Here is a 128,038-nt window from a genome sequence, read left to right as displayed (position 1 = left end):
TCAATAAAATACGTACTTGTAAATGTAGCAAAATCGTGTTTAAATAGAAAATAACCCTAATAAGTCAGCCAGGTCCGGACCCTGCAGATCTGAGATCTGGACAGGCCTCATAAAATGCACTTTCGGAAAATGGGGTCCGGACCCTGCTTGAAAAATCAAGTTTCTGGAAATGGGGTCCGGACCCGGGGAATTGAGGTCCGGACCCGGCCTGTCCAGTCTTCATCAACAACTCCGATCGATGGGCGTTTGTGGTCCGATTGAGCTGAAATTTTGCAGGGACGTTCATAACACATGAATCTACATTATGAACGGTGGAGATTGGATTCTGAGCATTCTATATCGGTGTTTGAGCCGTGAACAGTAGCATCTGCATTTTGGAACTGAATTAAGCCAACACAAGAACTAACAAACTCCCCCTTTGGCAATTCAGTGACAAAACCAAAATGTCGAGCCAATCCCATCATCTCCCCATATTGACTCCCCCTTTTTGTCACAGAATGACAAAAGGTCTTCATGTTTCCTGAAACACTTCACAAAATACATCAAGGCATATGTGGAACAAGAAGACATAAATAAAACTCATGATAAAAAAAATGACGTAGAATGCGTGATTATAAAGAAACAGCAGCAAAACTCCCCCTCAATGTATGACTCAATTAACAACAGGAAACTGGAAATGCAAAGCATGTTTCTCCCCCTTTAAAAATTAAATGAACACACATGATAACACATCAATGACTCATGTATTGCACAATGAATATCCAAAAGCTTTCCTTGATGGACTTCACATCTTTCATCCCAAGGAGGATGCAGCTGGAGAATCTTGAGCAAGTGGAGGCGCCTACTTAGCTAGAGCGTGAAGTCAAAGTTGGGCATTTGACTTCATCATAGTTGCTTTTCCAAAGTAACCTTCAAGAGCTTCCATATGTTCATTTGCAGCAATTTTTGGCAAAGTGGCGTGCAAAATCTTCGTAATGAGAGCGCCAATGGAACACAATTGCAAAACTGAGTCTTTGAGGCAATTTATCAAACACGTGAAAGGCAAAGAAAATTCATCCGTGAACAGTCCATGGCAAACTAAGGAACCCATCCCCAAATACATGATAGATGATGTATTATGCAACAGCCATGTGAGATAGAAAGAATGACTAATAAGAATCAAACAGATAAGCAATTCGGAATCGCACAATTAAACCCAAACATTCACATATTGCAATTTGAAATCAAATCGAAAAGGAATAATGGAAGAAGCATACCTTGGATGATACCAAAGTGTTGAGCCTTTAAGAAATGAAAGCACCGAGAAAGAAAGAAAAAAATGAAAAAAAAATTTTATTTTTTTTATTTTTTTTTTTTAAAACAAAACACCAAAAAAAAACACAACTTGTATAGATAAGCAATAAATCATGCATGCCCGTATGAATATCTGAACAATTCGGAGTGATCAACAAGCTACACTTACACCGTAAATGTACCATATGCATGACACAACCTTGGTCTGTGAATGCAGTCAAGTAGGCAATAATCAGAAATCTCATGTGATGGTGTAGTGTTTGAAAACTCCCATTAAATAAGATTGCATCAGTGGAAAGGAAATCTAGGCAGACACTTTGTAAATGAAAGACAAACAGTCTGATTCAAGCCACAGTAAAACCTTATAATGTTACGACCTAGATTCCCTCATCCGATACACTCCTCCTGAGACTAATCATTCGTTTACCATGTCCTTTAGTAATCATCTATTTCCGTAATGATTTGATCACCGATTCTTTCTTTAGGGACAGACAGAAGCAAAACTAAGTCATTTGAGCTTATTTTAAGCCCCCCCTTTTTTTTTTTTCTTTTTTTTTTTTTCTTTTTTTTTGAAAAATGTTGGAATTTTTTAGGAGCTAGGTTCAACTAACGAGTTGGTCAAGTGGATAGAACTGACACTACCTATCTTCCAAGCAAAATGTTTGCTCCAAATTCCCAAACATATAACAAAAATCTAAACCTAATGGGGGCAAAAAGTGCACAATTTCGAACATGAGAAAAACTGACTCTTACTCCTTTAACAGTCTTCAGAAAAACAAGGTATATCAGAAACATATGGAGCAATAGATGTAAATTGCAGAAATATTGACCCCACTCATATGTAAAATATTCATTTGAGCACAAGACATGAGAAACTGAGTATCTAACAATTAAAACAATCTAAAAGAATAAAAAATAATCAAAGAAAATAAAAACAAAGCAAACAAAAATTAAGAAAAAAATGCCCTAGAACAGCTATAGACAAATATCAATATGCTCAATAGAATAAGAAAATGAATAATCCCTATGCAATATTAGCCCGTTTCTTCTACATAATTATTGAAAATGAATAAGAAAAAGAAGATTAAAAATCAGCTCAATCTCTCTAATCTCAAATAGAAATGGTGAAGGCTTGGTAATGAAATCTTGCTTAGAGAGAAAAAAACAAAAAACAAAAAACCCAGAAATGGTTAAGTTGTGACAGAGTAATTCCTTCTAATTTGAGAAGCAAAGTAACCTGCATATCTAAAGTTTAACTTAGTGTTCATATATATCTTACCATTCTTCTTCTCCTCGAATTCTGTCATGAAATTACTGTTGCTGTTTTTATTATACTAAGATTAGGCATGGATTATTGCACATTATCATGTGGGAGAAACATATTGATTAGAAACAGGTCGATCAACTGACCTTCCTTTTGTACTCTAGGAATATTTATCCAGACTCTGCTCCGTTAAGATCTGTTGCCGCCCTCTTCGCCATTTCTTTTTCCAATGAAGTTAAATTGAAGCTGTGCAGCACTGTTGCACTGGATAATCTCTTCTTCAATCTTCCCCTTTGGCTTTTTTTAACAAGCTTTTTTTTCTGGGCAGCCGTTTATGTTTTTTCTCCGCTGGGGCTGAGAATTAATACTTTTGTGGGATCGTGGAAGGTACGCACAGACGGATTTTTGTATGAAAAACGTGTGGACCGTGTTGTTTGGTTGGATTGCTGTGAATTAACTCTCATTGGTCTTTGTATTTTTGATGCTTCTGAAAGAGAAGTCTCTGTGATATCTCATTTTCTAAACATATTGGTTTTCGTGACGCATATAATAATAAATCTAGAAATAGCCTAAAAAGTCCATGTGTGAGGGTTTAGGTAAACATATTTTGAAATTAGGTTCGAAATAGGGTGGTACACGTAGATGCGGATGTAATTATACATTATGCAGTTATTAGTTTTAAATAATCATATCTATATCATGTTATTATTAACTGCTATTCGCGTGATTATTGAATGCGTTTATTAACCACTATCCGTATAAGGTAATGGGTCTTTTGGGCATGTTCTTTTTTTTTTTTTTTTTTGGTTCTTCTTTGGGTTTCTATTAGGGTCTATTTTAATTGATTTTGAAAATGTTTTGAGTGGTTTTTAGTGTGCTATGCTTTTTTTTTTTTTTTAAGCCACAGTGTTTTATTTGAAATTCATATCTTGATTCCACATTTCAACTTAAAAATAATTATATATATATATATATAAGCACTCCATATTTGGTCTATATGCTATCCATCTTTGTACAACTCTTTTGAAAATTAATCATTGAATTTATAAAATCCACATGTGAGTCCAACAAATGGAATGATTGATTTACAAAAGAGATGGGCTGCAAATGAACCGAAAAAATATAATGTACCATATCCCATTCTATGATTAAAGATTCTAGGCTTCTAGCATTAGTTATCTTTAGTTTCTTTCCATTTGATATGTAGTTAAAATGAGTAATTGCAAACATCTCACAAAATTTATGTAATAAAATCTAGTAATTATTGATTTTTATTTTTTTAATAATAACTAATTCAAGGATTTTTGAATCCTATCACATCAATTTGTAAAATATTTGTGTAATTCACTCCCACGCTGGAGTTATTGCTAGGCCCAAATAGTCGGCCCACAGGCAGTCGTTTCAGCATATTTGGTAATTGGTAACCTTAAGCTTGGGCCATGGCAGGGTTGATTCCACTTTAATCTTCAGCTGGTTTAATTAGGCTCAAACCTAGCCCAGCCCAATTTCCAACCCACGGCCTTTCAGCAGAGTATGAGGAAATGGCCTTAAAAAACGACTTTTTATTTTTTATTTTATTTTTTATTTTTTTATATTATTAAAAACAACATCTTTTTGAACCTCATATTGTTTAAGTGTTGATTAAGTGATTAAATTTACCTCTTCCTATAAGCTTAAACTTTTGGGATAATTGATAATTTAACATATTATTAGAGCCAAAGGTCCTGAGATTGAACCTTAGCTCAGTCAAATCACCTCTCTATTAACAATATATCTTCTACCACATCACTAGACTCCAACACTATCTCAACAACCAAGTCAAAGATCTGTTCTGCTACTTAATATACTGCAGTTGCTGATATAGTGCAGTTCCTGATATAGTGCAAAAGATAATTGTTCAAATATTATTGTTATAGTTTAAATTCAAATGTATACATAGCTAGATATTATTTGATTCACTGTACGTGTATAAATATACACATTTGATAGTAATACAATTTATTCAATCTCAAAAGCTTTCATGGTATCAGAGCTTCTAGCTCACGCAACTCAATAATTTTTTTTCCGCTCCTTTCTTATTTTTATCTCTATGGCTTCTGCATTTGTTCCTCCTAATCTTGGTCAGCTTGTTACTACCAAGTTGGATGGTCCCAACTACTTAGTGTGGCTGAATAAGTTTTCACCTATTTTGAAAACTAATGATTTGATGGGCTTCGTGGATGGTTCTGAGCCGTGCCCATCAAAGTTCCTTCTAGATGCTGAAGGAAAGGTCACTACTACTATCACTCCCGAGTTTCAGTTATGGACTAAGAAAGATCAGTTCGTATTGAGTTGGCTCACTGCCACTCTGTCCGACAAGGTCTTTCCCTCTGTTTTTGGTATCCATACTGCTCGTGAAGCCTGGTTGTCTCTCGCCAACCGTTTTGCTTCTAATTCGACATCTCGTATCCAGCATCTCCGCCGTCAACTTCAGAGTCTTCACCAAGGTTCTCAAAGTTGTACAGAATATGTTGAACATGCCAAGCATCTTGCTACCGAACTTGCTGCAGTTGGTAAAGTCATTGACGATGATGACCTTATTGCATTTATGGTTAGTGGACTTACTCCAATCTTCAACCCCTTTGTTACTTCCTTGTCTTTTGCAAGCCGCCATAAATCTTTATCCCTTGAAGATTTTCAAGCTGAGCTCTTATCCTATGAGCTGCTCATGGAAAACCAGAATCAGTCCCTCTCAGCTCATAGCAACCAATTTGCTATGTTTTCCTCTAAATCACATTCACGAAACTTCAATCGTAAACCAAAGTTCTCTAGAAAGTCCCAACCTCACTCCTACTCCTCACCACGTCCTGCTGTCCCTCACTCTCCACCAAAATCCACCTTAGCTCCACTTGTCTCCCATCCACCAAAGTCCCTTTGCCAAATTTGTGGTAAACTAAGCCACAAGGCCCTAGATTGCTTTCATCGCATGGATCATGCTTATCAAGGCCGTCATCCTCCTGCTCAATTAGCTGCCATGGTTGCCCAAACAAATCCCAATTCTGAAGCAGATCCTTGGTATGCTGATAGTGGTGCTAACCAACACATAACATCAAGTTTGGAAAATCTCTCATTGCAGCAGCCATATATGGGTATTGATAATGTTGCAGTGGGAAATGGCTCAGGTTTGGGGATTCAAAATACTGGTTCTCTTACTTTTCACACTCCACAATCTACTTTACACCTTTCTAAAGTATTACATTGTCCTCAAGCTCTTGTTAATCTGTTATCTATTAACAAGTTTTGTCGTGATAATGCCTGTTTTTTTATTCTCACGGATTCTCACTATTTTGTTAAGGATTCTCATACGGGGATGACTCTCTTGGAAGGAAAAAGTGAAGGGGGTCTCTATCCTCTTAATCTCCGTTCTTTTTCAGCTAATAAACGGCATGCCTTGACTGCCCTCTTAGGTGTCAAAGCTTCTGCGGCTGTGTGGCATTCCCGATTGGGCCATGCCTCTTCTCCAGTTGTCTCACACCTCCTGCATCAATTTTCTCTTCCTGTCTGCGGTATGAAGCAACTGGAAGTGGTCTGTGAACCTTGTCAACTTGGCAAAAGCAAACAGCTCCCTTTCCAACCTTCTACCCGTGTTTCCTCTCATCCCTTGGAACTCATTCATTCCGATGTTTGGTCTTGTTCTACCAAGTCGGTGGGAGGGTGTTTATATTATGTTTTATTTGTTAATGACTTCTCCAGATTTACCTGGTTGTATCCCATCTTTAATAAATCATATGTCTTTTCTGTTTTTGTGAAATTCAAGTCTCTTGTGGAAAACCAGTTTTCTTGTTTTATTAAGCAATTTCAATCTGATGGTGGTGGTGAGTTTGTTTCCAATGCTTTCAAACAATTTCTTGATACACATGGCATTCGTCATAGGATTTCCTGCCCTCATACGCCACAACAAAATGGCTTGGCTGAAAGAAAACATAGACACATCGTCGAGATGGGTCTATCTCTTCTTGCTCAATCCAACTTGGCTCCTCTGTTTTGGGTAGACGCATTTCTTACGTCGGTGTTCATTATAAATCGACTTCCCACCCGTGTTTTGGACAATGTTTCACCGTACTATAAAATTGTTTAACAAAAATTCTGACTACACAACATTTTGGTCCTTTGGTTGTGCATGTTTCCCCCTTTTACGACCATATACAAGTCACAAGTTGATGTTTAGAAGTAAGCGTTGTATTTTTTTGGGGTCGTGGTCTGAGATGACCAGTACGTGAACGGGTGACCATAGAGTGTGTAGGAGGAATATCACTGATAGAGGTAGAAGTTGGAATGACAGGAGTTGTTTCGGGTATTAAGATATGTGAAGGGGCAATGGAAGCAGAGGATGGGGAAGAGACTATGGATGACGTTTTTGGAGGCATGTGAGGAATTTGAGTAGAGGAAAAATCTGATGTAGACATAGGAGAATCAGAAGAAAGCACAGGAGATGCAATAGGCACGGGTGGAGTAGACTCAATGGGAGAAGAGGAGAAGATTGGAGATTGAAGCATAACAAATTTTAAAGATGATTCAATAGAAGATGGAACAGAGGATATAAGAGCACTTTCTTTAGCAGGGAAAACATTTTCAGAGAAAACTACATTTCTAGACATATACACACGACGAGAAACAGGATCTAAACAACGGTACCCTTGCTGAGCTGAACTATACCCCAAAAAAATACAACGCTTACGTCTAAACATCAACTTGTGACTTGTATATGGTCGTAAAAGGGGGAAACATGCACAACCAAAGGACCGAAATGTTGTGTAGTCAAGATTTTTGTTAAACAATTTATAGTACGATGAAACATTGTCCAAAACACGGGTGGGAAGTCGATTTATAATGAACACCGACGTAAGAAATGCATCTACCCAAAACAGAGGAGCCAAGTTGGATTGAGCAAGAAGAGATAGACCCATCTCGACGATGTGTCTATGTTTTCTTTCAGCCAAGCCATTTTGTTGTGGCATATGAGGGCAGGAAATCCTATGACGAATGCCATGTGTATCAAGAAATTGTTTGAAAGCATTGGAAACAAACTCACCACCACCATCAGATTGAAATTGCTTAATAAAACAAGAAAACTGGTTTTCCACAAGAGACTTGAATTTCACAAAAACAGAAAAGACATCTGATTTATTAAAGATGGGATACAACCAGGTAAATCTGGAGAAGTCATCAACAAATAAAACATAATATAAACACCCTCCCACCGACTTGGTAGAACAAGACCAAACATCGGAATGAATGAGTTCCAAGGGATGAGAGGAAACACGGGTAGAAGGTTGGAAAGGGAGCTGTTTGCTTTTGCCAAGTTGACAAGGTTCACAGACCACTTCCAGTTGCTTCATACCGCAGACAGGAAGAGAAAATTGATGCAGGAGGTGTGAGACAACTGGAGAAGAGGCATGGTCCAATCGGGAATGCCACACAGCCGCAGAAGCTTTGACACCTAAGAGGGCAGTCAAGGCATGCCGTTTATTAGCTGAAAAAGAATGGAGATGAAGAGGATAGAGACCCCCTTCACTTTTTCCTTCCAAGAGAGTCATCCCCGTTTGAGAATCCTTAACAAAATAGTGAGAATCCGTGAGAATAAAAAAACAGGCATTATCACGACAAAACTTGTTAATAGATAACAGATTAACAAGAGCTTGAGGACAATGTAATACTTTAGAAAAGTGTAAAGTAGATTGTGGAGTGTGAAAAGTAAGAGAACCAGTATTTTGAATCCCCAAACCTGAGCCATTTCCCACTGCAACATTATCAATACCCATATATGGCTGCTGCAATGAGAGATTTTCCAAACTTGATGTTATGTGTTGGTTAGCACCACTATCAGCATACCAAGGATCTGCTTCAGAATTGGGATTTGTTTGGGCAACCATGGCAGCTAATTGAGTAGGAGGATGACGGCCTTGATAAGCATGATCCATGCGATGAAAGCAATCTAGGGCCTTGTGGCTTAGTTTACCACAAATTTGGCAAGGGGACTTTGGTGGATGGGAGACAAGTGGAGCTAAGGTGGATTTTGGTGGAGAGTGAGGGACAGCAGGACGTGGTGAGGAGTAGGAGTGGGGTTGGGACTTTCCAGAGAACTTTGGTTTACGATTGAAGTTTCGTGAATGTGATTTAGAGGAAAACATAGCAAATTGGTTGCTATGAGCTGAGAGGGACTGATTCTGGTTTTCCATGAGCAGCTCATAGGATAAGAGCTCAGCTTGGAAATCTTCAAGGGATAAAGATTTATGGCGGCTTGCAAAAGACAAGGAAGTAACAAAGGGGTTGAAGACTGGAGTAAGTCCACTAACCATAAATGCAATAAGGTCATCATCGTCATGACTTTACCAACTGCAGCAAGTTCGGCAGCAAGATGCTTGGCATGTTCAACATATTCTGTACAACTTTGAGAACCTTGGTGAAGACTCTGAAGTTGACGGCGGAGATGCTGGATACGAGATGATCATCTCAGACCACGATCTTACCCAGGCTTTCAATTGTTTTACTCTTCTCAACATCCTGTTCATGCCTTCACCAGTATTACGATTCCTCCTGAACCCACATGCTATTCTCAAGCTGCATTATCTCCTGATTGGCGTGCGGCAATGGGTGAGGAATTTGATGCACTTATTGCAAACGGTACATGGTCTCTCTACTCTCCTCCTTCTAATCACAATATTATACGTAATAAGTGGGTGTACAAGGTAAAACAGAAGCAAGATGGTACTATTGATAGATTTAAAGCCCGGTTGGTGGCTAAGGGGTTTGATCAAGAGTCAGGTGTGGATTTTACTGATACGTTTAGCCCAGTTGTTAAATGTTCAACAATTCGGGTTCTTTTGGCCTTGGCAGTGCAGTTTGACTGGGGTATCCGTCAATTGGATGTATCCAATGCATTTCTTCATGGCAATTTATTGGAGGAAGTATATATGGAGCAACCTCGGGGATTTGTAGATTCTCACTTTCCCAACCACGTGTGCCAGTTACACAAGTCTTTGTATGGCCTCAAACAAGCACCTCGTGCTTGGTTCACACGATTATCTGAGGCTCTTACGGATATTGGGTTTGTCCAATCTTCAGTGGACTCATCCTTATTTATGTTCCATCAGAATGACATTCACATTTTTATCTTGATTTATGTTGATGATATACTTGTTACGGGTACTCATCCATCTCATATTTTTGGTGTTATTACTAAATTACAACAAGTATTCAAGTTGAAGGATCTTGGCCCCTTGGGTTATTTTCTAGGTGTTCAGGCTCATCGCTCCTCTTCAGGATTGCATCTTCGCCAAGCTAAATACATCACCGATCTCTTGTCTAGGACGAAGATGTTGGGTGCCAAACCATACTCTTCCCCATGCCTTGCTGGTTCCAGATTGTCCAAAACTGCTGGTGACCCACTTTCTTCCACAGACATCACTGAATTCAGACGAACTGTGGGTGCCTTGCAATATTGTACAATGACAAGACCGGATATTGCATTTGCTGTTAATCAATTATGCCAACATATGCACAATCCCTCATCCCTTCATTGGACTGCTGCAAAACGTGTGCTTCGCTACCTTAAAGGGACTATTGATCACGGTTTATGGTATACAAAGGGTCATCTGTCTCTCCAAGCATTTTGTGACTTAGATTGGGCTGGGGATCCTGATGATCGACGATCGACTACAGGTATTGGTGTTTTCTTGGGCTCTTGTCTTGTTTCGTGGATGGCAAAGAAGCAACCTGTCGTTGCTAGATCGAGTACGGAAGCCGAATATCGTGCTATGTCGATTGCTACTGTTGACTTGTTTTGGTTACGCATGTTATTCAAAGAAATTTGCATTCCATTATTTTCTGCACCTATCCTATGGTGTGATAATATTGGTGCTCTTGCTTAGGCTTCTAATCCAGTGTATCATGCGAGAACAAAACATATCGAGATCGATTATCACTTCATTCGAGATAAGGTGATTAATCGTGATATTTCGATTAAATTTATTAGCACTCACGATCAAATTGCTGATATATTTACTAAGGGTCTTAGTTCTGTCCGCTTTGGCACTCTACGCGACAAGCTTATGATATGCTCTACCCCCATTGGCTTGCGGGGGGATGTTAACAATATATCTTCTACCACATCACTAGACTCCAACACTATCTCAACAACCAAGTCAAAGATCTGTTCTGCTACTTAATATACTGCAGTTGCTGATATAGTGCAGTTCCTGATATAGTGCAGAAGATAATTGTTCAAATATTATTGTTATAGTTTAAATTCAAATGTATACATAGCTAGATATTATTTGATTCACTGTATGTGTATAAATATACACATTTGATAGTAATACAATTTATTCAATCTCAAAAGCTTTCACTCTCATTTAAATTAAATATTCCACGTGTTGGGCCTCACTGATTAAAAAAGAGTTTGAGCCCACACTCCTCACGTGTTAAAGTATTGATTAAGTGAATAAATTTACTTTTTCCTATAAACTTAAGCTTTTGGGATAATTAATAATTTAACACATATAGACCACATGTTCAGTATAACCAAAACTGTATTTCTGCAATATCTTGGAGAGTTGGAGGGGGATGGATTTACTGCTAGTCTACTGAAAATTGCTTGGAATGCTTCTCATCAACCCAAATATATGTATTCTGTATAGGGGCTGTTTTTAATATCACTGTGGAAGCTGTATAATTAGTATATAAATAGACCCTTTGTAACAAAATTGTACACAAATCATTCAATAGATATATAATCTTATATTTGTTATCTTTCTAGTAGTGGTGGACGTAGGCTTTTTAAGGCCAAATTATTCCAAATTTTTATGTTTTCAAAAAACAAGTGTGGAAGGAGGATGACGAAGAAGGGTAGAGAAGCTTTTGGTCCTTGCGGGTTTGTGCAGTAACAAATTTGCGGAAAATATCTTGGTGGAAAATTATTAAAATTTAAGTTTTGTTTAAATTTTAAAATGCTTTCTCAAATGCATTTACTTTTCTAGTTAGAGTTGGAAATGACACGATTGATATAAGATTTAGTCTGCTTCAGGCAGGGGTAGACCTATCCTTACACTTGGGATCCTTGGCAATCTTAAAATTCTTAAATTTCGTATGAAAGCGTGATTTTTTATTTTATTTTTATTTTATAATAAGCCCCAACAATTTTGAATAGTTACTTTAATTTTTAGATTTTTTTTTTTTTTTTACTAATTTGATGGGTTTGATTTGATTTATATATATATATATATATATATATATATATATAGACACACACACACGTGACTACATGTTTGTTTGTTTATTTATATAGAATCAAACTCTATACAAAAAATCTTAATTTCGCCTTCCCCTCAAGTAAGAAGAAGAAATGTAATTATTTGTAGGGATTAATTACTATTTTAGTACTTAGGTTTTCATGTTTTTTTTTTTTTTTTTTTTTCACTTAAATTTGAATTTGAATCACAGATGAAATCGGACTTATGGGTAAATACCAGTTTAATACCTCCGTCACTATTTCGTCAACCAAACTAACGAACTTCAATAGGAGTGATGCAGATTGCAGCCGGTTTAGGGTGGTTCGGCCAGCCCTAAGGCCTTTAGGGGTGGTTTCGTCACCCTTTTTGGCTAATAGGATTAGCCAAAAAAACCATTCCGTCCCTGTTTGTTATGGTGTGTGAAACAAACAAGCGCAACTAAGTGGTTTGATCAAACAATTATTCTTGACTAGACTATTAAGTATCTTAGGGTCTTCATTCTAGAATGCTTACTTAGTTACTTATACCCCTCCCCTCACGGAAGAACCAAGCAAGGGATGAGGTTGCGCCATGCGAATTGCGAAGGCTCGCTCAGACCGCATACCAAGCTTTTATTAGAAAGGAATGCTCCACCTCGAAAAGAGAAGGAACGGAACGAGCAGGCAGCATCTCCATGAAACACAATAAAGCCCCTAGACCCGATGCCTTTAATGCAGGCTTCTTCTGCAAAGCCTGGAGTATAGTGGGAAGACAACAGTTCAATAGAATTATGAAACTAGAAGGTGAAGATTTAATCCAATTTATGGAAAGCAGCTGTCTTAGAGATTACCTTCCTCTTCCTTCTCTTATGAGCGAAGGGAGAGGAATTGAACTGGATGTATATAGCGCCTTGGTAAAAGTGTAAAACCGCACTCATTAACTTCATCATTGACTACAAGTCCTTTGTTATGCCAAGAAAATATTCTGACAGCCTGAAAATCAAATCTAACCGATCTGTGACCTAATATATGACAAAGATATCTTAGAATCCTACGGAAGTCCTAGAATCCTCTCACAATTGCATATTGACGACCTATTGAGTTTGTATGGGTAACATATGATAAGATCTATTTCAAGTAATGCAACTTTGATAGAGTAACTTATAAATCACCATAAAGCATCTAAAACCGAGAGAGAGAGAGAGAGAGTGAATAATCTTATTAACAGCCATTGATGATAATCATGATAAAAATTCCTTTTGATGAAAAACCATTATGTTCTCCCACCAAGCCAAACCACATTTTTCTACCTTTTCATTGCTCTCAACATATAATGTTCAACTTAATGTATCTGAAGCACTATTCTAAATCCCTCAAGCAATCATTTTGTATTTTACTTTCTCATTCAATAAAAGAAGCATTCAAGGAAAAAAACATATTTTGAACATATAACATTTCAGCTTGCAGTATGATAAGGAAGCAACAAAGAACATTTCTGGGTGGATTTGTACAAGATTATATGAAAAAAAAAAATGGAAAGAAGAAAGCTGGAAAAGTGCAGTTTGAACCATGATCAAAAGCCATTTGAATTATGGAACTCATTCAGGGAGTGAGAGAGAGCTTTGTTAAAAACAAACAAACAAACATTTTTGCATCCTATCTTTCATTTTGAGTGATCACAGAGTCGTATGCTTTGGCCTAAAGATGGCACCTTTAATTATGAGTCCCTTTTTCCAATGTCCTCCATGCTGATAAATATCGAAGCCCACTTCTCCAGATTCTCCATTCTTGGTCTGGAAGTTGCCGACATTGAGCTCAATCCATTGTCTTCTAGGCTTCTCCAAAAGGCTAACTTGGCGTTCTTGAACTCTCCCATCTGGGAGTGAGAGTCTAAGCAGGATAGGGAATTCCCACCCAGAAGCCCCCTTTGTCAGCTTAACAACATACACAATTTCATACACAACTACTGGCGACAGCTCTGACACACTCAATTTTCCTCTCACGTCCAGCCAACAAACATGCGAAAGTTTTGCTACTTCAATGTTTTCTTCACTGAAAAAGTTAATACAAGAATTAGAATTGAAGAAGAGGTGACACTAGCACATACAAAGTTCATGACCTCACCTTGTTTCCTTGAAACAATTCCAAATCCAGTATTCAAGATGACTCGAACAGATATTGAGTGACCTTGCGTGCAACATGAAGCAAGAATGACCAGTCTTCTCATCAGCCCATTTCTTCTGCATAATTATTGAAAACAAAAACGAAAAAGAAAATAAAAATCAGCTTAATCTCTCTAATCTCAAATAGAATTTGTGAAGGCCCAAGGTGTATTAAGTTGTGACAAAGTAATTGCTTCTAATTTGAGAAGCAAAGAAACCAGCATATCAAAAGTTTGCCTTAGTGTTCATATCTTAGCATTCTTCTTCTCCTCCTTTTATTATACAAAACATGGTCTCAGTTTACTCCTTACAAAGATATGAATGGATTATTGCACACCACCATTTGGAAAACACATATTGATTAGAAGCAGATTGAGTAACTGACCTTCTTTTTGTGCTCTAGGAATATTTCTCCGGACTGTGCTTTGTTATGATCTGTTGCCGCATTCTTCACCGTCTCTTCTTCCAGTGAAGTTAAAGAAGCTATGCATAAATGAGCAGGGCATGTTAATCGTTCTATATCGTGATGATAGAGTTCCATCAAAAGAAATTCGATAGAGTAAGCTTCAAAGACAAATTCTTATATTTCAGAGGCTTTTATAGTTGGCATATTAAGATTAGAATGTATTGTGTACTAATGCCAGTAATTAGCAAAAGTAGAAAGTACTAACCTCCACAGCATAGCAAAAGTAGAAAACACCAAACTGGTGGCTTTGCTATTGATGTTAATGGGAAGACTATATGGGAATTGTCAATCTCCAGGTCAGGAATGTGCTCAATTTTGGGCCAATCTGGACCTCCTCCACCCTCCTTTTGGCATCGCTGAGTTAACAGGGGACATGTTTTGATTAGCAAATGTTGAAGAGAGCTGGGAAGCCCATCCTCGGGCAAGGACTGGAGCAAAGGGCAGTCCTCAATGTAAACGTCAGTGAGTGAAGGGAGGTTCTTCAGTGAAAATGAGTTGAGAAGGGGGCATGATGCGATAATCAAACACTCCAGCGAAATGGGTAGCTCCTCATTTAGTGTCTCCAGCTTTTCACAATTTCTGATGGAAAGCAGTTTGAGAGAGGTCAAGGTTTGCAGCGACCCTTCTTCTCCGTTGGACAAGGACACCAGATCTTTGCAATCACGAATGTACAACGCCTTGAGCCATGGAAATTGGGGCCATTTCGGAAGTGGGGATATGTTTGAGATGCTGGAAATAACCAACGAGTCTAGATAGTTGGTATCTGGTATTGCCCTCACTAATGCTCCATCATCACATCCATCCAGTGCTAAATGCTGAAGACGTCGGGCATTTTGTGGTGGTGGGAAAGTGGTCAGTAACTCACACTGACTGATCTCCAGCTTTTGTGGAGCGAAGATCTCTGGCAGTGCCTGCAGCTTTGGGCAGCTTATTACTTTCAGTTCTAACAATTCAATCAGAGAGGGTTGGGGACTGGTTTTACGTTGGCCTTGATCATTATCAACTTCCATCACCAGATTTACTTCATGCCAATCCTCCAGAATAAGATTGTCGATAAGTATTAGAATCTGCAAATATGGAACCACTGGAAGAGCCCTTAAGGAATTACATCTCTTGATCTTCAAGTAATCTAAAATTGGAAAGATGTTAGGCAACTCCCTTAGCTCCGGACAATTACTCAACTTTAGCAGGCGAAGGGAGTAGCATTCAACCTCCACCCATTTCTCTAACTCATGCATACCTTTGATGTAGAGCTCTCGAAGATTGGGTAACTCATCACCTAGAGCGAGGATTTTGCATTTTAGGCAACCGTTCAAGGTAAGGCTAACTAAATTTTGGAGCTGCCCTTCTTTCATCCAAGCAGGAAATTCATTGCCCCTATAACGTAAAATTTGGAGCTCTTTGAGGTTTGAGTGAGGCTGTAGATCTTCGAGAACACTATTTTCAATCGTTGCTTCATCTTGTGTATTGACAACTCTGTCACTCCATTCAAACACCAACTTGTCAAGGCTCTTCTTCTCATTCAACTTGGCCGCTCCTACATTAGGAGCCTTCTCTAGTTTTGAGATATGCAATGCTCCTGAAAGATGTGTCATTTTCTCCAATTCTTCAATTCCATATCCATTCTCATGGCCAACTTGAAATACGGGCAAATTGTGCAGACTGGCCAAGTTCCCCATGCTTGGTGGCAACGTGGGGAGCTTGAACCAGAACATATCATCGAGTTCAAGATGTCGAAGATTAACCAAATTCCCCATGTCTTTGGGCAAACTAGAAAGCCAAAGGCACCCCAGGAGTTTCAATGTTTGCAAATAGAATAGATTGCAAATTGAGTTGGGGAGAATTCTGATTTCTGTTCTAGAGAGGTCGAGGTAGCGCAACAACTTCAACTCTTCAATTGAGTCAGCCAATTTCGAGATCTGGGTTGAACTAAGATCCAACACACGCAAGTATTTCAAAGTATGAAACACTTTCTGAAGGGCTTGATCAAAGTTTTCCAAGTGGCCACTAGGAAGTAGAAGTGTGCGCAGCTTCAAAGCATTATTGACAATCTCCAACATGGGCCGCTTGACATCTTTACCGAGCAAGGACACGTGATGAGATTGTTTAGAGAAACTGCATAGCTCATTGTCCTTCACCTGAATGCAATTGGGGCTCGACACTAATTGTGCCAAGTCATGGATAAGATCAGGCATGATGTATATCTCCTTGTTGTCAATGGTTGAGGGATGAAAGAAGAATCTTAGTAAAAGCTCACTAAAATATGCAATCCCAGCCTCCTCCATCATATCACCTCCTCCGGATTGTATGTATCCTTCCGCCATCCAGAGTTTGACCAACTCTTCCTTATAAAAAACATGGGATTTAGGAAATAAGGAACAGTACTCAAAACAAGGCTTTAGATAAGCAGGTAGATGGTAATAATAGCTCAATTTTAGAACAGCCATAACATTGAGAGAGTCAGCTCCAAGTCCTTCTATTTCCCATATCTCACTTCTTTGAATCTGCCACCATTTATTTACATCATCAATGTGACTGTGCAAGATACTTCCCATTGCCTTGACTGCCAATGGGAGACCTTGGCACTTTCTAACGATTAGTCTACCAATTTCTTCCAATTCTTCTCGCTTCTTGCGGGATAAAGTTGTGCCAATATTCCCAAATGCAATCTTTGCAAACAATGACCAGCATTCATTTTCAGGCAAATATTGCAAACGATAGGAAGGTTGAGTGCCTACAATTTCCCCAACCCTGATACTCCGACTGGTTACCAAAACTCTGCTACCCTTTTCCCCCTGTTTCAAGAGAACTCGCAGGGAGTCCCATTTTGAGATATCCTCTGTCCAGACATCATCTAGAACAAGTAAGAAACGTTTTCCTCTCAAGATGTCCCGAAGCCGGAACTGTAGGTGGCTTGTGGAGCCGGAACTGTAGGTAGAATGAAATTGAATCATTTCTTTAAGAATCCTCGTGAGGTCAAACTCAACATTGACGCAGACCCACATCTTTGCTTCGAAATGAGCACTTACCCTCTCGTCGTTGAAGACAAGTTGAGCAAGAGTTGTTTTGCCCAGTCCTCCCATCCCTATGATTGAAATCACAGAAACGCTGCCTTCTATATCGAATTCATTTGAAAGCATCATATGTGTTATGATTTCTTTATCAGCCTCCCTACCAACTACATCTGACCTATCCACGAAAAAGCTAGTGTAGTTTGGGATCTCAGACCTACCGACATTAACTTTGTCGAGATGGAATTTGTTTTTTTCTTCAGCAATTATATCAAAATTTTTGGAAATATTCTTGATCTTATGTGCTGTATCATATTTAGAGGAGTTGCGTAACGCACTCTGCCTCTTTTTCCTATGATAAGCTTCTGCTGCCAAAGTTTCCAGTACGTCTTCAACATCAAAAGCTGCCTCCTTGAGCTTTCCGAGCCAATCTTTCAATTGTGGATTGTTCACTTGCGTGTTCTCCGCATCTGCAAGCACAGCTTTGGTAACCGAGAGCTTACTTGAGAGGTTCTTTACATCTACCCTCACGCCACGGACAGAAGAATACGTATCTGAGATCAAGGATATAGCAGTGCTAATGATCGTCTCCATATATGGCTTTTTTGATGGCACCAAGAAACAAGGAGATTGAACAGATCTGTCACCTCCTGTCCCACCCAACTTTCGTCAAGTCTTCTTACCCTTAAAAATTAAAATTAATAAAATTAAAATAAAAAATAAAAAAAATTTATACTTATCTAAAATTATTTAGATAAGTATATAAAATATTTTTATGTATTTAGGAATGTTTTGTATTTGCAATATTTGTTAATGTTTATGTTTTAATAAATAAAAAAATGTTAACAACGGAGCTCTTACTATCGTAAAATTCTCAAATTACAAAATTTAAGTTGTTTCTTTACATCAAAATGCTACCTATTAAAAAATTGGCATATTATAGTTGAGAATTGAATATTTTTTCATTAGATTCTTGCTCTCTATATTATAAAAAAACTTTGAGTTAAAAACTGTCTTTTAATTTTTTAAAGAAGAAATGTCTCTGCAAAATTGAAGAATAAGCTTTGGGATGAAAAATTTTGTTTGGCTGCTTCGATATCATGCTACATTTTTAATGTGTTATTTTTCAAATGCTTCGATGTTAAGTACTGCTAAAATTTCGTAAGTTGGGAATTTACAATTTTTTAAAATTGTTGGGGATCCATATAAAAAAAAATCCCACACCTTTTTTTTTTTTTTTCGTTTTTCACTTTAATAAGTAGTTAACAATAACCCGTCAAAAAGAAAAAGTAAAAGTAGATAATGATAGAAATTAAAAGATAGTAAACTTAAATTAGGTGATGCAGCAGGATCTACAACATAAAATAACAGGTAAGCGTAAACAAGTATACGAGACAAGGCTGATGAAGTCAACAAAGCGTACCAAAGACAAGGTAAACCAGCGTGGGTCAAAAAAAAATTATTTTATAATTATTTTTTATTTAAAATTAAGAGTAAATTTTAATTTTCTTTTAAAAAAAAGTCAAAGGTAATAAAGATCGTTTGATCACTTTCACGTTTAAAACCTAATGGAGTGGTCAATTGAATAAAATTGAAAAATTCATTGAGTTAAATTGAGAGTTTTTAAAATTTAATAGATCTTCTCAAAACACAAGATAGTTCAATAGTCTAAAGTAAAATTTCCCCTAAAAAAAAAATATAGATATTTTGAGAATTTTGACATCCCTTACAAGGATTTAAGTGAAGTTTTTTCTTTCTTTCTATTTTCAATTAGATATTTATCTCATTGTCAGTCTATGGACAAGTTGGGCAAGTTGCGTTTCATATCATATATTTATAAAACTATGAACATGGCCTAGCTTTTATATATATATACACCAAACTATATTTACATATATAGGTGTTAATATTTTCTTCATATTCAGCCGATCTCATCTTACAAATTAATCATTAAATTTGTAGACTTATGTGAACGATAAACCTCACAAATCTAATAATTTATTTATTGAATTTGTAAGAAAATATTGGTCAAATATGATAAAATTATTGACCTCTAGCCTTTTTCATATATATTTTGTAATAGTTTGATGTATTTTTATTATATATATTTATCATGTTGTCAATATATAAACAAATATGTAGGATTTAGTTAACTTTTTAGCACACATCACCTATCATATTTTTGTATAAATTAGACCCTTGGTAACAAAATTGCACACAAGTCATCCAATAATGACGTAATTTTATTGTTATCTTTCTAGTGGTGGAGTAGACCTTTTAAGGCCAAACTAATTCCACATCTATATGTTCACTCTTTATTTTTGCTTCCTTATTCTCTTCGTAATTTACATTTTATTATAAAAATTTATACAGAACAGGCAAAAATTTAAGAGTAGAAATTTTCAACAAATTGGATTGTAGGAGTTCCTACAAAGTAGGACCCAACCTCTATTTCACATGTGAGAAATGCATAGCATGTGTTTCTCACATATTTTTTTTAATAATATTAATAAGAACGCATGTGCGTCTCACATGCTTAAAGTACACATGTCACTTTTTAGATGCAAGGTATTTATAGAAATTTTATGTCCACTTGACCAACACGGCCGAAAATAGCATTCCATAATACATTGACAATCTCCCAAGGTGATCTATAGACTCCCCACTATTCTTACACATAGAAAACTAGTCAACCACAATGATATGTCATTAAAAAAAAAAAAAAAAAAAACACAATGATGTCTTTTTCTAAGGTTATCCACGTTAGGATCTTTCCTAGGGCTGTCCAAGCAAAGAATGTCACTTTTAAGGGGACCTTACTTTGCCAAATACGCTTCCAAGGGAAATGGGTGTTATCATGAGGTACAAGGACATTATAAAAAGATCTCATAGTAAACATGCCTCTCTTGGAAGGGGCCCAACAAAGCTTGTCTTCCCCTCAACGAAACAAAGGCATCCACCACCCAATCTTGAGTCACTCTAATAAAGCTTACAATCCACTAATGAGATTAACCATATAACTCTTAAGTACTCTGCGATGAAAGCATCGTTAGCACAAGCAATACTATACAAATCCGGGACAGCTTCCTTAAGGGCTTGATCCTTGCACATGTCATACCATAATTTAATCTTAGAACCATCTCCCACCTCAAATTTAGTATGACTAAAGAACCCTCCCAACCCCTTCTGATCTTCTTCCATAACCCCATCCCATACGACCCATGGACCTTATTTGAACACTACCCACCCAACGACTTCTGATACCAAATGGTATATACCAAAACAAATAGCATACACTCAAAATCCTCTTTGGTTGGGAGTCAAACCTTAGTACACACATGATAAGTTTCTTCACACTCCTCGATGGGCATTCCATTCCACTTACTATACGCAAGACACTTGACCGTTACTAATACCACTACATTGACTGCTCGATGAGCATTCCATTCCACTTACTATATGCAAGACACTTGACAGTTACTAATACCACCACATTGACACGTACTACTACCACTAATAGTGACATGTGACAGGCATGACACACACACAACCCCATTTAACCACTAGTTAATGCTATGTCCTCCATTGCTTTGAACTCCCCTTCTCATAATTGCTTGTTTCCTCCCCAAATTCAACCTCCACGAACAGAACATAATAGAGCCCACGTTTTGGGGCCTATCTCAAAGATTACACTGAAAACCCTTCAGTTTGCTCTTTGTAGAAACCTCCTTTTCAACTTTTGGTGGTAAAACAAAATGTCATAGTTTTTAACAATGACATGAATTTCCTCCAACCCAATTTATAAATTTTTCATGTAGCACATGCTCAAAAACACATGTCAGTTTTATAGATTGAGTTCGAGGAAATTCTTCCAACCCAATTTAGAGAAAAATTTTGTCCTTCTTTAACAATTAAGCAATTCTTATCCCAAAATTTTAGATTAAGAAAAACATTAACACATACTTAACAAAAAACAAGCAATTAGAGCATTAAGAATAGACACATTCCCACCACATCTTGTCTAAAGAAATTGACCACATAAATGCAGGTGTTTTGTACTTAGAAGACAATCAATGACTGGAAAGTTGTATATGCTTTTACAAACACTGAGGATAGTCAAATTATTCTTGCAAACAATAAAAGGGATTATTAACATATCTCATCCTGGAATATTGTGTTCTATTCATACGCAATCATTCTATTACAAACAACGCCTCCAGGTTGATACTCAACTGCATGCTTTTTACCACTTTCTCAGTTTTGGATCCATCTAGTAAAGCACCTCTTATGGCTTTATGCAGGATATTCACTTTATTTCCTCTCCCACCCTTTCACCCCCCTAGGATTTAGGTAAAAATAAATGGATTTCCCTAGTATTTTCTATAATTAAAATTTAGTTCATATCAGACGATCTTGCTCCAACAATTTTCGATACAGAAATAGGATTTTGTGTGTGTGTGTGTAATCTAATGTGTTTCTTGTGGGTAGAGAGTATGATTTGAGATTTTTGGAGTAGAAAAAAAAAGGTTTATACCCTAAATTGGGGCAATTAAATCCTTACCACATTTAAATGCCCCAAACATAATAGATTTAAATACAGTATAACATGGTTATCATCAAACGAATTGAAACTTTGAGACAAAACAACCGGCACTAGGCCCAACAGAAACCCTAATTTCCAGTTGCTCCCAACCACAACCAACCTTAAATATACAAACACGTGTATTAGGACTTCAATCTCCTAACCCAGAAGTCAATGTGAAGAATTCAATACCGGACCAATAAAACCCGAATTCATGTATACCCGGAAGCCCCAAACTCAAACCTTCTTCCTCAATGCGTTCCAATGCAATTGAAATTAGCATCATCACAAGTAAAACCCTGAAAACCGATCGGGTCGGGTCGTACCGGCCAAATCAACGGCAGTTTTCTTCAGAGATAGCCCAAATCGAGCCACAGGATCACTTTAATCAACAAAGGAGAAAATTCGAGGAACTTATGGATCAGAATCAACAAGGTTTGACAATGAAATGCTATCCATAAACCCTAGCTCAATGATGATTTCGCTTTGTATATATTCCCTGAATAATGCAATATTACGAAGAAACGAAAAGGCAAAGGAGAATGAGAAGTAGAGAAAAGCGTACCGGTTAACGTAGAGCTTAACAGCTTCCCCTTCGTGTACCAAAAAAAACAAAAAAACAGCTTCCCCTTTGTGTATTTCCTTCCTCTGTCTCAAGGCGAGAGTGTAGAGGTTATCTTTTTTTTTAGAGGGGGGAGGGGGGAATTCCTTTTGGAGTAGGAGTCAAAATAAAAATTAAAAAAAGAAAAGGATGCCAAAAAAAAAATATATATATATATATATATAATTAAAAACGGTGGCTAATGCTGGACAACTGGAGGCGGGTGCGGTTTTTCTGGGATCCGGATCCCCTCCCATGAGTGGGATTATTGAATCTGGGCCGTTCAATACTATCTAATGCTTTACATAATGTTGCACTATAAATTAAATAATAAAATTTTTTTAAAAATGAAAAAATAATAAATAATTTTTAAAAAAAAATGGAGTGGGCTACCAATTCAGCCTAGGGGTGGGTGGGCCACCCCCCAAGGAACAAGCCCATTTCCTATGATGACTCCCCTAGGTTAAATCTTGCTGAATTGATAAAAGACAGCAGCTTTAGAGGAAAGCAGGCTAAATCAACACCTGGGTTTTCTAAATGGGTGTTCTTATCAATCCCTCAACGATTCATCAAAAAAATAGCGTTCAAAATCATCAAGTTCGCACATGTTTGTTCAGCAAACCTGACGCTTTTTTTTTCTCTGGTTTTTCTCACCCTTAATTGTTGGATTTATTCACTTTTATGTATTCGTGGAGCAAAAGGCACTCTTAAAAATTTCTTCGTCCACCAAATCCCCAAGGAGTGCGTGTCTCCCAGGCGCTCTGCAACGGTCGGTTTTCACTCCTGTTCCGACCAGGACTCCCTCTCTCTCCCTCTCTATCTCTCAAAGTTCTTTGCTTTACCGCTAGTTTTACAATAATAGAAAGACCAACAATGTTTGAGAAAAATAAGAAGCACAAGAAGGTCTTCATCGGCGAGGAAGACACCTCCACACTCCTACAAAGGTCCCATCTTTCTCCTCCTTTTTTTTTTTTTTTTTTTTTTTGAAATATGGGATTTTTCGGTGGGCGTGGGATTTTGGGTTTGATGTGAGGTTGTGTGTTTCTGGGCAGGTATACGGCGACGACGGTGCTGGCCCTGCTTCAGGAGGTGGCGAAGATCGACTGAGAGGCGTTGGTGAGGAATAGTTCGACTGGGATTTCTGATGCTAGGGAGTATCAGATGCTATGGCGCCATTTAGCTTATCTCCACGCTTTGCTCGATGAGGTCGAAGACGGGGCTCAGCCTCTGGTCAGTCAACTTGTACTTTCTTGAGTTTCAGATTCTTTATTTAACTTGCACTTTCTTTAACTTGCACTTTCTTGTATGCCACAATTTATTGACGCGTCATAACATGTGACACATCACTACAAGGTGATGTGTCTTGGATGTGTCACTTTTGCCACTTCGGTAAAGTTTATGATGTGGTTGAGTTAACAAGTCACAAAATCTTTGTGACGTGTGAGTAATGCTACGTCAAAATTTTTGATGATGTGGTAAGTATTGCCACGTCGCCTTCTTTACTGACGTGGCAATAGTAGCCATGTCAAAAATTTTAGAAATTGTTTTGACATGTTATTGTTTGCCATGTCACCAATTAGTGACGTGGCAAATCCTACACATGTCAGTATTTGCCACATCACTAATTGGTTACGTGGCAAAAATTGGCACGTCAAAAAAATATTTTGACGTGTGGGATTTGCCATGTCACCAATTGGTGATATGGTAAACAATGACACATCAAAAAAATTTTAGTAGTAACACCCTTATTTTAAGAGAAATGTTAGAATCTAACAAAAACTTTATATTTTGCTCATAAAAGTTCATGTGACAAGATGTCACATCATTTTTTTTGTATAGGGAAAAAGACAAAACAAAAAGAAGATGATGTGGTATCTTATCACATAAACTTTTATAGGCAAAATATGAAGTTTTTATTAGATTCTAGCGTATTCTATTTGTAATCTGCCACTGTGCCACACACGTCAAGAATGACATGTCACTAAAGTTTAGTGACGTGTAAGGTGGCTTGACACGTCAAAAACGGAAGGTCAAAAACAAATTTTTTTTTTTGTAATGTTTGTATAAAGCATCAAGTTTATCTTTCATCAATAATAAAAGCGCATTTTTTTATATTAAAGTGAACATTCTGATTTCTTAATTTGTAGCAATTCTTTCATTTTATACTTACTTGTGTGGAGTATTGTCTAATTATTAAAGTCGAGCTAAAAATACTGTACTAATGCAAAAATAATAATGTTTTTTATAGGAGTAGGTGGAATTTTGTAACAGTAAAAATTGTTGGAAAAAAAAAAAAAAACGAAGCTGTCAGCAAGTTGTCTCTTGTACCCTGCTGCCAACGATTTAAACTTGACTCAGGTAAAAACAAGAAAAATGCTCCTACATTGGAGGGAGAGAAATCAGAACTACTGCAGGTACTGCAGCCCCTTGATAGACAAATTTGTAAGGGATTTTCTAGTGTTTGAAGTGTTTTAATGGTGAATGTTTGGAGAGAAGAAGATGAAATAGCTGAATAACACCAAGCAGAAAGATAGGGAATGTTTTCGAGATACTCAATATCCTGGACTAAAAGCATCAAAACATAATTCCTCATAAGTCCTTTATTTAATACGTTGGGCTCCTTCTTATGGCAGTCATCTGTTAAACTAACAGAACGACAGTAATATCAAGAAGCCACGTGAATTACAAGGAGTAAAACTAACAGAATTACAACTTATCTAGAAACATTATGTTGAACAACTAGCCTCTAGACAGAGGAGGAGGAGGTCCGGAGCTAAAAACAAGACATTTTATTTGAGAGATCATAGAGTGGTCTGTTTTGGCCTAATGACGGCACCTTTAATTATGATCCCATTTATAAAATGACGTCCTTCACGCTCACGAATACCGAAGACCACTTCTCCCGATTCTCCATTCTTGGTCTGAAAGTTGCCGAAATTAAGCTCAATCCATTGTCTTCTAGGCTTCTCCAAAAGGCTTACTTGGCGTACTTGAACTCTTCCATCTGGGAGTGTAAGTTTAAGTATGAGAGGGAGTTCCCACCCAGAAGCCCCATTTGTCAACTTGACCACATACACAATTTCATACACAACTTCTGGCGACAGCTCTGACGTACTCAATTTTCCTCTCACTTCCAGACGACAAACATGCGAAAGTTTGGCTACTTCAATGTTTTCGTCACTGCAAGTTAGTTAATACAAGAATTAGAATTGCAGCAGAGGTGACACTTGCACATACAAGGTTCATGACCGATCACCTTGTTTCCTTGAAACATTTCCAAGTCCAGTATTCACGATGACTCCAACAGATATAGAGTGACCTTGCGTACAACATGAAGCAAAGATGGCCAGTCTTCTCATCAGCCCATTTCTTCTGCATAATTATTGAAAATGAAAAAGAAAACCAAAATAAAAATCAGCTTAATCAAATAGAAATGAGGAAGGCCAAACATTTCTTACCATCGAGAATAATTTTTATAAGATCTTGGCATAAACCAAAGACCTTTGTACCCTCTAATGAAGGTTGGACAAATCAGTGTAGAACACCTTGAGCAAAATAAGCTAAAACACTAGATTTTATTTTAATATTTCTCATATGGGTTAAAAGTAAAAAACCTAAAAAACCTATTTCCCATTTTTCCTATTCATCTACCCAAACCTGCCGCTAGCCGCCACGACCTCTCGAAGATTTATTGTTTTTGAAAGTAAAAGAAGCGAAAATTTATTTATTTGTTGTGCAGAAAAGGAATAAAAGCTATTTCAAAATACCAAAGAGATAATTAGGCATTGAATTCCTGCTTATCCAGATTTCCTTCTTACCTTTTTGTTTTTTTTTTTTTTTTTTTTTTAAGGTCTTTTCATTATAAACTACTCCTATGGTGTCTTCCAACTACCAAAAGGTCTTTGTAAGGAGAACAATTCGATGATGCAACGTTTTTTGTAGGGGTGAAATTTAAAACCGCCTAACCGCAACCGCTAACCGCTAACCGTTATAACCGTTAACCGCTAACCGCCTAACCGCCTAACCGCTTTGAAAGCGGTTAGTAAAAACCGCTAACCGCCTAGGCGGTTGCGGTTAGCGGTTAGTGGGTTTTGGAAATCCGCTAACCGCTACCCGCTAACCGCTTTTTTTAAAATATAACATATATTTATATATTATATATATATATAATAACAATAAGTTGTGAGTTTATGAATTTTTTTTGGTTGATTGAAATGAGCCTCAAGCTTCAAGTTTAACCATATATGTTGGTTTTTTTGGTTGCTTGTGAGTTTATGAATTTGTTTATGTTTTACTTTATTTCTATGTGTGAGTTTATGAACTTGCTTGTGAGTTTATGTATAAGACTACAAGTGAAGTGATGATTTTGTTGTAATTTTATTTGTATATTATATGATGTGTAGATTTGTAGAAGGTGGCCAACAAGATTTTGGTATATAGCAATTTTTAATGCTAAAATGGCCATGGAAAGGGAAAAAAAAAATGTTTAAAATGAGAAAAAAAAATGTTTAAAGTGAGCCCAAAACCGGCCCAAACCCGGTCCAAAATCGGTCCAAAGAAAAAAGCCCAAAAAAAGCGGTTAGAAAAAAAGCGGTTATTCCAAAGCGGTTAACCGCTACCCGGTTAGCGGAGGCGGTTAGTAAATTTTACTAACCGCCTAGGCGGTTGCGGTTAGCGGTTTTAGCCACTAACCGCTAACCGCAACCGCTATTTCACCCCTAGTTTTTTGGTGGGGGCAAAAAGAGAAAGGGGCGAAAATTCCTTTCTGTTGAGAAGCAAAAGAAACATGCATATTTAAAGTTCGACTTTACCATTCTTGTTCTCCTCCTTTTCTGTTGTAATTACTGTTACTGTTTTTGTTATACCAAACATGGTCTCAATTTTCTCCTTAATTACAAAGATATGTAGGGATTATTGCACATCATCATGTGGGAGACACCTATTGATTAGAAACAGATTTACTGACTGACCTTCGTTTTGTGCTCTAGGAATATTTCTTCCGTTGCCGCCTTCTTCACCATGTCTCTTTCCAATGAAGTTAATGAAGCTATATATGCAGAAATGAGCAGATGATTGAGTTCCATCAAAAGAAATTCGATAGAGAAAGCATCAAATACAAATTGTTAGATATATTTCTATGGCTTTATATATATATATATATAAAATTAGCACGTATTGTAAAAGTGCCTGTAATTAGCAAAAGTAGAAAGTACTAACCTCTACAGCATATAAAATGACGATACCAAAGTACTGGGCGGTTTGCTACTGATGTTGAGGGGACGACTATATGGGAATTATGAATCTCCAGGTCAGCAACGTGCTCGATTTTGGGCCAATCTGGACCTCCTCCACCCTCCTTTTGGCATCGCTCAGATAACAGGGGACATGTTTGGATTTGCAAATGTTTAAGAGAGCTGGGGAGCCCATCCCCGGGCAAGGACTGAAGCATAGGGCAGTCCTCAATGTACAGGTCACTGAGTGAAGGGATGTTCTTCAATGAAAATGAGTTGAGAAGGGGGCATGATGCGATAATCAAACACTCCAGCGTAGTGGGTAGCTCCTCATTTAGTGTCTCCAATTTTTGACAATTTCGGATGGAAAGTAAGTAGAGAGAGGTCAAGGTTCGCAGCGACCCTTCTTGACCGTTGGACAAGGACACCAGATCTTTACAATCACGAATGTACAACGCTTTGAGCCCTGGAAGTTGGGGCCATTTGGGAAGTGAGGATATGTTTGAGATGCTGGAAATAACCAACGACTCTAGAGGGCTTGTTTCTCGTATTGCCCCCACCAATGCTCCATCATCACATCCTTCCAGTGTTATCTGAAAAAGACGTCGGTCGTGGGGTGGTGGAGGGAGAGTGGTCAGCAACTCACACCGATTGATCTCCAGCTTTTGTGGAGAGAAGAGCCGTGGCAAGGCCTGCAGCTTGGGGCAGCTTTTTACTCTCAGTGTTGCCAATCGACTGAAAGAGGGACGGTCCCTCATGGTTTCACGTTGATATTGATCATTAATAGCTTCCACCTGCTCCAGCACTTTTTCATTCCAATCCTCCAGAATAAGATTGTTAATAAGTTTTAGAATCTGCAAAGATGGGACCACTGGAAGAGCCCTTAAGGAATTACAGCTCTTGATCTTCAAGTAAACTAAATTTGGAAAGATGCTAGGCAAATCCCTTAGCTCGGGACAATTACAAAACTTTAGACGGCAAAGGGAACGGCATTCAACCTCCGTCCATTTCTCTAACTCCTGCATACCTTTGATGTAGAGCTCTCGAAGATTGGGTAACTGATCACCTAGATCGAGGGTTTTGCATTTTAGGCAACCTTTCAAGGTAAGACTGACTAAATGTTGGAGCTGCCCTTCTTTCATCCAAACAGGAAATTCATTGCCCCTGTAACGTATAATTTGAAGCTCTTTGAGGTTCGAGTGGGGTTGTAGATCTTTTAGTACACTGTTTTCAGTTGCTTCATCTTGTGTGTTGACAACTCTATCAGTACTCCATTCAAACACCAACTTGTGAAGGCTCTTCTTCTCATTCAACTTGGCGGCTCCTGCACTAGCTGCATTCTCTAGCTTTGAGATATGCAATGTTCCAGAAAGATGAGCCATTTTCTCCAATTGTTCGATTTCATATCCCTTCTCGCGGCCAACCTGAAATACGGGCAGATTGTGGAGACCGGTTAAGTTCCCCATACTTGGTGGCAACATGGAGAGCTTGAACCAGAACATATCATCAAGCTCAAGATGTCGAAGATTAACCAAATTTCCTAGGTCGTTGGGCAAACTAAAAAGCCAAATGCACCGCAAGAGTTTTAATGTTTGCAAATTGAAGAGATTGCAAATTGAGTTAGGGAGAACTTTGATTTCTGTTCTAGAGAGGTCGAGGTAGCGCAACAACTTCAACTCTTCAATTGATTCAGGCAATTCCAAGATCAGGCTTGAACTAAGATCCAACGCACGCATGTATTTCAATGAATGAAAGACTTTATGAAAGGCTTGACCAAAGTTTTTCAAGTGGCCACTCGAGTTAGCTTCAATTGACTCAGGCAGTAGAAGTGACCGCAACTTGGTAGCTCTATTGACAATCTCCGACACGGGCTCCTGGACATCTTTCCCGAGTAAGGACACATGACGAGATTGTTCAGAGAAACTACATAACTCATTTTCCTTCACCTGATAGCAATTGGGGCTTGACACTAATTGTGCCAAGTCATGGATAAGATCATGCATGATGTATATCTCTGTGTAGTCAAAGGATTGATATTGTGGAAAGTCATCGACAGTGATGCCCAGGGATCTCAATTTTATAGAATCATGTTCAAGCAATTTTTGGGTTGTTCCTTTTTGGATAAACTCGTTACATAAAAACTTTCTCATATTTGCCGTCGGAGTATTTAGTAACTGAAACAACAAATTACGGGGCACCAAGATCTGTTGAAAGAAAGTCCTTATTACGAGCTCACAAAATTTTGCATTTCCAGCCTCCTCCATTGTATCATGTCCACTTGATTGTATAAATCCTTGAGCTATCCAGAGTTTGACCAACTCTTCCTTGTAGAACAAGTGGGACTTAGGAAATAAGGAGCAATACTCAAGACAACGCTTTAGATCAGCAGGTAGGTGGTCATAGCTCAATTTTAGAATATCCATAACTTTGAGATTGTCAGCTTCAGGGTCCCGATATTCTATTTCCCATATTGCACTACTTTGAATTTGCCGCCATTTGCTTACATCATCAATGTGACCGCGCAAGAGACCTCCCATTGCCTTGACTGCCAACGGGAGACCTTCGCACTTTCTAACGATTTCTCTACCAATATCTTCCAATTCTTTCCGTGTTTCAATGGATAAAGTAGTGCGAATATTCCCAAATGCAATCTTTGAAAACAAGGACCAGCATTCATCTTCAGGCAAATATGCCAAAGGATAGGAAGGTTGAGTGCCTATAATTTCTCCAACCCTGCTAATCCGACTGGTTACCAAAACTCTGCTTCCCTTTGCACCTTGTTTCAAGAGAACTCGCAGGGAATCCCATTTTGAGATATCCTCGGTCCACACATCATCTAGAACAAGTAAGAAATGTTTTCCTCTCAAGAATTCTAGAAGCCGAGACTGTAGGTAGCTTGTGGAGCTGTCATCCAATTTCATCGGAGAAAGAAATTGTATCATTTCTTTAAGAATCCTCGTGACTCCAAACTCAACAGTGACACAAATCCACATTCTTGATTCAAAATGGGAACTTACCCTCTCGTCGTTGTAGACAAGTTGAGCAAGAGTTGTTTTGCCCAGGCCTCCCATCCCTATGATTGGAAGCACAGAAACGTCGCCCTCTTTATCGAATTCATTTGATAGCATCATATGTATTATCTTTTCTTTATCAGCCTCCCTACCAACTACTTCTGACTTATCCACAAAAAAGCCCGTGTAGTTTGGTATCTCAGTGTACGTCCTACCGCCATTAACTTGGATGTTGAGATGGAATTTGTTTTTTTCTTCAGCAATTATATCAAATCTTTTTGAAATATCCTTGATCTTATGTGCAGTATCATATTGAGAGGATGCTTTACCAAAATAAGGTAGGCAGTTACGTACCGTCGTCTGCCTCTTTTTCCAATGATAAGCTTCTGCTGCAAAAGTTTCCAGTAAGTCTTCAGCATCAAAGTCAGCCTCCTTGAGCTTTCCGAGCCAATCTTTTAGTTGTTGATTGTTCAGTTGCTTCTTCTCCGCATCTACAAGCACAGCTTTGATAGCAGTGAGCTTCCTTGAGAGGTTCTTTACATCTTCCTTCACGCCACGGATCGAAGAATACGTCTCCTTGATCAAGTCAAAACTAATCTTAATGACCCCATCCAGAATTGTTTCTGCCACGAGGTCTGCCATATATGGCTTTTTGATGGCACCAAGTAAGAAGAAATGCAAATATTTCTGTTTGTTGAGTGAGTATTGCAGGATGAGTTACAAATATTATTCTCCTAAAGTAGCATTTCTAGTTTCTAGAGAGGTTGTCAAATTCGAACCTGATGCTGATAAAAAAGAACCAGGTTCAAGTGACTTTATTCTGCTTTTCAGCCTTTTCCAACCCATTTTCCATTGTCATGCAACATGTTTTTGTGATTTTACCGTACACTTAGGTAGGATTGCATTAAAAGGTTTAAAATATATGTTTAGTTATGTTAAACAAAATATGCATGTTTGGTAAAAAATTTCAAATTTTTTTTTTAAAAAAAAAAAATAATAATCAAAATGCATTTTTACAAAAGTTTAAAAATAAAACTTTTGAAGAAAAATATATTTTGACTTAAAAATTCTATTTATTCAATTTTATTCAATTTTATTTATAAAAATTATTTTTTTAAAAAAAATTATTTGAAAAAAAAATTATATACTCAATCCAATTAGAAGCATGGCCCCACACGTAAAAAAAAAAAAATTATAATTAAAATAGAAGCATGGCCCCACGCGTTGAATCAGCAATGAGGCAAATAGAAGGGAGAAGTCTCTTCTCCCCTACTGTTTGTAAAGTCATCTGCTAATTACAGCTCAACCCAGCACCTCCATGCCAAAAAGAAAATGATAAATTCTAGGTTTACAAATAATATTTTTTTTACAAAAAAAATTATAATATATGTAATTGAAAATAAGATAAATTTACATTGTGAAAAACTCAATCATATTGATAGCAAATCATTCCTGTAACCTTTTTTCTCATTTAATTAAAAAAAAAAAAAAAATCAAGCAAATCATAAAGTGTTTGATTATTACACTCTTATTGTTGTTCGATTTAAGAAAACCTTTAAGTTATCCTAAGGCAACGTTTAAACCTATGGAAAAAAGTGTTGATTTACGTATTAAAAATCTTCTTATTGATTATTAATTTTTTTTTTCAAATGAAATTTGATATTGAGTTCCTTTTACTTTGATGGCTAGCACTTGGGCATGTTTTTCTATGATGATTAATTCTTTGACGTAGATTTTGGCTCAAAATTGCTATTTTGAGGATCAAGCATCATTTGCTACTTGAGATACCTTTAGTATTGGCAACCACCATAGTGCCTATAAAATTTACGACGTGTGCTAATTTCTTGAGACGTAGCAAATTGCAAATTACCCTTGAAAAATAAGACAAGTGTCTCTAACGATTTAGGATGGCCGAAGCCACCCCAGGCCCAACTGGGGTGACCGACCACCCAACTTTTTTATTATTTTGTTTTTTAATTATTTTTAAAATACAAATAATATTTTATTATTTTTTATATTAATGGGACAGATGTCCTATTTATCGCCTCAAGATCTCTCTAAAGAGATCCTAACCATTAATTGGATATTCTCGAGTCTAAAATGAACCGAAGAGGATCCTATTCCCCCAAATTCTCTCTTTCTCTCTCTGTTTATTTTTCTTTTTTCTTCTCTTACTTTTTATTTATATCTCAATATTCCTTTATAAATTTCACACTCAATTCAAGAAAAAGACGAGAGAGAGAGAGAGAGAGAGAGAGAGGGAGTTTTCAGTTCTCAATGAAAAATTATAGTACAATTATTTTCTTTATTTTTTTGCTAGAATAGTTCTTTTCAATTTTCTAATCATTATTTCTCAATGAAAAATTATACTGCAGTTCTTTTCTTTCTTTCTTTTTTTTTTTTTTTTGGAACAGTCCTTTTCAATTTTCCACTCGTTTTTTCTCAATGAAAAATTATACTACATTTTTTTTTTCTTTTTTGATAGAACAGTTATTTTCACTTATATTAGTGTTTTCATTTTTTTTCCTTTTTTTATCTTTATTTATGGTGCTTATGTTCTTCCATTTTTGTTTTTGTCCCTTTTTTTTCTAATTTATATATTATTTTTTATTCAAATGATTACTTTCTTTTTTAAATTTTACATTGAATTTAAGAAATAATAGTGAGAGAGTTTCTTATTGTTATTTTTTGTTGATAATTTTTTAGTTTGTGTTGTTGTTCATGGAGTAATTTGTTTATTTGTTTACATGCTTAATTAGTGGACGACATTGGTTTTTTCCTAGAAGAATTCTTTTCACTTTTCCAATCGTTTTTTTCTCAATGAAAAATTATACTATACTTTTTCTTTTTTTTTTGCTAGAACAGTTATTTTCAATTATATTAGTATTTTCATTTTTTTTTCTTATCTTTATTTCTAGTGCCTATGTTCTTCCATTTTTGTTTTTGTCCCTTTTTTCTAATTTATATATTATTTTTTATTCAAATGATTACTTTTCTTTTATGAATTTTATATTAAATTCAGGAAATAATAGTGAGAGAGGGTTTCTTATCGTTCTTTTTAGTTGATAATTTTTTAGTTTGTGTTATTGTTCATTGAGTAATTTGTTTATTTGTTTAAGGGAAATTAGATATAAAATCCTTAGGTAAACGCGCCTTTATTAAAAACTCCCTGGGTTTTTTTTTTCGGAAATTTAGTCCTTGGGTCACGCGAAACTACTAGAAACTCCATACCGTTAATTTTTGGTAACTGCCGTTATTTGAATGAAACGAACCGTTTCACTTAAGTCCACCTAAGTAGAATTTTTGTATCTTACGTGTGAATTCTTGAAACCCTCAAGTTCCATACGGACCATACGGACAGTGCTACAAACCACCCGATACACCAAGCGGCAAGCCACCGACGCAGCAGACGCTTGAAGGAAGGGATGCCGTTGCAATGAGCTCTGGTCCCGCGGAAATCTCTCGCTGTGTTTCTCTTCATGTTTGCACTTTTGTTTCCTTCTCCCAAAGCCTCTTCTTTATCTTCTTCTTCAATTCTACATCTTCCTGTTCGTCTTGTTGTTGGTTCTCAGAACAAAAGAACGTCAGACGTTAGCCCCACAAATTGGGTTGAAAAACAGGGAGAGAGAAGCGGGACCGGACCGTAAGGCGTAAGGAGTTTAATGCGCCTTTATAGTTTGTCAGTGCTGGAGTTGCCTTCATTTATTGATAAATCCCACCAAGCAGAGTCTTTTGTCTTTGCTGGTTGAGTGTTTAGAGAGTTTCCAGAGCTCCTTCTTCCTTGAGGCTTCACTCTCATGCATGGTTAAGAAAGCAGCTGCGCCTTGTTGCCATGTTTTTTTAGGTGTTGTCCTAGGTTGTGGTTCTGAGAGGACCTGCAGGTCAGCAGCTCAACATTGTTATAGTATTTCTTCTACCAAATACATTGATAAAATACACCTAAGATTATCATGCTTGATAAGCCAGCGGAACTCAAACACTGCCACTCAAATGCAGACAGAATAACTCTTTTTTTTTTTTTTTTCTTTTGAGATTGAGGGGGGGGGGGGGGGGGCGCGGGGGCGGTGATGAAGAAAGAAGATGTAGCCAATAGGAAAGAGATATAAAATCCAAAGCTAGAGCTGGCAGTAGAAGTTGAGGTCCAAGTTTGGAGAGTTAAGCTTAAATGTTGATCAACAAGGATGAGCAAACTAACAGTTTTGAAAACACACAAGTAAGATGCTTACATTTACATTTTTCTTTGATGGAATTTTTTACTTACCAAAAGGAGAAACTTACACATACATAATTAATATGATATACTACACAGAAGGATAACTACAAAGAGTATGACAAATACTTACATCCTCTATGAATTTCCAATCTAAGTCAGGCACTAAGAGATCATGTTAGGACTGTGACAGGTTAAAGTAAAATACACAGAAAGGACAACTTACAGGGCGATTGATGTTCTTGTCATCTCCATTTACAATTGGTTTGGCAGCTACGTGCTCATGTGGAAATAAATCTCTTTTATGAGCAAAAGTATGGACATGATCTACAGAACTGTTAGGCTTGTATTCCTTTGTAATTGTGGCAGGAGTATTAGCACCCTTCCCAAAGAGACCACCACCACCAAATGCGCTAGAAGAGGAAAAAATCGTACCCCTCATACGATCCAGATACCTAGTTCCAGAATTTCCCCGGCTAAAACTGTTTGCAGATATACTTCTCATCACATGTCCAGTCTCGGTGCTCTGGCCTTTGACACTTTCTGTCCCAGATTTCTGATGTTCCCGACGATCAATCTCGCTCTTCCTGTCCGATTCTCGCTTTCGCTCATTCTCCTTACCTACTCTTTTTTCTAGCTCTTCTACATCAGAATTGCTCTTACTTGACCCTTTGTCTTTCTCTTTTCTTCTTTCATGACGCCTCTTTTCTGCTTCCTTCTTACCATCTTTCTCCCGGACAGGTGATGATATTTTGCCACGATCTTTTTCAGCCTCCATTTTCTCATCCCTCAATCTCCTACGTTCCTCCACCAGTCTTGCAACCTCCTCCCTCTGCTTTCGCTCTTCCTCCTCCAAAAGCTCCTTCTCTAACCTAGCCTGTCTCTTCTCCTCTGCTTTCCTGCGTGCTTTCTCTCCTCTACTTTCAGGATAGTTCACCCCATTCTCACCCTTCTTAACCATGCATGAGAGTGAAGCCTCAAGGAAGAAGGAGCTCTGGAAACTCTCTAAACACTCAACCAGCAAAGACAAAAGACTCTGCTTGGTGGGATTTATCAATAAATGAAGGCAACTCCAGCACTGACAAACTCTAAAGGCGCATTAAACTCCTTACGCCTTACGGTCTGGTCCCGCTTCTCTCTCCCTGTTTTTCAACCCAATTTGTGGGGCTAACGTCTGACGTTCTTTTGTTCTGAGAACCAACAACAAGACGAACAGGAAGATGTAGAATTGAAGAAGAAGATAAAGAAGAGGCTTTGGGAGAAGGAAACAAAAGTGCAAACATGAAGAGAAACACAGCGAGAGATTTCCGCGGGACCAGAGCTCATTGCAACGGCATCCCTTCCTTCAAGCGTCTGCTGCGTCGGTGGCTTGCCGCTTGGTGTATCGGGTGGTTTGTAGCACTGTCCGTATGGTCCGTATGGAACTTGAGGGTTTCAAGAATTCACACGTAAGATACAAAAATTCTACTTAGGTGGACTTAAGTGAAACGGTTCGTTTCATTCAAATAACGGCAGTTACCAAAAATTAACGGTATGGAGTTTCTAGTAGTTTCGCGTGACCCAAGGACTAAATTTCCGAAAAAAAAAAACCCAGGGAGTTTTTAATAAAGGCGCGTTTACCTAAAGATTTTATATATAATTTCCCTTTGTTTAATCACATGCTTAATTAATGGAGGACATTGGTTTTCAAGATTTCATTGGAATCAAGAAACGTATACAATAAAAAAAGACAATTCTTTCAATTATATTAAAATTTTATTTTTAGTTTTTTGTCTTTATTTAATGTTGTTATGTTCTTCCATTTTTATCCCTTAAATTTTCTACTAATTTATATATTATTTATTCAAATTGATCTTGTTTTCTTTTTTGTAAATTTCACATTGAATTAAGAAAAATGATAGTGAAAGAGTTTCCTATCATTATTTTTGGTACAATGTATAATTTTTTTTAAAATTATGTCAATATTCATTGAGTAGATTTTTTTCGTCTTTGTTTTTCTGTATGTCTTAAAATTAGTTTCTTTTACTTTAAATATGTGAAGGATGGTTAAATAAAAAATGTGGTTATGTTCTTCCATTTTTTTTCCGATAAATTTTCTACTAATTTATATATTATTTATTCAAATTGATTATTTTTCTTTTGTAAATTTCACATTGAATTAAGGAAAATGATGGTGAAAAAGTTTCCTATCATTATTTTTGGAACAATGTATGAAGCTTTTTTGGATTATGTCCATGTTCTTTGAGTAGATTTTTTTCGTCTTTGTTTTCTTGTATGTCTTAAAATTAGTTTCTTTTATTTTATATATGTGAAGGATGGTTGGAAAAAAAAAAAAAAATTCTATTACACAAGACCTTTTCTTATATTTGCGGATTTCACTGGAACTGGGAAAAATATACTAAAAAGATAGTTCTTTTTTATTATATTAGTATTTTTTAAAAAAAAAATAATAATTACATTTTTTTTTTCTTCATTCCATGTGTTTCTGCTTTCCTTTTTTTTTTTTTGGTCTTAATTTCTATTCTAATTTATACAGTATTTTTCATTGAAATTTTCTTAATTTTATTTAATACAATTTACAAATTTTCTTCTGTAATTTAATTTACTTTTTTTGTTCTTTTTTTTTTCTTTTTTTTTTTTTTGCTCCAATATTCCTGCCACTATTTTTTTATCTTTTCTTATTTAAAAGAAAAATTAAACTACCAACATTCTTTTGTTTACAAAATTAGTAAACATAATTGTAACCAGATATCAAGATGTTCATATATTTTAGAACACTTCTTTATTTTTGTTTGTGTGTAATAGAAAAAATTCTCAAAAAAAATTGTTTATGAGGAAAAAGTTCAACTAATGAAAGAAAAAAGTTTACCATAATGGAAGTCTTATGAACACAAAATATTCAATATAATCCTACTATTCATATTTCTTGTATACATTTTTTCAAGACAAATGTTATATATATATATATATATATATATATATATATATATATATATTCATATTTTTTTCTATTTGACCCTAATATTTCTCTTTAAAAATAAATAAAAAAAAAATAAAATAGAAAATCAAAAAATTAAAAAAAAAAAAAAAAAAAAAAAAAAAAAAAAAACCAGACCCCATGTGAATTGTATTTTTAACACCAAACCCCATTCACGTGAATTTTTACTTTTTTACTTTAAAAAAAAAAAAAAAAATTAAAAATTGAAACTTTTTAGGTTAAAAAACGCACATGTGTTTAAATAGAGGAGGTCTCATGACGATTGTGATCAATTGCTACAAACTTTATTTATGGGCAAATGTTCCAAGCTATTGGATTGTATCATACGTTATGCAAGACATCAATATCTTCCTTTGGCAAAATTCTGCAAAATTCTCATATATATATATATATATTGAAACTTAAAGGAATGACAACAAAATTAATGAAAAAGAGTCGCTCAATCAAGATCTAAGTGAGATCTCAAAATCTCAAGATCTTGACAGAAAACTTAAAGATTCGCGGTAGTTCTAAAACCAAAATTACATGGACTACGAGGTGGACAAGTCAGAAGTATTTAGTAGGGAGACTGACAAAGAAAGCATAACAAACATGATGCTTTCGAATGAATTCGATTAAGAAGGCAACGTTTTTGTGATTCCAATCATAGGGATGGGAAGCCTCGGCAAAACAACTCTTGCTCAACTTGTCTTCAACGATGAGAGGGTAAGTGCCCATTTCAACTCAAGAATGTGGGTCTGCGTCACAGCTGATTTTGACCTCAAGAGGATTCTTAAGCCACCTACAGTCTCGGCTTCAGGATTTCTTGAACGGACAACGTTTCTTGCTTGTTCTGGATGATGTCTAGACGGAGGATATCTCGAAATGGGATTCCCTGTGAGTTCTCTTGAAATAGGGTGCAAATGGAAGCAGAGTTTCGATGACCAGCCGGATTGCCAGAGTTGGGGAATTTATAGGCACTCAACCTTCCTATCGCTTGGAATATTTGCCAGAAGATGAATGTCAGTCCTTATTTGCAAAGATTGCATTTGGGAATATTGGCACAACTTTATGCAGCAAAATGCGAGAAGAATTGGAAGAAATGGGTAGAGAAATTGTCAAAAATAGCCAAGGTCTCCCACTGGCAATCAAAGCAATGGGAGGTCTCTTGCGCGGTAACATTGATGTAAGCAAATGGCGGCAAATTCAAAGAAATGAAATATGGGAAATAGAAGGCCAAAATCTTGGAGTTAAATCAGCTCAAAGTTGTGGCTATTCTAAAATTGAGCTATGACTACCTACCTTCTTATCTAAAGCCTTGTTTCGAGTACGGCTCCTTATTTCCTAAATCTCATGTGTTCTTTAAGGAAGACTTGGTCAAACTCTAGATAGCACAAGGATTTATATAATCCAATGGACGTGATACAATCGAGGAGGCTGGAATTTTATATTTCAGTGAGCTTTATATAAGGTCCTTTCCATCTTCAATCATTGACGACAAGGAGATATTCAGCATGCATGATCTTATCCATGACTTGGCACTATCAATTTCAAGCCCCAGTTGTTGTTAGGTGAAGGACAACGAGTACAATTTCTTTGAACAATCTCGTCACATGTCGTTGCTCGGTAAAGATCTCGAGCCCATGTTTGAGATTGTCAATAAAGTTACGAAGCTGCATTCACTTCTACTGCATAAGGACCAATTGAAAATCATTGGTCAAGCCCTTGACAAAGTGTTTCATACATTGAAATACATATGCAGGTTGGATTTTAGTTCAAACCAGATCTTTGAATTGCCTGACTCACTTGAAGAGTTGAAGCAGTTGCGCTACCTCAACCTCTTTAAAACAGAAATCAGACTACTCCCCAACTCAATTTGCAAACTTTGAAACTCTTGGGATGCGTTTGGCTTTCTAGTTTGCCCAAGGACATGGGGAATTTGGTTAATCTTCGACATCTTGAGCTCGATGATATCTTCTGGTTTAAGCTCTCCATGTTGCCACCAAGTAGGGGCAACTTGACGACCAGTCTACACAATCTACCAGTATTTCACGTTGGCAGCGAGAATGGATATGAAATTGAACAATTGGCGAAAATGGCACATCTTTTAGGAACATTGCATATCTCAAAGCTAGAGAAGGCAGCTAATGCAAGAGCCGTCAATTTGAATGAGAAGAAGAGCCTTGACAAGTTGGTGTTTGAATGGAGTGACGGAGTTGTCAATACACAAGATGAAGCAACTGAAAACAGTGTACTCGAAGATCTACAACCTCACTACTCAAACCTCAAAGAGCTTCGAATTATAGGTTTTAGGGGCAATGAATTGGTTGCTTGGATGAAAGGAGGGGGGCTCCAAAATGTAGTCAATCTTACCTTGAATGGTTGCATAAAATGCAAAACCCTCGATCTAAGTGATCAATTACCAAATCTTCGAGATCTCAACATCAAAGGTATGCAAGAGTTAGAGAAATGGATGGAGGTTGAATGCTATTCCCTTGGCCGGCTAAAGCATAGTAACTATCTCGAGCTAAGAGAGTTGCCTAGCATATTTCCAAATTTACTAGTCTTGAAGATTAAGAGCTGTAATTCCTTAAGGACTCTTCCGATGGTCCCATCTTTGCAGTTTCTAATGCTCATTGACAATCTCATTATGGAGGATTAGCATGAAGTACAATTATTGAGCACATTAATTCCTGACCTGGAGATTGATAATTCTCATATACTCGTCCCCTCAACATCAATAACAAACCCGCCGGTCCCCTCAACGTCAATAGCAAACCGGTCAGTTTGGTATCGTCATTTTCTTTTGTTGTAGGTTAGTACTTTCTACTTTTGCTGATTACTGGCACCATTACCTACATGATACATTCTAATCTAATATTTATGCCAATCATATATATATATATATATATAAGTCAAATCACTCTCAAAAGTGTCTTAATATTGCGACATGTGGCATGAACCTCTTTTTTTTTAAAGAATAAACCAGTTTTTTAAGGCATAATTTTTTAACTGGTTTTTTAAGAGTGAACCGGTTTTTCAATAGTGAACCGGTCATTAAATTAGCTTAATTAAAGGCATTTAATTATATTTCAATAATTTTTCTTATATGTGATTTCATTAAATTCAAACATTTAATGCACAATATTAAGTATTATTAATGTCCAAATCAAATATGGAAACAAATAATGTAAATCAAATTATTATGTATTAATACTTTTAGTCACTTTAATATTTTTAATTCAAATTTAGAAAAGGTTAGAGAAGACGATTTTTTTTTTCTACATATACTTTGTGCATGTAGATATGTAATAATAGATAATTTATAAAATAAGAATTGTTTTTTTTTTTTTCCAAATGATAAGCCATTGAAATATAATTTGATTAATAATAGATTATCTACAAAATAATAAGGCCTACAAAATAAAGATCTCCAGATTTTTTTGGATTTTTTTTTTCTCTCTCTCTCACCGATTTAACTTCTTCTTTTTGTCTTTTTCTTTTTTTCTCTTCCCACGTCTCTCTCTCAACTCTTCAAATATAACAACCTAAAATAATTCTTCTTCTTAATCTTCCATGTGTATGTTTTTTACTTGAGAAAAACTACAACTTCAAGAATTAACTTCTTCTTTTTTTCCCCCCTCTTTCTCTCCACTCTTTAACAATAATAACCTAAAAATTCAATCCTGAAGTAATTCTTATTCTTAACCATTAAAAAACGCAATTTTTTTAAAATTAATTTTTAAAATCGTACTTATTAAAAACTGCAATCTCAAATGAACCCTTAATAAGAATAACATAACCCTCTCTAAACAATTATAATTGAGTATTAACTATATTTGTAGTTTTTTTTTTTTTTTTCAATTTGTTCTTTGATGAAAATTGCAACTTCTAAATTAAGATAATAAATTATTTGGATTTTTGGTGGGCTAATGGAAGATTATAGTGTGTTTATTTGATATTTGTGCAAAAAAAAAAAAAAGAATAGAAACTCTTTCGAAAGACTAAGAGATAATTAAACATTGAACCTAAAAGGATTTATCTGATCGCATTAAATGTTGAGTGCAATATTTTGTTTTATTAGGTACTTATAAAATAAAATAAAAATTCGTTTATTTTTGCACTATATTTGATTCCGTCTAAGGTTTTTATTTAATTGAAAATTTTGTTGCTTGGATTTATCTTTGCATATCTATGTATAAATTTTCCATGACAGTAAATTGATTATTTTTATGTTTGTTTCTCTAGAAAATTTCTTTGTATTGAAATATAATAGGTATCACACCAATAAGATTTTATGTTTTAATTCATTTGAATATTTTATTAGATTTTTTTTTTTTTTTTTCGTTTTTGTGATTTACTCGGATTTTCTAGCATTTTTTTAAAGTGTTGAAGAGATTTATTTGATCACATTAAATATTGAGTGAAATATGTGTTTTATTTTGTATTAAAAAAAAGAGAAGATTTTGTTCATTAGTGAAGATTTTATTTTGATTGTATCTCATACATTGTAACCATGGAGCATATCGTTCAATCGGTTGATTTGTTTTAATAAGAAAGCAATTACTACTATTTCAAAAAAGAATGAATGATATATATTCTTTGTAAGATTTTGTTTATTTTACTCTGTATTTTTCTGAAATGATTAGAACTTTATGGGTTTTATTTTTATTAAAATATAATAAGTATCACATCAACAATATCAAAGTTTCCTACTAATTTTCTATTAATATTTTGATAATCAAAATTCAATATTTCTTCTTGCTATTTTTTTTTTCTTTTATACTTTCATTAATTAAGTACATATTTGATACACTTCAAAAAAGAAAAAGTACATATTCAGTAATGTACTGGTATATAATATTTAGTATGTATTTTCATTAAAATAAGCGTGATAGATTTTTGCACACGCCTATTTTAACTTATAATGAAAAGTAAGATAAGATGCGTTTAAATTTTTGAAATTAAATTATAATGAAGAATCTCGCGCATAGCGCGGGTTATGTGCTAGTTATATATAAAATCCATAGAAATATATCTAACAATTTGTATTTGAAGCTTACTCTATCAAATTTATTTTGATGGAACTCAATCATCACGATTAATAGAACTCAATCATCACGATTAACATGCACTGCTCATTTCTGCATATATAGCTTCTTTAACTTCATTGGAAAATGAAATGACGAATAGGGCGGCAACAGATCTTAACAAAGCAATGTCTGAAGCAATATTCGTAGAGCAAAAAACGAAGGTCAGTTACTCAATCTGTTTCTAATCAATATGTGTCTCTCACATTCTGATGTGCAGCAATCCATAATTGGTTATGCAGGTTACTTTGCTTCTCAAATTAGAAGTAATTACTTTGTCAAATCTTAACCATTTCTGTTTCTTTTTCTTTTTTTTCCCTAAGCAAGATTTCATTACCAGCGGGCCATTCATGGGGTACACGGAAAGGCCAACAATAATACATTGGGCTTTCACCATTTCTATTTGAGAGTAGAGAGAATAAGCTGATTTTAATTTTCTTTTTCATTTTCATTTTCAAAAATTATACAGAAGAAATGGGTTGATTAGAAGACTGGCCATTTTTCCTTCATGATGTACGCAAGGTCACTCTTTAAGACTTAAGAGTGGTGGTGAATACTGGATTTGGAATTGTTTCAAGGAAACAAGGTGAGGCCATGAACTTTGTATGCGCACATCCCTCTTCTCTGTGTCACCTCTGCTGTAATTCTAATTCTTGTATTAAATTGCAGTGAAAAAATTGTTTCAAGGAAAAATTGCTGTAATTCTAATTCTTATCCGGTGTCTGATTAGAGTCCAGTAAGGAGTATATCTCCATAGATCTTTAATTCAATTTTCTTAGTAGAGTCAGAATTCTAGTTATTTCTTTACCAGAGTCAGTTTCAGTCCTAGTCCTAGAAGTCAAGACCTAATCAATCATATCTCTCATATAAATCGGTCGTCTCTTGTTCTTCTATTTAAAGGACGAACTATATCAATACTGAATTGTGGTTGATTATTGTTTTTTCTATATAATACCGTTTATTGTGTTTTGGAGGCATTGAGTCATAATAGAGTTTACTATGTCTTGGAGATTAAGGCTCCTTCAAAGTAACTCATTTATCTCTTTTCATGTGTTTCGTTACTAATTGGTTCGTATCATGTTGGAATATGTATTGAACTATTTGTTTGTTCACTATTAAGTGCTTGGTGGAAGTCCCGAACAATAAGACTCGCATTTTTTTCATGAGAAATGCTACACTTCCCCAAAACTTTATTCAAAATTTGATTTTCAAATGATGTATCACAATCCTATATAATCTATTATTTTAAAAAATGTATCACAATTTCATGAGATTGTGACACATTATTTGGAGATCAAATTTTGGAGAACTTTTAGAAAGTGTAACATTCCTCTTTTTTCATAAGACTATATACAAACAAATAGCTATAACACCCATAAGTAGGTCCAAGGCACACTTTAGGAAGGCCGAAGCCAGAATCACTATAGTTCAGGGCCTTCAGGCTAATTAAATATTAAGAAGAACAATGCCCCTCTTATCACTCATTTATTATATTTATTTTACACCGACAAACCTAAGGTGTTTTAAGTACTTATCCTTTTTTTTTTTAAATAGCTAACATGAAAACCACTTAAAACACGGTACACATTAACAGGTGTAAAATAAATGTAATAAGTAAATATGAAGAAGAGCAGCATAGCTATACTTTTATCGGTCATAATTGATGCTCTGTGAGTCTACCAAGTTGTGAGGACAATCAATACGATGTGGGTGCTAGGTATGCTTGTCATTGATGCGGGTACCAAAAGAAGCATTGGATAGGTAAAAAGCCACCAGCAACACGTATTCATAAATAAATAAATAAATAAAGTAGTCATAAATGCAAGACATGCCAAACATTCCAGAAAAATTGCGTGAATGTTACAGCTTGGGATCATAAAGGCCAAAACATCATGGTCTTTGATCAATCTTCACAATCTTAATAACAGCATAAAAGAGGAATAATATTTGATAAAAACTGATAAAAGAAAGAAAGCAAGAAGGAAGAAAACCATACAGAGCAAACAAAAAAGAGAATAAAAAAGTACCTGAAACCTACTTATCAAAAAAAAAAAAAGTACCTGAAACCTAGTTCATCAGGTATACAACTCAGAATCTAAAGGATGACCCTTGGTCCAGTTGAATCTTAAACATTCATCCTTACCATCACCACTCATTTTCAAGTCCAAGCACGGCAAAACACTCCTGCGTAGTATAGATTTAACCAGGGACATCACAGCCCCACCAAATTCAGGCCAAGAAACACACAAAGTTCCCTTGATATTCTTCATCTGGCATCGACTTAGCAAAGCAGCTGCCAACCCATCTATAACACTTCCTGATGGAAAGTAGTCTATACCCTTTAACAATGATGAACCTCCATTACCCTCACCCAACCCATTTCTTTCTGATGACGTCTCCAGCTTGAAAGCAAATGCCTCATCCGGTGACAGCTTACCACGAAAATTTCGACTCTGAACTGAATCCAATATCAGAACCCTCTGAGGAATAATTTTATCAGCAATCAGCAACTTTGCAACAATGTGAGATCTCTCCGCTGCAATGGAGCACGGAACAGAGATGAGGATAATTGAATCATCACCAACATTGAGGGTGTAGATGTTGCAGGATTTATCTCCAAGAGAGGGTTCACTCGAGTTTCCAGCGAAAGAGATCTCAGGTAGGACGAGACTTCCAATTAGAGATTTAGTGGATAGATGGTGGAAAACATAAAGAGATGGGGAAGATATGGCGACGATGAGGAAAGAGGGACGAAGAGGTTCATCAGGTTTAGGATTAGAAAAAACGAGGAAGGGAGATGGAAGAGGTGGTGATGGAGGAGTAAAGTTATTGAGATCTTCCTGAAAGAACCTTGAAGGTGGGGGAATCTCAGTTATGACATCTTCCATGTCTCAACTTGATCCAAGTTCACAACCCTGAAAATTATAAAAATAGATAAATATCAGTAGGAGATACTCTGATCATTTGGTTACTGATATCAGTGACTCCACCAAGTTAATTTACAAATCAATCACATTATGCTATTCAAAATGGACGTTTTAATCTATATTGTAACCATTCATTCTTCTTTGCTGCATCAAAAACTAAATCACAAGCTTCTAATAAAAATCGAGCCGTTCTAATCAGATTTATAATATGAAGTTAGAAAATTATCCTTAAAAGATACGGCATTATGCCAACAAAATGTCATTTGCATATAAACTCCCTGTAGTATCAAGGGAGTTCCTCTAAAACCTGCAAGTTTGGTAAGAATAAGTTGAGTAAGCCTCATACCTCTGGTAAATAGCAGAACAGATAGCAGACACAATTTAAAAAGGCTCAAACTCTTCTTTGGATGGGAGTCTAACCTCAGTACATAGGATAAGTTTCTTCACACTGCTCACTGAGCATTCCACTGATCCACTTATTATATACAAGACACTGGACAGTTACTAATACCACTGTGTTGACACATACCACTACCGCTAATAGTGACTACAACGCTCACAGCCCCTTTAACTACTAGTTAATGCCATGTTCTCTATTGCTTTGAACTCCCATTCTCGTAACAGCTCATTTCCTCCCCTGTTCCAACCTCCACAAACAGAGCGTAACAGGGCCCACGTTCGGGTCCTATCATTCACCACCCCTTCGGCTGGAACCTTGTTCCCAAGGTTCTTGGGGTTGCTGCTCCAACTCCCCTTCTCCGGTCACCTCAACCTCCCATGGTTGCTTTGTTCTCAATAACAAAGACACGAGGCATATGACATCTATGCCCCGGTGTATAACATTTGTTGCAGTTGAAAAAGAGCCCTTTTTCACACCTGCTCTGTCATCTCTGCCCATGAAAGTTTCTTTACCGGAGGAAAAGGTGATGAACGAGAGGTAAGTGATGTTACTGCTTTATTGTCTTGTATGAGAATTGTTCTTTGCGAGTTTGGTTCATTCATTTGATGCTGGCACATCAATCTTTCATCTTGCATTCAGGACACCTCAATAGGTTCTCGAAGGGACTTGGGCCGTAACATCTTCACCTCTGTGGCTATCTCTTTCTTTAAGCCTCCAAAGAAAGTTCCAATTAGGACCCTCTATGGCCATCCAATAACCCTATTAGCCGCCTTTCAAACTCTCTTTCATATCCACGGAGAGTACCATGCTGCTCAATGCAAAATAGAGCTTCGTCGGAATATCCGTACTCAATAGGCCCAAAGCGGGCTATGAGTTCTTTTTTCAAATAGCTCCCAAGTCAGCTTTTTCCCCTCCTTATGGTTCACCTGTTGTAGCTACTGAAACTATTGATTGGTTTCACCTTCCTGATGGAAGGAAGTGAGCATGATTTGCTGATCTTGTGGTGTGCCCTGATAAGCAAAAAACTAAGCCACTAAGTACGATCTTCCCTGCTGAACCAGGGAGATTTACAGCTGGTTTGTCCATTCCTTCATCCTCTCGAATGGTCCTGAAGGACTCCCCATGCTCCAAATATTGGGTATGCGATCTCCCAGTGGGCGTCCATGATGCTAACAACATCTCCAAATCCCCCTCAGCATATCTTTCATGTGTTGCAATTTTGCGGCTCAACTGTTAACCTACACCTCCATTCAGCTGATCCTCACGCATCTCACATGCATAAGTTTCCAGCTTTTCAATTTGTTCCCTATTGGTGGCCATAGCTCTAATACGAAATGGTTTTTTTTTTTTTTTTTTTTTTTTAATTACAAGTAAATGAGATATCAATGAAAAACACAAAGGGGCGAGAAACACCTAGTTAGAAAGTTAAGAAAATCAAGAAAACTAAACACATAAGATTTAGAATAGTTTTCCAGTGGAGAACCAATAGAAAGAATTTACTTTCACCACCTGGTTTTTAAAACTTCTATCATTTTTTTTCCTCCAAAGACATCACAAAAGACAGGACGGAACCATTTTCCACACTATTGCACCTTGAGGACTGCCACACACCCCTTTCCAACAAGCGAGAAGATCTACTGCTCTTTTAGGCATAATCCAAGCTAATCCAACACGGCTGAAAATAGCATTCCATAATACACTGACAATCTCCCAATGGAGTAGAAGGTGATTCACAGACTTCCCACTATTCTTACACATATAGCACCAGTTAACCACAATAATGTCTTTTTCTAAGGTTATCCACAATTATGATCTTTCCTAGGATGGCTGTCAAAGCAACGAATATCACTCTTAAGGGGACCTTACTTTGCCAAATACGCTTCCAAGGGAAATGGGTGTTATCATAAGGTACAAGGACGCTATAAAAAGATCTCTCAATAAGCATCCCTCTTGGAAAGGGCCCATTGAAACTTGTCTTCCCCTCTCTGGCTCAATCTAAGGGAGTTCAACAAATTAAAGAACAAAACAAAGGCATCCACCACCCAATCTTGAGCCACTCTAATAAAGCTTACATTCCACTGATGGGATTCACCAGATAACTCTAAGTACTCTGCCACGATGCATCCTTAGCACAAGCGATACTGCACAAATCCAGGATAGCTTCCTTAAGGGCTTGATCCCTGCACCACATATTATGCCAAAATTTAATCTTAGAGCCATCTCTCACCTCAAATCTGGTATGACTAAAGAATCCTCTCCCCCCCCCCCCCCCCCCCCCACATACAACCCATGGACCTTATTTGAACGCTACCCACCCAACAACTTTGATACCAAATGGTAGATACCAAAACAAATAGCACACACAATCTTATACACACACACACACACACACACACATATATATATAGAGAGAGAGAGAGAGAGAGAGTGAGCACAGCTTAGTAACACTCAAAATCCTCTTTGGGTGGGAATCAAACCTTTTTGTTTTTTTGATAAGTAAATTGAGTTCCACGAAGCCATTTTAAACGGGTGGGAGTCAAACCTTAGTACACATACGATAAGTTTCTTCACACTGCTCAATGAGCATTCCATTATTCCACGTATTCTATGCAAGACACTTGACAGTTACTAATACCACTACATTGACACGTACTACTACCACTTATAGTGACATGTGACAGGCATGAGACACACAACACCCCCTTTAACCACTAGTTAATGCTACGTCCTCTATTGCTCTGAACTCCCCCTCTCATAATAGCTTGTTTCCTCCCCTATTTCAACCTCCACGAACAGAGCATAATAGAGCCCACGTTTTGGGGCCTATCAGTCTCAAAGATTACACTGAAAACCCTTCAGTTTGCTCTTTGTAGAAACCTCCTTTTCAACTTTTGGTGGTAAAACAAAATGTCATAGTTTTTAACAATGATCGAAATTTCCTCAAAGCCAATTTATAAATTTATAATGTGTTCCTTGGCCTATGAAAAGCACATGCTCAAGAGACGCGTGGCAGTTTTATAGATTGGGTTGGAGGAAATTCTTCCAACCCAATTTGGAGGAAATTTTTGTCCTTTTTAACAACTAAGCAATTCTTATTCCAAAATTTTAGATTAAGAAAAACATTAACACATACTCAACAAAAAGCAAGCAATTAGAGCATTAAGAATAGACACATTCCCACCACAACTTGTCTGAAGAGATTGACCACATAAATGCAGGTGTTTTGTACTTAAAAGACAAGCGATGACTGGAAAGTTGTATATGCTTCTACAAACACTGAGGATAGTCAAATTATTCTTGCAAACAGTAAAAGGGATTATTAACATATCTCATCCTGGAATATTGTGTTCTATGCATGCGCAGTCATTCTATTACAAACAACACCTCCATGGTTGATACTAAACTACATGCTTTTTACCACTTTCTCAGTTTGGGATCCATCTAGTAAAGCACCTCTTACGGTTTTATGCAGGATATTCACCTTATTTCCTCTCCCTCCATTTCACCCCCCAAGGATTTAGGTAAAAATAAATGGATTTCCCTTGTATTTTCTATAATTAAAATTTAGTTCATATCAGACGACCTTGCTACGACAATTTTAAATAAAGAAAAAGGATTTTTTGTGTGTGTGTGTGATCTAATGTGCCTCTTGTGCGTAGAGAGTATGATTTGAGATTTTTAAAGTAGAAAAAAGGTCTAAATTGGGGCTATTAAATCCTTAACACATTTAAATGCCCCAAACATAATAGATTTAAATACAGTATAACATGGTTATCATCAAACGAATTGAAACTTTGAGACAAAACAACCGGCACTAGGCCCAACAGAAACCCTAATTTCCAGTTACTCCCAACCACAACCAACCTTAAATATACAAACACGTGTATTAGGACTTCAATCTCCTAACCCAGCAGTCAATGTGAAGAATTCAATACCGGACCAATAAAACCCGAATTCATGTATACCCGGAAGCCCCAAACTCAAACCTTCTTCTTCAATGCGTTCCATCCAATGCAATTGAAATTAGCATCATCACAAGTAAAACCCTGAAAACCGATCGGGTCGGGTCGTACCGGCCAAATCAACGGCAGTTTTCTTCGGAGATAGCCCAAATCGAGCCACAGTTAATCAACAAAGGAGAAAATTCGAGGAACTTATGGATCAGAATCAACAAGGTTTGACAATGAAATGCTATCCATAAACCCTAGCTAAATGATGATTTCGCTTTGTATATATTCTCTGAATAATGCAATATTACGAAGAAACGAAAAGGCAAAGGAGAATGAGAAGTAGAGAAAAGCGTACCGGTTAACGAAGAGCTTAACAGCTTCCACTTTCCTTCTCTCTCAAGGCAAGAGTGTAGAGGTTATCTTTTTTTTTATTTTTGAGGGAGGGGGGGGATTTCTTTTTGGAGTAGGAGTCAGAATAAAAATTAAAAAAATAAAAGGAGGCCAATATATATATATATATATAAAAATTAAAAACGGTGGCTAATGCTGGACAGCTGGAGGCGAGTGTGGTTTTTCTGACCCCTTTTTTTTTTTTTTTACTCTGGTTTTTCTCACGCTTAATTGTTGGATTTATTCACTTTTATGTATTCGGAGCAAAAGGCAATCTTAAAAATTTCTTTGTCCACCAAATCCAGAAGAAGCGCGTGTCTCCCAGGCGCTCTGCAACGGTCGGTCGCTTCCTCCGTACTTCTTCTTTACTTCCACTCCTGTTTCGACCAGGACTCTCTCTCTCTCTATCTCTCTCTCTCTATATATCTCTCTCAAAGCTCTTTGCTCTACCGCTAGTTTTACAATAATAGAAAGAGCAACAATGTTTGAGAAAAATAAGAAGCACAAGAAGGTCTCCATCAGCGAGGAAGACGCCTCCACACTCCTACAAAGGTTCCATCTTTCTCCTCCTTTTTAAAAAAAAAATATATATATATATGGGATTTTTTGGTGGGTGTGGGATTGTGGGTTTGATGTGAGGTTGTGATTTTCTGGGCAGGTATACGGCGACGACGGTGCTGGCCTTGCTTCAGGAGGTGGCGCATTGTGCGGACGCGAAAATCGACTGGGAGGCGTTGGTGAGGAATACTTCGACTGGGATTTCTGATGCTAGGGAGTATCAGATGCTATGGCGCCATATAGCTTATCGCCACGCTTTGCTCGATGAGTTCGAAGACGGGGCCCAGCCTCTGGTCAGTCAACTTGTACTTTCTTCAATTTCAGATTCTTTATTTAACTTGCACTTTCTTGTATGCGACTATATTTGAATGCTGAAGCCTGATATTTTAGTTAAAAGTGAATTGGTGGGTGTTGCTGGTTGTTGTGACTAAATAGGGATTATGAGAATGCAGATATGATAAAGTTTATGTTTTGGTGTTCGATTCTTTGAATGTAATTAGCTGAATTTGGTTCAAAATTGTTATTGTATACTAGCTGTATTGGCACGAGGTATGCACATAAGGGATTGTTTATATAATGTGTTTTATGGACTGGGAAATTCTTAAAGAGCATCGTGTTTTGGGGTATTAAATGAAACACCTTTGGTTCTATTATTTAACTTCTGATACTACTTTTTGGACTGAAACTCTGAGATTTGATGCTGTCCGGGGGGTATTAAGAAAAAGTAGAACGAACCGAGCTTTGTAATATCTTGGCTGGCTAGTGAAAGATTGCCAACCTATATTTGACACTGAAGACTCTGCGTGTTTTGGAAATACAATATGGAGTTTTCTAATCATGAACAGAGCATAACATGGAAAATGTGTCGGTTTTGGTCATATTTATTCCTCTAGCTCTCATTGTGTGGAAGCAATTGGGGTCTTTATGTGAGTATGGTGATTAAATGCCAGCTGAGCAGTTTTCACCACTCATTTATACATCCACTAACACTATGTTCTTTAGAATATTATTTTATGATTTTTTATCTTGAATACATTAGAAATATTGCCACCAAGTTATGGTAACTTGACTTAGAAATGTATTATATTCTTGCACTCCTCCATCTTTAAGGGAGCGGTAATCATGTCTAATCTTATCATGATATAATGGAATGCTTTTACTCTGCATAGATGTGTGATTATCATAGAACTTCATCATATTTACAAGAATTAAAACATCTACCTCTTGCAAGATAGGTCTTCTCCACATTATATTGCTTTCTATAACTTATAATTTGCCTCAAAAATAAACTTTTTGTCTCATGCTCAACATTATTCTCAATATAAGCATATATTTTTCATATGACACTGATGTTAAAATTGGCTTGCAGGATGATGACAGCGATTTAGAAAATGAAGTTGAAGCTTTTCCAACTGTTAGCGGTGAAGCTTTGATAGAGGCTGCAGCATGTGTGAAGGTATGTTGAAAAAATTGCTTGCTGAGTGACTGATTTGCTTTAGAATTATTCGTCTTGTATTTTATGGGAAAACCCTTTTAATGGAGTGGGCTCAGCTTGATGAATTGACTATTTCTAGTTTTCACTAACTTAGGTGGCCAAATAGCTTTGCCAGTTCTTTTTTTGGATCTATGCTTTGTTCACACACAAATCTAGCATCCAATCCAGACATTTGTAGGTCTCTACAAGTAATTAGAAACCTCTGATTTAGTAAATATATCACTGTTTTAGAATCACATAAGAGGATTAATGATTGAAACACAAAGAGGCTGTTTCAACATATGCCTACTGGCTGAAGTATGTTCTAAATAACTGCCAGTGACTTGCTGAATCTTCAGATATTCAGCAACAAAGGTTTTAATATTTTTAAAAATTTCATGCTTAGAGAATAAAAAATATGGGCAAAGAATAGGATATGTGACATCAATTAAGGGCCAAGAAGCATGCGGGGAACCTTCCCTTGACTAAACCCACTCTCAAATTCACACCACGTATATGGAGTGTATCACACATGGGTTGTAGAATATCTTAATGTTGGAGGAACTTGAGTCTTTTTTCTTCTACACTCTTTATCTTTGGACAACTACTTTTGTTTGTCCTTTGATGCTTAGTTATAATGATTTCCTTGTTCTTTTGTCTCCTTGTAGCTAACTAGGTGTTTTCTCTTGTATATTTTTTGTATACCTGGAAATCTGGAATGCCTTACGCTTTTAATGATAGTTTGATTACTTATAAAAACACACACACACACACACACACACACACACATATATCTTAATGTCATTCTTCTATAAAGGGGTTGGATTAAAGCTGAGATTTTACACCAAAATGGTTTGATTCGATATTTGTGACAATTTGATAGATTATATACTTTGGCTGGCATGTCATGTTTTACACATCCCTTGGGGATTCAATATTTCTGTACAATCACAGTGCTTGAATTATTTGTTGATCCTACTGGTTCATAGATTCTAATTCCCTCCTGCGTATTTTATGGGAATGGTTGCTTAATTCAGGTACTAATTGCTTCTGGTTTACCAAGTGATTCTAATCTCCCAAACAGCTCAACAGTTGAGGCTCCGTTAACTATAAACATACCTAATGGCCCATCATATAGAGCTCCTTCAGAAAATTCAGAAGCCACTTCTTCGATGCAAGGGAAAAACATTACAGTACCTGTTTCTGTTCAGAAACAACCACTTCCTGCAGCTATCCCTGCTGAAGTATTGGATGCAAATGGATCAGCCAATGGCAACATACCGCCTCGGAGGAAAAGAAAACCATGGTCAGAGGCAGAGGATTTGGAACTGATTGCTGCTGTGCAGAAATTTGGTGAAGGAAATTGGGCAAATATTTTAAGGGGAGACTTCAAGGGTGATAGGACTGCTTCACAGCTATCTCAGGTTTTTTTTCCTATGCCTACTGACCCTTTTAACTTCAAATGGTTGTTCTCCCTTTCTATGTACTTTTTCACCCATGCCTTTTCTCCGTCCATGTGATTAATGCAGTGCATTGGCACAAATACACCATTCCATGTTCATTTTTAACCATTCTATTATTATTAGTATTATAAATTGTCTAGGATTTAGTAGTTTTCTTATGCACAACTATCATAAAGGAAGGTGTTTAGAGTCACCTGATCCCATATGTGATTGAGCAAGGAGTTTAATTTGCCATACCATTTAACTGCTAGGTTTTACCCATTTTCCAATTTATTTGCTCTACACGGTATAGCTGAACCACTTTGCCATGAGGTGGATGATGGATGGCTCGTTCTGAAGGAAATCCCAGAGTTAGACACGCTACTAAGCACTCTCACTGCAGTTTGATGCATATACAGTGGTTCTTTCCTTTCTGTAAATATCATTTGCTAATTAATTGCATAAGCTGGGTATCACCTGATTTGACAATTTAGGACTGTATAGGAGCCAACAACTGTGCTGTTTAGGGCATTCCTTGATAAGATATCAAATGCCTGGTTTTGTCTTTTCATCATTAGTATTGTCATTATTGTTTTTAGTACTATAATTAGTAGTAGTAAAAAGTATCATGTGTTGAATTTAAAGGATGTTCACACGATTTTTTTAATTATTAGTGGAACAATAATTTTGATCGTAAACTTAAACTACTATTTTTAAGACAGTGATGGATAATGTGAGAGAACTCTTATATTTATATTTTTTGCTCATGGAACTCACTTTTATGTACTCGATTCATATTTCTGTGTCATGTAGATCAACTCTGTTACTTGCATTGGTTAAACATAGTTAATAAACTGCAGTATCTGTTGTCATCTAGTCCGGTCAGGATGTCTGGGTTTTACCTAGTTCTCCCGTGTTCAAATCCCAGCAACGAATTTCTTTCCGTCTGTTATTATTTTTGTTTTCATTAGTGAACACTGTGAATTGTCTAATGGGTGGATCATGAAACCCAATCTGTACATTCACTTCTTGGTGATAGTGTTGCAGTCATAGTTTTTCGTACCGTTCTACTAATAATCAAATCTTCAGAACTCTGTTAGCATGTAGGTCTTGCCAATGAAACTCAACCTTTGTCAACTCTTAGAGCTTTCTCTTTCTCTTTCTTTTTTCCTTGTTTTTCATGTTTTTTCTTTTCTTTCTATTCTACATATTGATATGGATTTTTTCTGACATATGCAGAGGTGGGCCATTATTAGGAAGCGACGAGGAAACTTGAATGTGGGACCCAACTCCACTGGCTCACAACTTTCTGAGGCACGACGAGCAGCTCATCACGCAATGTCCCTAGCCCTGGATATGCCAGTTAAAAACTTAGCAGCAGCTCGTGCTGGTAATCCTTTCTCCATTTTATTCTCTTTCTAGTTGATTGCATGATTTATCTGCCTGTTACAATCTTATTGGATTTATTTGCAAGACTAAGATATGCATATTTAACCACTCATTATGGGTCTTCACTACTTGGTGGTTTGAACATCTTTATGAGCTGTTTATCAGTTATCCCTTAGGTTGTAGTGGAAGGTGAATAGCAGCAGGGGTAGTTTTTCGTCACATTGATCAATGTCTAGTTAAGGCCAATACTTTTAAGCTTCTGTGGTGCTGGGTCCAGCACTTAGCTATGTTTGCATTATGTGGAGATCTTGTGTGTATGTATGTTAGCGGTGGACCCACGTGGTGCTTTGGGGGGTCCATGGCAACCCCAAAGTTGTATAGAAGTCCAATAAAAACACTAGATTTTTTTTTTTTACAACAAATGTCCCTCATATATATTTATTCATCCCCCTCAACTAACAGATCACCCCCCTCAAATGGCTTCTTGAAGTACGATTGATTTGATTTGCATTTTGTAGGTTTGCTTTTTAATGTTAGATTTGTCAGGCTTACAGCAAAACCTCTCGCCCAAAGTCAAGACTTTTAAAAGGATTTGCTGGCTTGCAGCAAAACGTACACTTTTTACTGTCAAGCTTGTAGCAAGTGAAGAGTTCAAAGTGGAAGCTTGCCTTTTATAATGAATGGTGAAAGAATACATAAACAAGTTAGGACCCATAAAGGCTGATTGATGTTGAATGCCTCACTAAAATACAAATTTTACAAGTGAAGAGTTGGAAATTTATCTCTGGTGAAAAGAATACCTTCCCATGAACTAATTACTTTTTTAGGGCCAATCACAAATTATTAGGAGAGTTCGAGCCAATCAATTCATATATTCTAGTAAGAGGGTATATTGGCAAATTGAAGCAGTTATATTAGGATTTCAAATAGTGGATCAGTCCTTTGTTGAAAAAAAAATCAAGGGTTAGTTGAGAGCCTAAGACTGCCACATCAATATTGTGAGACAAGTTTGGGATAAAAATGTGGTATATAAAATTATTCCTATGTATTTATTTATTTACGTAGATTCGGACCCCCCACGCAGAAAATCTTGGGTCCGCCCCTCTATGTATATATATATAACCTTTTTTTTCCTTTTTTTTAATCATTTGGAGAATGAATGGATTTATTAATTTTCTGCAACATTGATTGGATAAGATTTTGACAAGGTGGCCAGGTGATGATTCATGAGAGGATAAGATAAATGATGCATGGTTCTTACAGCTTTAAACTAGCACTACTTTTGCTGAACTTACAAATTGACAAAGTTGTGATGAATTTCTCTGAATAATTACCTTCATTTGCATGATTGATACTTGATAGCTAACAATTTTTTGGTTTTCGATTAACGCAATTAGTTTTTGGCACTTGTTTGTCCCAAATTTGGATGATCTCTCCTTGAATTTGTGACAGTTAGCACAAATACGACCAGTAACTCTGTGCCTCCTACCACAACTGCTGAAGCTACTGTTGCTGGCAGCAGCCTTCTACAAGCCCAAGACCAGTCTCAACAAGGCCCCATCCCTACAAAATCATCTCCTGTGGGATTGTTGGGTTCCACAGCAAAACCCTGGGTATCGTCAAAAACCTCTTCAACAATGCCTACTATTGGCTCAGATTCTGTGTTAAGAGCGACTGCAGTTGCTGCTGGTGCCCGCATTGTCTCTCCATCAGATGCTATATCATTTATCAAGGCTACTCAGGCAAAGAATGCTGTCCTTATCAAACCCACAGGAGGTTCTTCAACCAAATCGTCCATGCCTGGCCTTGGAGCCACACCAGGTTCATCTCATCCTGCTGTCACTGTCACACCTACTGCTTCTCATCCTGGTTCAGTAAATGCTGCCTCGCCAACAGTTCAGCATACTTCATCCACGATTGCCGCATCTTCAAATATGTTGTCTGAACAGACTAATGCTGTTACATCTAGTCTTCCCTGTGAACTTGTGCCAAAACAAGAGGCTAAGACTGCAGAAGAGATCAAAGTTTCACATCCCGGCTCAGGAAAAGCTGCCTCACCACCAGTTCAGCATACTCCATCTGTATTTGCCACATCATCGAATATGTCATCTGAACAGACTAATGCGGTTAGCTCTAGTCTTCCCTGTGAACTTGTGCCAAAACAAGAGGTTAAGACTGCAGAAGAGATCAAAGTTCGTGAGTCCGGCTATGCACTCAAAGAGCAAATCCAAGAAGACGGAGCTTGTGTCTCAGGAAATGCACAGAGTGAGCAAGTTCAAGAAGATAAAGCGCCATCACAAGACATGAACGCAGAGTTCAAAAAACAAATGACAGATGTTAAAAATCCTAATAGCTCTCTGAACATGAAGACAGCTGAGAGTGATCACAAAGCTGTTATTGACAACCAGGCTGAAGCTACACAAAGCAAAAATGATAAAGAGATTATGGGTTCACCAGCAAGAGATGACAATAAACCTGCACCATGAGGTGAACTGTGAGAACAAAAGCGTTGTCATGCATGATAGTTGATGGATGCGGGTGAAAAGTCGGAGGTTTTAAGCAAAAATGAGGCTCGCTATGAGATTGAAGGGGAGAAGGTTGAGAACCTGTGCAAATGAACAGAATTTTTTTGGGTTCTATGCTGAATTGTTTTTAGGAAATTTTTTGGGTGTAAATTCAGATGTTAAATGAAAATGTGTAAATTAAATGATGGGATGAGTATCTTTGTCATCGGTGTAAATTGTTTGCTCAATTTGTTCAGGGTGATGGTATTGCCGGGGATGCATTTGAGCATTCAAGATGAGTATCCTTTTGAGGTGGATGGTTTCACTTTGAAAGGAGTGCTCCTCTTTGGATGCTAAAATGTCTTCTTAAGAGAGAGAGAGAGAGAGAGAGAGAGAGAGAGAGAGAGAGTTATGTGGGCTACCCTTCAGATGGTTAATTAAGACATGGTTGAACACCAGTGTAAATTTTATGTCAGTTACATGACCCCCCAAATGAGTCCTGATCCCTGTCGCGTAGCTTTTGAAATGGAGGATTTAGTTTGATTATATAGGATCTTATTTCCTGAGATTCCAAGAGAATAAGCACTAAAATTGCAGAAGATCCTAGCTTTGATTTATCATCCTCTTTCGGATGCCCACATACTTATCCTTGGATCTTGGTAAAAGTTATGTTGAACACCTTTTGGCCATAGTGTTAGCACTCAGCAGGCTTGAGTCATGTGACAAGTAGAATTGTGCTTTTCCCTGTATTTTTTTTTTTTCCTGAGCAAATGCATAAGTATGGTTTTCTCATTGCAATATACAGTAATGGAAATCCATGGGAAGATAAAAAGTGCTAACACATAAAATAAGCCGCTCAAAGGTTTCTTGATACACACAATTGAATTTCGGAAAGTGAGGATTGAAATAAAGGGAGGAATCCTTAAAAAGATCATATACTTATATTACAAACCGAATATAAGGAAACATATTTTATTTACTTGGGTTTAAAACCAAAATTGCAAGAACAAGAAACCCTCTGCAATTTCTATCTGCAAAGGAATCTAAAACCCAGTATCAACAAAAAAAAACTCCAATCAATGAGTTTTCAAACACCAAAAAAGTAAATGACAAAGCAAAACAAGTAGAGAAAGGCTAATCTACATAGGGACTCCAGCTGCTTGTTTCTGCAATGCTGGAGTCACAAAAAGAGAAGATTGATGTCTTTTGCTTCTTCAACTTAACCCCAAATAAGAAAGACCGCAAGGGAATTTGGGCCCAACTTCTTGTTTGTTTCTGACACTAAAATCCCAAGATCTTGCACCAGTGTCTTCTTAACATCAACCTTCAATGCACTCACGCAATTGAGGCCTGCTTGCAGTTTTTGGAAACCTTCTTGTTCTCCTGCTTCATGTTAAGACCTCATCTTGAAACTTTAAAGCCTGATATTCACCAAGCTGTCTTTTCTGCTTTGGAATCTGCACTGGAGATTCTTGACATCCATCTTCCATGTTGTATAAGTATGAGAATCTACTCTGCAATTCATCCTTCCATACTTGCAATAAGTTCCAACCATAACAATAGTTCAGTCTGTATCTCTCTCAGGTGACAGTATATTGGTCGAATATCTGATTTCACAGATTGGTGTTTAGGACTTCTTGTCTCTTACCCTTTAGTTTCAATAACTCTGCATGCATATCCTGAAGTGAAGGCCAGTTTTTGTACGTGATGAAATGAAGTGCTAAACCTCGACTAGAACCTTCCAGTGCTCAACACATAGGTATGAAGAGGGAAGCTATTCTTTGTCCAAAACCAATGCTCTCACAAGAGTAGAACTGAACCTTCCAAATGCCCTAAGGCCCTGTCGCAGCATATATATACAATTTAGCTCGTAAAGCAGCATTAGCATGCTTCAAAAGAGTGTTGAAACTACTTAATTAAGCCATGATGGTTTGCAAGGGAAGTAAAACATCTGATCATTCACAAAGGATAGACAAGAAAAAACTAGTGTGAGATTCTAATGGTAAGCTACTGTGCTAATAACTAACCTACAAGACTATTGGTTTTATTTTTTTCTCCCCCGTTTATGTTAAGTTTAAGATTTGCTTACCAATGCACTAAGCAATAGAATAAACATATTAAGATCATTTCTTGCAGCATTTGGTATAAACAAGATAGAAAGGGGCAATGCTGTAAAGGACAAAAGATATGAGATCCAGACAAACAAAAAATTTGAGTTAACCAAATTTTACTCCTATGGAACGATAACATTCAAATATATCCCCAGACAACAAAACAATAAAACAAAAAAACAGAATCAAATCAAATGTAGAAAGACAAATCATATCTTTGTGACCTGCCATAAATCGTCCTTTGCAAGAAGCCTTTGGCTAATATAAGAAGAAAATATACAGAGCATGCTACGAAGAAGTACTTAAAAACGAAAGATTATAGTGAAGACTTACTTAGGAGAGTACTGTTGGAGATCTATTATTGCATCGGCAAGCCTTTCTTGAGATGCAGAGTATCACGCAACACATAATTTAAGTTCTGGGTGAGACTTGTTCAGTTTTGATAAAAGCTCGTCGCATGAAATGCTTGTTCCTTTTGATGCCTCTTTGGAAAAATTGGGCAGAATCTCCATAACATCAACGTCTTTTGACATATCACAAAGGCATGTCAAGATGGTAGAAATTATTTCTGAGTCAAGAACAAGACCCTTATCTGCCATTTGATGAAGCAGGTCAATGATTGCTTTGGTTTCTCCCTTTGAAGCAAAGCCCTTAAGTAAAGAATCATATACAAAGGTGTCTGGTGTAAAACCACTATCTATCATTCTCTCAAAAACACTTTTAGCATCTTCCAATAGACCAAGTTTTGACAATCTATTTATTAATACGGAAAAGGTCAAATGATCAGGCATTAAACCTAATTCAAGCATGTCCATTAGCAATTCCTTGGCACATTGAAAATCTCCTGCTTTGAAAGTTGCATTGATTATTATAGTAAATGATGCAACATCTGGTGCATGAGTTGAATTTCTCATTTCTTGAAACAGCCTCCTAGCTTGCTCCAAGCTACCCTCCTTGCACAAGGATGCCATCAATGTATTGTAATCAAACACCGTCGGACTAAGCCCACAAGTCTTCATTTTACTAAAAATGCCCTTAGCAACACTAAGTATAGGCATTTTGCAAAAACCATCAATTATAATACTATATGTGGTTGAGTTTGGAGAAAGTCCCAAGTCCAGTGCATGTTTCCATAGTTCCATGGCTTTGCCAACCATTCCTGCCTTCAGATACCCCCCAATCAAAAAATTGTAAGTTACAATGCTACCTGAGATCCCCTTTTCAACCATCATATGATATATCTCTACAGCCTCATCAAGACAGCCTTCCTTGCAGAATCCCTGAATTAACAAGTTAAATGTCATGACATTCGGTTCAACAAAGCTCTCCCCATTCAAAATAAATTTTAAGAGTTTCATCGCCTCATCAACCTTCCCGTCACCGCAAAGTCCCATCAACAATGTATTGTAAGTAACCACATCAGGCTCTATCCCCTTCTTAGTCATCATTTCCAATATTTTAAAAGCTTCACTGACCATGCCTCCCTTGCATAGTCCATTAATTATAACATTATATGTTTGAGTGCTAGGCTCTACTCCCTTCTCAAGCATCAAGTCCAATATGTCCATGGCATTTCTAGCCCTCCCATCTTTGCAAAGCCCTTCAATTAACACCGTATAAGTAACAACATCAAGGCGAATTCCACGTTCTTCCATATCATTCAACATCACAGTGGCCTCTTTCCAATGCCCCATCCTACAAAGATTATGCATCAAAGGATTATAAGTAACTACATTGGGGAGAATTCCCTTTCCCAGCATCTCATCAAAAACATCTTTCGCTCTATCAACATTTCCTTTAAAAGAAAGGCCATTTATAAGGGCACTGTACACAATAACATCCGCATCCAGACCTTTCTTCTTCATCTCCTCCCACACATCCATTGCCTCATCAACTCTACCATCCTTACAAAGACCATCTACCAAAGTCGTGTATGTTACCAAATTCGGGTAACAATCAGCCGCCTCCATGTCAACAAACAAACATACCGCTTCTCTCAATTTCTTCGCCTTGCAAAGTCCATTTATAAGAATGTTGTAACTAATAATATCTGGTGATACACAATTCCTTTGCATTTCTCGGAACAAACCCATTGCATTCCCAACCTCACCATTTTGGCACAAACCCTTTAATATACGATTCATACCAAATACATGAAACCTAAAACCCCACTTCACCATTAACCCCATGACCCCAAGCGCTAATTCGGGCTTCCGGGCGCTCACAAAACAATCAGTCAAACCACTCAATGATAGAAAACTCGGTGAAACACCAACATGGGTCATCTGCTTATAAACCGAAAGAGCCAAGTCATGATTTTTCGACCTTGCAAGCACATCAACAAGGAAATTGCAGGTTGACCAAGAAGGCAAGAGGCAAGAACCGACGGCACATTGAAACAATGAAACGGCCTCGGAGAATTGAGAATTGGGTTTCTCACAAAGGGACCTTATTTTGGTGTCTATGTCAGTGTGTGAAGTGGGAGCTGGCATTGATGAGAAGAGCTTGAAGTAGGCATTAAGAGCATAAATATTAGAGGAAGCATAAGACTTGGGGTGAGAATTTAACAGTGTTTTTGTATTCATTTTCACAGTACGATTAAATTCCTCAAGTAATCTTTAAGAGTTGGATTGAAATCACATGAGGAGGCAAGACCCCTCTGTGGATGCTATAAGCAATTTCAATCAATTGCTATAAGCAATCTGTGGAGGCTAGACCCCCTCGAAGCTTTTTTTGCTATACGGTGTGTTGGGTCATTGTTTGCGAGTGGGTTACCTGTGCAGTGGACGTGATTAGGCTGCGTTTCTCTCTGCCGTGCGTGGGCGTTGGTGCTGCTCCGTGGTTTGGCCTGACGGTGGACTTTGCGTCCTGCGCTAGAGTTCCAAGTGCTGGGAACGTGGTTTATTGGAGGAAGATTGGTGGCGTTTGGCTGTACCACCAGGTTTGTCTTATTCCAGTGCAAGAATAGGTTTATGTGAGTACAAGAACTCTATTATTCCAGTTTTGATATTAGAATGTTTTCTTTTTTCTTTTCTTTTTTTTGTAAAAGAATTTTACTCGGTTTGTTTGCGAGATTATGGGCTCTTTTTGAAATGTGCCAGCTAAGACTACTTTCGCTTAACATTAGAAAAAGAGTAATGTTAGGTACTATCTTTTTATTCTCTTAAAATTCTTCTAAAACTGATGTAGTTTTTAAAATCACCATTAAATTTTAATTGAATCATACTCGAATTTTGATCAAATAGTAATTTTAAAAACCACATCAGCTTTAGGAGGATAAAACATAATATATAGCATTACTCTTATAAAAATTGTGAAAAAGTCATTTCCAAAAAATATGTTTTGGGAAAATATCTTCTACCATCCTTCTGATATGTATTTTTTTAATATGAATTGTGAGAATCATACATTGTGTTAATCTTATTAAAAATATACGACAAATGTCACTATTGCATATGCTTGGGAGTTGAACTGGCCAGAAAACAGAGGGCATGAATATATAGTGGGAATATGAATGCATTATTTGCTTCTGTTAGTATTGTGTTTATGTATCACGCGTCTCAAGGTGTTGGGAAGGAGACTAATAGAGCGTGGGGTTCCAGCTATTTATAAATCATTCCAACATTTGCAATTCTCCTTCTAAATTTTAAATTTCAACAATCAATCCCCTAATTGGAAAATTTTGTTCCAATATCCCCCATGGACTATGAGAAGATAAAATTATCATGATAGTCATTAGAAATGAAATCCCAAGCAAAATTACTAAAATTTAAAGAGAGAGAAAAATGAATGAAATAAAAAAGTACAAGAGAGTGCAAAATTGGCTCTTAGCATCATACTGATTCAAACGCAATCGATTCTGAAAAAAGGAAAAAAGCAATAACACAGGAAGCAATTAGGAATCTTTGGTAACATTGTAATATTCCAGTCTGTGTGCACACATTGGCAAATCTAACTAACCACTCCCATACACACCAGGTACCAATAAAAGTGCTAAACTGTCAAATGACTAAGACCGTACGGTAACTGTTACAATAGCAAACAGAATCGAATGCAGATTGCAGAGAAAACAGAGGACTCCTAATCCATACTATATTGGCTTGATCTTGAAATGAAGAGATATGAGAGAGAATACGAAGCACTTCAGATCCTGCAACCACAAACATCAATAAGAACCAGGGCTAGGAGCATAAATGTGGATAAACAGTAATAACATAAACATTCATACTCATAAGCAAACAGCAATACCAGAGGAAATGAGGGAGAGGGAGAGGGAACGGAGGAAGACCAGATCTCAACATCTCAACTACTGGAAAGAATAAAGTTGTACAAAAAAAATCCATAGGAAAATAGCTGCTATATATTCTCCATGGTAATTAGGACCCATTGACTGGGAAGGTACTCTCTCCCATATCTAAGCTCAATCTCCTCTTCCATGTACGAAATTTAATTAATTACTTTTTTAAATAAAAAAATGTAGTATCCTAATCCATAGTCCAAAATGTAGTCTCTCTCTCTCACACACACGGGGACAGATTCATGCCAAATTATGATACAACAATACACTGTCCACATAAAACAGAAACTTGTGTCCGCATCAACATACAAAGTTCATGTCCTTGTCAACAGGATAAAGTCTCAAACTTTATAGGAGAATCAACGCATCAGATTATAGAGAAAAGAGGAACAGGAACAAAGCTAGGCTGAGTTGGTTGGTGTGTGGGTTGGGGTGGGGGAGGGGATTTTATTGCCCATACATCTTTCTTTCTCAGACTTTCCCCCCTGCGTATGGGCATCATGTCCTATTTTGCTACATTTGTTAGCAAAACTTGTGCATCCCATGGAAATAAATCCAAACCATTGTGTTTTATACAGCATTACTTCAATTTCTTTACTAAACACCCCCCCCCCCCCCCAAAAAAAAAAAAAAAAGACTGATATGTTAACCACCCTTTCTTTTTCCTTTTTCTTTTCAAGGCACAATCGCATTGATTCCATTGACTAATGACTTAATTTGCAAGCACAAAAACATATCAGAATGCCCCTTGACAATCAGCAATTAGGTACAACCTTAATATGGGTAATATTCCTACACCAATTACAATAGGCATGAAGGAGCTAAACAAGAAACATTATTAAATGTTTGATGCCACAATTCAGAGGTAAGCATCCACTAATGGGCCTGAGTGACTAGCAAAACATCTTGACTTGGAAGAAAGGTACCCTAAATAATTATTTACTTGGCAAGTCCCTGGGGAACAACAATTCTCAGGTAGCATAGTGGTCACCAAGAGATAAAACTATTATATATATATGATTCTAAACACACACACAGAGAAAGACATAAGACATATATATAGCTGAGAAATTCTTAAGGATAAGCTCAACTAAGCTAAATTCAACTGAGTCTTACTCCCAATTAAATTAGGATCAGCTTTATGCATCCTTTTTTAACTAATGATGTTGGCCACTTGTATCATTTTTTTGGCCACTCTATTCTATCTAAAATTGTACTCTCGCTCACTCATATCATGACCTTCACAGTGTGTACCCATGTTATAAGCTTCCTCTATTTCTTTTCACTCCACATTAGTTCCCAACATGGCACAAGAAGTGGACTTGATTATCAACAAGTCCTTGATATGAGTGCTCAGAACCAACCTCAATAATCATGACAAGAACGTAGTAAAACTGTGGAAAACAAAGAAAACATACTGAGATTTGGAAAACAAAACATGAATATGATAGAAGATGCAAAACCGGGATCAAGTGACAGTTTCTTATTTCAGGACATAAAACCACAATTAGAAATAAACTAGGAACTAAACACAATGATTGACACACATGCAATACAAACTACAAAAGAGAAATAACCGTAAAGCATAAACTGAATGCACAAGTTTGCAGACCTGAACAAGGTAATAGAATATGCGAAGCCCTTCAGGGTCATTACTGCTCTGGACATCAACAAGGGATCCAATCTTTGAAGTAGTAAAAGAGATATGCTCATTCCCCATCACAATCTCAAGTTCCTGTCTCCCAACACGGTCGGGTTCCGGCCATTGGTTATCATCTTCCTTAAGTATCTGAAGAAGAACACCCCATACAGTGCATACACCAGATTATAAGACCAGATGATAGTAAACCCTTAAAAAAATTAAAATGATAGAAAACCTCACTCATCCTAAACTCAATCAGAGTACGGAAGAAAACTAACAAAGCAAAACCCTAGAGGCCCATTAAAATTACAAACAAAACACAAATTATTATTTTTTTTATAAGTACAAACAAAACACAAATTACCCTTACTGAAACCCCTAGAAAGAGAGAATGTCAGAGAGATGGCTAAATCTCCTAGAACTAGAAGGTAAAAGACCAGAAAACAGCACATAAATCAAGCAATTAATTCACTTTTCCTTTCAGTAATCCTCCATTTTCAGCAACCAAACAGAAAATCCAACTGACGAAATCAAACCCTAAGGAGAAACATCCATAAACAATAAATAGTCTCACTTTCCCTTTCAGTACTCCATTTTCTCAGCAATGAGACAGGATATTCCAGAACCAAAACTAACACAACTAAACCCTAAAGCACCAACAAAAACAAAACACACACAAAATCAAAACCCAGAAAAGAAACACCCAACGAAAACCACCAAGGGTTTTGAAACCCTAAAAAGAGAGAAAGGAAAACCTCGCTCTCGAGGATAATGCGGCGACACTCCTTGAGGACGGCGGGGGTGACGAAGACCTGCTTGCGGATCATGGTGTCGTTCTTGTAGTTGGAGTTGTTGGCATAGCGGAGCATGCCGTTGGAGCGGAACTCGAACTCCAGGAACTCGTGCCCAAACTTCCCCTTGTGCCCCACGTAGTACCTCACGTAGAACTCCTCCATCTCCTCTGTCTCTGCTCCTGCCATTCTACCCTCTTCCTCTTCTCTTCTCTGCGATTGATGATACAGCGCCTATTGCAGTGGCAGACCAGCCAAAGCATAAGTCATCACTTCAAATTCAACAAAGGGCTTTTCAAGTCTTAAAAAAAAAAAATCCCAGTTTGGGATTACATAACTCACCTCGCGAATCGCTATCCACGTATCGGATCAGAGTATTAGATTGTGAAGATGACGAAAATCTTCGTTAGGGTTAGAAAGAGAGAGCGCGAGGGTGGTTTATGGTCGAATAGGGGACGACGACGTGCGTTCTCTTTTCCACTGCGGCTGCGGAAAAACGACGGCGTTTACCTTTGCCCATATTTTTCCTTTTTGCCTATTTTTAATTGACATTAATTTTTTGTATTTCGGTTTTTCGCTAAAAACAAAAAAAAAAAAAAAAAAAATTCGTCGAAAAATGTTTTTCAGAGGTTGGCACATACAAAAATCACAAATGTTTTTATATTTTCATTTAATCGTATTAACTTATAAACAATTAATTTTTATTCAAAAAATATATATATTAATATAAAATCATTTTAAAAAATTAACCTACAAATTTGAGTTCTGACGGTGATCTACTGGTCCGAAGAAGTAGTTAGTGGCCTGATGGTGCTCCAACAAAATTCCAGCGAGGCCCAGTGCTGGCTCGTGATTTGAGAAAAAATAAACTCAAACTTAAAAAATTGTTTATGAAATTTAAAAATAAAAACCACTTTTCAAAATTAAATAAGTGTTTTTTAGCTGAGCCGGAAATATTTTTAGTTCGGCTATTATTTATGGTTGCACAAAAACACGGAAAGATACTGAAGAAATGGAAAAACAAAATAAAAATTCAGAACAAATATTTTATACCAAAACAAACAAAACCTAATTTTGTTTATTTTCAGGCAATGGTAAACATTGTTCACACACCCAATACTTTTTTATAAAATAAATATTATATATTATAATTTTATTCAACATTTATTCAATAAGGCTGACCTAGGATTTTGAATTTACTATTAGATTAATCATTGTTAAATAAAAATAAATAAATAAATCCAATAGTTAAATTGGTGTATCACGTGAACATTGTTAAATAATTGTATTATAAAAATATAGTATCTAGCGTTATTTGTTTTATAATTCCTTAGACTATTTAAAACTTTATATTGTGATTGTTTATATATATAGAAGTAAAAAAAATAAATAAAAAGGAACAGAAGGGGGATCTCTACCGGTCGAAATAAGGACAAAAAGCATAGGTAGAAGAGATGGGAAAGCAGCCGAAACAATTTTTAGGCACAACCCAATATACCACACGATGAGCGCAAATTTTAGCATTTATGTCAGCTTTGTTCAGCTTACAAGATGAGGCAATATGGATGGTGGAAATGGTTTCCCATATGGTGGATGCAATTTGCTAGTATTGGGCGGAGAAAGGGTGTGTGAGTGCAAAGATAACAACTTGAGAGTCGGAACAAGATTCTCTCCGATTCATTTAGAGGTATTCTGTCTTTTCATTTTTTGAGAGGACAAAATACCCCTCTAATATAACTAACTAAATATTTTCTAATTTATTTGAACTGGAGAGGATTTAGACTATTTTCAGCAGAAGGAATGAACTTGCCTTTCGAAGGTGAGTGGTACTCCAGAGTTACCTTCGTGACAGTGATGCCATGATATCAGGAATTTTGCCTTCATTGGCAAATTTGTTTAAGGAAAACCAAAAGGATAATCTTAATCTAGTCTGTCATGCTAGTGGAAGTCCATGCAAGTGAGTCCAAGGGTTATAAGGAGGTCCTCTAAGGTGGTGTTTGATAAATGGATTGGCTTAGACACTGTAGTTGATGTAAAAATAAGTAAGAATGTTTGGTATAAAAAAATGAAAAAGTTTGTTTTGTAGTTATTATGTTTTGATGTTAATGTGATATAAAAAGTGAAAAAGTTATAATATTTTTATGTTGATTTTTTTTGGAGAATTGTGATGAATAGTAACGAGGGAAACCCTAACTCATTTGCCAAACAAACCCTTGACTTTGCAAAGGGGCATTTGAATGATACCCGAACCCAAAAAAAAAAAAAAAAAAAAAAGGGACAAAATGTTATCCTTATGTCTTCTTTATATTGATGTGACTTCTAACATTATTATTTGATTAAAATTTAATAGTAATTTATCATAAATTCAATGATAATTTTAAGAGTCACATCTATTTTGGGATGATACAAATAAGACACAAGACTTCCTTTAAACATTGCTCATGTGGAATATAACGTGATTGTTCATTTAGTTAAGGAAAAACTTCATAAAACTCCCATAACTTCTACTCGTTTTGACACTACTATTCCACAATTTAAAAAATCTCAAGTAAATGTTTCAGCCTTTTAATTATCTCATTCCGTTATGATTTCTCGTTAAATTTTGTTAAAATTTCCAAAATATCAAATTTATTTAATAAAAAAGATTACAAAGATGTTTAAAAATAAAACAAAACAAATGCATGAATCTTAACAAAATTTTATTTTATTTTTTAAATAAAAAACAAGAGAATTTTGGAAACTTTGACAATATTTAACAGAATATTCTAGTGGAAGTGAGTAATTTAAATAAATTGAAAATTTGATATAATTAATTGAGAATTTTTAAACTTCGAAATGATACTTTCAAAACGCATGAAAGTTCATGTGGATTTTGTGAAGTTTCTCCTTTAGTTAATGTTCGGATTTATACCCTAAAAGTCAATTCATATTGTATGACATTTTAATTTATTAAATTAAAATTATTTATTTAGTTTTTATTTTTTTAATAACATTGGGCATATAATTGTATATGTGCATATTATTTTGTATATATACATATAGTCTTTAAGTTATATTTAACTAGCCTATAACCCTTGCGATGCATAATATTCTTCATTATGATAATATCAAAGTCATATTTAGTTTATAGTTTTTATTTAATCTAAGATACATGCAAGCAATGAAATTTTAGATTAAATAAAAACCATAAACTGAATCAACTTCAAAATCACTAAAAAATAAAATAAAAGAAAATCATTTACTTCAAACCATAGTAAAATTGTACTTGTAGTCATAAAATCACATTTAGAAAGTTGTATAGTTGTTATCCAATTTCTTCATTTAAAAAAAAAAAAAAATTATATATGGTTTTTTTTCTTCTTCTTCCTATATATGATTTTTGAAGTAACGTATTAACATATATTGATATAGGTTTTGATTCTATATGCTTCGATTTTTTTTTTTCTATGTATGATTTTTTTTTTAATCCTATATATGGGTTTTTTTTTCTTATAGATATGGGATTTTAAGTAAGGTATTAACACTAATCAGATATAACTCTTGATTCTATATATGGGTTTTCAAGTAAACGGATTAATATCTATTAATAGAGTGATTTAATCTTAGTTAATAACTGGTTCATTCACTAAAAAATATAGGTTCATGTCATTTGTTGTAATTTTAAGGCACTTCTTTTTTACATTTTATTTGATAAGACTATAATATATTAATCATAGTAGGAACTTCTAATTAATGTGGTGGGGATGGATGCCCCATTAATTTTTTTTTTTTTTTATAATTTTCTTTCTAATAAACTAAAGAATTAATATTTTAATATGACATGGCTTAACAAAAGTCAGTTAATTGGATGAAAAACTCAACTAATATAATTGAAAATCGAAAAGATAAAGCCAATTGAAACACTATATATATATATATATATATATATATATATTGGTGCTTTAAAAAAAAAAAAAAAAACCAAAGATTTTAAGACAAAATTTTAAAAAACTTACATGGGTTGACCGGACCCACCCTGTCGCTTAAGGTCAAGGGAAAGAGCCAATTAGACTAAAAACTCACCAAACTTTACGCAATAATAGGCGTAACCGGTAGTTGAACCCCCTAAATGACAAGGCGTATCACGTAAGGATCCTTCGTCCGTGGGAAACAGAAGACAAAAGCCAGAACAGCATTAGACTGCTTACTGGCTAAGCCAGTAAATTATAAAACATCTATACTCGGTACTACTTTACGTGCTGTCCACTCACGCCCTCAAAATTCTAGCGCCGAAAAAACCTGGGTCCCACCCTGAAACTCCCCTCGTGAGTATAGGTGGCATTAACTGGAAAGTAAATTTTTTACCTCTATGTTTTTCACATTGTCGTTTTAGGGTTTTATTTTGTCGGAAAGTAAATTTCGAACCGCGCAGCGGAACCTCGGCTTCCCTACGGTGACCTTTATCAGACTATGGCCAAGAGGCCAGGCCAATAATGGTAAATGCCATTTATGACTAAATTAAATCCCCTTCTGTTACGGGTCTATTGAAGAGTTTAGGTATACCATCAATTAAAGTGATTAAATGTGTCCTAACTCTTTAACTCTTCTCGTATTATTGTTGGTAAAACTATTTAATTATTTTAAATGTATCTACTTTTATGTGATTGGAAAAGCTTCAGTCTAAACTAAAAATAAAAATAAATATTTAATGGATATGATTTCATTAGATTTATGTTTAATTTGAAATTTTGAAATGACGTAGTTTTAGAAACTTCGAGAAAAGCCCGATAAGACTACATTTTGTTTATCTTTTAAATAACTTGACGAAAACATTGTATTAAACGGTCTATTTATAGAGGAAAAAATATTTTTTATATATATTCTAAAATAGAAATCATGAATCATACAAATTCTCATTCTAATATAAGAATTAAGAAACGTTACTAATTTCCGGGAAAAAATGGATAAATACTACGATATAGGTGTTGTTTTCGTCTGGTAACTCTTTTGGTGGAACCGGAATTTAGTCTCTCAATCTTTGACTTGTTGCAGACGTGGCTGATTTCCATTGGGGGTTTAGTAAACTTGGACCAGGGCTTGACCGAACTTGACCGTAGAGGACCCGACCTCTTCTGGCTCTTCTCAGTCTCACCTCTTCCTCTGGCAATGGCCTATTAGCCAAAAGTAGGTGAAAAGCAAAACTCCCCAGATCACCAAAATTACTCGGCCACAACCACTCTTGCCCTTGCTCCACCTAATCCGGTTACAATCTCAGATAATTGAAAATCCATGTGCGTCTGAAAGAGAGAGAGAGAGAGAGACAGTGCTTGTACTTGCTTCTACTTCTTCTTTCTTCCTGGGAAAGCAAGTGAGAGAGCAAATTTAAAATTACAGAGAGAATTTATATTTTACACTAGAGAGAGAGAGAGAGAGAGAGAGAGAGGCTGCGGTTGGCGCTTCTTCATCATCTGGCCAATCGAAACCCTAGGCTTCGAAGCTCTCAGCTAACTCACTGCGGCTTTCAGATCCCGGCGATTCTGCGCCCGAGTTGACCTGCCGATCTGCGCGTCCGTGCCGGCTTGAGGCAATGAGGGACTCGGGACGGCTTGCTGGGTTGAAATGCTGAGCATTTCCGGTGGAGATTTCGCTTGGATTGAGCTCGCTTTTGATGCCGTAGCTTCGGCGCTAATCGGAGAAAATGTCGGCTCCTATAGCGGCTTTCGAGCGCCCCCGGGCTGGGGCTTCGAATACGGTATGGCTTCTGAGAAGATGGATAGAGTTGGAGGCTTAAATTTTATGCTTTTTATTTTTCTTTGTTTAAATTTTTATGTCTTAGGCAGTGGAAAATCCGATATTTGTAGTAATCTGTTTTACTTTCCTTGTAATTCATTTAGTTAAATTGGCCATTTTCTATGAAAAAATGTAAGAGAAGAAAGTAATTGAAGTCTGAACTGGGACTATTGAATTAAATTAAATGATTATGTCCGGCTTGGTTCAAGTGAAGGTTTCATTGATTCATGGGATCCGAGGTAATGGAAAATTTAAGAAAAATCGAAGAGGCAGTGAAACTACTTTGGGTAATATATTCTTGCAACCGATCAGAGTTCATATTGTTTTTACATTGTTTTCTTTCCTTCCGGTGTTTTTCATTGATCTTTTTTGGTATAAGGTTGCTGTAGGTTCTTTTGGATTGTGTTGTTATTAGCCGATTGTTCTAGGACTAATGTCTATTAGATGACTCCCGGGTGTTACTATGTTGGTGTGGAGAGTTTTTAGGAATTAATTTTCAGTTTATCTTAATCACAAGATCTTGAAATTGAAATGTTGGGATTTGGGTTATTGGGAAAGTCAAATATTCGAAATGAGCAGTTAAATGAAGGTAGTTGTAGGCTTTTAATCAAGAACTGGAATTTAATGGCAACATTATATCAGTATAATATAACCAAAACCCAAAAGGTTGTGTTTTTTCGCGAATGAAAGGTACCTTAATTCTGTCTAGTTGCTGAAATCAAATTTCTGGTGCTCATTTATTGAAATCAACTAACACAATTTTCTAATACCTTTCATTTGGAATTGTGTTACTATGAGCTGAAGTTTATCTTAATTCTATCACTTCTTTTTTTTTTTTTTTGAATTTAAAATTTTCAATTTCTTACTAGGTGTTAATTTAGAGATGTGCCATTAAGAATTGGCATTCCTTGGAGTTTTCCCAACATATTGAGATCCCAATTTTATTTATTTTTTATTTTTCTCTTTCTTGAGATTGTCAGAATTTGTTGGGATTTAGTTCCAGATTATAACCTTCCCAAAACAGCATATAATTCCAAAGTTCAAATGAAGCGAAATTCTGTCTTTTTCTTTCTTCATTTTTTTTAGCAGAAGATTTTTGTCCCAAGAACTTATTTTTGTCCTTTTGCCCCCAATATTGGAGACTATTTGTGCATGGGTCATACAATGAGAGGTAACCCTCTCTCATCTCTTAGAAACACCCTCATCCCCAGTGAAGGTAAAATTAGTTCTCCGTTATCCCTGTGTACTAGGGTTGCACCCTTTTATTTATGATAATGAAAATACTTATATATAAAAAAGAAAGTAATTTAGGCTCCATTTGTGAATGTCTTTTGGAGGATGCTTTTTGTTTTCGGTTTGAAGAAGTGTTATAATGTGACATAAATGTAAAAATAGTTTTGAGTGTTTTGTATTTTGCATTGTTTGTTAATGTTTTTGTTTTGAAAACATAAAACAAAAGGGAGAAGGAAAATGGTTTAACAAATGGAGCCTTGACTTCTGTACTTTTAAAACCTACTTATTATCCTTGTCTTTCAATTGTGATCACAAGGGTTCTGTGCAGTTTGGCATGTCTTTCAGTGACTTGGAAAAGCACTATTTTCAATTGGAATTTGGAAAATAGAAGTAATGAAGATTTAAAGAGGATTCCAGGGACTGCAAATTAGACTTTGTTGGACGATAAAAATATATTTGGTTCTTTTTCGTCTTTCTATTATTGTTTCTTCTGCTATATACCAATGGGTGCTATGCTAACCTTGGAGTATTTGAAACCTCACTCATTTCGGCCATTTTTAATGCACTTAGAACCAAGTTTCTCATTAAGCTCTTAAACTGTTTGATATATGCTTGTAGAGTGTTACTATGTCCTAGACCACATGCTACCATTAACTAGCCTTTCCAAGCTCAATTGTTTGGTATAGGTAGTGGGAAGTCTTGTGGAAAAGAACTATATTTTATGTAAAGTTATTCTTTTTGCCTTTTTAAACAATGATTGATTTGATAGTTTTCCAAAATCATTCTAGCTTAATTTTAAATCATTTGGATTTTATTGGTTGGTTTAGTCATGCTTGTGCTATTTTCTTTGACTAATGAACTTCTAACATACTTTCTAATCACGTAGCTTTTCCATCCTTCTCTTAATGTTAAACTTAGTTTCACTTAGCACTAGGCAGGTGGTAATAGTTCATGGTTTCTAACATGTGCGATTACTTTGACAGGTTTTCAAGAGTGGCCCGCTTTTCATATCTTCAAAAGGTTGGTTATGAAATTCGTTTTACTTTTTTCTTTCATTAATTCTCTTTGCTCAGATTCTCCAACAATCTTATCTATTGTGATTTTTATCATATATACATTTGGGCATGTGGCTTTTGTGTGACTACATTGTTTTTAGGGTAAATTATACTTTGCTCCCCCAAACTACTTCCCCATTTATACTTATACCTCTAAATTATGCCTCACTACAACTTGGATTTATAAACTATCCATTGTTTTTGGTCACCACCTGTGTCAGATATGACGGTTAGTGTGGATGGAAAATGTTACACGTGAGTAGCACGCATGGGACTAATTTTCCCTTGAAGTGTGTGGAAACGCACTACTTTAGTAACAATGATAAAAAAAGAAGAAGCTAAAGTCTTTGTTCTGTTAGGGGGTGGCCGCGCAGCCACACTTCAATACATCCTGACTCAGGCGACCAGGGTAAAAAAATTACCTTTGCTAGGCCCGATATGCTGAAACAACCTGGACAACTCTCTGACCTGCATACTTTTCCTTCACTGTTGATTTATGGGGGCCAGTGCACTATCACTAGCTCCTTGTTGGCAACGTCTGATGAAGGGGGGAGAGGTAGGTGTTGCGGAGGAGCAGCCGTGAGCTTCTCCTTGCCCGGGATCGTATATATGAAGGAAATTTTGTATTATATTTTGTAAGATGGATTGGCGTGCAAGTTTATTATGGGCTCGTATTGCTTTCTTTGTCTTTTCCTGCTCTTTCTTTTCTTCTTCTTTATATACCTTCTCAAATTTACCAAAGAGTTGGTATCAAATCCTACTTGCGTAGAGGTCTGGGGTTTAATCCTCCTTGAACAATTTGTCTATTTTGGCCGTTTGTATGCTTTTGTTCATCTTATAAACTCATATTAGATTGTTTAAGATTTGAGTTAATTTATCTAATTAACTCAAATAGTAAAATCTTAACAATAATTATTCAACTAATACTTAGTAAGGATTTACGAAAAAAATAAAACAATCACAATATTAATTTTAGATATGCAATGAATAAGTTAATTGAGTAGCTCGTGAACAAGTTTGTGTTTGTTCAGAAAATAAATAGACTCGAGTTCGAAAAAAATTAAACGAATTGAGCTTGAACATTCAATATTCGTCTGTTCTCTTGTATACTTCCTGTGTACATGGGTGACGCCCCTCTGTGTGTTGTTTGAATATACATTATTTATATATTAAAAAAATACTTGGCTTGATTACAGCCTTAACCCTATTCATAAAAAAATATTATCCTTATGCAACCCAATATGATCCATCCATTAGCTCCATCTTCTTATAAAGTAATGCATGTTATGGATTCTTCTTTGTTGCACCGGGAGTTTCCCCTTGTACGGAGCTCTCTTTATAGAATGTTGTATGACATATTATATTCCTTTGGCATAAAATTCATTTTAATATTGAATATGTTAGCATCTGTTGAAATTCTGCAGGAATTGGCTGGAAATCTTGGAAGAAGCGTTGGTTTATCCTCACACGCACTTCTTTAGTCTTCTTCAAAAATGATCCTGTTAGTAGCGAACATTTTTTTTGTCATTTCCTTCGGATATGTTCATATGGTTTATTTACTTTCGGATTTTAATTTTAGTTCTTTCTCACTGTTCCATTTGTGTTAAAGTGGTGTTTCCAACTTTGTCAGTAAAATATTAGCAAGACAGTAAATCAGCTCTACCATATTAATCGATTTGAGTAATAAAATTAATTAAAACATATACATTTTTTTTCCCTTTTTTATCATGTAGAGTGCACTTCCACAAAGGGGTGGTGAAGTGAACTTGACATTGGGAGGCATTGACTTGAACAATTCTGGGAGGTATGCATGGTCACTACTACAATTTCTTTGTAGTATTCTCAACCACTGGCTTATAGCTGTAACTCTTTATCTTGCAGTGTTGTGGTTAGAGAAGATAAAAAGCTGTTGACCGTATTGTTTCCAGATGGACGTGATGGCAGAGCGTTCACACTTAAGGTGCTTCATTTAGTAGTTTATTATCACTAGCAATTTCTTCCATAGTGGTTCCTAAGGGGTAGCTCAATCGACTAGGGACCACGCCTTATGAAGTGGAGGTCGCTAGTTTGAATCTCCCCTTCACCTTTCCCTTGTGACAAAAAATTGCTTATAAAAAAAAAAATGCAATTTCTTCTATAATCACAGTAAATAATTTGTGTATCACTGTTTCTCATGTTCCTGTAAAAATGACTTTAATGCCCTTTTGTTTTTTTGTGTGTTTTTCTCTTTGGATGCCAGGCTGAGACATCTGAGGATTTGTTCGAGTGGAAGACGGCCCTAGAACATGCCCTTGCACAAGCACCAAGTGCTGCCCTTGTTATGGGACACAATGGGATTTTTCGGAATGACACAAATGATTCAATTGACGGGTCTTTCCATCAATGTTTGTGCTTCTTTATTATTACATCTTAACATTTTGGTTAAAGATCTTCATTCTAAAAGTAGTTGATCTGTTAGTTAATGTGTGTGCATTGGCATGTGCATATGTTCACATCTATAATTATATTTGGGTATATGTGTACTTTAGTAACACATGATTTTGGGATATCATGCAGGGAGGGATAAGCGTCCAGTTAAGTCCTTGGTTGTTGGAAGACCAATTTTGCTTGCACTAGAAGATATTGACGGAGGTCCATCCTTTCTTGAGAAAGCTCTTCGTTTTCTTGAGAAGTTTGGTAAGTTGTGATATCAAATTTTGATTGTATGTTTCTTTAAAGTACTTTGCACCCTATGGTTTTGTTTTGTTTTATTTTTAGGAGAAACTTCACAAGGACCCTTGAACTACCAAGCGTTTTGAGAAGACCTCTCCAAATTTCAAAAACTCTTAATTTCATCCCTTAAACTTTCAATTTGATGCACTCTACCCTCCTCCAATTTTTTACGTTAAACTCTAATGGAAACCACAAAAAGACCAAATTACCCCTCAATTTTTGTTTTATTTATTTATTTTTTCGTTTTAAAAATTTTTTTAATTTGAAATTAAGGGTAAATTAGGGATTTTATAAAAATGTCAAGGGTATAAAAGTCATTTTCATCACTTTTAACATCCGGCAATTGACAGAGGGGAGTATATTGCTTCAAATTGAAAGTTGCAGGGAGTGAAATTGGGAGTTTTTAAAATTTGGGGGGCTTTCTCAAAACGCGTATTAGTTCAAGGGTATTAAGTGAAGTTATCCCTTCTTTTTATATTGTTATTGCCCCCCCTCCCCAACAAAAAAAAAATGTGGAACATCTTCTCTTTGTATTAATCACAAACATTTGTTTGCTTTCTCCTTTATCTTCATGTTTTATAATTATAATTTTTGAGAACATGTTATTTCTTTCATTTTTTATTATTATTTTGTTTCCTTGCATATCCATTGTCAGTGTATTTGGAAGTTGCTATACTTTTTTTGATTTGCAAGTTTCTCTCTAGAAATAAAAAATCTTTACGACCCTATTTTATTGCCAATTAATATAGCCATCTGAGTTTTCTGATGGGCTTGTACTTGGCATTCTGTTTTCTAGTTGAGTGAAAAGTTGATGATTTTGGAGCGGAATTTCCCATACCTGTACTTGCTTTTAATAGCTAACACCTGCTTAAGGACTGGCAATGGGGTGCATCAACTTGGTACCTGTCTTGTCCTAATCCCTATTTTGTCAAGTTAGGAATATTGTACCGGTGTTGAGCTTGATTTAGGTTTAGTTTGGCCACTTACCCTGTCCTTCAAGGACATTTTTCGGACGAAAAGACTTAGTTTGTAGTGAGTTATGAGTTTTTTAATTTGTAAGTTGGGTTCATACCCATCATGCCTTTATATTCAACTACATTGTACCTTTTTATAGCACATGCTATAAAAGTTTGATTATCAGTCTTCTTTTTTTTTTTAAAAAAAGTAATCGAAATATTATTAAAAGCGAAAAGCACAACTCAGGGATACAGGAAGAATGCAAGAGAAATACCTAGCTAGAAGAAGCAAAAAGAACAAGAAAATCATGAAAACTAAGCAGCAAAGGAGCTTCTTATTGACTGTGTTTTTTTCAACAGGAACTAAAGTTGAAGGAATTTTGCGACAATCTGCAGATGTTGAGGAGGTAGATCGCAGGGTTCAAGAGTATGAACAAGGTATTTGGTCTACTTTTATACAGACTTTTATTGTTCTTAGTAGAGTAGGAAAACAGTATAGATATCACTCTAGTTTACTTGGATTTATTATTTGTTGTTGATTCTATGTTACTTGGTTGTACAATGCCTTTCAGACTGAGATTATCCCTTTTTCAATTTTCCTTACTGTTTTTAGGCAAGACTGAATTTGATCCTGATGAGGATGCTCATGTTGTTGGTGACTGTGTTAAGGTAATGGTTGTGACTACTTTTTGCCCTTCGAGACCAAGAAATTTAATACCTAAATTCAATATTCAGCAAAAACCTGTTTGTTCTGCAGCATGTTCTCAGGGAGCTACCCTCGTCTCCAGTTCCAGCATCCTGCTGCACCGCATTGCTGGAGGCTTACAGTAAGTTCAATTGTTATTTCTTTTCTTTATCCATTTTCCTTTTTCTATACACAAATTTATTATGGATGGTTCATAGGGTAATGAGTTTTTTATATTCTCTGTACCATTTAATTGGGAGATAGTTGCGAGAAAAACATAGTTGTCGTAATGTTAAATTTTTTATTTTTTATTTTTTTTAAAAAAAGAAAGAAAAAGAAACATAAAATGAATCAATCATTTGAAAAGGGATGATAGCTAATGATGAAACCTACAAAAGCTAAAGACTTACAGCATTGGTAGATTTAAAGGTCTGACTGTGGAGTTTTTTTTGGACTATCAACTACAGTTCTTATTTTTATTTTTTGTAGAGCCTGCATAAAAGACAGCCAAAACACATGGACAAAAATTAAGATTCGTGCTAACTACTGGCTTAGTATTTTAGAGGTAGAAACAGCCATCTTCCCCCCTTCTCGTTGGTGCTTATTAGTTATGGGAGTCTTTCTGGGGCTTGCACCTCAGTCCATTTTATGTTGAGGTTGCTATGCTGAAGGCCTTGGATCCTTCCCGTTATCCTAGTTGCTCTGTTTCATTGACTTTGAAAATGGGCATCCAGTCAGGGTTTGTGCCGACATAAATTGATCAGACTTATAATTAAAGAGACATCTTGGAACACTGACTGAACCTGATGTTTATGTCTTCGAAGCAAGTCATTCTTAGTAATTCTGTTTGTGAGGCAGCGCCATAATCATGGGGGCATAAATTTCTGTTCTGTATAAAATATTAATGCTCTTTATGTTCAGTCCAGGATATTGGAATTGATCACTTAATATATTAAAGAGTGATTGTGGATTAAGTTGAGCTATTTGGTTTAAATAATTTTTCTGTTCTCGAGTATTTTCTCATTGACCCCAAGGGGTTGTTCAATTGGTTGGGGACCATGAAGCGGAGGTCACTAATTCGAATTTTCGCTTCACCCTCCCCTTGAGGTCAGAAAAAAATTACTTATCAAAATAAATAATTTTCTTATTTTCTATTTTTTTAAAAAAAAAAATTGGGTGCATGAAATTATCAGCTTAAATTATTTTAGTGGTTTAAGTTTGACATGTATACTTATGAGTTAATGTTGCTCTGCTTTTTATTTAATAAGAAATTGATCGAAAAGAAGCTCGACTAAATGCAATGCGCTCAGCAATAATGGAGACATTTCCTGAACCAAACCGGCGTTTATTACAGAGGTAATCTCTCGTTTTCTCTCTCTTACTTGATGTGCTTTGCCCTCGTTTTCCCCATCTTTGCTTTGTCTTTAGTCCTGACCATTTATATACACCTCACTTTTTATTTTATTTTTATTTTTTAAATTAGGTGTCTTTTTTTGGTATACTTATTGTGTACTTGGATGTGCCCTTTGGTTTGAAATTCGGTTACTTATAAAAAAAACATATAATTTCTTTTTGAAATGCCTGAGTTTCTAGGTGTATCTGTCAGTTTTGCACGATGATGGAATATGTGTTTATTAAAAGTAATTGTTATTCCTCAGAATTCTGAAGATGATGCATGCTATTTCTTCTCATGCTCATGAGAACCGGATGACTCCATCTGCTGTTGCTGCTTGCATGGCACCTTTGCTCCTACGCCCTCTATTAGCTGGCGAGTGTGAGTTAGAGGATGACTTTGATATTAATGGTGATAATTCAGCCCAGCTTCTTGCTGCTGCAAATGCTGCTAATAATGCTCAAGCAATTATTACAACTCTCTTGGAGGAGTATGAGAATATCTTCGATGTAAGATACTCTCCATCTAGCTGTCTTTTGATTAAAAACAAGTCATGGTTTAACTGCTTTTGTGTCATTCTGTGTTTTACCTATTTCAAAGGTAAACCTACAGTTTTCCTTATTGCAGATGATGTTACATGGACTCAGCAATGTTGCCTCAGTTATCAGCATTGCATGTATACATGTATTGGGGGATCCTTTTTTTCTTTTCTTTTTCTTTTTCCTTATTTTTCTGGATCTTTTCTGTTTTAGACAGAGAAGCAAGCTTGTCCGGAACTCTAGCTGTGTGAGTGGCGCAGAGTGCTTGTGCAACTCATACTGGTGTTATGTTGTCTCAACTTGGGTACCTTGAGCTAGACTGCTGAGTCCATGTAACACAGGCTAGGATGAAGTCTTGATTCTGATTTTAGCATTCAAAATTATGTCGACTTTGTCATTAATGGATACTTAAGCAGGTGGTTTATTTTACTATAATTAAAGGTAATGCTGAGCTCTCGTCATCTGTTGTTTCAGGATGAAAATCTTAATAGATGCTCCATTTCAGCTGATTCTCGGATTGAAAACAGTGGGACTGAAGATTCAACTGATGATGAAAATCTAGATATGAAAGAAAATGGTTACCATGATGCTCAGAATGAAGTTGATCCAGAAACAGATGATGATCCTGAACGTGTACACAGTGGAAAATTGAGTGAAAGTAGTGGTTATGCTGGTAGTGATCTTTATGATTACAAGGTTCTCTCTCTCTCTCTACACATATATGTATGCACAACCACACAGATGCACATATGCTTAATTATGTTTATGCATATGGATATGTTTGTATGTGTATATGTATTTCTATCTATGGATAGACATATATTAGCCAAAATATGTTTTGATTTGCGATCTTGTTGTTCTGTTTCTTCTTCAATAGTCTTACCCTCACTGCTCAAAGTTTAAGATAGAATTACACTCCATATGCTGGATTACATTTTCTCATGCTGCATGGTGTGTTAGAAATGTCATCTTGTGCCACCTGATGTAATGTTGATGGTCTTTGTCTAAATTAGCTATCTTGTTTGAAACTGGCAAACCTTAGATGTCAGCTACTTCTTAAGTTCCCTCCAGAAGATGAAAAGCTTGAACTCTAACAAGTTTTTTACTTTCGGTAGAAGTCTCCTATGAAATATTAGTGGGAAATGGTGGGAATTGTAATACTCGGCTCCCAGAGTTTGTATATGGATGAAATCATTGAAAGTTGGATTATCCTATTTAAGTAAAAAACAAAGTTCTACCTCCTTGTTGAATGTGCTTGGAAAAGAAATGAAATCCCAATATTCTTGACACTTGATTTAGCTTTGTGCTAAGTTACATTTTTGACGTTTGGCAGCATTCGTGTGGCAGTTATATGGTGTAAACTAGTCATAACACACACGATTTTGTTGATTCTAGTACATGCGCGTGAACATATGCATACACATGTAGAATTTTGTTGATTATTGTAGATCATTTCTTGACATTTTATTTCATTTTGTACACTTAGCAGGCATTTGGGGCTGATGATTCAGACAATGGATCGCCCGGTAAAAAGAATCATGCTTCAGTTGAGAGTTCAAATTTAGGTGTTGATCATCAACAAATGGGGGATCCCAATGGTGAACTGTCTAAGGAACGAGGCAGGCACAAGAAAGTCGATGACAATTCAATTAATGAGATGGATGCTCCAAGTGTATCACCTACTGGCGAGTCTTACCGATCAGTAGGGGAGATTCTGTCATCAATGGATCCGGCACATCCTTTGACCATGCCTGGATTTGAAACAGGTGCTGGAAAGCCAACGAGTAAAGCTACAGGATCCAACATTACTTCAAAGCGTTCAACATTTTGGGGAAGAAGCAATGTGAGTTGTCATGTGTTGATGCTTCTTTAATTTTACTTTGCAACTGTCAGGAACTCTCAATTCACAAGCAGCAGGTGATATGATATGTTACTTAAAGAAAGGTGGTTTTGAGGTTCTTCAAGATGTAGTCAACTTAATTCACATGAGTCTCTAAATATATTTTCCTTTTATGAAAGAAGAAAAAATTATTCAAAGACTTCTATTGAACTGTAAATGGTGTTCAAGCCTCATAATTTCTTTCATTTCTTGCTTTTTTACAGCTATTGCTGCTACTACTAACATTCTTTCTCTCTTGTTTTCATCACTGCCACCACTACTGCTGCTGCCTTTTATGCTGCTATTCCTACTGCTATGTTGTACTGCTACTAGTATCAAAAATGTTTGATGAGAATTGTTATAAAGATTTTGAGCTTTGTTCAAGATTTCATGGAGTGTGTGCGTCACAGTGCTGTCTGACATATTATTACACACAATGTCCTTACAAGTAACCTAGTTAAATTTTGATGATCTAGTACTTGGGTGGATAGGCACATGCTTTGTTTTGACGGAGGCAAGAAACAAGCAGTAGATGTTCTATTCTACTTTCTACAGTTTTTTATCTTCAAGTTCAATGTTAGGCATTTGAATATCTTTATTTGTTTTTTTATACAGGCTAGAAAGACACCCTCAATGGAATCAGTTGATTCTTCCGGAGAAGAAGAGTAAGATACTCATTATATGCATTAACACATTGCTTAATAGTACATGTTCTTAGCAGTGTTAGCATCTCTGATTTGGCTCTGAAAAGTCTCATAATCCACGGTGGTCAATGTTATAGTTTCTTTTCTATTCATAAAAATAAAAAATAAAAAATCTTAGTTTCTTTTGAAGTTCATTGGATAAACTTGTAAAAGGCTTGTATTTTAAAATGTTCTATGGTATAAGGCGAATGTTTTCCTAAAATTTACAATGACAAAAATCTTAACATAAAATCCAATGTGAACAAAGAAGCCTCACCAAATCTAGCATTGTAGTTCATGTATCTAAGCAAACCATGTAACTTTAACATGAATAACGGGCATCTACAAGTTTTATCTGAAACAAAAAAAATCCTCTGTTAGGATTTAAAAACTCCTGATCTTGCAAAGTTTGGCCTGAATATTTTAATGTCTTTTCTAGCTTTTCCAGACTTCAGTTTGGTAGCTCAAATTTCTCAAAATGAATGTGCCAAATTTACTTTTGAGGGCCTGGAAGAGAGTTCTTTTCGAAGAAAGGGATCGAGACTGGTGCTTAAATTTTATTTTTTTATTGTTTTGATTTACAAAAAACGGAGTTTCACATTAGTATTTATCACCTGAAATGTGTGTAGGGTCATTTGCTACTTTTATGCGTCACCTCCTTTTGATTTATTTTGTAAGCCAATGTTTATTCGAAATATAATTGCATTGTTTTTTATTTGAGGCTAAAAGTTAATAAGCTAACCGGTCATACTTATATGTGTGGTGGGATTAGTATATATCTGGCTTTATCTGGTGGTATGCATCTTCATTTAATGCTGAAATTACATGTACTGATGCCTACATTGGTTTTGGTCTGGTTGGGTCATTTCTATGTTTCTGGAGATAAGCATGTATGAGATCCACGGAAAGCATGAAATCTGTAGAGACTAGGTATATTTGGTTTAGAATTTTTCAGCTCAAGTTACATTAGTTCCAAACTGGAAAAAAAATGGTAGCACTCTGGAGTGGTTGATACGCTTGGTCAATTTTTTTTTCCAGATCTAGATCAAGGTATATTTTGATTTGTCAGGTGATATGGAGAAATGCAGATTGAAGAAATGATTGATATGGGTTTATTTGGAATTTTGCATCCAAATTTTAAAACAATTATTCACAAGCATTTTTGTATGTTGGGAAAAAAGAAAAAAGATTCTAGTAAAGGCATTGACTAGCCTTGTTTTGCCACCCAGGTACTAACCATAAACAACGCAACCTAGATTCTCAGCAGGTGCCATATTAATTGACTGCTGAAACCCCTCTGATATTGAGACAATAGTTGTGCAGAAGCCTTAATAAATGTGTCAATTTGAAGTTGGGTGGTCTTGCTATGAGAAGTCTTAATCAAATCAATTGTGTGTGTACGGGGGTATGTGATTAAAGGGGAACTTACTTGAGTGGATAACATCTGATATTAAGACTTAACTTCAAACGATTTCCTTTTAGAAGGAATCCAGCAAATTTTATCCTCACTTCTTTGCGTTACTCTCTGAGAATACAGCAACTCATAGAACACATAGTCCACTTCCACCTTCCGATCATGCACTGGTCTTGTAAAGAAAATATTCCAATGAATGTTTTCATTCAATATATTGTAAGAGAAACGTAGACAATCTTTGGCTTCTAGTTTCAGTTTTGGCATCCTTAAAAACGAGTTAGTTACGCATTTACCAGGATTTTAACTTAAGGCTAGAGATCCATAGATACTGCAGCCTTATGCCGACTGGAAAATTTGATACTTTAGTGCCATAATTTGTCTTTGTTCTTTATACTTGAACTTCCCTTCTACCATTCAGTTGTTTCTTGTTTTGGGAAGCTCTCCTCGTCCTTTTTCTGTCTTCCCCTTTTTGCATTGATTTGTTTGTTTGATATCACAAACTGTTGAAGGACAAAATTGTGAGATTTCAATCAGATAGTCACTTTAATTGCTAAATCGTATTTTGTGGGATGGCTTAATGGTCAAATATCATTGGCCTTTTTGATGTCGTTGTTTTATTGTAATAAAAATCTTATTTTTATTAATTAATTTATTGTAAATGAGGTGGACTCTTTGTCGATTACATTATACAAAGAATGAATGAGAAGTGGAGATGTCAAACAAATGGAGAAGTCTCTTTCCACTGTTCAAGACAAATGAGCTTGCAAATGTTGTAGCATGAATTGTACGACTAATGGAGCAATTATTTTTTGAAGAATCTAATTTATCAAAAAAAAAAAAATTATTTTTTGAAGAATCTGAGACTTGCACCTAGTCTGGCAGTATACTACTGAAGTTATTATTTTTATAGAGATGACAGCTGAGACTTATTTGTCTGAGCAACAGGTCAAAATGCTCAAGCAACGATTTATAATATAAGTTCTTTTTATAACTTGAAAATTTTCTTCCGTGGACTTATTTCGATTTTTTTATTTTTAAGCTGTAGCAACTGTATAAAAAGCTCTTTGTTTAATGTGATTACTACATAGGTAATCTCGTCTGTGTAAAAAATTGATTTACTCTATTGTTTGTAGGCTTGCTATTCAGAGGCTTGAGATTGCCAAAAACGACTTGCAACACAGGATCGCAAAGGAGGTAACATTGCTTTTGCTGAAACCATTCTAGAGTAAATCATAGTGTTCGTGTTACTAACAGGATTGACCTAAATTATTTGTAGGCTAGAGGAAATGCAATTTTACAAGCAAGCTTAGAGAGAAGGAAGCAAGCATTGCATGAACGGCGCCTGGCACTTGAACAAGATGTATTCCCTCTTACCCTATCAAATTCTGACCTAAAATTTACCTGGTGTCATGTATATGATCTTTGTTTGCATTAATAGTTCCACATATTGTATCAGCATTAGGCATTCTGATGTTGGATTTATTCATGCTCTTTTGGTACATATGCTATATGCACTGACATTCTTTTTACATATTCTAGTTATGTTCCATCTAATTAGGCCCAACATTTTTACTATTTCAAGATATGCATCTCTTTATCTATGCACCTGCACATGGCAGTTATTTTAGTGTTACTTTAGAATTAAAAGTTAATCTTGATGAAGAAAAAAAAAAGACCAAATCATACAGAAGTTCAACAAGGGACCTTTTAAATTCTCGGCTTTGGATTATATTCTTAGGTTCACTCAATTTGACATCAGCAATTTTAATTGCATGAACTTTCTAAAACTATGGAATAGGAGCAATGGCTATAAGCTTTCTAGACTTTCTAAACATGATGCACCTATGGTGGTAAGTTTACCTCATTTGATGTTCATTGGAGGATACCTCCAGTTTATAATCCCCAAAATATGTTGAGGCAAGTGCAGGTTTTATATTGCTATGTCATCTGGAACACACCATTAAGTGTCGAAATTATTGATTAGATATCAATGAAACTAGTTAGAAGAGTACTTTTTTAAGAAGCATATCTGGGAATTTCAATTGCGCTCTTATATTCATCACTGTCGGAATTGCGTTGCTTTCCTCAGCCCCTTTTCATCAATGGACTCTGGACATATACGAAGGAGTGTGGTTCATTTAATTAGCTCATAAGGGGTGCCTTGTATAACCATTCATCAATAGAAGCTGCTTCCCATGTTGGGTTAAATTGCAAGCCTATAGCCACAGAAATAATATTTGATTCTAAATGTGCCATGCTTAAGACTCTAGCATACTGGCATGTTAGACACTAGAGCATTTTGCACAGTTTTTTATAATCTTACTGTTGTATTACATGTTGGATCTGAGTTTCCTGGGCAGGTACAAAACTTAAGACATTTGAGCCATCAGAAGTTTGTTTCAAACTCAATATGTGTGATTAATGAATAAATTGTTTGTTAATTCATCAGGTGTTTGGTTTTATACTTGCAATTTAAAACATCTGGTGTATCTTTCAGTTCAACCTCCCCTAGTATTCCATTCCCAGAATTTAATGGTGGGATCAATATCTGACTTATTTTGCAAGGGTGTAATATCTAAGGAAATTTATTATTATTATTATTATTATTATTATTATATTATTTGGGGTACTTTTGGATGTTTTTGACATGTTTGAAGCCTATTTTCATGTGAAGATATCTAGAACTCTAGGTTTATTACACGATCTTCTTTCTTTGTGTCTTCTTACTTGTAAATGACTCTATAGGTTTCTAGATTGCAAGAGCAGTTGCAAGCTGAAAGAGACCTTAGAGCTGCACTGGAAGTCGGTTTGAGCATGTCTTCTGGACAGTTTTCCAGTTCACGTGGCATGGATTCTAAGGTTTGTATATGTATATTTAGGGAGTTTGCTCTTCTTTTTCTTGTTAAATGCTTGTATAACACATATTCTTATGACTTCAAACTGATGTGAAGACAAGGGCGGAACTAGAGGAGATTGCTCTTGCTGAAGCAGATGTGGCCAGGTTGAAGCAGAAAGTTGCAGAACTCCACCATCAACTAAATCAGCAGAGGCAGCATCACTATGGTTCCCTCTCTGATGCATGTGACCGTTATCAACATGGCCAAAATAATAATCCCCAACAGTGAGTTTAAGAAATCATGCTATATTTTTTTAACGATCAACTTATGGTGTCAAGTTATAAGTAGTTGCATGTGTTATTTCCTTGAGGTCAGAGGGACTGTTTCTCATGCAACAAGGCCAAGGAGAAGAGCTTTATTAGGAAATTTTCAGATTTAATTTTCAGTATCTTTAATCTTATTAGCCAAAAAGGCTGTTTTGGGAATTGAATAAATCTGGAATGAGCCAGATTCTTTAGCTTTAATTGTTGGGATTTTATGTCTTGTAATTCGATTTGGGCTTTTTTGTTTGAGTTTAATTAGAGCCGAAGGTAAATTAGGAACCAAGTTGGCAAGTAGCTTGTAAAAAACATAAGGTTTTTTTATTGTTGGTTATGAATTTATTTGGAGTTTGGTGCTCTTTGATAGCCATAAGTTTGGTTCTCAGGGAAACTCTTGTGGAAATGGATTTGGGTTATTTTCCTTCTGTGTTTTGTTTATTATCACACATCTGGTCCTATGCCATAGAGGGTCAAGACAATGCAACCTGTGTTTTATATTTGTCATTGGGTAAACTATTTCAAATGTATATAATAATAAGAACAACCCTTTTATAAATCAATTTCACTCCTTATTTAACATAATTTTTGAAATTATGTAGGCTTGGACATTTATAAGTTTGAAAATTGGCAAGTTTACATGCTATTCATCAAATGGGAAGAGGTGTCAAATGTATCACATTTTTCTATGAACTTCAACATATATGTTTCTCTTTCCATTTTTGCTGAATACGGGAGTGCGTAGCAAAAACTAGGGATGTGAGTATTATTTGAGTGGAACATGGAATTTTGCATGAATTTTGTTAACTTACATCGTCTTTTACTATATAAGCATATTTAATTACTGCAGGAGATTACTTCAGCAAGATTTTGATGCCACCCTTGCTTATTGTAATCATGACCGGAAACAGAGGGCCGAGGTATGTTTTATAATGTTTCAGCCATCTGTCTGTCTCAATTGATTTGAACATTTTTTTTTTGTTTGGATTTCATTAAGGAAGAGATGCTAATAATTCCAATTGATCTTTGCATCATACTTTCTTTCTTTTTTTTTTTTTAAAAAAAATATTTTGCTTTTTTCTCTCTCAAATTTGTTTCAAAATTATCTTTCTTCATCCTTCTATTGCATTAGTCTATTCCTTAGTTATTACAATTTGGCTTTTGTTGAGAAAAAAAAGGAGAGGAGAGGGGGGAGGGGGGGGGGGGGGGGGGGGGGGGGGGGGAGAAAAGTTGCTTTACTTTTCATAATAGCGGAAAGAAAAGTTGCTTGTTCATCTCCATTCCTCTCATTATGATGGAAGGCTACTAGCAATAGTGATGTCCTTTCCAATCTCTATCTCAATTGCTTTTTGAATTTTAGTTGATCTTTGTTCATTTACATTTTCTCAATGTCTCTCTTTTTGGATCCTGTTTGTCCTTTTGCATCTTGTTTTTTCTCCATGTCCAAAACTCTTGTTCCAAAGAATGTAAATAAATTAATCATATTACTATAGGAGAGTTTGTTGGGCACAGACTGGAGGACTATTAAAGGACAAGTGTTAGCATCCGGCACCAGTATCAAGCAGCCATCTCGAAAGCAATTTATGGATTCAACAAGCCTGAGCGATTCTAAAAGTACCGAGGCATCCACAAGTATGTCTGTGGATGATCTTTCTGCTGTTGATTCTGCTGCGGCGCCCTCCACTTCCAGAGCAGCAGAGGCAAGATTTGCGTTCTTGTTATGCTTCTCCAGCACTTCTAGAGAAAGAATTTTTTGAAATATACGCTTGAACTTTTATTTTGAAAATTAAAGTCATTCACATTTTTTTTCATTTATTTGATTTGTTATCTATTTCTTTCTTGTGAAATCCAATTATTTGCAAATTCTTATTACAAAGACGGTGATCAATTCTTTTAATGACGTTCTGTATGTGGAAATTTTCTTCCCACTTTTTCATCTGCAGTGTTTCCATATTTTCTTCAAGCATTTCCTTTATCAATATATACCTTTCAAATAATTCCTTGATATTGACCTTGTAACTTGGTTCCAGGTGGAGTTTGCAAGGCATCCATCTGCAGCATCGTCTACATTGGTAGAATTGACCACTCGTCTCGATTTCTTCAAAGAAAGGCGTTCTCAGCTCATGGAACAACTCCACAACCTTGATTTGAATTACGGCACAACATCTTCGCAAGACTTCATCTACAAACCGTCATCCCCACCATGGAATTGAATGACTGGACATGATGCTTCATTCAATGTGTTTGGGACGAAGTTTTGCCTGACATCTTGTTGTATATCCTTTGACACCATTTCGTGTATTTGTATCCTCTGTAGTCCAGTGTAGTTTGTTTAGTATTATCTTTTTTATATGAAGGTTTTTCTTTTCTTTTCTCCACTTTTGTTAGAGAATGTGATTGGATTTTGGATGAGGTCTTTTCCATTTGTTCTTCGGGTTCCTTCCTTTTTGTTTTTTGTTTTTGGTCATAAACAATGTAAGTATTCTGTGTCTTGTCTATAGTAGGTGGAGGTAATGTTGTCGAACATACATATTTATAGTGAACATTTTTCTTTCCTGTTTGAGAAAATTTTCTTGTACAAAGCAGTTTATATTATCACCCACTGTTACACAAAAGCCTTGGTTGAAGACAATTTTAAGAATGTCTTGAATTCTCATATTCGACCTTGACGTTTTACTTATTTATATTCTTTGATACCTGCTAAGTTTTGTTTTTTCTGAGCATACCAATTAAGGTTTCTCACTTGCTTGTGCCCTTGTTGCCCTCTCCACCTTTCGCCTTACCTTTCACTCTATGGCCTCCAAACTGAACATTGTGATTTACAGTCTCAGAAACTGCCTAGGTCCTCACCACCTCGACCAGTGCCGATGATGACAACTTCATCGTCGTAGCCCAGTCCATCAACGTGATTGCCACCACCTGTCCTAATCCCGATTTCAACCCCCCACCAAAAAACCACAAGCACGCTTAGATAAATGCTGCCACTACTGCCTCTATGCATGGACTGCTGGCATCGTGAAAATGGTGCACTCTATGCTCAAAAACCCCCCTCGAGGGACCAGACCCTTCGGGGGTGCTCGAGTTGACAACATCATTGTTCATCAACATCAGTGTCCCCGTCATTAGGGGTGAAATTTAAAACCGCCTAACCGCAACCGCTAACCGCTAACCGTTATAACCGTTAACCGCTAACCGTCTAACCGCCTAACCGCTTTGAAAGCGGTTAGTAAAAACCGCTAACCGCCTAGGCGGTTGCGGTTAGCGGTTAGTAGGTTTTGGAAATCCGCTAACCGCTACCCGCTAACCGCTTTTTTTTAAATATAATATATATTTATATATTATATATATATAATAACAATAAGTTGTGAGTTTATGAACTTTTTTTGGTTGATTGAAATGAGCCTCAAGCTTCAAGTTTAACCATATATGTTGGTTTTTTTGGTTGCTTGTGAGTTTATGAATTTGTTTGTGTTTTATTTTATTTCTATGTGTGAGTTTATGAACTTGCTTGTGAGTTTATGTATATGACTACAAGTGAAGTGATGATTTTGTTGTAATTTTATTTGTATATTATATGATGTGTAGATTTGTAGAAGGTGGCCAACAAGATTTTGGTATATAGCAATTTTTAATGCTAAAATGGCCATGGAAAGGGAAAAAAAAAATGTTTAAAATGAGAAAAAAAAAATGTTTAAAGTGAGCCCAAAACCGGCCCAAACCCGGTCCAAACCCGGCCCAAAATTGGTCCAAAGAAAAAAGCCCAAAAAAAGCGGTTAGAAAAAAAGCGGTTATTCCAAAGCGGTTAACCGCTAACCGGGCGGTTAACCGCCTAGGCGGTTAACCGCTACCCGGTTAGCGGAGGCGGTTAGTAAAATTTACTAACCGCCTAGGCGGTTGCGGTTAGCGGTTTTAGCCACTAACCGCTAACCGCAACCGCTATTTCACCCCTACCCGTCATGGTGGCAGAGAAAGGCATTGAAAGAGAGACTATTAACACTTGAAAAAATGTTTTAGGTCGAAACAAGCACAGTTTAACTAACAAAACCAACAAATGTGGTGCAAGTGATTATCTGTTATTTTGTTTGGTCAAAAAAGGGAGGAGGAGATTTTTTGACTCGGTTTAAAAAAGAAAAGAAAAGAAAATTGAGATATTATATAAATGTTTAAGTGGTTACCAAGTGTTGTGCAATCTTATACATTCTATATTGTAGATTTATTTGAGAGGTATTTTTGATATTTTCCTCCTTTTCTTTTTTATTTTTTATTTCTTATTTTATATATTTTATTACCTAAGATTTTAGATGGGCTTCAGTTGACAAGGGCCAAATAAGCCTGTTAGGCCAGGCCACATCTCTAGTCCGCGGTCTCTGAGGTAAATGAGGACAGCCATGCAAAGATGTTTGCTTCTTATTGCCCAATATCTCATTCGTCGATTTAGGGCTTTTGTTTCAAGCTCGTCCAACGGATGGACACCTCGCAGTGATGGGCGGGGGTGGGCCCCTCCCCGTGGCTCACCTCTAGTTTAATTTTTTTTTTTAAAAAAAGATATAAAGAATGGTGATGTGGCTTTCTTTAAAAAAAAAAATTAAGATAAAACGAAAAAAAAGGAGAAAATTGTGTGAGACTTCTCTCCTGAGTGAATCTCTCTCTCTCTCTCTCTGCACTTTGCCTCTCTTCTTTCGACTCATTCTTGTGGACTACTTTCACAGCCAAAAAGTCGATGAACTATAACACGTAAGTTTTCCCCAAATATGGTGATTTCCCGTTTGTGATTTGTTGTCAGTGTTTCTCTGAATCCTCCTTTTCTTATTTGTTTGTATGTTTCGCGTAATATTTCCTTACATACGATCCTTATTTATCATGTTTGGTCTGTTTGATCTCCGAGAAAATGCTGCAAAGTAAAAGAAGACAATTTTTTAGTTTCATTTTTTCTGTTGATTTAAGTTTAAAGCATGTAAAATTCATATTTGTTAGTTTTAGTTGCAATTTCCGTCCTGAACCGTGGAAAATTGAAGTTTCGAGTTCTTCATTTTTGCGCTTTTTGTCTCCGATGTTTTCTCGGCAACCAAGCACAGCTTCGAGAAACAACCTGTTCAAGAAATATATTGTCAAATACTGATGTTCGCTTAACTGTGTCTGTAATTAGGATTGGTTTTCATGGTGTGTAGTAAACCAAGAAAATATGTTGGTTTTTGCTTATTGTTGGTTTTTGCTTATTTCTTGACCCATTCTCTTGATATGGCCTTGCGATTTTGGTGGCAGGTTAACTGCATCTGTAATTGTGTGGTGGTTGGATTTTACAATTTGATGACTTGTTGAATTTCTCGAGGATGAATTTCAACTTTCCTGGTGGTCTCCCATGGCTTAGCGCCCAGCCAAACAATGATTTGTTGACAACCCTTAATTCCAGGAGCGCCCTTATTGAAAAAACTAAGGAAAAAGCTTTTTTGGGTATCAACTTGTGGGGATGGTCCCTGCTTTCATTTTTGCCATGGGCAATCAATTCTGGAGAGAAAATTGGAAGACCAGCTACTATTAATAGAGGATTAAGGAGAAGAGCGCAATCTGTTGGGGTTGTTGACAATGATGGAAAGGTTGTGCCATTGCGCTTCAAACCATATGTCTCTAAGGTTCCATGGCATACAGGCGCAAGAGCATTTCTTTCTCAGTTATTCCCACGTTATGGGCATTATTGTGGACCTAATTGGTCAAGCGGGAAAGATGGGGGGTCTCTAATTTGGGACAAGCGGCCAATTGATTGGCTGGACTTCTGCTGCTACTGCCACGATATTGGTTATGATAGTCATGATCAGGCCGAGCTGCTGAAGGCTGACTTAGCGTTTCTTGAGTGCTTGGAGAAGCCTCATATGAGTACAAAAGGAGATGCTGAGATTGCTTTTCTTTATAAGATGATGTGCATTTCAGGTATTCATTGCATCACAACCTGTTTGCATTGCCTTATGATGAAATACATGACATAGTTTTCTTCTCTTTTTCAAAACAAAAGCGTTAACGAACAACGCAAAACACTCAAAACTACTTTCATCTTTATGTTACATTAAAACACCCTCTAAAAATCATTACCAAACAGAACCCATCACTTTGCCTTTTTTGTTTTTTTTATGCTATTTATTGTTCTGATGGTTGTGTTGTGTCTCCATGAGTGGCAGGTCTCAAGAATATACTAATACCTTATAGAAGCCACCTTGTGAAGCTACAGTTTGGGCAGCCTTTGATTGATTTTGGGTGGCTAAGCAATGTGAGATGGAGAAGTTGGAAGTTTCAGAAAAATTAATTCATACTTCACATGATATTGAATTGAAGCTGATTGTCTTAAAAAAGTATTGGTCATTCTCATTTTCTAGCCCCCTATTTGTTATGAAGTTATCGCAAATCATTGTGCTCTCTAAAATTTGAATATGTGAACCTCCTTTAGACTTTTCTTACCTCAATCCGTATATAATATATGCACTCTATGTTGAAATGTAAAGATGTGAACTCTTATATTGTATATGTGTATGTATGTGGAAAAATCGACCACTTTCTGATTGTTGTTGCCTAAAAGTTGAAGAGATTCAACGTTTAGACCTTGTTATTTATGAATTGTACCAAGCACGACATGTGTTGGAGACGAATTCTTTTCAGTCGGGGGTAATTGACATTTGACAGTGTCATAAACTATCAACTAACCAACTGTCAAGGAAGATGTATAACTGTCAAGAAAGATGCATATAGGGAGAAGTCAAGCCACTTATGTAGATAGCTATTATTTTATTATTTCACCTTTCTGTTGGATTGATATTTTATCTCTAAGCTATTATCGTTATTATTATCTCATCAAAATAAACTAAAACAGTTATTATATGGCAATGAAGAATTTGCATCTAATTTGGTTTCCCTTGGAGATGAGAATTCTATAGACTTTGGTGAGATGCCATTGTCCATTTGCTCTGTTTCTTTCTATTATTATTCTTCTTAAAACCTGTTGCTTTTGTTCTTGGTGGCTGGTGCTGCGTCATTAATTCTCAAAATACCTAAACCCTGTAGCTTTCTGGTATGAACTTGCTTTGGAGCCCAACACAGACCTTAATTATTACAACAATTAAGATCTATTGAGATTGGCCAAATGAATGGCTCGATCCATTGACCAAAAATGGACCGTGTAAAATTGCGCTATTTTTAGAGGTAATCTGGAGGAAAAACTACTTGAAACAACAAGCAAACTTGAGAACTACAACAGAGAAGGGAGTAATGGTAGTGGTTGCCTGGCTGGACTAGAGCCACTGAAGATAAGCACCACAACAATGTCTAACAAGGGAGGTACCCGACGATAAAGACAAAGAGGACACTGGATATGAATCTAAAGATTTTCATAGACAAAAGTGAAGTACCAACTATGAAGACCAAAAGATAGGGAGTAGGTGAGCCAATAAACTACGGCCGAACCAAAAAGGGTAATGATGTTTTTTGTTTTTGTTTTTGCCATTAGAGTTCATAAATATTCTTTTAAGATAAAGTTTTTCCTTTTGGGTTAGAAGAAATTTATTTTAATTTAATCTATTAAATTAACCATTATTCATAGAACTTTTTTAAAAATGCATTTTCCAAAATGCACATATTTTAAAATCATATCAATTTAATAGAATGAAAAACATATATATATATATATATATATTAACCCACTACTTTCAACTTTTACACGCAAAAGTCAAGTCCATGTTCATGATAATTTGAAATTTCCGAGTAGGTTCTTGCCCTCCTTCATTGTCAAGAGACTCTCAAATCAGAGTCTTTGTCAAAATTAAGAAAACAACCATCACTACAATCTACTGTGAATACCAAGAATAAACACAAATTCAAATGATTTTTTCCTTTTTCGTTGGGCAAGAAGAATAAGAACCTAAAAAAAATACTCTTAATGGGAATGATTACAACATCCTCCTAACTAGACAATCCTAACCGTCCAACTAATAATTTTGAACGGTTCTGATCGCAGTAGCCCACGGATTACAAACAACTAGCCAATTGAGTAAGAGCCACGGTTTTCAGCAATGCATGTCTGAATCATATCGCGTGGACCCACTCAATACTCCACAACTGAGTCAGAGGAGTCCTCGATTTTTTTTTATTTATTTATTCAGAAGAGTACTTGAGCTGAGTAAACATACTCTCTTGTGTGGAGCGCAACAACCACCCTTTTGTTTTATTTTTTATTTTTTAAAGAAATTATAATGTGAAGTAGTAAAATTACTAAAAAAGTATGGGAATAGCTGTAAAGCCTCTCGGAGAATGCTGTCAAATATTAATGAAAAACAAAATTCTAGAATACTCTATATTAATTATTAAGTATGGTTTTGAATTTGATCGTGCTCTTTTAACCAAATTGATTCAGGAGTGTGTTAATTTCTTTTATGGCTCTACATTTATTAGTCCAATAAAATCTCAACACCTTTTCATAATAAGAATTGAATGAATTATATCCATTATAAAACATTAGGCTAAAGATGAATCAATCCAATTGATTATTTTAAATTAATTAAACTACAATTTTACGTTATTTTTTAAAAAGTTCAATCTCATTCACTCATAAACAAGCATAAAGCTCAAACAACACATAGCAAAGTTTTGAAACAATCATAGTCGAAGTTACGAAGTTACAAGTGTCAAAGATGACGTATTACATTTCAGACTCAAACAAAATCTGCTAATTTATGACTAATTTTCAAATTAAACAACAGATCTGCGTCAAACAAAGTCAAACCAATGCATAGGTAGCTCTTATTCGTAGGCATTGAAGGCAGATAACTTCAAGGCAAAACTCATTCCCTTCAACCCAAAAGTCATGATAACGTTCACATTCACAACCAGACCAAATCAATTTAATACATTATGCACAATGATTATAGGATGTCCAACAATGAGTAAAAATATAACCAAATTTATATATCTTTTAGAAAAAGTTTGTAACTATTAGTTTTCACTTCAACTAATAGAGTTGATAAGTTGATTTTTTTTTTTTTGGTTGAAAAAATTAGGTTTATCTAACTAATCATACACAAAAGTGATGAATATATCCCACCTTTTTGTTATTCTCTATGGAGTTTGATGAGTTCTCAAGTAATACCTTTATGAATAAAAAAGATTGAGACCCGTGAGACATACCCCCAACAAAAAGACATTAATATTTCTGTCTCTTTGTGTCAAGGACCACTTTTCACTTTGCTATATTGAAGGACAAAACATATATGATAATTAGTTGGAGCTAGGATTGGTAATTAACAAAAAAAAAAAAAAACAGAGTCTAATGACTCAATAAACAACAGAGGAAATTGCTCAGAAAGAAAGAAAAAGAGAACCCAATAAAGAGAAGTTGCATTTCAAAAGTTTTTTTCTACATCTTTTTTACTCCCAAATAAATAAATAAAAATGTAAATGAGGAATAGACGGAGACAAAGTTTTCTTTATCAACCCCATCTGATATATATCGCGTTTTAAGTGGTTTTTCAAAAAAAAAAAGAAAAAAAAAAGAGTCTATTAAACTAATATGTATACATATGCATTTTTAATAAAGTATGTATTTTAATTAGTTCGTAAAAAGCATGCTATAATTAAATGCAGTTTGGACATGTGTCAATTTAATGAATAATGCTACTATTTACACCTATTTATCAATTCCATCTCATATTATTTTAAGTAATTTTTATGTTAACCACTTAAAAAAATAAAAACAAAAGGAGAACATCTTAAAGTACGTCAGGTGTGAAATAAATGTGAAGAGTATTATTAATCTAATTTAATATAATGAATTAAAAAGGAAATTTGAGATAATGAACTTTTTTTCCATCAGGCAAGAAAAAAGCAGAAGATAAAAATACAATTCCAAGTAAATTAACATAAGGATTAAAGAAAAGGAGATTAGCCTAATAAAACGGCGCCGTTCAACCAATAGCCGCCGAAAGCAAAACTATCGGGAGCGTGAACAACGTTCACCGGCGCCTGAAAATAAACAAAACAAAACGAAAAACGGAAATACGAAAAATAAAAGGTCAAGTAAAAAAACAGAAAAAGGCAAAGAAAGATGTGCAAAGGGAACGGTGTCGTTTTATCGATCGCGGCCTTGGATGCAAACCCCGGGTTTGTATACTGTATAAAAGAGGAAAAGAGAACGCACATCGTTGAAATTCTAACCTCATCCCCTATTCGACCCTAATACCAAACACCACACCACCTCTCTCTCTTCTCTCTCTCTTTCTAACCCTAACGAAGACTTTCGTTCTCTTCACAATACGATGCTCTGATCCGAGATATTTTGCTCCCTGGATCCGATTCGCGAGGTTAGTTATTTATTTTGTCATTATTTTGTTTATTGTTATTTTTTTTTGAGATTTTGTATTATTGTGTTGTTTTTGGCAAATTTGGAGCTGATTCGTCTAATTGTTGCCCCGTTTCTGGATGTATTGGATCTGGTTTTCTTTCTCTTATTTTTAATTTTTCTGATTGTCTTTCCTTGGTAAAAATTTCCATTTTTTTGATCAGTGAGGGCCTTTTTTTTTTTTTTTTAATATGTTTTCTTGGGATTCTTTTACTATTTTAGCCTACGTTTAAATGCCGAGAAAGTCGAGGAAACAGTGAAGGAAAGCGGAAAAATATGGAAATATAAATTTGTCTAATTTAGTCGAACATTGTTTCAGGCTTTTTTTGGTTGGGGATCAGAATAGTTGTCTCGGGGTTCAGGTGACAGAAATTGTAAATTCTAGGGTTTTTCTTTTTCGTTTCTTTTCTTTTCTTTTCTCACATCTTCTCAGCAGCCAAACGGAGGGTTTGTGCAAAATTGTGGAAGATGATGTTTACAGGTTTGGGTAGTTGCATTTGATACTACATAGAATTGGGGGTTTGTTTTAAGATTTTGATTTTTCATGTCTGGGGTTTTTAGGTTGAGAAGAAATGATAGAAAATCTCTATGGTGCAGTTGTAGTCATATTGCTATTAGAGTTCTTTAACTGGTCTTCTGTTGTTCTGAATGTTAGATATGGCTTCGTTTTTGCATATACAAGGATCAGAAATTAGTGGTCATATGTTAACTATTTTTATTTGAATTTCCATTGATATTATTTTTAATGATATCTCCTCAACAATAAGTAGATCTCGAGAACCTTTTTTTTTTTTTTTTTGGGTTGGGGGGCGGGGTGGTTATATTTTTCTGCTTTGTTACTGTTGATAAGTCCAATTTCCCTCCTGATTCTATCTTCTCGTTTAGAAATTTCAGGCAAGATGATCTGATTATGAGCCTGCCTTTAGTTTAATGATTGTGATCTGATTAATCATTGTGTAGAAGGAATTGTTAGCATGATTTGGCATTTTAGTCAGAGAGAAATGAACCGACGAGAAGAGGATTAATGAGAAATGAAGTGAAGTTTGTATCATCATTTTTGTTTCGGTCATGGATGGAAAAGTAGAGAATTGTCGGAAAAAAATAGAGGCCCTGTTTGTTGAAAAATGTTTTCACTTTTCAAACATTGAAAAGCATTTCTCAAACAATAGTATGTGGCCCCACCACTAACCACTTTTCTAAACAAACCACAAAACACTTTTTAGAAAACTTCCACACCTTCATGTAGAAATATTGAAAACACATGCTCATTTTTTCCAGGAATGTAGGCTGTCTTGTACCTATATATATATATATATTTCAAAAAAGTAGAGACTAGCGTCCATGAGAGGGGGCCGCTGGATCTGTGTGGCAGTTCCATGGTGGCCTTCAGATTTTCTTGTTAGCCGCCTTTGTGGCTGCTGATTTGGATGGCAGACAGCCAGACACCATGGTGTTTGCCACCAAATCTACATGGTGACAACCACAGTTGCCAAGTGGCGGCCACCCTTGGAGGCCAGTCCCCACTAGGCCCAAATTTTTTTTTTGCTTTTTTTTTTTTTTTTTCTATTTTGTTGAAAATACTTATGTCTGTAAGCAGCACGTTATTGTGGTTGAGTGGTAATGTTTATGTAGAAGGGATGGGGAGTTTTTGGAATATATTTTGCTTCATTGTGAGGTTGCTTGTGCAATTTGGACTTGATTTGGGTTGTCTTGGTTCATGCCTAGACGAGCAGTTGATTTTTATGCTGGCAACACTTGGGATGCTGCTGTGTGGAAGGTGGTGTCTTCGTGCTTTTTTTCGTGTCCATGGAAGAAAATGAATAATATAAGTTTTGAGGACTGTGAGAAGACTTTGGAGGAGATTAAGTCTCTACTTTTCAATATATTTTATCTTTGGACACTTGCTTATGTTTATCCTTTGGTGATTAGTTATCGTGATTTCCTTCCTTTTTTTTGCCTCTACTAGTTAGGTGGCTTCTCTTGCATAATTCCTATGTACTTTGGGCAACTTACGCTTATAATGATGAGTAATGTTACACACTCCCACTTCTATACTCCTTTACGTGGCTTTTACAATTATTATTGGATGAAAATTCAATAATAATCTATCATAACTCCAATGGTGATTTTAAAAGCTACGTCAGAGACTGTGAGAGTCGAGTGGAGGAGTGAGAGTGTGTGTAGCATTACTCTTTAATAATATTTCGATTACTTATAAAAAAAATACTTAGTTTTTTGCTTTTCACAAACACTTCTTAGTTTAGTAGAATTTTTTATGAACCCTACAAACTACACGTTTCAAATGTGGCTCCCACCAAAAACACTTCTCAGTTTTTACTTCTTCAGAAACTCTTTTCAAAATCCAAAACCCAACCACTTCTCATTGTTAGACTCCATCCCTCACAGATGACATGTGGCGGCGGCCACATTAGGACCAATTCTGTTTTTGTTTTTTGGCATTTTTGAAAATAATTCTCAGTTGTTTTTCGCTTTTCAAAAACACTTTTCAGTTTACTAAATAGATTTTTTATGTACTCCACAGACAACACTTTCAAATGTGGCTCCCACCGAAAATACTTCTAAATTTTCATTCTTTCAGAAAAACTTTTTAAAATTCAAAACACTTTTCAAAAACTTTACCAAGCAAGCTCAGTCTGCGAAGCTTTGTTATAATTAATTTGCACAATATGCTTTAATTGTTGTATATGGCTCACCAAATCCAACCAATTTTGGGTGGAATTATATTGGGGCCTTTTCCTTTCCTCTCCTTTTAATTTTGTCCTCATTACAATATCCAAACATGAGAAGTGATTAAATATGTTACCTGTCTTGCTTCTGTTCCATTCACTTCTCTGAATCCAAATGCTCTGTACCTCTAAATGAGGAAAAGTTAAAAAATTTGATTTTGTTTGTCATGGATGTTGTCAGCTAGTGAGAATCTGTTTTGCTGTATTTGGTTTGGTGTGGATTGTTTCACATGTGACTGTTCTTCACTTTCTTTAATCTTCTTTTTATTGAAAAGCTGTAGTATTTTCTTGTTCATCTTTAGATTGATGATTGCGCGCCTGTAAATATTCTGCAGATTAATGCTGTTTGAAGTAGGATAGCATATTAAATGGATGATGATTGTACAGATGGATAAAATGTCTGCTCCTTCTTCAAGGGAGCGTGCCCAACGCCTTTATGAGAAGGTATTTATTTTTTTCCTCATTAAAATTGGGCTTTTTCATTCTAGTTATGGGGCTTGGCTTGTCCATTAAGCTAAACTAGTTTGTGGTAGTAAAAATTTCGTTGGAATTTTCACTTGTAGGACACCCTCTCTCTCTCTCTCTCTCTCCGTGTGTGTGTATGTGCGTGCCTGCGTGTGTGTCTAATATCTATATTTTTCCCCTAAATATCTATTTTTTAAGATCATGTCTGTTGTGCAGAACATGGAATTGGAGAATAGGCGTCGGAGGTCAGCCCAGGCACGAGTCCCATCAGACCCCAATGCCTGGCAACAGATGCGTGAGAATTATGAAGCGATAATTCTTGAGGATCATGCTTTCACTGAGCAGCACAACATTGAATATGCTCTATGGCAGTTGCATTACAAGCGAATTGAGGAATTGAGAGCACACTTCAGTGCTGCTCTAACTTCTGCAGGTTCAAACACATCTCAGGGTGTGAAGGGCCCTACACGACCTGATCGAGTTACAAAAATAAGACTGCAATTCAAAACCTTTCTTTCAGAGGCAACTGGGTTTTACCATGATCTCATTCTAAAAATCAGAGCGAAGTATGGGCTCCCTTTGGGTGGTTATTTCTCTGAGGATACAGAGAACCAAATTGTTACAGAGAAAGATGGGAAGAAATCTGCTGAAATGAAGAAAGGTCTGATATCTTGTCATCGTTGTTTGATATACTTGGGTGACCTTGCACGTTACAAAGGATTATATGGGGAGGGTGACTCCAAAAGTCGGGAGTTTGCGGCAGCTTCAAGTTACTACTTGGAGGCTGCATCTCTTTGGCCATCAAGTGGGAATCCCCATCATCAGGTTTTTCTCTTTATTTTTATGTTTTCCAAATCTATTCTCTGTATATGGTGGATTTTAAGTTATATTGTGATTTTGATCTGTCATTGTGACAAATTCTCTCGGTTATTATCTCAGCTTGCCATATTGGCTTCATATTCTGGGGATGAGCTGGTGGCTGTTTATCGATATTTTCGGAGTCTGGCAGTGAATAGTCCCTTTCCAACTGCGAGAGATAACTTGATTGTTGCGTTTGAGAAGGTATAATGTTTGAATTTGTTTGTCAGGGAAATATATATGATAAACCTGAGATGAGGCTTGTTCGCGGAGTGTGGTATTGTATGTCTGCTGGTTTATCATATGTTTTTTTAATCTTATCTGCATACAATTATGTTGTGTTTTGTAGACTCAACAGCTTGCTGTTATACATTTTTCATCTGATTTATTAGTCTTTTAGATTAGATACTGATTTAGTGTATGAAATGCTTCTCTTATTATGGAACTATGAAAGCTGAGTACTTTTTTTATAAAGATGGAAATGAGGGCTGTTTTCGTTTTCTGTTTGATGTTCTTGAATATGTGAATCACGTAACATCAGTTGGATAATTATGAGCATGTTTGTGGGTTTGGAATCTAATTCACTATCTTGGTTGGAAGGCAATACTCATTCAAAAACTTGATATGGGATAATTTGAGAACTCAACTCAACTAAACCTTAATCCCAACTGAACGGGCTTCCTTACATGGATCCTTTTACATCATATAAGATCCATTTGGAAATTATATAGGACCAAAGTATGATATAGGCAGAGTTATAGTGTCTTAAAATCAGGTTACAAAATATGAGTAATGTTATTTGGTAGATTGTTATATGATTGCCTTCCATATAATTGGGATGTTGTGACAGTGAATATCAGCCTTTTGGATTAGTACAGGAGTTGACTTTTACTGGCACGTCATTCCAGTTGTATGACAGTCATATAACAGTCTACTAAATAGCATTTCTCTACAAATATACATGTAATGCATATATTAATTGCAAATATGTATGTATATAAACAGGAAAATATGATATTTTTGCTTCAATGCTTAGATTTCTCAATGTAATTGTCAATCTTTGATCTATAAAATAGATCAAAGAAATACGCTTCAGTTGAATTACACATTGCTGATTGTTTCATAATCAAAGTCTATTACCAATCTCCCTTTATTTGCCCCATGGAAAAAATAAACAGGCAGTATTATTATAACTCCTTAGATCATGTTAAGTGGTGGTTAAGTGAATTGTTTGATGACTTTTACTGAAGTTGGGCGCTGTGGACTCTCAAGCAACCTATATGTTTGGTCATGTCTTTGCCAAAGTAAAAGCTATTTTCAGTTTATGCTTCTGTCATGAGTCATAATTTCTTATCCCATAAGAGAAATCCTTTAGTATTTAGCTTAGCATATGCTTCTCTTTTGTATTTTTTTTTTTTTATATATATTTTTTTTTTTATTTTCATTCTTGGCAGAATCGTCAGAGTTACTCTCAACTGCCTGAGGATGTTAAAGCTTCTGTGGTCAAGGAGTCACCTGTGCGGTTGACTGGCAAGGGAAGAGGGAAAGGGGATACTAAATTTGCATCAAAAGATACTAACTCAGAAGGCAGCCAGGTTAAGGAGAGAGCATCTACTTTGCCCGAGACATATAAATCCTTTTGCATCCGTTTTGTTCGTCTGAATGGCATTCTTTTCACACGCACAAGGTATTTCATCTAGAACCTTTACTAATTTGGGAATATAATTGACCAAGCACTGTGGACTGATTCTCTCTCTCTCTCTCTTTCCTCTTTGGTTTTCTGGCTTTATATTTCTAGCCTGGAAACATTTGCAGAAGTTCACTCGTTGGTTAGTGGTGGTTTGCGTGAGCTTCTGTCTTCTGGGCCAGAAGAAGAGCTGAATTTTGGTGCTGATGCCATTGAGAATGGACTTCTCATTGTTAGACTTATCTCCATTCTTATATTCACAATTCATAATGTAAAAAGGGAGACAGAAGGTCAGACATATTCAGAGATTGTACAACGTGCTGTTCTACTTCAGAATGCCTTTACTGCAGTTTTTGAGTTGATGGGGCACATATTGGAGAGATGTGTGCAGCTGCATTATCTTTCTTCAAGTTACCTCTTGCCTGGCATTCTTGTGTTTGTAGAATGGTTGGCGTGTTGTCCTGATGTTGCGGCAGGGAGCGAGGCGGACGAAAAACAGGAAAGTGTTAGATCAAAATTTTGGAAAAATTGCATATCTTTCCTGAATAAGCTCTTGTCCAATGAGCCGATGTCTATTGATGATGGTGAAGATGAGACTTTCTTTAATAACACCAGGTATGAAGAAGGGGAAACTGAAAACCGACTTGCTTTGTGGGAGGACTTTGAGTTAAGAGGATTCTTGCCACTTCTTCCTGCACAAACCATTTTGGATTTTTCGAGGAAGCACTCCTTTGGAGGTGAGGGAAATAAAGAAAAACTGGCCCGTGTTAAAAGGATTTTAGCAGCAGGGAAGGCTCTAGCAAATATGGTTAGGGTCGATCAAGAAACAATACATTTTGATTCAAAGGCCAAGAAATTTGTTATTGGTATTGAGCCTCAAATCTTAGATGATTGCGTGTTTACAACCACCTATGCAGGCATGCCTAATACGAATGGTATGTTGTATGAAAATCAGATGGAGAAAACAAAGAATTTGGGCATCCTGCAGCCAAATCCTGAGCTATACATGGAAGGAGAAGAGGAGGACGAGGTAATAGTTTTTAAGCCAACAGTGGCTGAGAGGAGAACTGATGTGATTGGTTTGAAATGGGACCCGTATGAGGGCCTGGAGCCTGGTCAAAATGCTTCAGCAGGTGATCTTAAATTTCTTGGTGGTTCTGTTTCAGCCCCTCTAGGTAATCTCCGGCAGCAGATTGCTCTTGATGTGGATTCACAAGTGCCGACCTCTGTTGGTAATATGGTCCCACAGCATCTCCAACCTATTCAATCTCATGCTTCGAAGTGGTCAGTGGAAGAGGAAGCTCTTCTTGCTAATGGCTTGAAAGGTCTAAGGTTTGTGGAGAATGGGCACATAATGAAATCTGAACAAGATTTTGGCATATCAACTCCTGCACTTTCAGCGTCCATCCAGCAAGCTGTCAGTGCTAATACTAGTGGTATGTCTTACAGTTATACAAAAGCTCCAGAAGCTGTGACTCTTGCTTTTACATCATCTCGGGCCATGCCTGACAATTTGGCTGTGAAGACCTCATCAGCATTGCCAGCAGGATTGCGAAAGAATCCAGTTAGTCGGCCTGTTAGGCACATTGGGCCTCCCCCTGGTTTTAGCCCTGTTCGCTCTAAGCAAGTGAATGAATCCATTTCTGGTTTAGACTTGGTAAGTGGTAATCCATTGATGGATGATTATAGCTGGTTGGATGGATATCAGTTGCCATCATCAACGAACAGCCCTGGGCCAAATGGGCCAAATGGGCCAAATAGTTCCGTCAATCACCCATCTTATTCAAACCCCCAGCCCATCAGTATCAGCAATGGCTTTAGTGGGACAGTCAGCTTTCCATTTCCTGGAAAACAAGTTCCAACCATACCCTTCTCAATGGAAAAACAAAATGGCTGGCAAGAATACCAGACACTTGAGCAGCTAAATCTACACAATGAACAGCAGTTGCAGCAGCAGCATCAACTCATCAATGGAAATCAGCACTTTACTCCATTGCCTGATCAATATCCAGGACAATCTGTCTGGACAGGTCGTTACTTCGTGTGACGTCAAATGAGAGTATAGGTGGTAAGATCAAATTTCCTATACTTCAATGGTTGGCAATTACTCTACTGGTATTACAAGTGACTATTATAGTGAGAAACTTGTTCTGGCCTAACAAACTATCATTCCTCAGGTCCTCGAGAATGATTCTGGTGTATGTAATGCATCCTTTTGCTACCAACTTTAAACTCCAACTTTGCAGCCTTGACAATGTTGATTTTGTTGGAGCATGGGTGGCATTGGCTTTCGTGCAGGCACTTGCTACTACACAAGTGAGTTTTTATCCTATCAAATAGTTGCACATACGTCATTTACATATGCTTCTCTGCATGTGTTTTGTGTCTCTGTTGGTAATGTGTATCTACACTGCTTCCTGTTTGTGTGGGAAGGTCCGTTTTTAACTTTTTATCATTCCTTCTCTTGTCTGGGTTTCTGTTGTGCATTGTTCCAACTATATCTGTTTTTCTTTGGTGAGTCTCAATCCCGGATTATCAGTGGGAACAAGCACATTAACGTTTGAGTTGGTTGATATTTAGTGTTAGTAGTTATGTTACTTTTATATCTGTTATGCATTAGCACGTAGCCTTTAATTCCTAGATTCTCTTAGGTTAGGTATTGGGTCTTTCTCTTATGCACGTGAGCAATATCAAGTTCCTGGGCCAGCTTCTGTTCATTAGAGCCTTTGATCTGATTGATTACTTAGTAATCAATAGACTCCTGATGCGGACTTAACTAGCTGCTCTTGTGGTACACAATATGACTAGACATTTTGTTTAACATATCAACCGCGTTGAGTTTGGAGCTTTCAAAAGCAGAAACCTTTTCAAGAGATATCCAAGTCTTGAAGAATAGTTTTATATGGGATATTCAGACATTATAATTAATCATTTCATTGGTTGGCTTGCTTGTATGCGTCAAAGGGCAAGATAATGTGTGGCAGATACTTGCTAATTTCACTTCACTTCATGTTTCTACTTGTTACTGCCCTTTATCTATCATACCCACTTCAATTATGGTCACGTAGAACCAAAAGATTTTGAAAAAGTATCTCATTTTTGCTAGGTGATATGAATTCACCAAATACAGATAATATTGCCATCCCTGTTGGCTAATTTGATTCATCTTCTTTCAGTAGTTTCTGTATGCTTGTTTCAATTTTTTATTTTTTTTTGGGGAGTGATGTGATACTATTTGTACATTTGGTTTGTTATGTTGTACAGATTTCATCGAGCTCTTGAGCCTGGAGGAAGAAATATGAAACATCCACTATGATTTGAAGTTTGTAAGAAGTAAATGCTTTGTCTGGTTACTTGGGATGGATAGAACGTGTTAGTACGATCATCTGTTGGTTTTGGGCATTTCGTCTCAGGCAATTGGTGGAATATAGATGTGCTCCCATTCTACTCAACTGTTATGACAGTATAGCTGTCAAAAACACTGTTACTGTCTTCAGCTGGCAGCAGATAAATATATATAAAGAGTAAATGCTACTTGACAAGTTCTTTGCTATGAAGCTTTGGATAGGCTCCATTTGATTCGGGAAGGTTGCTGGGTATCAGCAAGTTGGATGGTGGGAAACATGGTGAAGAGTATATTTGGGTGAGTGCAAGTGTGATGTGTAATGGTCGTTGCTTCTGGATCAAAGACTTGTTATATTGTTACTATGCTCTACTTACTTGGTGGTTATATATGGGTGAGTATATGATAGGTGATGATATAATAGCATTTTGGTGAAGTCGGGCTTGACTCGAACTTTTTTTTTTTTTTTTTATTTTCTGATGAAATAATCTCTCTGGAATATGCCTCTTATGTTAAAAGTCGTATTATATCTGAGATAAGATTTGGTTTATTTACGCCTTGTGGCTTTTTAGTTTATTTTAAACTAGTAGGATTTCTAGGTGCTACGCATGTGGTGTTTTTGACAATATTCTGCCTAGAGTTAGTCTATTTATTAGACTATTACAACCGGATGATATGACAGTAAAAATTAGTTCTTAGATTAGTACCCCTATATATATAGTCTACTTAAATCCTGTTTCTTGCCCCCTATCAATTATGCTGTCAAATCTTGATTATCCTGATTACTATCTATAGCACTTTAAGATATTGATTTTCAGTAGGTAAAGGGTTATTTTGGTCGTGTCCATGGAAGGCAAAAGGTACGTCACTAAACAATTTAAATGGGTGGGAAGTTTACGTGGTAGTGTGCTTCCATTATATTTCCCAATCATTAAAAGTTAGGGATAAGGTATAAAAGAGCGGAGAAGGGAATGACAGCAAAGGGATATGCTACAAGAGAATAACACGGTGCCCAATAAGTGACCCATGCTGTCAACATTGTTACTTTTTTAAGAGTTCCGTTTGCTATTTGCACTGTTTTTGTTGTTTTGTTTTTTTTTGGGTTCTCTATAAATGGCTTTTCTTTTAATAATTTACAATACTTCTTCCTACTGTGTTGAAAAAGATTAGTATTTCAATCTTCAATTTTTGTAAAAAAAAAAAAAAAAAAATTGAAACTAAACTGCCTCCCACAAAAAGTGAAATTCATTGGTGAAATGGGGAGGGAAATGGCCATTATCATTGTTTCTTGCCTGAGTGTCTGGATTAATACCGAGGAACTTTTGTCCTTAATGAGTAGCTCAATCAGCAGTAGACTACGCCTCATAAAGCGGATGTTACTAATTTGAATTTTCGTTCTCCCTTCTCCTGTGTGAACATATCAAAAAAAAAAAAAATACTGAAAAACTTTTTACTAAAATAGTTCCTCAGTGTAACGCCTTCAATAATTTTCTCATTTAATTATTGTCTGTCCCAGTTGCTTAACATCTTATATTATACTATAGACAAAGATGAATTTATTTATGCAACAACGATGATTTGCTTTTATTTATTTATATTTTAGCAAAGATAATGGTCTATTGCAAACACCATAAAGTCAAGAGTTTAACATTAAAGGAAAAAAGAATAAAAGAATAGAGAGGATATATTATATATCCAAGTCCAACCTCGTCTGAACATGAAGAAAACCGAGTGCAAATCAGAGGGCTGGCATTGAGAATGGTCGCACTCAGCATGCCATAGGGGGAGCTTGTGCCTCTCATTTTCAAATACTACTTTTGTGGTGGTTACCAGCTAATGTTCAAACAACAAATGGACATAGTTCATCTTTATTACCGCCATTTTCTACTTGTCTTTGCACTTGATCACTTCAAGGCTGTCAACTTATTTAAAGGAAGGACAAAAAGATAATATATATATATAGTAAGCCTTTAAAAAGTGTAAAGATAAGAAGGAGGTGATGATTCGGACTCTACAAAAATAAATTGACGTGATAGTTTATGTAAATTTACATGATACTTATTATATGTACATATAAATTGATGTGACAGTTTAAGTGCTACTAAAATGTGAATTGTTATGTACCAGTTCAGGTAACACTCATTTTCATAAAATTAACAGTAGTGCTAAAAGTACGACAACTTTTATTATAATGTCATTTACAAATTGAAGTGATACTATCAATTCTTTTACCAATTATGGACTACCACATTAATTTGTAAATGACTTTATAATATTCTTTAAGTATATTTTCTCTTCCATAAAATTTAAATTGTTAGGTGAGTTTGTAAGACAATTATGGTAAAAGTTATAGTATATTTTATTACAAATAGTCTTTAAAATTAATGGAGCCTATGAAAGGTAATAAATATTTACTCCACAGATTGAAAGCTGGAAGTTGGAGAAATCTTGTAGTAAAAATGATGCTTACAATTTGTCATTAGCACATTACATTACATACCACCCGGTAAATTTTTCTTATGCGGTAAATTCTATTATTTAGAAAAACAAATGATGGAATCTCGGTAATAGTTGAAGAATGATTTAAGAAATATTTTACTATAACAGTTTAAAAGTTCAACAGATATCTCTCATTAAAGAGTTTAGTTTTATATATCCAAATGAATATATAACTTAGTGAGGTGCAGTAAACTACTAAGAGAAATGATCGGTGCCAAAATCCTTTTAAATGAATGCTAAAATGATAATGTCTAAAACATTTAATTAGATATAATAAGTAGTATTTTAAGAATTCTATCATGAATAATATTACACAATAAATCTTGGAATATAAAGCCTAATTGGAATCTCCTATTTAGCGGCCGGCCAATTATGTATTAGTTGATTAATTATTTTTAAGGGTAAAGTCCACTTAATCCCTTTAGACTACCATCCTAATGACAATCTACTCCTCAAACTATCAATTGTGATAATTTACCTCCCAAACTACCAAAACAATGACAATGTACTCCCAATTTTAACAAAATGACAAAATTAACCTTACTAAAATAAAAACAAAATACTAAAATTTAATTTAATTTAATTTTTTTCAAAATTTTAAGGGTATTTTTGTCTTATTAAAAATTTTATAGGGGTAGTTTCGTCATTTTGCTAGCATTTAGTTTAGGGGGTACATTGTCATTGGGGTGATAGTTTGAGGGGGTTAAGTAGACTTTACCCTACTTTTAATTTATGAGTAATGCTACACATACTTCCACTTTTCTACATTTATAAATGTCTTTTAAAACCATCATTAGATTTGAGATGAATTATTAATAGAGTTTAATACAATAGTAATTTTAAAAGCCACAAGTAATTTTTTTTTTTTTTAGGGGAAATTTCAGAAAGCCCCCCTGAACTTCCAGCCAATTTGAAAAACTCCCCCTGAATTTCCAAAACTCTCATTTAGGCCCTCTGAACTTTGGTTTTCTCTCACTTTGGACCCTTTTAACATTAAACTACGTCGTTTTGTGTCCTAAAATTACAATACCTACCCAGCTCAAAATGACGTAGTTTAATGTTAAAAGGGTCCAAAGTGAGAGAAAATCAAAGTTTAGGGGACCTAAATGAGAGTTTTGAAAATTTAGGGAAGATTTTTCAAATTGGCTGGAAGTTCAGAGGGGCTTTCTGAAATTTTCCCCTTTTTTTTAAAAAAAAAAGTTCAGAATTTTGGGACTAGACAATTTATGTGCATGAATCGGGACAATGACAAAATAAAATGAAGATAATGTGACATTTTATCACATAAATTTTTATAGACAAAATACGAAGTTTTTATTAAATTCTAGTATATCTTCAACAAATATCACAAGTGTACGTGTCCCATGTCCTATGTCCCTATTCGAAAGCGTATTTACACAATTACACCCACAACTCATCCCTTTAAAAGCAACTCACGTGCTCTCACTTCTGGAAAGTGGAAACCACCTTCTCTCTCTCTCTTTATCTCTCTCACATTCATCAATGGCTACCAAAAAAGTAGCTTCCATGCTCCTCCTCCTTTTACTCCTCCACCTCCATAGCGGAACTCACGCAGCAAGCCCAATCAAAACCGTCGTCGTTCTCGTGATGGAGAATCGGTCGTTCGACCACATGCTGGGCTGGATGAAAAAAATCAACCCGGAAATCAACGGCGTCGACGGCTCCGAGTGGAATGCGCTGTCCGTCACCGACCCCACCTCCAAGCGCTTCTTCTTCAACAACCAGTCCCACTACGTCGACCCAGATCCCGGCCACTCCTTCCAAGCCATTCGCGAACAAATTTTCGGCTCCGAAAACACCTCCGCAAATCCGGCTCCCATGAACGGCTTCGCTCAACAGGCCTACTCCATGGATAACACCACCAAGATGTCTCATAGCGTCATGAATGGCTTCCAACCCGACAAGGTCGCGGTCTTTAAAGCCCTTGTCTCGGAATTTGCAGTGTTTGACAGGTAATTATTAAAGTTTTTATTAAATTTCCAGCCTATTTATTTATTCAAATTAATCTGCATTAATTCAGCAACAGAATTTTTATTACCCAATATTTTTTAATTTGGTTCTTGGAAAATGAGGAGCTAGTAGCCTAGTAATACTAAAAGTAAATGAAAATAGTTATAATTAATAATGCAACTATCAGCATTTTTTTCTCAGTTGTCATGAACATTTTGTAAACTAAACAAAATTTTCTTACAAATCAGTCGAGCAAGTCAAATGAACTAAGCATAAATCCAAATCCATTTGGGTTAGACTATAAATATTTAATATATATTTTTTGAATCATGCCAATTGCAAAAGGACAAGTAAAGCATTCTATAGGGCAAATGGACAATATTTTCGAATTAAGATACTCAAAATTCTCTTTAAATTTAAAATTTTTAAATTCATAAATCTCAGTCGACTGTTCATTAAATAAATAAGTCATGTTTTAACATTTAATAAGAATTTTTTATTAAATATTAAAATATAACTTATTTTAGTGGCTTAGATAAAATGAACGAATAAAATTTATAAATTTGAGAATTTCAAATTTAAAGAGGTAAATTCAATATTTTCAGAGTCACCTTATTTTAAGGGTCTATTAAATATTATTTTTTGTTATTTTATGAAATAAGCAACAATACTATACGTAGTACAATTGGCACAAGAATATGATTAGTTGTTAATATTTTTGATAATCTTAATTAAGGTGGTTTGCTGCGATACCGGCGTCAACACAGCCGAACCGGCTTTACGTGCACTCAGCAACTTCAGCAGGGGCAACAAGCAACGTTGCTCAGCTCCTGGCAAAGGGATACCCACAAAGAACCATCTTCGAGAACATTGACGCCGCCGGAATATCCTTCGGAATATACTTCCAGGTGGTCCCCACCACGATGTTCTACAGGAACCTGAGGAAGCTCAAGTACGCCAGCAAGTTCCACGACTACGACACGTTGTTCAAGAAGCACGCGAAGGAAGGGAAGCTCCCGGGCTACGTTGTGGTGGAGCAGCGCTACTTCGACCTCAAAGTGGCCCCGGCCAACGACGACCACCCGTCGCACGATGTGTACGAGGGGCAGATGTTTGTGAAGGAGGTGTACGAGACGCTGAGAGCCAGCCCGCAGTGGAACCAGACCCTTTTTTTGATCACATACGACGAGCATGGTGGGTTCTATGATCATGTCCCTACGCCCGTGCGTGGGGTCCCCAGCCCGGACGGCATCGTGGGGCCCGAGCCCTTTAACTTCACCTTTGATCGATTGGGAGTCAGGGTCCCTACCATCGCGGTCTCACCTTGGATTGAGAAGGGCACTGGTATGTCCTGCCATTTCAATTTATTTTTCCGGTTTAATGCCCATTATGCTATTCTTTTATTTTTATTTTTTTAAAAAAGGCTTATCTAATTAATATCTAATATTACTTTTAAATTTGAACCAAATTTTCTTTGCCCAATTGAGATAATTACTTAAAAAGATTTATTATCATTTATAAACTTTAACTCTTATATATATAGTCTATTTTTATCCTGCTTGAACACACACACACACACACACACACACACATATATATATATATATATATATATATATAATGTGTATAATAAAAACTTTAATTAATCATATCTTTTCTTTTTAACATGAACAAATATTTCATGTTTAGTTACATATATGTTGTAAGACTACTAATGATATACCAACAACTACAAGGTTTTTTAACATCCTCCAATCTAACACACGTCAATAACACTACAAAAGTTAGACAAAACATTGACATGTGGATGTGACATTTTAAACCCAAAAGATGTCTCTATTTAATAATAGTGACTGGAATAAAAATTATGAACGTTTGAACATTGAAAGGCGACATTTTGGGTCATAGTCCCCTTTCCAAATGGGACGTGTGGGAACCAAAAAAAAAGTCCCAAAATTAGTTAACTTGAAAAAAATATATATATATATTCCCTTTCTTGCCAGCTTCCATTTAGATTTTTTGGGAGATTTCTTTTGTTTTTTTTGGATTGCAAAACGACGTCCATCACAATGTATCACAACTCCAATTTAAATTGTAAAACTGTTGTAGTTAGGTTTAACATTTTACAAACCCTTATAGGCAGAGATTAGGGACAGAACTACATATAGACTGAGGGGTAATGGCCTTCCTTGATTTTAATTTTTATTAATTAAACTTAGCCCCTCGTTCATACTTTAACCACTTCCAATAAAAGATCATGAGTAAACCCCTAACGCCCAATATTTATTGAGTTGAGGCCCCCCTAGTTATAGATCGGCATCGGCACGAAAGGTTGTCCTCTCGTTATCTATCGTTGTCGAGATCGGTAACTACACATATCTAATTGCTCATCTAAAAAGTAAGGTAAACGCAATTGGTCCTACTGACAGCTCAAATCTTCTTACTTCTTCCAAACTCTACAATCTTTGCTACCATATTCATATTCTGGCCATAATCTGACTGAAATATCTTCTCTTGCTTATCTTTATGTCTCTGAGTGAGGCGCAGGAGCTGTCAAATCTGCCATTTTCACACTGTTTTTTTATAAATAGATAGAAGACACGAAGTGGTGGAACCCTGACCGACCTTTTCGTCCTTATCTGCCATTGTCAAAATCCATAAATGTGAAAGTTTGAAAAAGAAATATCATACTCTGCACCCAAAATTTGCCTCCTCTCTTGCCCAATACCAGTTAAATTTAAACTAATCAAAATGTATAATAACGTGTGATGCATTGATGATGTTACAGTTGTTCATGGGCCCAATGGATCGCCATTTCCAACGTCAGAATTTCATCACTCGTCCATTCCAGCAACAGTGAAGAAGCTTTTCAACCTCTCCTCACCTTTTCTAACCAAGAGGGATGAATGGGCAGGCACTTTCGAAGCTATAGTTCATAAAAGGACACAACCCAGAACTGATTGTCCAGGTTAGCCACTTTACTTGCCTTATCTAAATCCTGGTGATAATTTGTGTTCGTTTGTCGAGTTCAAATATATATAAGTTAACTATAACTTGTTAATTTCGTATTGGGTTTGTGGGTTGTATCAAAATATGCCAGCCATTATGTGGTGGGTCGGGTTCGAGATCTTTGATCTGATTATTATATTTTCTTGTGGTAATTCAATAGAGAAACTACCTACTCCAGTGAAGATCAGGAATGGGGAGGCTAATGAGGAGGCCAAGCTTACGGAATTCCAGCAAGAGCTTTTGCAGTTGGCGGCAGTGCTGAAAGGAGACCATACCCTCACAAGTTACCCAGAAAAGATAGGGAAGGAAATGAATGTGAGGGAAGGGAAAGAGTATGTGGATGAAGCAGTGAAACGCTTCTTCGAGGCTGGGCGTTTTGCTCAGAGAATGGGAGTTGATGGAGAGCAAATTGTCCAAATGAGGCCCTCTCTCACTACAAGGCCATCAAAATCTTCAACAAAAAGCCCTTGAGAGAGAATGGTGTGTTGAGCTTTTATTAGGTATAAATGTGTAGAACTACAATTGGTAATTAGATACATCTTTATAGAAAGGGGAACAAAATAGGAAATTAAGAGACGAGGCAAATTATTTATTTAATAAAAGTTCTGTGGCTAAGCCAGGAATTTAGTTTGAAATGTCCACTAGATATATCTATTTTTTATTACAGAATATAGTCTATTTCTGTATATTTATCAAACTTTATAAATATGTATCAAGATAACGTGTCTAAAATTACAACCTACCCTTTTTAAGAAAACTAAAACCATTAAATATCGAATCTATAATTGAAATTCTCAGCTATTTTTCTTTCAATATAAACAATTGAAGATGAACTTAAAAGTTTTATGATTGCTTCTTCTTTATTTGGCGCATTCTTATCTCTTTTAACCCTTTAACAAAAAAAATTTAGTAAAGGCGAATAATTGAAACCTTCCTAAATCACTGCTATATATGTTTCTTTTTTTTTTTAGCACAATGTATAGTTCTAGCATATTTCTAAGTAAATGTGAAGTATATATCAAGTGTTTTGTAACAGTTTTTGAAAAGTGTTTTTCCATTTTGGATTTTAAAAATTGTTTTGAGCCAACCAAACTGCCTCAAAGCAACTAACGTCTTAAAAGTGGTTTTTATTTTTAGTTTTTTTATTGTGTTTTAAACAACAAAAAAGACTTCTAAAAAGCCAACCAAACTGCCTAGAAAAATTCCATTTTAGTAAGAATAATGTTATATGACATATGGGCCGCTACCTTGTGTTTGGTAGCATTTTCACTGGTTCTCTCATTCTCTCTTACACCAGGATCAATAATGGCATAACCCTCCTTGTAGCCCTTTCCTTATTATATTAGAAAAAAAAAAATAAAATCCTTAATATTATTGTGACAGTCTCAACTAACCATCGAGTTTATTTTAACAATAACATATCTAAATGTTGATTAAGATTGCCACATTAAACAAGATAATTGTTGAATAAAAATGTAGTATGTAACGTTACTCTTTCAATAAACCAAACTCGTTCTTTTGAATGACGAAGATTTTCAAATGCCCAAAACAAACCTCATTGAATAAACCTAACATGGATATACAAAAGAATAATGCCCTTCATGTTTACATGTCAAAAATTGTTTTTTAGATAAAGATCCATTGTCTTGATTCATCAATCCATTCCTTTCCTTTACCTATACCGTTCCTTTCTTTATATGCAATTGGGTATCAATAATGGCTCCGCTGGCAGTCACTGATATCAGAACCGAACCAAGGAACCATGGGCTTATTGTCTTACTTTTGGTCTCGGTCACTGGTTAATGTGTCCCACCCAGGAATATTTGCAGTAGCCTCATTCACCAGCTTTACAAGTCTTACCTGCAAACAAGAATAGTGTAGGATGAGAGAGAGAGAGAGAGTTCACATAAGTTGCATTTAAATTTATGATCGGCATGGAATAGGATTCTCTCAATTTCACGGTCAAAATTTAATTTTGTTACATCTATCGGCGTGCATGATGTGCCACGTGGTGAATATGTTGCTAAATTATTTAAGGAATTTAAATGAGGCAGCATCATGTACAATGTTAGAAGCAACAAAATAAAATATTCTTGTTAAAAAGCTGGGGGGGGGGGGGGGGGGGGTGTGGTAATGGATGATCATTGGAAGGGATATGTAATGGTTAATGGCCTAAGCATGCTAATATCAGCCATCAAAAATAAATATTACAACCATAGTATTGGGATGAGGAGCATAATCTTAAATAGAAACTATTTAAACATTCAACAGAGGCACCTCTTCCACTTACCAGTTTCTATAAGCAAAATCACAATGTGGACATTAGGGCTAAAAGTGCAATGTGATACTTGGCTTGGGTCCTATAAAAATGGGAAATGCCCTACCTTCGAGTGCGGTTTGAACTAGTGATTTACGTAATTGGAAGTAACCAATTAGGTTTAAAACGAAACCTAGAAATCGATCAATGATCCAATTTGTGTACCTCTACAGGATAGACCTCAACAGAAAATTGAAGAGGATTCACAGAATTCTATATATGCATGCATTTCATACATTTGTATCTACACATTTTTGTATATACGAGTTTGAATATATTAAAAAGCAAAAAATGGTTAAACTCTCCCACCATGGACACTCTCATAAAGGCAAAGCACAAAACACAATCCTCTTATGTTCTCCAAACCTTCCTTTTTTACCAACTAATCAACATTTGAACCACCGTTATTGGCATTACCCAAGAGATACCAGAAATAGGGAAGACCAGTCCCTGGTGACATGCCAATGTATCCGCTATCTATCTCCCCACCACTCTTACACATATAAAACCCTTCCGCTATGATATTTTCCAATGTAACATGATTTTCATTATAAGATCATTCGCCAAGTAGTTGTCTAAGTAAAGAAAGCCACTTTTCTGGAGGGCAGTCCAAATACACTTCCATGGAATTCAATGCCCAATTTCTTCTAAACGCCTGATTATTAGAGTTGGCCTCAAAAGTTCCCACTCTTAGAAACCTGCCTTCCATCCTATTGTCATCCAATTGGCACTTAGAGCCTGTTTGAGATTGCGTTTGAGGGGTTTAAAACTGTTTTTAACACTCAAAAAGTCCGTTTGAAGAAAAACATTCGTTTGGTAAAAAAAAATTAAAAGCGCGTTTAAGGGTCCAAAAAGCTTAAAAATTGTCAAAAAGTACTTTGGGCAAAAGCTTAAAAATGAAGCTTTTGCCCAAAAGCTCTTTATGACTTAAAAGCTCTATTTCTCAAACGTAATCCCAAACATATCCCTTAAAAACCTAAAAAGCTAGTGGAGCTTCCTACAAGAACAGTACCTGTTATTAATCCCTAACAAAAGAGTCCTATCACTTGTATCAAATAAAGCTTTAGGAACTGCATAAACTCCTGTTCAAGTAAAATTTCAATCCAGTTACTTGAAGAAACAAATCTTATCTATTCTGATGCAGCCCATAATCAATAAGTGCATTATCCTTCACGTTTCTCGACCAACAGCCATTAAAACCCAATTAGAAAGGAGTCTGACTTGTAGACTAATCAGTCACATAAGACATTGGAGTCTATTAATTACTTTTGAGCCCTTAATGAGTACTTATGTTGTTTCTAGCAATTATTGTTCTATACAAGTAAATTTAACAGACTTACCTATGTGCTTAGAAAATTTGACAGTCCTAATCAGTAGAGTCATTGTTTAACAATGTGGTGATGTAGATGCTTTTTGAGATCTATGATTTTTTTTTTTTTTTTTTTTGATAAGATCTATGATTTTCCTCCTTAAAGAGTTCATATGATCTTAATCAATTGAGGAATCTTAATTTTATCCCTCAAATTAACACCAACTTTTTAACGAAAATCTGCTCTTTACATAAATAACCAAAGGAGCTTATTTAGACCATGTGATTGATCACAGATTTATACATCAACTTTTTTCCACAGCCAGTCTCCTCATCTGCATGTTGGAAGAAGATGAATTCCAATACAGTAGGGTAGCTAAGTCTGCATCAACCCATTTCAAGGTCTTAGAATATAGATCTATTTATTATTGTATATGCTAAAATGAGACGGTCAATCCTGTCCTTTGTAATTCTCATCAATAGCACTTTCATGTTGTCCCCTTGTTTAGCATTCTAAGAAACGAAGTCATCAAAAATTTTCCTCTCCAATCTCTTAATGGGCAAGTCGAATGGTTAGAAAGGTTTGGGAGACCCTATTTTGAAAAATCTTGGTCCATTTTACTGGCATGATATCCTCATAAAAAGTCAGTCACACATGGGATGCTTCGTCTGCTTTCTCATAAAAATTCTCTTTTTTGCTAGGTAAACACAACTCATATACCAATAAAACATTAAACCCATGACTTGACCCTCCACTCCCTATTTATATAGGTAGTATACAAAACACCATTGGCTTAGAAGCAAAAGAATTCCTCCCAATAAGTCTAGCTAGCTAACAAATGAAACTTGCAAATTGTCCTATCCATCTCCAATTTCACAAGCTGCATCTCCATTGGTTTCAAAGTCCCATGAACTCTTTTTGTACTAAAAGATCTAGTAATGAGCAGGGGAGACGCATCTTTGAGTATATCCAGAGGTGCAGGATTACATTGGAGAGACAAACTCAAGATTTATAGTTAATGATCAAAAACAGTCCACCGTACTTTGCGGCTCATTCATCGTGATTTGTGGTGTAATGGTAGATCCAATATGCTTGTTTTCACCCCATCAATCTGAGTATCGAACATGAAGAATATCATGAGGTTCATGGTGATACGGTGAACTGTGGTGCACCAAAAACTAATGTTTCCCTAGTTTGACAGAAAATTAGATCATATAAAGAAATTATTGGAATAATATAATAAAGTTAGGTTCCAAATTATAACACCCATACAAACACAGTTTTCGTTCAAGTTATTAAAAGTGCAGGTTTTTCCAATTTTCCAGTAACAGGAACATTTCTATTGTTTCTGAAACTTCCATAAACCTTTATGAACCTTACAGATTTGTCATTGTTTTATTTTGTGGGCAATCTGTCACAGAAGGCACCTCAATGCTGAAAAGAGATTGAAGTTTTAGACTAGCTAGACCAGCAATCCATAATTACAGTTGCTGAATCTGGCCAAAATACATTAACCCAAAGATAAAGGCTTCCATAAAACCAGAAATTTAATATTTTACCAACAAAACACCTAAAGGTTCTACTGATGGACTATGAACAGTTAAAATTCAGAGAATCAAAGAAATGATATGAAGAGAAATGTGAGAAATGATAAAGAGAACCTAGATACTTGCAGACTAGATGGTCCTATATTCATCGGAGCCACAAAATTAAGTTATGAAGTAGCTCTTAACACACATGGGCTTTGTGTATAATCATCCAACAACTTGAGCTTAGCACTTCGTATCATTGTCACACATGATCAATAACTTCAGTTCAAGTGACTTTTAACAAAATCAATAACTTTATTGCATGTCTTTTAACAAAATCATAATGATAATTAAGGATTACGCTGTTTGAGAAACAGGAACTTGCCAACTGAATGCGTCCTTGACCACCATTTTCTAGTTTCTCAAATAAGCTCTTAATAAATAAAAATTATTAGTAATGGACTTACCACACTTTCAGGAACCCCTGGAGGGGGTAAGGAGAGATTTCTCGGTGGAGGACCAGCAAGATATGATCTCTTGTCAAAACGCCATTCACCTTTCTTTCCATATGTTAGTTCTCCCTGGATGATTACCAACTTAGGGTAAATAAATTTAAGGAATAATGACTAGGTGAACAAGACTTTGGTATAAAAAATAGACAAATAATAAGTTCTAGAACTCCTTCAAGGAGTTACACTAACAATCAGAGTCAAGCAATCAGCCGCACAGAGAGAGAGAGAGAGAGAGAGAGAGAGAGATGCATGTTCACCTTTAAATTATAATCACATCCGTAAGTATAATGGATGATGATGGTCTTTCCCACTTCGAGATCCCATGGAGGCTGGAAACTCAAAATGATGCATGTTAAAGCCTATCTATGAATTCATGAAATAGTCAAGACAAAAAGGATCACCAAGCATCATTCCTACCTGAAGCATAAAGTCCTTATGAAGAGTATGCCGCACACCATGCAATGCAGATGCTACAGCATATGCATACCTTAATTCAAGAAAGAAACGGTCACATCATCACAAGATATATCAGCAATGTCATGATCAGTTACCATCAACTAAATAAAACTAATATCAGATATTCTAAAATAATACTCACATTTCAAGCACCCATCCAAAAGCCTTATCAGTCTCTGGATCATCCTTCATTCTCAAGGAAATATTCACCCATGTGGGAGCAATTTCCTCTAGCAAGGACTAATGCAGATAATTTAGTGAATACCATAAAATAAGGCAATCACAGTAAAAGAAAAATATCAGCTTACTGAACAACATAACTATAACTCTGTTGATAAAGGCTAGATGGGCAATTTTTATTTTTTAGTACTACTTATGGAACTCATTCTTCTTCTTTTTTTCAAGTGTTAATTTGTAATAAAATGTTGCATCTTCTTAGGTTTGAAACCCTGTTCTCAATTGCTTCTGATAATTCAAATAAATATATTAATGAATTAATTAACGTGAATGCTTTATCAATCACCATCAGGTCAGTATACAAGCCACAATAGTGATAGAAGATTTTACCTTTTTAATAATTACAGGAGAATTGCCAATTGGATCAATATCAGTCACAGGACCACTCTCCTTGGGATAAAATTTTCTAATTACTTTCTCATGATCAGCTGGTTTAATGTAGAAAAAAGGAAATCCTGCTGGTTTGATTCCATGTGCCAAGTTAGGTAGAGGTTTTACAAAAATGTGGTCAGGCTCTGCCATTAGAATGTATCTGCATTGACCACAAAACACACTAGCTTCCAGATTTTCATCCAAGAAAGGAAAAAAACAATGTCTAAGAAATCGAAGTTAAAAAACTCACTCTTCCTCAATTGTTGCTTTCTCTAGCCATTGCACAAAAGCCCATGGTCTATTTAGAACAACATAACCCTGGATACGACATTAAAATGGAGTATTAATAATTTGGTATTCAGTCAAACAGGACTCTCTGATTGCTGAAAAGTTCAAAGAAGAATAGAAGGAAGAGAGAGAGAGAGAGAGAGAGAGAGGAGAAGTTCAAGAAGAAATGATGCTGAAACTGAAACATATTAGCTTTATTCTACTGGTTATGTTGATACTGTGTCCCGATGAAAAAGATAAACTCATAAGAAACCTCTTGAACTCACCACACCTATTGGCTTTTGGCAAGTTCCATTACTGTTATATAGCAAAACTGATACAGGTGCTTAGAAACACAATCTAAAATTGTATTTTTATCACTACCAGTACCATGAATCCACAATCCTTAATATCATCTAACTAAGCTGATAACCAGCCTATTTATGCAAGCAAGTTCCCTATGACACCTCAGTCCCACATTAGTAAGATGAATACCCCACATAGAATGAGTGGATTATGAGGTAGTCATAAGTACTAAGTCCTACGTTATGATGTAGGACGATATTTACTTATATTTTCGGTAAAAAAGAGAATAAGGAAAATATCAATAATAATATTCGAGGAGTGCCGCTTGATCAGAATTTTACCCATTCTCAGACAATGGAAATATAAAAGGAAAGATTGTCACGATTCCTGCTGATTGTCAATTTTATATTAGGATTTTATTTTTGTAGGACTTTAATTCCTTTCCTTAATAGGGTTAGATTTGCTTTAATTATTTTTCATTCCTTATTAGGATTAGGTTTACTATTACTGCTAGGATTAAGTTTACTATTACTACTAGGATTAGGTTTACTTTCTCTACAAGTATTTCTCTTCTATAAATAGGCAAGCTTATTATGTAAAACTTGAAATCAATTGAATTACTATCAATTTTCTCTCAAATACTCTGCGGAGTTTTATATTTCTTTTAGCATGCGGGCTTGTTTTATCTTTTGAGGTAGAACACGAAGACGCTTCTCCTTGCAGAATCAAAGACGCTGCTCTTTGATTAGTTACCTTAGTCTTCCGCTACGTCACGTTGATTCTTGATCAAGTGAGACTGTGCTTTATAAATAATTTTAGTGAACTTTAATTGCAACTTGATTAATCTTTTTGGTGTGATAGCATAGATATGACTAATGTTTTTCTTGGGCTGTTACAAATGGTGTCAAAGTAACCTAGTAACACCATGTGGCACTAAGACATTGCATAATGTAGACAGTGACAAGGACGTTGGGGATTTAATGAGAGATATTATAACACCCCAATCTCACATTGAGAAAATGAATAGCTCACATAAAATGAGTGGATTATAACGCATTTATGGGTGCTAAGTCTCACATTGATTTCTTCCTATGTGAGACCGAATTTTATAAGTAATTCTAATGAGCTCTAACTGCAACTTGACTACTCTTTTTAGAGTGATAGCATAGATGTAGCTAGCATTTTCCCTGAGCCGTTACATTCCCAATACAAATAGTTCTAACTATTTTATTATGGAAGAAAATTATTCTTTAGCTGCAAAGAAACAAGGTAATGGTGAATTATTTCTGAAAATTTGGTAGCATCGTCATCAAAGCAACCCAAGAAAAGAAATTCGTCAAGGCCATGGTCAAGTTGATACATGCAAATACATTCTAAGGCAAGAGAACAAATATACCAAGGGGAGGACTATGAGGCCTCATTCATATGGATGAAACTAAATAAGCTACATAATTTGTTTTTTGCCACGGAATTTGTATTTTCTCTAAAATTCATGTTATTTTGTGAGAAGAGTCAGAAACTTTTGCCAAAAAGCTTTAACGGTCATGATATTCAAACAGAAGTACAAAGTCTAATCAATCCAAATCTGCAACCAGGGGCGGAACCACATATATGCTTGACAAAATTTTAAAAAATTACTCTAAATTTTTTTTTGGGATAGACCTTCAAAAATTAATGTGCATCCTTGGAAATTCTAAATTCCTTGAAAAGTACATGATACTGGTTTCGTTAATTTTCTTATACTGTCTCTCTTTCTCTCTCTTAGATGAACTTTGGAAAGGCTGAATATATGTTGTGCAAACTTTCAAAGGACACAGCCATATAGTTTACAAGCTTTACAATTATAGACGCTCCTTTCTCTCAAACTCTGTTTTCAACGAAAACAATAAAGCAATAGACAATTTGTTGCATACAATACATTAATCAATTTCTCTATGGACAGACATATTTTTTTATTGACTTTCTAACTATGAATTTAATTGGAAATTCATGGAAACATGTCTTGAACCTAACACTCATTTAATCAAAAAAGATCAGTACTAAAACAACAAATCGACAAAAATACATAAATGATAAAAACTGCCTATGTGAAGAAGCATATTTCAAAGTTTACTAGGTTCAAAAGCCTTATGAATTACAAGAATAATGTACGGATGGATTTAACAAAAGATAAGAGAAATACAGCAACCAATAAGATTCTCACCCGATCCAAGCCCTCTGGAAGAGGATCAACCACAAAAGTTGGAATCTCCTCCATCAACTTGTCTGGACTTCCAGAATGCAAAATTCGGGTAAACTTTCCCATATCCGATCCGGGCATGTCTTTTACCTTCTTATACCAGTAGTACATAATACGACACTGCCATTGGCTATAAGGAGCATCGGTTGCCGTAAGGGCAACATGAAATTTTGAATTCAAGTCCCCTGATCTCTTCACCCCATCCACCACCCAACTCCCCAAATTGGAAGCTTTGTTGTGTATTATCATAGTTAACAAATTATAAGTTGCAAAGAAAAATCCAAATGCCAAAAGGAGCAAAAGTATTGGAGACGCACGCCCCATGTGTTTCCTTACAATCATCTTCTGTATATCTTATTATAGGAACATCAAATTACAAATCCTTAAAAGACAACTCAGTCCAAGTTCTCCTATCTACAACAGCCTTTGAATATAAACTAGTTTATTCCGCCAAAACCCTTCAAATTCACAGGTCCAGTATACAATTGTACCAAATAAACACTTTCCTCTATTTAAATTCTTAGAAAGCCAACAACAAACCCAGAAAACTGCAAGCACAGATCCTGCATTACATTTACAATTGCAAGAAAGTCATGATAAGTCAACGCAATACCAGTAGAGCTACTATTCTAACAAGCAAACAAATGGGTATATACATATTGATTCTAAGAGCCAAAAAAAAACATAAAAAACACAGAAATCTCTTTTTTTTTTTCAATAACTAGTAAAAATACATACCAGCAAACAATCCCATATATTCAAAAGCAAATAAAAAGTATAATTCATTCATCAAGAGGAGTAGAGACCTGTATGCAGTTCACCCAACAGATCTGAGACTTTGCTTCAAAGAAACCAACTGGGCACACCTAAAACTCAATCCAGAATAGAAACGTAACAACCATAGAGAGAGACAAAGATGGAAGGCAATTAAGCAAAATAAATTGCACCCAAATGTACGACTGGCATATTTTCTAAAGCGAAATAAATGCGCAAGACCTGAAGGGAAAGGAGTGTGGAAAGGGCATTCAAAGAGAGACCGACTTTTGAATGGAGATTGTCAACGGCAGCTTGGAAACGCGGAGGTTTGAAAAGTTTACATTAAATATTTGTAGAATGACTCTGTACTTTGGTGGAAGCTGATGAGGTCGGCAATCATGTCAGAAAATATGCATCTCTCTCTCTCTCTATATATATATATACACACACACGGTATAACCCACAAAGACCACGACCTTGCATCGACATTGGGACGAGGAAATTTTTGATTTTGTCTCATCCTTCTCTGTCCATTGCGATTTGCGACCCAAATATTAAAAAAAAAAAAAAAAAAAAAAATGTTAATATCATAATATGACTTTCTATCTTTATCTTTTCAGCCATTAATGCCGTTTTTGTTGTCATCTATGGTTAGCCGAAGAATCTAGACCAAAAGTAAGTATAAACTACCGGGACTGAGATCCGGTTGCATTGCACCGGCGCAATACCTTTTATTTGATCTTCTCATTTTAGATAAATGGTTTAAAATTTGTAACAACAAATAAAAATAATAACAATTTGGGATGAATGAATTACCTTCATGGTTCTGGATACCGTGGTCGAATCACTCCATGAAGAATATAAAAAAAATTAAAAAAAAAAAAGCTCAATAACTTTGGTTAAAAAGGGTGGTCAAATTATCCATAAGCTAATAAAAAAGTAATCTATTTTCGGTGGCTCGGCCACTCGAGAAGGCTCAAAATATTTTTATTTATTTATTTATTGTTAGGATCACCGTATTCGGTGGAAAAAAAAAAAAAGAAAAAAAAAAGAAGCTTAATATTCATCGAATCTTCTTATTTTAACTAAGAAAGAATCGAGATCCAGCCTACTTTTAACTTTCTTTTCAGCCTCAATAACGAGGCTTTATATCCAACTAGTGCTACATATGATAAAATAATTATTTTCTAATAAAAGAAGATGCATTGTTTTCAATTATCTGTGTAGCTGTTCATTCAAAGACATTCTCGAAATAATTTACACCCTTTTTTTTTTTTTTTGGGTAGCATAGTGGAAAACCAGATAATTAAGCAGTCGTTTTCATCGTTGTATTTATTTGGGTGCAATGAGACACGACCAATTCATTGAAAAATTTGTTTCATTCTCTTCAGAGGATATTGTCTGTCTGTACTATAAATTATTATCCAACTTTTGTATGCTGAATATGATAGATGCATGCAATGGTGCGATGCCCTCATAGAGCAATAGCAGAGAAAGAAAGCAAAACACCTTTACAAAGCCATTTGGTTTCTTTTCTTTTATATGCCGCAGCGTCGGTTATTATGTGTAAAGTCCTTTCAACTAACTTTTCATTGTATATATATATATCTACGTAATGTTAAAAAAAGTATCCAACTTTTATCTACTATATATACTACCATGGACATGGAGGGACAGAGCTGGAGACTTGAGGGGACCTGGTGGCGGCCATGGCCCCTCCACCCAAAAAAAATAAAAAACAGAGTTTTTTCCCTTAAAAATTGTTAAAGAAACATTTTAGAGAGGTCTCTTTCTTTTACTTTGGCTTCTCAAATTTTTTTTAATATTGTTTGTCCTACTACAGTTAAATTTTTAGTTTCATCCTTACTCATAGAGACAATGAGCCTTCAAATAAAAGTTAAATTTGAGAAGAAAAATTCACTCAATCAATTTTGAAGAGCCACTCTTAAAATGAATCAAACATTAAACTTTCATCGTCTTTCTCCACTTTAATTAAACTAGCTTATAACCCGCACCATGCGCGAAATTTTTCATTATAATTTAATTTTAAAAGTCTCTTTTATCTTACTTTTCATTATAGGTTAAAAAAACATATAAAATCCATTTAAATTTTTTTTAAAATAAAATTAAAGTTATAGATCAGTACATTACTTAACATATTGACACAAAGTTAACACAAAACATTGCATAAATGTTTGTTCAAAAAAAAAAACTATCATAAGACATTTAATTTTATTTTAATACATAAAAATTTAAACATGTTAAAATACTTGTTCCTATATGTGTAATTTATA

At 35.9% G+C, this 128,038-nt stretch overlaps 13 protein-coding genes, 1 long non-coding RNA gene and 1 pseudogene across 18 annotated transcripts; 7 read left to right on the top strand and 8 right to left on the bottom strand.

The window, feature by feature from the left end:
- Positions 1 to 13,360: 13,360 nt before the first annotated feature.
- On the bottom strand, positions 13,361 to 14,507 carry LOC132164737 (protein PHLOEM PROTEIN 2-LIKE A1). Its single transcript, XM_059575292.2, has 3 exons — positions 14,352 to 14,507; positions 13,929 to 14,044; positions 13,361 to 13,856 (listed from the first exon to the last, which is right to left on the bottom strand). The coding sequence occupies exons 1-3, from the start codon at positions 14,505 to 14,507 to the stop codon at positions 13,481 to 13,483; spliced, it is 648 nt and encodes a 215-aa protein (XP_059431275.2). The 3' UTR covers positions 13,361 to 13,480.
- Positions 14,508 to 14,632: 125 nt separating this feature from the next.
- Positions 14,633 to 22,730, bottom strand: LOC148583980 (putative disease resistance protein RGA3). Its single transcript, XM_088519081.1, has 2 exons — positions 22,591 to 22,730; positions 14,633 to 18,127 (listed from the first exon to the last, which is right to left on the bottom strand). The coding sequence occupies exon 2, from the start codon at positions 18,035 to 18,037 to the stop codon at positions 14,633 to 14,635; it is 3,405 nt and encodes a 1,134-aa protein (XP_088375207.1). The 5' UTR covers positions 18,038 to 18,127; positions 22,591 to 22,730.
- Positions 22,731 to 23,137: 407 nt separating this feature from the next.
- On the top strand, positions 23,138 to 27,823 carry LOC148583979 (uncharacterized). Of its 2 annotated transcripts, none has more exons than XR_015912988.1 (3): positions 23,138 to 23,570; positions 23,679 to 23,856; positions 27,615 to 27,823. It is a non-coding gene; the product is annotated as an uncharacterized LOC148583979 (long non-coding RNA). The 2 variants fall into 2 exon arrangements; XR_015912987.1 differs by lacking the exon at positions 27,615 to 27,823 and adding an exon at positions 24,875 to 25,166.
- On the bottom strand, positions 25,235 to 31,621 carry LOC132164738 (putative disease resistance protein RGA3). The gene is made up of 4 exons (XM_059575293.2): positions 27,844 to 31,621; positions 27,597 to 27,673; positions 25,883 to 25,998; positions 25,235 to 25,806 (listed from the first exon to the last, which is right to left on the bottom strand). Exons 1-4 carry the CDS (start codon positions 31,508 to 31,510, stop codon positions 25,428 to 25,430), a joined length of 4,239 nt encoding a protein of 1,412 aa, XP_059431276.2. The 5' UTR covers positions 31,511 to 31,621; the 3' UTR covers positions 25,235 to 25,427.
- Positions 31,622 to 34,551: 2,930 nt separating this feature from the next.
- Positions 34,552 to 36,039, bottom strand: LOC132163658 (uncharacterized). The gene is made up of 2 exons (XM_059574027.2): positions 35,305 to 36,039; positions 34,552 to 34,743 (listed from the first exon to the last, which is right to left on the bottom strand). Exons 1-2 carry the CDS (start codon positions 36,037 to 36,039, stop codon positions 34,567 to 34,569), a joined length of 912 nt encoding a protein of 303 aa, XP_059430010.2. The 3' UTR covers positions 34,552 to 34,566.
- A 2,562-nt stretch (positions 36,040 to 38,601) lies between these two features.
- Positions 38,602 to 40,717, top strand: LOC148583978 (putative disease resistance protein RGA3; annotated as a pseudogene).
- Positions 40,718 to 44,903: 4,186 nt separating this feature from the next.
- LOC132164741 (trigger factor) lies at positions 44,904 to 50,883 on the bottom strand. 2 transcript variants are annotated; one of them, XM_059575297.2, is made up of 2 exons: positions 50,778 to 50,883; positions 44,904 to 46,060 (listed from the first exon to the last, which is right to left on the bottom strand). In XM_059575297.2, exon 2 carries the CDS (start codon positions 46,031 to 46,033, stop codon positions 45,221 to 45,223), a length of 813 nt encoding a protein of 270 aa, XP_059431280.2. In that variant the 5' UTR covers positions 46,034 to 46,060; positions 50,778 to 50,883; the 3' UTR covers positions 44,904 to 45,220. The 2 variants fall into 2 exon arrangements, with proteins under 2 accessions (XP_059431280.2, XP_088375327.1); XM_088519201.1 differs by lacking the exon at positions 50,778 to 50,883 and adding an exon at positions 50,337 to 50,646.
- A 212-nt stretch (positions 50,884 to 51,095) lies between these two features.
- LOC132164740 (uncharacterized) lies at positions 51,096 to 58,405 on the top strand. Its single transcript, XM_059575295.2, has 6 exons — positions 51,096 to 51,364; positions 51,471 to 51,663; positions 52,740 to 52,826; positions 53,882 to 54,268; positions 55,526 to 55,676; positions 57,128 to 58,405. The coding sequence occupies exons 1-6, from the start codon at positions 51,294 to 51,296 to the stop codon at positions 58,159 to 58,161; spliced, it is 1,923 nt and encodes a 640-aa protein (XP_059431278.2). The 5' UTR covers positions 51,096 to 51,293; the 3' UTR covers positions 58,162 to 58,405.
- A 624-nt stretch (positions 58,406 to 59,029) lies between these two features.
- Positions 59,030 to 63,148, bottom strand: LOC132164739 (uncharacterized). The gene is made up of 2 exons (XM_059575294.2): positions 60,624 to 63,148; positions 59,030 to 60,019 (listed from the first exon to the last, which is right to left on the bottom strand). The coding sequence occupies exon 1, from the start codon at positions 62,873 to 62,875 to the stop codon at positions 60,686 to 60,688; it is 2,190 nt and encodes a 729-aa protein (XP_059431277.2). The 5' UTR covers positions 62,876 to 63,148; the 3' UTR covers positions 59,030 to 60,019; positions 60,624 to 60,685.
- A 952-nt stretch (positions 63,149 to 64,100) lies between these two features.
- Positions 64,101 to 67,490, bottom strand: MAGO (mago nashi family protein). Its single transcript, XM_059575184.2, has 4 exons — positions 67,363 to 67,490; positions 66,985 to 67,254; positions 66,200 to 66,376; positions 64,101 to 64,440 (listed from the first exon to the last, which is right to left on the bottom strand). Exons 2-4 carry the CDS (start codon positions 67,207 to 67,209, stop codon positions 64,381 to 64,383), a joined length of 462 nt encoding a protein of 153 aa, XP_059431167.1. The 5' UTR covers positions 67,210 to 67,254; positions 67,363 to 67,490; the 3' UTR covers positions 64,101 to 64,380.
- Positions 67,491 to 72,170: 4,680 nt separating this feature from the next.
- On the top strand, positions 72,171 to 91,018 carry LOC132163212 (Rho GTPase activation protein (RhoGAP) with PH domain-containing protein). 2 transcript variants are annotated; one of them, XM_059573418.2, is made up of 22 exons: positions 72,171 to 72,751; positions 75,006 to 75,042; positions 76,502 to 76,578; positions 76,811 to 76,881; positions 76,959 to 77,037; positions 77,317 to 77,461; positions 77,634 to 77,753; positions 79,106 to 79,183; positions 79,359 to 79,414; positions 79,503 to 79,572; positions 80,699 to 80,786; positions 81,089 to 81,332; positions 81,837 to 82,058; positions 82,849 to 83,205; positions 83,857 to 83,906; positions 86,472 to 86,532; positions 86,615 to 86,698; positions 88,084 to 88,197; positions 88,290 to 88,459; positions 89,343 to 89,412; positions 89,986 to 90,192; positions 90,523 to 91,018. In XM_059573418.2, exons 1-22 carry the CDS (start codon positions 72,698 to 72,700, stop codon positions 90,703 to 90,705), a joined length of 2,637 nt encoding a protein of 878 aa, XP_059429401.2. In that variant the 5' UTR covers positions 72,171 to 72,697; the 3' UTR covers positions 90,706 to 91,018. The 2 variants fall into 2 exon arrangements, with proteins under 2 accessions (XP_059429401.2, XP_059429402.2); XM_059573419.2 differs by having other exon boundaries at positions 72,172 to 72,751; positions 82,852 to 83,205.
- Positions 91,019 to 93,134: 2,116 nt separating this feature from the next.
- LOC132164158 (Phospholipase A2 family protein) lies at positions 93,135 to 95,136 on the top strand. Its single transcript, XM_059574594.2, has 3 exons — positions 93,135 to 93,226; positions 93,755 to 94,417; positions 94,663 to 95,136. Exons 2-3 carry the CDS (start codon positions 93,823 to 93,825, stop codon positions 94,785 to 94,787), a joined length of 720 nt encoding a protein of 239 aa, XP_059430577.2. The 5' UTR covers positions 93,135 to 93,226; positions 93,755 to 93,822; the 3' UTR covers positions 94,788 to 95,136.
- A 3,520-nt stretch (positions 95,137 to 98,656) lies between these two features.
- Positions 98,657 to 108,514, top strand: SMG7 (Telomerase activating protein Est1). 2 transcript variants are annotated; one of them, XM_059573641.2, is made up of 8 exons: positions 98,657 to 98,826; positions 101,999 to 102,055; positions 102,293 to 102,901; positions 103,016 to 103,138; positions 104,389 to 104,621; positions 104,733 to 106,689; positions 106,799 to 106,937; positions 107,886 to 108,514. In XM_059573641.2, exons 2-6 carry the CDS (start codon positions 101,999 to 102,001, stop codon positions 106,666 to 106,668), a joined length of 2,958 nt encoding a protein of 985 aa, XP_059429624.2. In that variant the 5' UTR covers positions 98,657 to 98,826; the 3' UTR covers positions 106,669 to 106,689; positions 106,799 to 106,937; positions 107,886 to 108,514. The 2 variants fall into 2 exon arrangements, with proteins under 2 accessions (XP_059429624.2, XP_059429623.2); XM_059573640.2 differs by having other exon boundaries at positions 101,947 to 102,055.
- Positions 108,515 to 111,903: 3,389 nt separating this feature from the next.
- Positions 111,904 to 116,078, top strand: NPC2 (non-specific phospholipase C2). Its single transcript, XM_059574577.2, has 4 exons — positions 111,904 to 112,436; positions 113,171 to 113,778; positions 115,223 to 115,402; positions 115,604 to 116,078. The coding sequence occupies exons 1-4, from the start codon at positions 111,967 to 111,969 to the stop codon at positions 115,912 to 115,914; spliced, it is 1,569 nt and encodes a 522-aa protein (XP_059430560.1). The 5' UTR covers positions 111,904 to 111,966; the 3' UTR covers positions 115,915 to 116,078.
- An 854-nt stretch (positions 116,079 to 116,932) lies between these two features.
- On the bottom strand, positions 116,933 to 126,579 carry LOC132163943 (hydroxyproline O-arabinosyltransferase NOD3). The gene is made up of 10 exons (XM_059574326.2): positions 126,561 to 126,579; positions 125,795 to 126,270; positions 124,953 to 125,551; positions 122,427 to 122,494; positions 122,135 to 122,336; positions 121,710 to 121,807; positions 121,529 to 121,598; positions 121,369 to 121,440; positions 121,067 to 121,180; positions 116,933 to 117,303 (listed from the first exon to the last, which is right to left on the bottom strand). The coding sequence occupies exons 3-10, from the start codon at positions 125,328 to 125,330 to the stop codon at positions 117,220 to 117,222; spliced, it is 1,086 nt and encodes a 361-aa protein (XP_059430309.1). The 5' UTR covers positions 125,331 to 125,551; positions 125,795 to 126,270; positions 126,561 to 126,579; the 3' UTR covers positions 116,933 to 117,219.
- Positions 126,580 to 128,038: the final 1,459 nt, after the last annotated feature.

The sequence above is a fragment of the Corylus avellana genome, chromosome 8 (assembly GCF_965113065.1).
Source record: "Corylus avellana chromosome 8, dhCorAvel1.hap1.2, whole genome shotgun sequence".
NCBI classification, from domain to species: domain Eukaryota; kingdom Viridiplantae; phylum Streptophyta; class Magnoliopsida; order Fagales; family Betulaceae; genus Corylus; species Corylus avellana.
Note: the sequence above shows the minus strand (reverse complement) of the source record. Positions and strands in the feature narration are given on the sequence as shown.

Excerpts from the sequence above, each read along its gene's own strand:
- LOC132164737 (XM_059575292.2), bottom strand. The coding sequence starts at position 14,507 with ATGGAACTCTATCATCACGATATAGAACGATTAACATGCCCTGCTCAT. Across the intron at positions 14,045-14,351 it reads TCCTAGAGCACAAAAAGAAG|AAGAAATGGGCTGATGAGAA; the intron begins GTCAGTTACTCA and ends ATAATTATGCAG. Across the intron at positions 13,857-13,928 it reads AATTGTTTCAAGGAAACAAG|TGAAGAAAACATTGAAGTAG; the intron begins GTGAGGTCATGA and ends TAACTTTTTCAG.
- LOC148583980 (XM_088519081.1), bottom strand. The coding sequence starts at position 18,037 with ATGGAGACGATCATTAGCACTGCTATATCCTTGATCTCAGATACGTAT.
- LOC132164738 (XM_059575293.2), bottom strand. The coding sequence starts at position 31,510 with ATGGCAGACCTCGTGGCAGAAACAATTCTGGATGGGGTCATTAAGATT. Across the intron at positions 25,999-27,596 it reads TCCTAGAGCACAAAACGAAG|AAGAAATGGGCTGATGAGAA; the intron begins GTCAGTCAGTAA and ends ATAATTATGCAG. Across the intron at positions 25,807-25,882 it reads AAATGTTTCAAGGAAACAAG|TGACGAAAACATTGAAGTAG; the intron begins GTGATCGGTCAT and ends ACTAACTTGCAG.
- LOC132163658 (XM_059574027.2), bottom strand. The coding sequence starts at position 36,039 with ATGGTTAAGAAGGGTGAGAATGGGGTGAACTATCCTGAAAGTAGAGGA. Across the intron at positions 34,744-35,304 it reads ACAAGAACATCAATCGCCCT|GTCCTCTCAGAACCACAACC; the intron begins GTAAGTTGTCCT and ends GCTGACCTGCAG.
- LOC132164741 (XM_059575297.2), bottom strand. The coding sequence starts at position 46,033 with ATGGAAGATGTCATAACTGAGATTCCCCCACCTTCAAGGTTCTTTCAG.
- LOC132164740 (XM_059575295.2), top strand. The coding sequence starts at position 51,294 with ATGTTTGAGAAAAATAAGAAGCACAAGAAGGTCTCCATCAGCGAGGAA. Across the intron at positions 51,664-52,739 it reads AAGACGGGGCCCAGCCTCTG|GATGATGACAGCGATTTAGA; the intron begins GTCAGTCAACTT and ends ATTGGCTTGCAG. Across the intron at positions 55,677-57,127 it reads CTTAGCAGCAGCTCGTGCTG|TTAGCACAAATACGACCAGT; the intron begins GTAATCCTTTCT and ends AATTTGTGACAG.
- LOC132164739 (XM_059575294.2), bottom strand. The coding sequence starts at position 62,875 with ATGAATACAAAAACACTGTTAAATTCTCACCCCAAGTCTTATGCTTCC.
- MAGO (XM_059575184.2), bottom strand. The coding sequence starts at position 67,209 with ATGGCAGGAGCAGAGACAGAGGAGATGGAGGAGTTCTACGTGAGGTAC. Across the intron at positions 66,377-66,984 it reads GCATTATCCTCGAGAGCGAG|ATACTTAAGGAAGATGATAA; the intron begins GTTTTCCTTTCT and ends GTTCTTCTTCAG. Across the intron at positions 64,441-66,199 it reads TATTCTATTACCTTGTTCAG|GATCTGAAGTGCTTCGTATT; the intron begins GTCTGCAAACTT and ends TTGTGGTTGCAG.
- LOC132163212 (XM_059573418.2), top strand. The coding sequence starts at position 72,698 with ATGTCGGCTCCTATAGCGGCTTTCGAGCGCCCCCGGGCTGGGGCTTCG. Across the intron at positions 75,043-76,501 it reads GCTTTTCATATCTTCAAAAG|GAATTGGCTGGAAATCTTGG; the intron begins GTTGGTTATGAA and ends GAAATTCTGCAG. Across the intron at positions 79,184-79,358 it reads GGTTCAAGAGTATGAACAAG|GCAAGACTGAATTTGATCCT; the intron begins GTATTTGGTCTA and ends TACTGTTTTTAG.
- LOC132164158 (XM_059574594.2), top strand. The coding sequence starts at position 93,823 with ATGAATTTCAACTTTCCTGGTGGTCTCCCATGGCTTAGCGCCCAGCCA. Across the intron at positions 94,418-94,662 it reads TAAGATGATGTGCATTTCAG|GTCTCAAGAATATACTAATA; the intron begins GTATTCATTGCA and ends CATGAGTGGCAG.
- SMG7 (XM_059573640.2), top strand. The coding sequence starts at position 101,984 with ATGATGATTGTACAGATGGATAAAATGTCTGCTCCTTCTTCAAGGGAG. Across the intron at positions 102,056-102,292 it reads CCCAACGCCTTTATGAGAAG|AACATGGAATTGGAGAATAG; the intron begins GTATTTATTTTT and ends TCTGTTGTGCAG. Across the intron at positions 103,139-104,388 it reads TGATTGTTGCGTTTGAGAAG|AATCGTCAGAGTTACTCTCA; the intron begins GTATAATGTTTG and ends CATTCTTGGCAG.
- NPC2 (XM_059574577.2), top strand. The coding sequence starts at position 111,967 with ATGGCTACCAAAAAAGTAGCTTCCATGCTCCTCCTCCTTTTACTCCTC. Across the intron at positions 112,437-113,170 it reads GAATTTGCAGTGTTTGACAG|GTGGTTTGCTGCGATACCGG; the intron begins GTAATTATTAAA and ends ATCTTAATTAAG. Across the intron at positions 113,779-115,222 it reads TTGGATTGAGAAGGGCACTG|TTGTTCATGGGCCCAATGGA; the intron begins GTATGTCCTGCC and ends ATGATGTTACAG.
- LOC132163943 (XM_059574326.2), bottom strand. The coding sequence starts at position 125,330 with ATGATTGTAAGGAAACACATGGGGCGTGCGTCTCCAATACTTTTGCTC. Across the intron at positions 121,599-121,709 it reads TTTGGATGGGTGCTTGAAAT|GTATGCATATGCTGTAGCAT; the intron begins GTGAGTATTATT and ends TCTTGAATTAAG. Across the intron at positions 117,304-121,066 it reads CAGGGGTTCCTGAAAGTGTG|GTAAGACTTGTAAAGCTGGT; the intron begins GTAAGTCCATTA and ends TCTTGTTTGCAG.